General features: G+C 34.9%; 6 protein-coding genes across 8 annotated transcripts in view; 3 read left to right on the forward strand and 3 right to left on the reverse strand.

Annotated features, from left to right (window-relative positions):
* Nucleotides 1-5921, forward strand: part of LOC145639076 (acetyl-CoA carboxylase 1-like) — a 21764-nt gene extending 15843 nt beyond the window's left edge. For both annotated transcript variants that reach the window (XM_081690212.1, XM_081690211.1), the window contains exons 25-32: nt 1-209; nt 314-654; nt 878-1115; nt 1263-1597; nt 1690-1903; nt 2962-3138; nt 3351-5507; nt 5588-5921. The exon at nt 1-209 is cut by the window's left edge and continues 61 nt beyond it. In XM_081690212.1, coding sequence (XP_081546338.1) covers nt 1-209; nt 314-654; nt 878-1115; nt 1263-1597; nt 1690-1903; nt 2962-3138; nt 3351-5507; nt 5588-5644 — 3728 coding nt within the window. In that variant the 3' untranslated portion in view covers nt 5645-5921. The remainder of the gene's footprint in view (nt 210-313; nt 655-877; nt 1116-1262; nt 1598-1689; nt 1904-2961; nt 3139-3350; nt 5508-5587) is intronic.
* A 2686-nt stretch (nt 5922-8607) lies between these two features.
* Nucleotides 8608-11976, reverse strand: LOC145637944 (putative U3 small nucleolar RNA-associated protein 11). The gene is made up of 9 exons (XM_081688938.1): nt 11820-11976; nt 11414-11491; nt 11239-11329; nt 11059-11150; nt 10777-10870; nt 10573-10652; nt 10265-10348; nt 9412-9511; nt 8608-8886 (listed from the first exon to the last, which is right to left on the reverse strand). Exons 2-9 carry the CDS (start codon nt 11467-11469, stop codon nt 8794-8796), a joined length of 690 nt encoding a protein of 229 aa, XP_081545064.1. The 5' UTR covers nt 11470-11491; nt 11820-11976; the 3' UTR covers nt 8608-8793.
* Nucleotides 11977-69312: 57336 nt separating this feature from the next.
* On the forward strand, nt 69313-97818 carry LOC145639077 (guanine nucleotide exchange factor SPIKE 1-like). 2 transcript variants are annotated; one of them, XM_081690213.1, is made up of 30 exons: nt 69313-69586; nt 69879-70116; nt 70205-70293; nt 70370-70479; nt 70588-70643; nt 73303-73400; nt 73609-73746; nt 73890-74201; nt 74428-74709; nt 75499-75666; nt 75746-75937; nt 76079-76122; nt 77059-77128; nt 77641-77802; nt 79980-80087; nt 81905-81942; nt 84316-84460; nt 86562-86688; nt 87348-87541; nt 89946-90076; nt 91332-91407; nt 91548-91658; nt 92183-92365; nt 92507-92644; nt 92835-93005; nt 93174-93521; nt 93633-93965; nt 94633-94818; nt 95472-96446; nt 97336-97818. In XM_081690213.1, exons 1-30 carry the CDS (start codon nt 69455-69457, stop codon nt 97588-97590), a joined length of 5610 nt encoding a protein of 1869 aa, XP_081546339.1. In that variant the 5' UTR covers nt 69313-69454; the 3' UTR covers nt 97591-97818. The 2 variants fall into 2 exon arrangements, with proteins under 2 accessions (XP_081546339.1, XP_081546340.1); XM_081690214.1 differs by having other exon boundaries at nt 69314-69586; nt 74428-74706.
* Nucleotides 97819-98822: 1004 nt separating this feature from the next.
* On the reverse strand, nt 98823-107362 carry LOC145637945 (uncharacterized). The gene is made up of 9 exons (XM_081688939.1): nt 106800-107362; nt 104794-104983; nt 103820-103956; nt 103601-103713; nt 100891-101143; nt 99870-100028; nt 99696-99775; nt 99322-99371; nt 98823-99205 (listed from the first exon to the last, which is right to left on the reverse strand). The coding sequence occupies exons 1-9, from the start codon at nt 107205-107207 to the stop codon at nt 99069-99071; spliced, it is 1527 nt and encodes a 508-aa protein (XP_081545065.1). The 5' UTR covers nt 107208-107362; the 3' UTR covers nt 98823-99068.
* A 28784-nt stretch (nt 107363-136146) lies between these two features.
* LOC145640337 (uncharacterized) lies at nt 136147-136581 on the reverse strand. Its single transcript, XM_081691632.1, has one exon. It carries the CDS (start codon nt 136579-136581, stop codon nt 136147-136149), a length of 435 nt encoding a protein of 144 aa, XP_081547758.1.
* A 2384-nt stretch (nt 136582-138965) lies between these two features.
* LOC145637946 (uncharacterized) overlaps nt 138966-144179 on the forward strand; it is a 10381-nt gene continuing 5167 nt past the window's right edge. Inside the window, exons 1-5 of the mRNA XM_081688940.1 lie at nt 138966-139151; nt 139239-139531; nt 142624-142762; nt 143572-143693; nt 143781-143984. Coding sequence (XP_081545066.1) covers nt 138983-139151; nt 139239-139531; nt 142624-142762; nt 143572-143693; nt 143781-143984 — 927 coding nt within the window. The 5' untranslated portion in view covers nt 138966-138982. The remainder of the gene's footprint in view (nt 139152-139238; nt 139532-142623; nt 142763-143571; nt 143694-143780; nt 143985-144179) is intronic.

The following is a 144179-nucleotide window of genomic DNA, read 5'->3' on the forward strand; positions in this document are numbered from 1 at the left end:
TTGCTAGAAACCTTTCTGAATTAGAAATGTTTACAGAAGATGGTGAAAACATGGATACTCCAAAAAGAAAAAGTGCAATAAATGAGCGTATGGAAGCTCTTGTGAGTACTCCACTTGCTGTTGAAGATGCCCTTGTGGGCTTATTTGATCACAGTGATCATACACTACAGAGGCGGGTTGTTGAAACCTATGTCCGGAGGCTTTATCAGGTAAATCCATAGTTCAATATTTTAAAGTCAACTACTATTTTACAATTGTAAATAATTTAACTCTATCTTTTCTTTCTTTCTTTTTTCCCGTTCTCTTTTCTCAGCCTTATCTCGTCAAGGGAAGTGTGAGGATGCAGTGGCATAGATCTGGCCTCATTGCTTCTTGGGAGTTCATGGAGGAGCACATTGAAAGAACAACCGTCTCTGATGATTTATCCTCTAACCAACCACTTGTTGAGAAACACAGTGAGAGAAAGTGGGGGGCCATGGTGGTTATTAAATCTCTGCAGTTTCTGCCATCTGTGATTACTGCTGCACTGAAAGAAACAACTCAGAATTCTGAAGAAACACTATCTAGTGTCTCTTTAGAGCCAGGAAGCCATGGCAACATGTTGCACATTTCACTTGTGGGGGTGAATAACCAAATGAGCTTGTTGCAGGATAGGTAGAAAAACTCTATACTTACAGTTTGAAAAAGTGTTCTAATGTTATTGGTGCACCATGCTTTAATTCCTTCATTTATGCACTGTACTTGACTCTTTTATCCGTTCTTGTTTGGAAATTTCCTAGTTTCAGTTCATTGAATATCTTGGGCTTGTGGTTGAGTGGATTTGCATGGATATTTTGTTCTTTTATATTAATAGCTTTTGAATTGTGTATTTGTGCAGTGGTGATGAAGATCAGGCTCAAGAGAGAATTGATAAGTTGGCCAAAATTCTAAGAGATAAAGAAGTCAGTTCTAATCTCCGTGCTGTTGGTGTTGGGGTGGTTAGTTGCATTATACAGAGAGATGAAGGGAGAACCCCAATGAGGCATTCATTCTATTGGTCAGCAGAAAAGAATTACTACAGTGAGGAACCTTTACTACGTCATTTGGAACCTCCTCTATCTATATATCTTGAACTGGTATGAGGCGTTGAGTTGTCACTCTTACGCTCTTTGTTCTCTTACTCTTTTATTTCAATCTGGGTCTTACTAATATCTGCATAATGTTATACTACCTAATGATATAATTGTGCCATTGTTGATTTCCTCTCATTTTAATCAATTCAGGACAAGCTTAAGGGCTATGAAAATATCAAATATACTCCATCCCGGGATCGCCAATGGCACCTGTATACCGTCATAGACAAGCCATCCATCCGGAGGATGTTTTTGAGAACGCTTGTGAGACAGCCCATCTCTGAGTTCTCAGGAGTCGAACTAGGAACACTTCGAATACAAAGGCCTATCTCTTTTACATCAAGAAGCATCCTGAGGTCTTTAACAACTGCAATGGAAGAGTTAGAACTTAATGCACACAATGTTTCCTTGAAACCTGATCATGCTCATATGTACCTCTACATAGTTAGAGAGCAACAAATACATGATCTTGTGCCATATCACAGGTATCTATTGCACCATTTCTCCTCCTTCGGATTTTGTAGTAATTGATGCAACTTACTCTTAAAGGAGAGCTATATCAACTATTTGTTTCCAGGGAGTTGAACATCGACGACCAACATGAAGAGGCAGCTGTTCAGAACCTTTTGGAAGAGCTTGCTCGTGAAATTCACAGTTTGGCTGGTGTTAGAATGCATAGATTAAATGTTTGTGAATGGGAAGTGAAGCTTTGGATATCATCTTCTGGACAAGCCAATGGTTCTTGGAGAGTCGTCGTTACTAATGTGACTGGTCAGACCTGCTCTGTACAAGTAAGTTTTTTTTATTTATTATATATATATATATATATATATATATATATATATATATATATATATATATTTATGTCTTTTCAAAGGTATAATCAGCATGAAGCCAAAATTTTCATTACACTTTCCATGGAATTGCTAGTTGATGAAGGCAGCAAATTTTGAGCACTAATTCTTGGCAAATCAATATTTTATTTTGTGCAATGAAATGTATACTTGAAATTTGTTGTCTGAGGGTGCTTTAGAGACCGTACAAAATGTTAATAAAATTTGTGACAGTTTTGAATTTGTGCTTTTTTAAAAATCGTGAAGTGCAGAATCTACCGACCCCACTTATGGGATTTAAGGCTTTGATTGATTGGATTGATTGAAAGTGCAGAATGAGCAGTATAGCTCAGAGGCTGTGTACTTATTCTGTCCATAAAAATCTATTTGTATTGCTTTCGTGATATCCAAAAAAAATAATATTTGCCAGTTACTTAAAAAGGAAGCTTCTCACTCAACCCGTGTAATGTGGACACCCCACTCATATACTCTCCTCCATCTGCTGTATTCCATTTTTATCCCTCCACCGTCTACCAAAACCCTCCCACCTGCTAAATCCTTTTATATGCATGCTTTAACTGCCAAACCTAACGTAAAGAAATTTATGGACAGAGAATAAATTGTTACCTGAAGTTGAATTCATTTCTTAGAATCTACTTCCCCGAACAATGCTGCCAATATGTGCTTTTATCACTTTAAATTAAATTATGGCAATTGTGCTGAACTTCTGTCCTTCAAAGTTAAGTTATATATTATCTGCTTTGACCTATATTAGATAAACATTAATGTAACCAGTTGTTTTACAATAAAAACATATTACTCGAACATGGTTGGTATGTGTAGAATTCCAAAACTACAGTAGCATGTTTCCAAGTCTAATTAGTGCTTGCTTCTATATTGGTGCTGATCATGAAAAATAATTAGTTTTCTTACATTTTCTGGTTGAATACAATATTACCATGTATTTCATGAATAGTCTTGAATTTAATGAATGTTATTGCATCAATGATGTCCAGGTTTACCGCGAGTTGGAGGATAACAGCCTACATGAAATGGTCTACCATTCTGTGTCTGCTCATGGTCCCCTTCATGGAGTACCTGTGAATGCATTCTATGAACCGCTAGGGGGTATCGCCCGCAAACGACTTCAGGCCATGAAAAGCAGCACAACTTATTGCTATGATTTCCCATTGGTATGGAATTTCAATTTTCCATCACTTTGATCCCCTCCCTCCTAAAACCTGTTCTTGACCATTTCTTAATTCTTTTTGATCAAAATGCAAGTCTCAGAAAGCTGTATGACTTGTATCAAATTAATTACCAGGCTACCATAGCTCATGGCAGCACTCATTTATTTTTTTGTTGCATGTTAATGGACTTACATTATTTGTGCTATTGTTTTCAGGCTTTCTTGACTGCCTTAGAGCAATCATGGGCATCTCAAGCACCAGACGGGAAAAAACCTTCTGACAAAGTACTTTTAAAAGCAACAGAGCTAGTTTTTGCTGATCCAAAAGGAACCTGGGGAACTCCTGTTGTTCCTAAGGAACGCAACTCTGGTCTTAATGATGTTGGTATGGTGGCCTGGAGCTTGGAAATGTCAACTCCTGAATTCCCCGATGGAAGGACAATATTGGTTGTAGCAAATGATATTACCTTCAGGGCTGGATCTTTCGGACCGAGAGAAGATGCTTTCTTCCTTGCAGTCACAGATCTTGCTTGTGCTAAGAAACTTCCTCTGATTTATTTGGCTGCTAATTCAGGGGCTCGACTTGGTGTTGCTGACGAGGTAAAAAGCTGCTTCAAAGTTGGTTGGTCTGATGAGTCAAACCCTGAGCGTGGGTTCCAGTATGTCTACTTAACTCCTGAAGATTATGGTCGTATAGGGTCATCAGTTATAGCCCATGAGTTAAAACTTAAAGATGGTGAAACTCGATGGGTTATTGACACTGTTGTAGGTAATGAGGATGGACTAGGTGTTGAGAACTTGTCAGGAAGTGGAGCTATAGCTAGTGCCTACTCAAGGGCTTACAAGGAAACCTTTACTCTAACTTTTGTTACGAGCAGAACAGTTGGTATTGGTGCCTATCTTGCTCGCCTTGGGATGCGTTGTATACAGAGGCTTGATCAGCCCATAATTCTTACTGGCTTTTCTGCATTAAATAAACTACTTGGGCGGGAGGTTTACAGTTCACAAATGCAACTTGGTGGTCCAAAGATTATGGGCACTAATGGAGTAGTGCATCTCACAGTTTCTGATGATCTTGAAGGTATATCAGCTATTGTGAAGTGGCTCAGCTATGTTCCAGCCTATTTAGGTGGTGAACTTCCGATATCGCGCTCTTTAGATCCTCCAGAAAGGCAGGTTGAGTATCTGCCTGAAAATTCCTGTGATCCTCGTGGTGCTATATCTGGTATACTAGATGCTAAAGGTAAATGGCTTGGTGGAATTTTCGACAAAGATAGTTTTGTTGAAACTTTAGAAGGGTGGGCAAGAACAGTTGTCACAGGAAGGGCCAAACTTGGAGGGATTCCAGTTGGCATAGTTGCTGTTGAGACACAGACTGTTATGCAAATTATCCCAGCAGATCCTGGTCAACTCGATTCTCATGAGAGAGTGGTACCACAAGCAGGGCAAGTATGGTTTCCAGATTCTGCTACCAAGACAGCACAAGCCTTGTTGGATTTCAACCGGGAAGAACTTCCCCTTTTCATTTTAGCTAACTGGAGAGGCTTCTCAGGTGGGCAAAGAGACCTGTTCGAAGGGATCCTTCAGGCTGGATCTACAATTGTTGAAAACCTTAGGACTTACAATCAACCTGTTTTCGTTTATATCCCCATGATGGGAGAGCTTCGTGGAGGGGCATGGGTTGTTGTGGATAGTCGAATTAATTCAGACCATATTGAAATGTATGCTGACCGAACAGCTAAAGGAAATGTACTCGAGCCTGAAGGAATGATTGAGATCAAGTTTAGAACCAACGAATTGATTGAGTGTATGGGAAGGCTCGACCAACAACTTATTGGTCTCAAGGGAAAACTTATTGAAGCCAAGGATTCCAATTCTTATGTTGATATCGAACTTTTCCAACAGCAAATCACAGCTCGAGAGAAACAACTGTTGCCTGTTTATACTCAGATAGCCACGAAGTTTGCTGAATTGCATGATACTTCACTAAGGATGGCTGCTAAAGGAGTTGTTAAGGAAGTGTTAGATTGGAAAATGTCTCGTTCATTCTTCTATAGGAGATTATACAGAAGAGTAATGGAGGAATCACTTATCAAGTCTGTACGAACTGCAGCAGGTGAAGGGTTGCCCCATAAATCTGCCATTGAATTGATCAAAAAATGGTTCTCTGAGTCTCATAATACTTCTAGAGACGATATCAATGCTTGGGATGATGATGAGGCTTTCTTTAAGTGGAAGAATGATTCTGCTAACTATGAAGAAAAGCTTACAGAGTTGCGTGTGCAGAAGGTTTTGCTTCAGTTGTCAAATATCAGCAACTCGGCTTCAGACCTGAAAGCTTTGCCTCAAGGTCTTGCTGCCCTACTTCAAAAGGTACGGCAAATTCTTTTCAATATTTATTTTTTACATTTGATATCAGAATGTAAGAGTAACATTTTCATTTTGAATTTCAGGTGGATTCATCGAGTCGAGCACAACTTGTAGATGAACTCCGGAAAGTGCTTACTTGATTTGGTAGCTCGGTTTCTTCTAGGTTGAAGACGATAAATTAGTTTTGCTGTTGTCAAATCTGAAATTTTATGAGGCATGCAACCGATACAGTCACGTCATTTGTGTCTGTTGATTGTTGTACTGTATCAATTTATGAAACTGTAAATATAGGAGATTTCATAATTCAATTAGGCAATTCATTGCGACTCATGGTTGTCCCATTTTGTATTGATCTTTGGTATAATTTATTGACAGTTGATCATTAATAATGCGAGATGTTCAAATACTTCCATTGAAGATTAAGTTATAGTCTCTTGACTTTTGACACAACTACTCCGTATTTTTTCTCTCCAATTTGTAATTGTCACTTCATTTTGTATTAGACCAAATAAAAAATAAAAAATCTAACAAATCCAGTCAATCTATATTTTCTACTCCGTATGTTAAACGTGATTTCATTGTATTATATGCACATTAAAGTTTTAAATTTCTCAAAATTAAAGTTTTAAAAGGAGAATTAAACTTTCCATGACATGAATTATTAATGCAGACTTAATATATTCCTCAATTGATTTTCATAACCAATACATCACGGATTTAATTGACTAAGGGTCTAATCTGATTGACTGAACTCAGCTGAACTGAACTTAACTTATTAATTAGTGATTTTTAACTACGGATTAGTGATCTTTGATTATTTATTACTATACATATGTGTATATACAAATGTACATATTAAAATATTTACGAAAAATATACTATATAATTATAAAATTTATGGAAAATATATTAAAAACTTGAAACCTCTAAACATTTTAAACACATATACTATTTAATTTAAAAATAAAATAGTATTATGACAAAAGAACACAAAACATGTACATGTATCTAACCCATTTAAACAAATTTTTAAAAAAATATTTTTTAAAAAAAAAAGAAAAAAAAAACACGAAAAGCTAACAGAGGTAACGGCCCAATAGTCCAACACCCTAACCCACTCTCTTTAATGTTTTAATTAATACATGTATCTAACTAGTATCTAACCCCAAATTATCTCAAAAACATAAGTCATACAACCTACCATAAATTAGTGGGAAGCCGAGATACAATGTGGGCCCCCACTCCTCTAGCTATTGCAAATCCTACCCTAATGAAAATATGAGCTGCAGCACGAGCCCTAATGTCTTGCGTCGTCGAGAACCTCTGAATCCGCTTCAGTAACGCAACAGCTTCTTTCTCTAATTCCCCAAGCGAAGAAAAATAGAAGGGAATGAAACCATATCCAATCGCCTGACATCGAGCTTCATACTTAACCCGCTTTCGATGAGCTGCATCAGCCACAACCCGCCCAGGAATGAAGTCAGATAACCCTGACTGTGTCAAAGGAGAAGACCCTGTATTATTATTATTATTATTATTATTATTATTATTATTATTATTATTATTATTATTATTATTGTTATTATTATTATTATTATTATCTCAAAAACAAAAGTCATACAACCTACAATAAATTAGTGGGAAGCCGAGATACAATCTGGGCCCCCACTCCTCTAGCTATTGCAAATCCTACCCTAGTGAAGATATGAGCTGCAGCACGAGCTCCAATGTCTTGCGTCGTCGAGAACCTTTGAATCCGCTTCAGTAACGCAACAGCCTCTTTCTCTAATTCCCCAAGCGAAGAAAAGGAGAAGGGAATGAAACCATATCCAATCGCCTGACATCGAGCTTCATACTTAACCCGCTTCCGATGAGCTGCATCAGCCACAACCCGCCCAGGAAAGAAGTCAGATAGCCATGTCTGTGTCAAAGGAGAAGACCCTGAGAAGTCGACACATACATCTCGACCACGATCCCATGAATAAAGTAACACATCAGCAGGTCTGAGGGCCCCGTCATTCCCTCCAGACAATCCTATGTCAACTTCCTTTCTTGCTGAAATCCCAGATCTGTAGCAAATGTCAACAAATGTATCCCGAACAACATTGTGCCGATCTTTAATACCAACAATGCCCGCACACGACACCGCATGGTCACCGAATACATCCCCAGTAAAAACCCGAGAGCAAGCAGAGCACGGTGTCGAGACAAAGAACAATGGAACACCCATCCGATAACACAGCACACATCGGTATGTCTTAGCGTTCATCGTCTGACCCAATCCAGAAATAGGGACTGCCCGAAGCCAAGCAGAGGTGTGATCACCCTGCTGCGACTTCCACAATGCCGACTGCCGAGGAGACAAAGAAAAGGTGGATTTTGCCGAAGCGGTAACCTTTGTGAAATATATATCTGCCAATTTCTTCATGAGTTTAGGGGCAGCGACCTCATAAGGATTACCTAAAATGTCAGACTCAACCGTTCGAGTAAACAAACTCAACGCATCCTCTTTATTATTATCATTAGCAATATCATTAGACATAAATTAAGAGCTGAACTGAACGGAACTGAATTTCAACGGAAGAGAACAGACCCTAAATGGCCTACTTTGGTTGTTAAAGGTGTTTGGGAAAACCTTTGGACACCAATGGGGTTGCCGATTTGGGCAGCTACTGCAAAGTCTGCAACCAACTCAGACTCTAAACAATAAACCATTGAGTCAATCTACATTCTATAAGCAGTGATGTGCCACATTATTTTTTTTGGTGTTCCATTCAGTTCACCCTTTCCCCTACCAATTGTTGTTGCGAGGGATCGAACACGCAGTCCTCCCTACCAAGTATAGCCCCAATCACCACTACGCCAACAACCAATTGGTAGTGTTGTGCCACATTGTAACATAACACAACCTATAGAAAATTAATGCAATCAGGCATCCTTTCTTTTACACTCAAATTCGAAGTTGGTATTTGGACAGAAATCAGGACCTCTGATTTCAACTCTGGTATAGGAGACGAGATCGTGAGACAGATATATAGCCAATGAGGCGATGGTTAGACATCACTATGCATCTACAGTGATCCCCCATTTTAACATCCAACAATCATGTAAATATGTAATCGATAAAATTCTCACATAAAATAATCATGATTCAAACTGTGAACTTTAAATTACAAGGTGACTCAACTAGGGTACATCTCACTACTAGTAACTAAATAACTGAACCAAAATTTTCTTCCAACTCATGTTGAACATTCTGTCCTTCATTAACCAGAAATATTAGGCTTGTTTATCGCTTTCGTTCCGCCCGCCACTTGTACACTGGCCTATCAGTGGGACAAACAATCTCATCTTCCCGAAGCTTGCGTTTCCTACCCTTTTTCTGCATCAATACAGATAAATTTTAACTTACAGAAACAGAGCCTCACTATATATATTACCCCAAGGACCTTTTCTTTATCTTAGGAGTTAGGAGATGATTACTTAAATCCCTGAAATATAGAATGTGTTCATATGGTGCCTAGGCCCAACAAATATTTGCAATGGACCACATTTTAAATCAGACTATATATTTTCAATAAGGCATTAATTTCTACAATCAACAGAAGATCTAGTAAGTACTGATTTAGTCATAATAAGCAAATGCCAAGAAATAAGCAAAAACCACACTTCATAATAGAACAGCCCAGTAAAGTATCAACTGACTATAAATTAGAAATTTGTTTTATACGGGCATGGTCGGCATCTCCATTCAAAAGTCCTGTACATTTAGGGCTCTGGAATTAACGTGTCAAGGACATTTATCTGAACAGGTTTGGCTTCAACTTTGATTGCTATACTTTAGTGATATCATAAACATAATCAATGGGCATGTATTTTTAATGTTTATTTTAAAGCGGATTGGTACCTGTAGCTCTTTCTGCAAGGCCATCTCTGCATATACTCTCTCCAAATTTCCAACTCTTTTCATTCTTGCCTCTAACTCTTTGTAGGAAGCATTCATCTTCCTGCCAGAAACAAAGAAGAATAAGACATTACACTAAACACTAGCCCCTGAGGCAAATTGGCAAAGGGACAACCCAGAAAGGAAACAGGGGCTAACTCAAAGAGACAGGTGGAGTAGGACAAAAAAAAAACACTATTGGAAAGGATGACACAAAATATCAACAGATTTAAAAAGGGGAGAGGCAACACGCACTCTTTGTTGAGCAAAATCTAAGGCTATTATGTCAGTTTCAGTCATTAAATCCATCAAAATTGTGCAAAATGAAACCAAGTGACCCATAATTAATTTTTTTAACAGGTAAAATACGAGTATATCCTTTTTGCATCAGTGAAAATTAATATATCAAGGAAAGACTAAAGGCGTGTTCGGCGCTAGCGTTTGAGTAGCTTTTAGGTAGCTTTTAGTGGTTTAACTCACTACTTAACAAAAAAATATAAGTGTTTGACAAAGTAGTGGTTAGGGTAGCTTTTAGTGGTGAAAGTAGCTTTTATGAAAAGTTAGAAATATTAGCTTTTGAAGTTAGAGGTAGCTTTTGAGGTAGCGGCTGAAAATTTAATTTATAGTATTAAATATAAAATATTGATTTTTAAATGTAACAACTACTCAACCGCTACTTTACCGAACACTCATACCTAAATTATCTATCTTGACAGCTACCTACACATCTACCTTCAAAGCTATATTTTGCTGAACACGCCCTATATTGCCAAAAGATTTTACAGAAAACAATAGTGCAAAATTAATGAGTTATTACTTCTTGATTGCAGAAGGCACCGGCGCTGATGCATGAAGTTCTTCATTGTTTGATGATCTTGATAGTATCTCATTTGCCTCTTCACTGTTTTAAAAAAAGTTTCCACATAACTTAAGTTAGAACTTGACTTTTGTCACTTGGGAAGAAACCAGGGAAAGCGTAAAAGGATCTCAATCCACAAGCACCTAAACATTTGGCGTATAGAAGAACGAAAACAATGGAAGGAAATACAAAATGAGAAATAAGGAAAAGAGAGGAGGGGAGGCGAGTCTCCACTATTCCCTGACCGCAATGAATGAAACACAAACCTGTCTTCTGCAAAGTAAATGTGCTTGCTCGAGGGCCGGTTATCTAAAGAATGTAGCACAGCTTGACGCTTTTCAATTTTCTGTAAAGAAGACATGGTGTCAGCATATATACGACCAAAAAAAACAAAAAAAAAAAACAGCAGACATTTGTATCTCTTTCACTACAAAATACATTAACTATCCAAAATACAATCCTAGAAGTACCTTCTTTTCACTTTGAATTTTCTGAAGAACATATCCTAAGTCTTGTGTCTTCATCAACAAAAGTTCTTCTGGCGTATACTTGTTAGCCTCACTCCTAAGGTTACATAAAAACACAAAATAATGAGAAAAACAAGCATTCAAGAAACGAGTGATGCTTAATTTATAACCATCGTGAATGTTATGTTTCTGGAAGTTTGATCGGAAGAGTATCAAAGATTATGAACAAAACATCGATAATGGTCATTAACCAGGCATTTCCCAAAACAAGAACATATATCTTACTCGGGTCTATGAACTCCATTTCTTGTACTAGTATTAATCATTTTAAAATAAAATTCATCCGGGTTCCTATTCGCCGCCTTTTCTTTGAGTCTCTGGAAAAACAAAAGGGTATCCAATTCAGAATTCATCAATAGCGTGACAGCAGTTGAACCAGTAAGATAACAAAACATAAAAATTTACCCGTAACATATCCTCCTTCTTGTGGAATTCTCTCGCACGAACAACATAGTCCTTATGCTTTTCGAGTAACCCAAACTTCTTCCTTGAAGCCCTGAATTCACAACAACAACATTTGTTCAACTACACACAAAGATATCAAATATTTGCAGCTGTGTAAAATAGAGAGAATACTCACGGTTGCGATCGCTCCTTGTACTCCCTTTTAGATATTGCATTTCTTATAGAAGACATCTTGATAACTTGTGCAATATATCTAAAAATAAAAACAAGAAACAATTAATTTGTCTAAATATCAAAACATTTCACATTCAATAAACAAACAAATTTGAATAAATTCATAGTTGAATCAGGCCCATCCCTATGCCCAGGGAAAAGAGATTTAATTTCATATTGAATTTTCTCCAAAAATACATAATTTTAGGGATATTTGATTCAATAATCTCATAATTTTCTTTTCTTTTTGGATAGGATGTTTCATAATCTAAGAATTTACGAACCCTAAACTTAAAGTACTGATAATTAAATTAAAATATAAACCCTAGATTGTGAAATTGATATGATGATAACAACAAACAACTTACCTTAGAAGCTGCTTCAATGAGGAATACAAGAATTAGATTCAACGAAGAACGCTTCAATGGAGAACGTTGAGTGCGCTTCAATGAAATTACTCAGAGAGGAAGGAAGTAGGAATGAAGGCCTTTAAAAGCCATGACCCGCTATAGTTATTAAGACCCGTCTGATAAATAAATGAAGCGGGTCGTTATATCAATCAATAATAACATAATCAAAAAATTATGCATGCCCCCGGTTTATAATAATAAAAAAATATACGTGCCATTTATTGTTGTTGTTTTTTAAAAAAAAAATTTCATAAAAACCAAGCAAAAAAATTGAGAACAATGGAGGAGAGAGAAATTGAGAAAACGTCGAGAGAAAACGAAAAACTGATTACCTTAGGGATTCGATCGATTCGATCATCAATGGAGGATTCATCGGCAAACTTCAATTCATCAAATTGCAGTAATTTGATCCACGATTTTCTACAAAAACAGAGGCAAATTCAAACACCATTCTACAATAATAGAAGATGAAACGGAGAATTTTGTTGATAATAACATAGAAACTACTCGAATTGATGATGAACACAGAGAAGCGCCATTAATGAATGAGGATAGAGGAAGTATAAGCACAAATCAGGACACTAGAGGTAATCAAATTGACAATGCAAAAGAAAATCAAGTTGTTCATCGTAAGTCAATTGATTCAAATTCAGCACAAACATCCCAATCAAATGAAACTGAAGGTAATTTCGGTACAATCAACCTTCTAATTGGAAAGTAAATAAGTTTTGAAGTTAATGTGCTGAAATTTGTTACTCTTTGTGTGCACGAATGTTACCCTTTTTATGCATAAAGGTGACCCTTTGTACGTACACACAAATGTTACCCTTTTATAAACTCACATGTTACCTTTTTGTTATAAAACGTACAATCAACCTTGTAATAATTATGCAAAGGTGACCCTTTTATGCATAAAGGTGACCCATATAAAACATAGTATTTCTCTAAACATAATGATATGCTGCTGCTGCTTATCTAATATGACAGTGTTAAATCACAGATGCAAATCCAATTGATGCTTCCGGTTTAGATCTTAGAGGATCATTTGTTGGTGTGGCAAGACAAACTTTTGAAGAAATCTTGGAATTGCATGAAAAGCATGCTGCTATACTTGGATTTTCAATAAGAAAACATACAACTAAGCTAGATACATCACACACACAAAGATAGTAAGTGAAAAATATTATGTGTGTTCTGCTGAAGGAAAGAGAAATTCAAGTGACAAGAAAACAAAATTGGTTGAAATGATTGATGAAGAGAATGTAAATGTGAAAGCAAGAAAGCAAAGACAAGTAGCCATCACACGATCTGATTGTAAGGCAAGCATTAGAGCAAAACTTAATAAAGAAGGATAGTTTGAGATGGTGTCACATGTAATACACCATAGTCACGAGCTAACAAGGTCACAGTGGCATTATCTGCATCGTTCTGAAAGAAAAATGACAGAAGAAAAAGCTGAAGCAATTAAAACAATGAAATCTTCAGGTTTGACTACAATGGAAAATTACAATTACATGGCTACTGAAGCTGGAGGAGAACAGAATATAGGGCACAGTGTTGTAATTCACCTAAATTTAGAAGACGAAGAAGAAGGAATGTCGTTCTTTTTGTTTTTCTCAGTGTTATTATTGTTACTACAAGCAGTCTTTATTAGCCCGTCCTCGATATTGATGCCAATGTCGTATACAGCTTCGAAAGTGTTCAGTGGAAGAAATTTGAGATGTTCCCTATACTTGTGAGTCAAATTTTGGATGAAGAGGCAAACCATCTCTCTTTCTTTGGGAGGATCTACCTCGAGTGAAGCCGTTTCCCTCCACCTGTTCAGATAAGCGCTAAAGCCTTCATTCTCTTTCTACTTGAGAATGGAGAGTTTACGTTCAGAAGTTTTGGTGTGAATGTTATACTTGTAACGATTCATGTTACTGTCGGTGACATCTAGCCAAGTCGCAGTACACTTGGCATCTAGGGAATAAAACCATTGTTGGCAAGTGTAGACACCTAAAAATGTCTCCCCGAAACCAAACCCAATGATGAACAATCTTTCACCGCCATTATTGGTCGGGTTCAGTATTTAATCCCGAGAGTGCTTAAAAGAACTTATTTAATTAAATTCAGTTTTTATTAGTCCATGGATCAGTCTTGATGTTTAGTCAAAGCATAGTTTATTTTTAATTTTGGCCCAAACCTTTTTATTTATTTTTCATTATTATTATTTTGGCCCAATTAATAAATAATAAATCAAAAATGGCCCAAAATTATCAATCGGCACTTAAAAAGGCTGAATGAAATTAGGGCAAAAATGTATGTAGACGAAAAAATGGACGCAGTATCTGCCGTGTCACGGCAAAATGTACCGCGTCACGGGGCTCACTACCGCGCCACGGTGGGATTTCCCGTGACACGGTGCCAGTGTTGTGACACGGGACACTCCCGTGTCTTTTCCGCTTAATCCCTTCACGCGTTTTTCCTCCCGTAGGTTAGATATTTCCCGTGTCACACAAAAATATCCCGCGTCACACAAATGTTCACCGTGTCACGACAATTTTTGCCCTATCGCGACAGTGTTTTTAGGGTTTTTATCCATTTTAGGGTTCCGTCTGTTCCCTTTACTCATTTTCCCTATAAATTCCCCCTCATTTATGATGTACGGGGCATCAAGTAACTCTCTTTTTCTCTCTTCTATGCTCTAGCCTAAACACTAGCCTACCCTTCTTCTTTCAAAATTCCTTCCTTAAGCACTCCAAGGAGTTCGTACTTTACTCGAGGTTCTGTCCTTAAACCAAGGCGTGAAGGGTAGAACTGTTTGAGGGTTTGGCCCCAAATCAACTCTATTTAATTTAATTTAATTTGATTTGTTGTTTTATTATTTTTCGTTGAAGTTACTAACTCGTTTATTGTTTTATAGTTGCAAGCAAAAAAAATCAAAGTAAGAATTATGTTCCTTTTTGTAGGGAATATTTCAAGCATTACCCCAAACTTGAACCCCACTGTGATCATACACATAAGCATGATGGCGTCCAAAGGGAAGGAAGCTAAAGCAAAAGAGTCGCCAACAAGATTTAGGAACTTGTAAACCGTTCACAGGGTGAATGTTACACCCTTAACGATCTAAGAGATCGTTAACTCCAATAGGTCTGGAACTAAGACTGGAAGTTCGGGGATGAAGGTACAAATCCAATCTATAAGAGAAAGAACCTGCCCTAATAATAGGCCTCTATTTTATTCTTCTCGTATTCATGTGCGCTTTCTGACTAACATGCAATCAATAGGTTAACCCTAAACCTATTTAATCTATGTTGGTTGAATATTAATGCACAAATAAAACTATTATTGGCGATCACTTGAATTATAATCAAATTAACCCTAAAAAAGATTATTAATTATCTTATTAAGAGTGATTACAAGTACAAATTACCTTTAAACATGCATAAAAGGTGTGATCAAACAATAATAATAAATATCAAACAACATAATAATAATAATCAAAGCAATAATAATAATCATAATTAAAATAATCATGTTAAAGCATAATAATAGCAAGATCCTAGGCATGATACTAACAATATTAATAACAAATCCTAGCATGTCACTAAGCAATAAAGATCAAAGTTTTAATCCTAACATGATACTAACATGCTATTTAGGGAAGAAAAAAATAGGAAGCATCATAACAATCATACTTGATATTAGGAATTTTTAGTTATTATCCTAAACATGATACTAGGAAAAGCATCCTAACATGATAATAGGAATCAAAATAACAATCTAAGCATGATTTCTATATCAAAATATCAATTAAACAATTAAAGAACTTACTTGGATGCCTCATATCTCTTTCTAATAACAAAATACACACGTTAGTAACTTCAAGGAAAATAATAAAATAAAGAATTAAATTAAATAATTGAAATAGAGATTAGGGAACAAACCCTTAGAAATATCAAACCTTTCACATCTAGGGCGAAGGCAACTTCAAATTATGCTAGGTGTGTCTAGTGCTAATGTATGAGGAATTTTGTTTGTAAAAGGGTAGACTTAGAAAGAGAGAGAGAGAATAAGCTTTAGTTTAGAGAGAGGAGAGAATTAGAGAATTCTGGTTGAGAGTTGATGATAAAAAACGGAGGTCTAAGGACGCTATTTATAATGAAAATAGCCCGGATATGATAGGAGTTTGCAAAGGAATAAAACACGCCTCTGTCGCCGCAACTGCCTCTATCGCTTGGCGACAGCTTGGCGTTCGGCGCTGCAAGCAATTTTCCACACGTTTTCTATTTTTTTGATAAAATTAAGCGTAAAAGTCCGTACGAGGGTGTAGGCGTCGCTCGAAGTGCGCCTACGTAAAAGCATGTGGTGAATATGCTTGGCACTCATAGGAAGTGGGAATTGACAAAATACGATTAGGGACAAGGAAAGTAGGGAGCCGCCAACAAGTTTTTAAGGAACTTGTAAACCGTTCACGGATCATAAAAGGCAACCACGATAAAGGGACAACGAAGGCAACAACGATTGACCCGTGAAGGTTACACCCCATTCATAATCCATGAGATTACTAACTCCATATGTTCGGAACCACGAAAGGAGGATCGGGGATGATGGTACGCTGTGAGTCATGGAGTCACATTCGCCCGTATTGGCCTCTACTCGATTCTTATAGTGAAAAGTGATTCCTGCGATCTCAAAGGCATGCAAAAAAAGATTCAATTTGCTCCAAACTATTATTAGGCTAAATTGGTTGAATATTAATGCAACATATAATTCTAAAATATCGTGATCACTTGATTAAACAACAAGATTAAAAAGGAACCTAAACCAGTTGTCCAAATTATCTTATTAGGCGTGATTTTCAATTACATATTCCCTTTAAACATGCAATATGGAGATCATAAAAATAATAGAATAAATATTAATATTGGAAGCAATTTAACAATAATAGCGTTAGTCAAATCAAATATAAATAAACCTAATCATGATACTAGCAATAAGAAAATAATAAGAGTAATTAAGTGAATCAATTCTCACTTTCCGCGTTTCCTTGAATTGCTACATCATGAATGAACTGTTAGTAACTTCAATAAAAAATATACATCAAATAGAAATTAAATTAAATTAAATAAAAAGTAGAGTTGATTTGGTCCAAACCCTCAGTTATGTGTACCTTTCACGCCTTGGTTTAAGGACGGAACCTCGGGTTAAGTATGAAGTCCTTGGAGTGCTTAAGGGAAGAATGATGTAATTAGGAATATAGGTTTAAAGCTTAGAATATGAGAGAAAGAGAAGAGAATAATTTTTGGTGTAAAAGAGAGAAAGAGAGAAGGATTTGATGCCACGAACTGCAGAAAGGGGGTTCCTATTTATAAGGAAAATGAGCAGAGAGAACACACGAAACCCTAAAAAGATAAAAACCCTAAAAAATGAAACCGTGTCACAGCAAAGAGCACCGTGACACGGTGCCTGGAACCGTCAGACGGGGGAAGGCACCCTCAGACAGGGGAAAATCCCGTGACACGGGGGAAAACTGAGTGACGCGGGAAATAATTAGGTTACGGGAAGTGAAAACGCGTTTAGGGATTACGCGGAGAAAACACGGAGCAATCCCGTGTCACGGGATGTGCACCGTGACACGGGAAGACATGTCGTGACACGGTGGAGTTTTTGTGTCCAGATTCTTAAGCGCGTGGGAAAGAAACGCGGAAAAGACACGGGAAAGCATCGTGACACGGTGAAAAATCCCGTGTCACGGTACCATACCCCGTGCCACGTCATCATCTCCCGTGACGCGAGGAATTTTCACGTGAAAAGTACGCGGAAATAAGCACGAGAATTCCTGTGTCATGGCACCAGGAACCTTGACACGTTGATAATTCCCGTGTCACGGTACCAGGCCCCATGCCACGTCACTTTGCCCCGTGACACGGTGGTTTTGTTGCCTGCGCGACGATTCCAGTTTTTTATCCGTTTTTAAAATCATCATAACTTTTGATCCGTAACTCAAAATAAGGCATATAATATATCATTGGAAAGATTATCAAGTATAATTTCCAACCCAATTAGAATCAGGACAAAATAATTTTTAGATTTTAAGATATGGCCATTTTAGTGGAAGGGTGTCGGTTTTGGGCCGAGTTTAGTGTTTTGCTCATATCTTTTTTGTTATAGCTCGGAATTGGGCTTATGATATATAGTTGGAAATCTTATTTCAAGGCCTATTCAACCAAATAATAATTTGATCAAAATTATATATACATAAAATTATTTTCTCTCGATTTTGCGATGTGGACACGAAAAGTGGAAAATAGGTTATGGTTTAGGGAAATGAGCTAGAAATTGGATTGGTTCATGAAATATATTGGATAGAACATCGATTTAAGCACTCCAAAGATTAAATACTCAACCCGACCAATAATGGCGGTGAAAGGTGTTCATCATGGGGTTTGGTTTTGGGGAGACATTTTTAGGTGTCTACAGAGGGGTAAAATCGTAATTTCATTTAAAACACTTCTTTTATTCCAAATAAAACTCATAAAACTTAATTATCAATCATTATCAAATTAGGATTCAAAAGAACCTTCTAGAAGATTGTAGAAGACTATAAATCAATCCTAATTGCATTAGGAATGATAATTCATAATAGGCCCTCCTCTAGATCATTGAGCCGCATATAAAGATCAAACCGGGCCCAGTTTAGTAATTTGGCCATAACTTCCTCATTATTCATCGGAATTGGGCTTATAATATATTGTTAGAAATCTCTTTTCGAGCCCTATCCAACTGCACTATTATTGAACCCTTGTCATAGACCAAACTAAACTGGATCGGCTATTTTCATAAAATAGGTTTTCGAAAACAGAGAGAAAGAAGAGAATTTTAATTAAAACTAACCGCAACACTAGACTTTCCACACTTTCACTTCATTCGATCATGATTCGACGTGAAAGGTATTCATCACCGGGTATGGTTTTGGGGAGATACAAATGGGTGTCTACAGAAGCCCCCACTTTGACTGAGTTTGGAGAAACGCATGTTTCGAAAACAAAAGTCAAAGTATCAATAGGGACGGAGAATGATTCAGAACGTTCTGCGATCCTAAATCACTCTTGTAACGCCGATACCTGCAAACTAGCGTTAGTTAAAATAGATAAGAGAGTTAAGAAACGCGTATCTTGCACCGTCGAGCACAAGTTTCTAATGGTAACCGATTTGTTGCATTGTTGTCGTGACAACCTTCCACAAGTTAGGGAACGCTATCTTGCTGTTTTGATGTTCACTCGTCTCTGAACAATGGAGCTTTTCTGGATATGTTCACGCGTATCTGAACAAAGAGTTTTGGCGATCTTCCTCAGGCTAGGAGATACCGCCTGAAGACTGCTACGCCTGAAGACTGCTACGTCTGTAACTGCCTCCAATTTCTGCTGTGATAGTGTAGACACCCATTTGTGTCTCCCCAAAACCAAACCCAGTGATGAGTACCTTTCATGTCATTTGATTATCGAACAAGGCAAAAGTGTGAAAAGTCTAGTGATGAGGATGTTTTTATTAAAATATCTCTTCTTTCTGTTTTCGAAAATATTTCTTTTCTTACCTTATTTTTGAAAGACGTGCATTCCAGTTTAGTTTGGTCCATGATATGGGTCCAATAATGGTGTAGTTGGATGGGGCTTGAAAAGACCTTTCCAACGATATATTATAAGCCCAATTCCGATGAATAATGAGGAAGTTATGGCCAAAATACTAAACTGGGCCTAAACCGGATTTTACCTACGACCCAATGATCATGTGGAGGGTCCAAAGGTCTAATCCTATTCCTAAACTAATTAGGATTAATTAGAAGCTTCTATAAGTTTTTAAAATATCTTAATTATCCTTTTTGAAAAGATAAGATTAAAGAATTTGAGTTAAATAAAAACTTTCCTTTTTTAAAACTTTCCTTTTTCTTAAATCCTAATTCTATTCGAATTTAAAGATGTTCAAAGACAGTTAGATATTATTTTCGTGCCTCATAATCTTTATCCAAGTTTTATATGGTTGGATAGATCTTGAAATTATCTTTTCAATGATATATTATAATATTAAATCCGAGTTATAACGAAAAAGATATGAATAAGATATGAAACTCTATCCAAAACTGACACCGTCCTACAATTTCGACCATATCTTTTTATTTACAAAAGATTTTAATCTGATTCTAATTGGGTTGGAAATTATACTTCAAGATATTTTCAACGACATATTATATGCCTTATTTAGACTTCTGGATCAAAAGATATGATAAAAACAAAATCCGTAAAGACTGTTGTCCATCGAGTTTTATTTCGATTCGAATTCAGATTCTTTTCTTATTCTTCGACCGTTTTTTTTCTCTATAAATAGAGGTCATATCTCCCTTTTTTCAATCATGAACTCTCTAATTCTTCTCACCAACTTTCATCAATAATTTCTTTATTCCCTCCCTCTTTCTAAACCAACCCTTTTACAAACACAATTCCTCATACATTAGCACTAGACACACCTAACCAAGTTCGAAGTTGCCTTTGCCCAAGACGTGAAAGGTTTGATATTTCTGAGGGTTTGGTCCCTAATCATTATTTAAATTATTTAATTTAATTGTTGTTTATTATTTTCCTTGAAGTTACTAACGTGTGTATTTTGTTATTAGAAAGAGATACGAGGCATCCAAGTAAGTGCTTTAATTGTTTTATTGATATTTTGATATAGTATCATGTTAGGATGTTTTATTGATTCCTAGTATCATGTTTAGGATAATAACTATAATTTCTAATATCAAATATGACAATCATGATTATTATGATGCTTCCTATTCTCTTCCTAATATTTTTGTTAGTATCATGTTAGAGCTAAATATTTAATCTTTGATGTTTAGTGACATGCTAGGGTTTGTTATTAATCTTGTTAGTATCATGCCTAGGATCTTGCTATTATTATGCTTTAATATGATTATGATTATTATTGTTATAATTGTTATGATGATTTATGATTATTATTGTGTTGCTTGATATTATTTATTTGTATTGCTTGATCACGCCTTTTATGCATGTTTAAAGGGACTTTGTACGTACTTGTGCATTAATAAGATATTTAATAATCTTGTTTAGGGTTAATATGATTATAATTCAAGTGATCGCCAATAATAGTTTATTTGTGCATTAATATTCAACCAACATAGATTAAACAGGTTTAGGGTTAACTTATTGATGCATGTTAATCAGAAAGCGCACATGAATACGATCAGAATAAAGTAGAGGCCTATTATTAGGGCAGGTTCAATCTCTTTTAGGTTGGATTTGTACCTTCATCCCCGAACTACCAGTCATGGTTCCAGACCTATTGGAGTTGACAATCTCCTGGATCGTTAAGGGGTGTAACCTTCACCTCGTGAACGGTTTACAAGTTCCTAAAACTTGTTGGCGACTCTTTTGCTCTATCTTCTTTCCTTTTGGACACCATTCTTAAGTGTATGATCACAATGCGGTTCAAGCTAGGGATAGTGCTTGAAATATTCCCTACAGATAGTCTTCTGCAAGCCAGAGAATCCTATTAAAGATTGCTTCGCCTGAAACGATCTTCTACCGCTTTGTGACCATCTTTCGCAAGCCAGAGAACATGATCGAAGATTGCTTTACTTGAAGCCATCCTCATTTGTTGCGATAATATTCCAAAGAATATCACCGAAGACCAATGCTTGTCGATCCTTTGAAGTTCGCTTGAACTTTGCTTCAGCTATGTCAGCGCGTCGGCTTTTTTGCTGCTTGTGAACCATTATGTCGGTGCTTTTGTTGTTTATGAACCAATATGTCGTTGCCTTTGTCATGAGCCACTGTTTAGGCACTTTAAGCTAAGTGAAACCATCATTTATCAGGTCAATCACTTAATGTGATTGTAACCGAGCCAATTACTAAATCATGTCAAGATGTTTAGAGGGGCTAACTGGCGTACCAATGCAAGGAACCCAAACTGCTGCACGAGGTCCAAATAATCATTTTGAGAAGCCTCATACTCTGTCGCCGCTCCAGCGGCTTCCAGAAACTGCTGTCGCCGCGATTTCTTCTTGTCGCCCGGCGACAGCCTCTGTCGCGCGGCGACAAATTTGTCACGCAGCGCTGCACTCGGGTTTTCCGATTAAAACCCCATTGTTCCTCATTTTGTTGCTGCTGCTGTGTTTCGTTCGCAATTCGCCTCCAAGCTTCAAATCGTCCGTTTTCGCTCGTTTCTCAACCAAATTCGCTCAAACTTTTTGCAAATCAAAGCTTAACTCATCTAGTTTGCTGATCTATGTGAGTTTTCTTCAAACTCACTTGTATTTTGCTGAATTTTGCACATGTTTATTCACTATAAAGCAAAGGTAACAGCAAAAAATCATTGCCTAATGTAAAAAAAGTGTTATCTTGTAGCTAAGGCAACATATATGAGGCGTAGTTTATGCCCCCGTTGTCTATTCATAAGGCAACACATATTTGTTCAAAGGCAACAATTTTTAAATCCAAGGTAAAATGCTATCAAAGGCAACAATTTTACAAAGGCAACAAGTTTAAACTGTTGCAACCTTAGGAGACAATTCAAAATTATCATCTTATGTCATAATATGCAACAACCTTTTCATTTGTTGTATTTACCTATAAAGCGTAGTCGAATATCTTAAAAGCAAACCTTAAAATTGTTACATATAAATTAGAAGAACTAAAATGAATCGGCCATATTTGTATTTGTAATATATTGTTTTATTACATTATTTAAAGAGTGGAAAGTATTCTTGTGAAGTTGCAATATTAGAAAAATGGTGAACATCGAAACATGTAACAAGAATTTGACTAGAAAATTCCAAACTTATAAAATTAATAAGTAACAAAAAAGTAATCAACACAATTTCAACACCACATTCATCTCAAATATTGGTCTAGCTAATAAACAGAAGAAAAATTTATATCCGAGGGTGTAGGCGTCGCTCGAAGTGCGCCTATGTTAAAAGCATGTGGTGAATATGCTTGGCACTCATAGGAAGCGGGAATTAACATAATACAATTAGGGACAAATAAAGTAGGGAGTCGCCAACAAGTTTTTAAGGAACTTGTAAACCGTTCACAGATCATAAAAAGGCAACCACGATAAGGGACAACGATAGGCAACAACGATTGACCCGTGAAGGTTACACCCCATTCATAATCCATGAGATTACTAACTCCATATGGTTCGGAACCACGAAAGGAGGATCGGGGATGATGGTACGAAGTGAGTCATGGAGTCACATTCGCCCGTATTGGCCTCTACTCGATTCTTATAGTGAAAAACATTCCTGTGATCTCAAAGACATACAAACAATAATTCAATTCGCTCCAAACTATTATTTAACTAAATTGGTTTAATATTAATGCACACATAATTCTAAAATATTGGTGATCACTTCAATTAATAATAAGATTAAAAGGATCCTAAACTGGTTGTCCAAATTATCTTATTAGGCGTGATTTTCAATTACATATTTCCTTTAAACATGCAATATGGTGATCAATAATAGAATAACATTAATATTAAAACCAATTTAATCACAATTCCAACAACATAAAATCGTTAGAAAAATAATAAAAATAAAAGGAGCATGACTCTTACTTTGATTCTGTTTGTTTGCAACTACAAAATAATAAACGAGTTAGTAACTTCAAGGAAATAATAAAACGACGATTAAATTAAATTAAATAAAGTAAAGTTGATTTTGGGGCCAAACCCTCAAACAATTCTACCTTTCACGCCTTGGCTTAAGGATAGAACCACGAGTAAAGTATGGACTCCTTTGAGTACTTGAAGAAGGAATTTTGAAGTGAAAAGGGTAGGCTAGTGTTTAGGCTAAAGCATAGAAGAGAGGAGAATAAAATTAGAGAATTACTCGGTGCCCCGTTCATCAGAAATGAGGGGGTATTTATAGGGAAAATGTGCTGAGGGAGCACACGGAACCCTAAAATGATAAAAACCCTAAAAAAGTATCCTGTGACACGGTCAAACTGTACCGTGACACGGGAAGCTCCACCGTCAGACGGTACACTTTCCCGTGACACGGTACATAATTGATGTGACGCAGGAAATTTTCAAAAAACGGGATAAAAAACGCGTTAAGGGTTTACGCGGAAAAGACACGGAATGTCCCGTGTCACGGCAGACCTCCCGTGTCACGGGAAATCCCACCGTCAGACGGGAAGGATTCCCGTGACACGGTAGGTACCTGCCGTGGCGCGGGAAATTCCAGCCTGTTTTTTCGTCTAAATACATTTTTAACCCTAATTTCCTTCGGCATTTTAAGTGCCGATTGATAATTTCGGGCCTTTTCTGACTTTTTATTATTCGGGCTAAAATAAGAAAATAATTAAATAAAGGGTTTGGGCCAAAAATAAATAATAAAACAATAAAATAAAAAAAGGTTTGGGCTAGAATTAATTAATAAGTTTGGGCTGAAATTAAAACTATGCTTTTACCAAACATTAAGACTAATCCATGGACTGTTCAAAAATATGAATTTAATAAAATACGATTTTTTAAGCACTCTCGGGATTAAATACTAAACCCGACCAATAGTGGCGGTGAAAGGTTGTTCATCATCGGGTTTGGTTTTGGGGAGACATTTTTAGGTGTCTACAGAGGGATGAATAACAATAAAAAGGAAACATCAAATTCAAATTGAACTATGATGTCACATTATTTTTCTTTTTCTTATGCTATTTCTTCTTCATCTGGTTCATCCTCCATACTATGCACTCCCTGAAATGAAAAAAAAAGGTATAAAATAATGGATATAAAGGCTTGAATGATTTGTTGTTCTAACGAATAATGAAACTTAATAGGAATGAAATTCTATACAGTATCCCTCAGCTTTCAAAAATTTTTAAAATCTTATATGATCCTAGGGCAAAACATTTGTTCCATAAAGTGACACCCTACTCTTTAATAATGCACTTAGTGACCTTAGTCTTTATATACATCTACTTTGTGTAAGAACGATGATCAAATCGAAGAATGAACGATTGTCACATTAGCTAACATATAGAATTTTATAAATTAAGGGATGCCATAAAAAATTTAAAAAACTTAATAAATCTAAGTAAACCAAAAAAAGGAGAAAAAGAATATAGACCTTACAAACTATATATACCTCTACTTTGCGTAATATAGAAAACAAAAGGTTTGTGCCTAATTGGATGTAGAAGCCGAAGAACAAAGTCGAAGCATTCATGCCTATAGGCGTCGCTCGAAGTGCGCCTACATTAAAAGCATGTGTGAATATGCTTGACACTCATAGGAAGTGGGAATTGACATATACGATTAGGGACAAGGAAAGTAGGGAGCCGCCAACAAGTTTTTTTAAAGAACTTGTAAACCGTTCACGGATCATTTAAGGCAACCATGAATAAGGGACAACGAAGGCAACAACGATTGACCCGTGAAGGTTACACCCCATTCATAATCCATTAGATTACTAACTCCATATGGTTCGGAACCACGAAAGGAGGATCGAGGATGATGGTACGAAGTGAGTCATGGAGTCACATTCATCCGTATTGGCCTCTACTCGATTTTTATAGTGAAAAATGATTCTTGCGACCTCAAAGGCATGAAAACAAAGATTCAATTTGCTCCAAACTATTATTAAGCTAAATTGGTTTAATATTAATGCAACACATAAACATGGGCAACGGGCCGTGCCGTGCCGGCTCCGCGGCGGGCCGTGCCGTGCCGTGCCTGAAATTGGCACACCCCAGCCCACGACACGGCCCACGGGCCAAATCGTGCCACCCTTTTTAATTTTTTTTTTTTTTTTTAATAAATGAAAAAAAAAAAAGAATTAAACGATATATATATATATTTTTTTAGTACAACTTAATATATGTGATTAATTTATGTTTATGTTAATATAATTTGTTTACATTTTTTGAACAACTTCATTTTAATTTAGGTTATATAAATTATTTATCTAATTAATAATTATGTTTAAGTTTATATAAACAAATAAAAACAATTTTATTAATTTAGCAAAAAACAATAATGCATAAAATAAAATAAAATACGAGTGCGATAATCCGAAAACACAAAAAATTGAAGAATAACTTATTTTATTATATGACGGTAGCCGGTACGATAATTTAATAATACAAAATAATTAAATTATTTTATTATATGGTGGGCTCGTGCCGTGCCCGGCCGTGCCACGTGCCGTGCCGGCGTGCCGGCCACCGTGCCGCCCATCGTGCCGCGTGTCGTGCCCGTGCCAAAACTATTTTTTTTGTTCACGGCACGGCCCACGGCCCACAGGTGGGCCGCCGTGCCGTGCCGTGCCGGTGGTCGTGCCGTGTTGGCGTCGTGCCGGGCCCGTGCCGCCCGCGTGCCGGCACGGCCCGTGCCCACCTTTAGCAACACATAATTCTAAAATATTGTGATCACTTGATTTAATAACAAGATTAAAAGGAACCTAAACTGGTCGTCCAAATTATCTTATTAGGCGTGATTTTCAATTACATATTCCCTTTAAACATGCAATATGGTGATCATTAAAAACAATAGAATAAGTGTAGGGAATAATTTCAAGCCTTTAATCCCACTAGCTTGAACCCCACTGTGATCATACACTAAAGTACGGTGGCGTCCAAAAGGGAAGAAGATAGAGCAAAAGAGTCGCCAACAAGTTTTTAAGGAACTTGTAAACCGTTCACGAGGTGAAGGTTACACCCCTTAACGATCCAAGAGATCGTCAACTCCATAAGGTCATGAACCAAATAAGGGTTCGGGGATGAAGGTACAAATCCAACCTAAAAGAGATTGAACCTGCCCTAATAATAGGCCTCTACTTTATTCTGCTCGTATTCATGTGCGCTTTCTGACTAACATGCAATCAATAGGTTTAACCCTAAACCTGTTTAATCTATGTTGATTGAATATTAATGCACAAACAAATCTATTATTGGCGATCACTTGAATTATAATCAAATTAATCCTAAACAAGATTATTAATTATCTTATTAAGCGTGATTACAAGTACAAATTCCCTTTAAACATGCAATAAAAGGTGATCAAGCAATAAAGAATAAATAATGTATCAAGCAACATAATCAATAATAATTATGAATAATAATAATAATCATCATAATAATAATAGTAACCATGAATAAAAATAATGATTATAATCATAATCATGTTCATGTTAATATTAAAGCATAATAAAAATAGCAAGATCCTAGGCATGATACTAACAAGATTAATAACAAACCCTAGCATGTCACTAAGCGATAAAAATCAAATCTTTAGCCCTAACATGATACTAACATGAATAAATATTAGGAAGAGAATAAAAGGCATCATAGCAATCATATTTAATATTAAAAATACCCTAGACATGATATTAGGAATATCATAATAACAATATAAACATGATATCTACATCATAAATCAATTAATCAATTAAAGTACTTACTTTGATGCCTCGTACCTCTTTCTAATAACAAAATACACACGTTAGTAACTTCAAGGAAAATAATAAACAAAACAATTAAATTAAATAATTGAAAGAGAGATTTGGGACCAAACCCTCAGAAATTAAAACCTTTCACGTCTAGGGCGAAGGCAACTTCGAATATGGCTAAGTGTTTCTAGATCTTGTGAATGCGGAATTTTGTATTCGAGAAAAGGCTAGTTTAGAAAAAGAGAGAGAGAGAGAATAATTAAGAAAATCTTGATGAGAGTTGGTGATTGAAAAAGGGGAGATATGACCTCTATTTATAGGAAAAAAGAGGGTCGAAGAATTAAGAAAAGAATCCAAATTCGAATCGAAATAAAACTCGTAGACAACAGTTTTTGCTGATTTTGTTTTTATCATATCTTTTGATCCAGGAATTGGAATAAGATGAATAAGATGTCGTTGGTAAGATCTTGAAGTCTAATTTCTAACCCAATTAGAATCAGATTAAAATATGTTGTAGAATAAAAGATATGAACGAAATAGTGAGACGGTGTCAGTTTTGGATAGAGTTTGATATCTTATTCATATCTTTTCCGTTATAGCTCGGAATTATTATTATAATATATCATTGGAAAGATAATTTCAAGATCTATCCAACCATATAAAATTTGGATAAAAATATGAGGCACAAAAATAATATCTGACTGTCTTTGAACATGTTTAAATCCGAATAGAATTAGGACTTTAAAAAAGGAAAGTTTTATAAAAAAGGAAAGTTTACATTTAAATCAAATTCCTTAATCTTATATTTTCAAAAAAAGGATAATTAAGATATTTTAGAAACTTATAGAAGATTCTAATCAATCCTAATTAGTTTAGGAATAGGATTAAACCTTTGGACCCTCCTCATGATCATTGGGTCGTAGGTAAAATCCGGTTTGGGCCCAGTTTAGTATTTTGGCCATAACTTCCTCATTATCCATTGGAATTGAGCTTATAATATATCGTTGGAAAGGTCTTTTCAAGCCCCATCCAAATACACTACTATTGGACCCATATCACGGACCAACAAAACTGGATTGGCTATTTTCTTAAAATAAAGTTTTCAAAATCAGGGAGAAGAGAAAAGAAATAAAACTTTCCGCAACACTAGACCTTTCCACACTTTCGTTTCATTCGATTATGATTCGACGTGAAAGGTACTCATCACGGGGTTTGGTTTTGGGGAGACACAAATGGGTGTCTACAATAAGCATTAATATTGGAAGCAATTTAACCATAATTCCAACAATACAAAATCGTTAGAAAAATAATAGAAATAAAAGGAACATAATTCTTACGTTGATTCTGTTTGCTTGCAACTACAAAATAATAACGAGTTAGTAACTTCAAGGAAATAATAATAAAACAATAATTAAATTAAATTAAATAGAATTGATTTGGGGCCAAACCCTCAAACAGTTCTACCTTTCACGCCTTGGATTAAGGACAGAACCACGAGTAAAGTATGGACTCCTGGGAGTGCTTGAAGAAGGAATTTTGAAAGAATAAGGGTAGGCTAGTGTTTAGGCTAGAGCATAGAAGAGAGAAAAATAGAAAATTAATTGATGACCCGTACATCAGAAATGAGGGGGTATTTATAGAAAAAATGTGCTGAGGGAACACACGGAACCCTAAAATGATAAAAACCCTAAAAAAGTATACCGTGACACGACAAAGTGTATCGTGACACGGGAAATCCCACCGTCAGACGGGAAACATTCCCGTGACATGGTGTACTTTTGTGTGACGCGGGAAATATATGCTGAACGGGAAAGAAAACGCGTTAAGGGTTTACGCGGAAAGGACACGGAAACCCCCGTGTCACGGTAGGTGTCTCGTGTCACAGGGAACCCCACCGTCAGACGGGAAAGTTTCCCGTGACACGGTGGACTGTTGCCGTGACGCGGGAGTTTTCAGTCCGCTTTTCCGTCTAAATTCATTTTTAACCCTAATTTCGTTCAGCATTTTAAATGCCGATTGATAATTTCGGGTCTTTTTCTAATTTATTATTATTTGGGCCAAAATAAGAATTAAGTAAATAAAAATAAATAAAAAGTTTGGGCCAAAATAAATAATAATAATAAAAAAGTAAAATAAGTTTGGACTGAAATTAAAACTATGCTTTGACCAAACATCAAGACTGACCCATGGACTATTCAAAAATTGAATATGATTTTTTTTTCAAGAACTCTCGGGATTAAATGCTGAACCCGACCAATAGTGGCGGTGAAAGGTTGTTCATCATCGGGTTTGGTTTTGGAGAGACATTTTTAGGTGTCTACAATGCCATATTACTATTCTTCTTAGATTGAGTATCAAGAAGTAAAGGGCTAGACTAGGATTTTGTGTTGTTTGATTATCCCATTTCTATACAAGGGTGATGATTGTCAATCATCTTTATTACGAAATAAAAACCACTAATAAAAGTGATGAGAAAAGAAAAAGTCAAAACAAACTTACCCACTTATATCGACCCCTAGCTAGCAAATCTCTTTGGTCCTGAAGTAAGCATAATTGCATATTGTTCTTTTCCGTTTCAACTAACCAATTTGCTGTTGTATTTTGCATACAAGTTCCTGACAGATTAAGATGCATGATGAACTAAATAAATGACCTTTTATTTAAGACAAGAAATATACAATCCTCATTGAGGGAGGCTGGTAACTTGTTATTTGATACGATTTTAGAGTGATTTCGAACCTTGTTTACTTGGTATATTGGCATTTTAGTTCACTTTTACTCTATTTTTGTTCGAATTTTGTGTATCCCTTGCTTCACGGGTTGTTAGTGTTTTTGTTGAGTTTTTTAGGTTCAAAGACAACCATTTGAGGCATTTGGATGATAAACTGAGGTTAGAAGCCGAAATAATGGAGCAAAACCGAAGAAAAGTGAAGATAAAGGCCTTAGAGAGTCTGCACGGACGTGCAAAGTATGGCACGTCCCTGCAGAAGTGTCCCAGCACGACCAGAGGCTACTGACTACTGCTTTCAAGGTCTGCACGTCCGTGCAGAATTCAGCACGTCCGTGCAGGATATTCAGCACGTCCGTGCCTGATCCCGCACGTCCTTGCAGTTTGCTTAGCCCAAATCAGTTTCAAAACTGATTCTACTGAACAAGGCCTGCACGTTCGTGCCATATTTGGCACGTCCGTGCAGGATGCCCTGGCCAAAACAGTACATTCTGCCTCCCTGCTTTCAAAGGTGCACGTCCGTGCCTACCTTGGCACGTCCGTGCAGGTATGGCAACACGTCCGTGCCAACCTCAGCACGTTCGTGCTAACCTGTAGCTGTGCCCGACTCTTGTTTTCTCCGTCCTTTTTATTTGGGGGTCTTTATAAATAACCCCTTGAGCTCATTTGTACGGCATCCAAGTTTTTAGTGCTTCCTCTTAGTTTGCAATTGTAGAAACACAAATATTCTCAAATCATTAGTTAGATTATAATTATTAGCTTGGAAATTTCATTCTCAATCATTGTAGAAGACAAGTTCCACCATTGATTTTCAAGTTCAAGTTTCTAGTAATATTTTTTCTCACTCTTCTCTTCCATTTTAATTACATTGATTGTTAATTTTCTTGCTTAATTCTTGTGTGCTTAGATTGTTATTTAGCTTAATCTTTAGTTAATTCTTGTTCATGAATTACTTGAAACCCTTAATTGCTTTAATCTCCATGGATTGTGAGTAGTCTAATTTTCTAGGGTTTGGGTAAAACCCTCAATGTAGTCACTAATTACTTGTTGCATGTGTTAATTTGGTAATTGTTGGGTGTTAATTAGTTGAGCTTAAGTGGTTTAATTGCTTAGTTCTTGTATATGGCCATTGCTAGAACTATTATCTAAGCTTTCTCAACGAAGGATCGAGAGATGAACTTGAGTTAGCTCCCTGATTCTTAATTGACTTGAAATGCCACGAGAATAGGAATTTCCAGTCAAGGGAATATTTTTGTCATCGTGATTATGCTTTAACACTTGTTTTATGCTTTGTAACCACGAGAGTAGGTTGTATTCATGATTCAAGTAATCCCTCTAGCTTGAGAGAGTAGTTGGGTGCTTTAGATGACTTCCCCTATATTACCCCCTTAATTTATCATTGTTTGCTACATGCCATTTGTGATTTGTGACGAAATTGAGTGGTATATCCTGAGCCCTAGAACTCTCTAATTATTGTTAATCATCCCTTAGTATTAGTCATTTTAAATTAGTACATGCTACATAAAACCAAACCAATTTCGACTTCATTTAGCTTGTTTAAACGGTAGTATCTCGGTGGTTGATTCAACGCCTCTCTTGGGTTCGACCCTTTCTTACCCTTGCTATTAGTTAGTGAGACCAAGATAGGACTTTATCAAATTACCTTACTTACTCGCTTTCTTGGAAATTAGCCATAAACGAAGATGATGCATAACTGTTTTTTTTTTAAGATTTAATTATGAATTACCATTTTTGAAATTTAATAGATTGTAAATGAATTACATGTGTTGATTTTGATCTATTGAGTATTGATTGTATCACATGGATGGACGGTAGATTTTCATCGGATGATGTATATTAGGCATACAGACCAACTTGTTGTGATGTTTGCATGAAAATAAATAATGTTGGTGATTCAAATATAAATTAGCAGCAATGAAATACACTGAAATGATGGAATTCTCTTGTAAATATTTCAACCACCAGTCTTAGGTTGCTATGAGTATATTGTTTTAAGTGCTGATTTTGTTTGTTAGGATTAGTTGTGTGTTAGTTATTAAAATCAAGGAAGTAGCTAGCATTTTTATGTATTATCATGAATTCATTACAAAATAATATATATATGTTCTTGCTATCAATTAGAGAGTATTTGAAAGTTCAACTTTTGAGCTCGTGGACAAAGCTACTTGCTTATTTATTTTGTCTTTGAGTCCAGCCAATTTTCCCTTTTTAAGAATCTAGGGTCACTCCACCAATTACCTAGTGTGTATATACCTTGGCTTTGGTATATACACACTAGGTAATTTGATAGGCCCCTCACCAGAGCACCGAGGAAGTAAGCGTGTAACCGTGTAGAAAGCGAGTAGATCATCAGTAAGTAACTGATTCTAGTGGAAAAATGTTAGGAGCCAAAATAAAATTTCACCATTTTCCTGCGTTTTGGATGGAGGCGAAACTGGAATGGAGATCATGGGTCTTTTTTTTTTTTTCTTTTTTCTAAATTTTTTTTCTTTTTTTAAAAAAAACAAAAAAGTAAGTGCTTGTGGGCTCGTGGCATAATAGAGAACCATAAAAAATGACTAGATAAAAAAAAAAATCTTTTTTGACTTGTAACCTATTTGAAATGACTCTTGAAATTTAAGATCCAAATTTGATCTATGACTTAGGGCCTGTTCTCTTCAGTTTATTTTCAGTTCAGTTCAGTTTAGCTCCAATAAGTTCAGTTCAGTTCTTATCTTAATATCCTTCTCTTAAAAAATATTCAGTTTAGTTCAGCTCTAATAAGTTCAGTTAAGCTTAGTTTTGTCCATCAGAACATGCCCTACCTAGACCCAATCCAAATTTGTCCCAATCTAAACTTGACTCGAGACTGATTTGACCCAATTAGAACCCAAATTGACCCGAAACTGACTTGATAAATACCCTATTCAATCTAATATGGTTTGACTGACCTCATAAATACCCAAAGTTGATACAATGTTTTTATAAGTGTTGTATAAACAATGCAACTTATTGTTATTTTTTTTAGCAACATTTGATAAAAATGATGTTGCCTTATGTTAAAAAAAAGGGGTTACATTTTACATGTTGTTGTCTTAAATACTTTAAAGCAACAAATTTTGAACTGTTGTATTGTGATTTAGTACATATTCGTGAAGATCAAAGCAACAAACAAGTATTGTTGTCTTTTACTACGAAAGACAATATTTGTCATATTGTTGCAATTTTTTGTGTTGCCTATTCTCATTTTTTTTATTGTGACATATATATATATATATATATATATATATATATATATATATATATATATATATATATATATATATATATATATATATATATAATCAAAATCATGTGAGAACCAATGTCTATAATAGGAACTAGGAACTTATATCAGTCGTTGATCGTGCATCATCAGACGGATCACAATTCACCCGCTTCATTAAGGGTAAGATGGTAAATGTAGCGGTTTGAATGACTACCCCCAATTTAGCCGGTTTCCATTTCCCTTTCTCTCCCTTCTGATACACTTTTTCTCTCTTCATGTGAATTCTCTCTCGTTCTACGAATTTTATGTTCTTTGGTTTTCATCTTGCGATTCTTCTTCACTCTTTGTTAGTTCTTAAATTTGAGCAAGTAAGTTATTTGATTTTTTTATTCTTTGTTGTCCTGGATTCAATTAGGTTTTAATGTTTAGAGATATAGTTGTATGATTTTGAAACATAAATTAGTGTTTTCAATTTTTTGGTGTAGTGTAACTTGTGATTTTTCTTTTTGTTGCTTTGATTTACTTTTTATTTTAAATTTGCATTGGTTCGAATCGTTGTTTAAGTTCAAATTTCGTTTTTAATGAATTTCTATGGATACGTTGTCAGCTTCTAATAATTATCGAATTTTTAACTTTTTTTTATTGTAATATTATCATCTGGAATTTGGATTTGATTATTGTTGTTTTCTTTGATTGAATTCGATTTTTGGAAATCAAGGTTATGTGATTTCGATTGCGAAAATTATGGTATTGAAAATTGTTCTGTTCAGAATTAGTGGTTATGCTTTTCAATTCTGGGTATAATTGTTTCATGTCATATATACATATTGGAGTATGCAATTACAGCTTGTAATAAGCTAAACTAGATCTTAGAATTAGGGTATAGTTGTTCTATTGATTAATTATTCTTTTTCATGTTTCATGTATGTGGTTATTTATGTCAGTCAACTATATATTTGCTTTGTATGTTACTGATGTGTACTTAATTTTCGATGTCAATACAAGGAGATTAAAGCATGAGAGATTTCCTTCATTTAATTCTATTAATTTTATGCTTATGATAATTTTTTATTTACTTTTATGTAATTTTTCTTTACATTAAAAATTTCTTATTTTTGGGATTACTATAGATGAATATTTTGAGCTATAAAACTTTGAGACCTTTGAACAGCTTAGCCTTTTGAGAACCTAATAACTATCTAAAATCCCCAGTGAAATAAGACAAATGCTATGGAACATGTTTAATAATATACTTTGTTGATATCCATGCCAGTTTATATACAAATAGTTCATGGTGCGTTTGTTGTCTTGTGATTCTAATTGTTTCAATTTTGTGCTTATTTTGGCTTGTGATTCTTGTTTCAATTTTGTGCTTATGTTGTCTTGTGAAGTTGTGATTGCTTAACATTGACAAAGCACTCATGGAGTCATGGTGTAGAAAAAAAAATTGATTGTTGCCCAGGTTGCGTGGGGAGTTGTTTTGTGGGTAAAAAGTCGAGAAAAAATTACGAGTTTTCTTTGTGGCATTTGTGCATTGTGAGAATGGTGTAGCTATATGTGGTCAAGGAGTAGGGGTGGGGTGTTGTGTCTTGGTGGCTGTTGTGGACGAGGGAACTAGACAAGTGATGTGTTGCAGGATAGTTGGTGTTAGAAGCAAATGGAAAGAGGGTAGCATCCAAATTTTAGACTTCTTTACAATGTGCAAAAATTTGTAATCTCTGTGATTTCCCTCCCTGCCCCCCTCCATATACATTCATAATTGTAAATCGAGGCATATTTTTTTTATTTACTTTTGATTTTCTTTTGTTTACTTTAGAGTAATTTTTTTTATTACTTTCAATGTTAAATATATAAGCCTACTAGCTCAATAGGTAGAGCATTGTGTAATTGCACAAAGATGTGGATTCGAATCCCACGTAGGTTCATTTGTATAATGTGAAGACTTGGCTTTATAGTAAAATTTACTTCATAGTTGTTCGTTTAATTAGCTTTTTAATTTTTTTGTTTACTTTTGATATTGTTTTATTTACTTTTAATTAAAAACCCTTTATATTGAACTCCATAATTTTTTTATAAATTGACTCATCTTGTTAGGAATATAGTCAATAATGACTCGAAGATTTTGTACTATAATAACATTTGCATAGTCATTAAGCATTTTAAGCTAATTTATTATTCGTATACTTTAGAGCTAATTTGATTTACTTCAAAGATATTTTGAATAACTTTACAGTGTTTTGTATTGACTTTACAGATAACCTATGTAGGAATCGAACCTACACCTCTATGCATTTGCATAGTGCTCTACCAATTGAGCTAATAGGTTTACTTTAAAGTTTTTTTTAATTCACTTTAGATTATTTCTTATTTAATTTTAGAAAAAACTGAATGCATACCAGCAGGTTCTAGGTTGAAAATACAACTGCAAATTTGAACTAATATACAACTATATACTATATATATAACTTTCCTGATTATATGGGAATTAAAGGGACCAATTTGACTAAAGAATGGTGATCTCATATAGCTGAATCAATATCCGAAGTCTTTAAAGATCACCCCATGTATCATTTGCAAGATGACTAATGCATGCATTTGCAAAGAAGATGCACTAGAAATGGTGTGCTAAAGTTTCCTAGCACTTTATAATATTAAATTGCCAAGGGCACCCCATAATTGAACTTTAAACTTTTGGTTTTTAAGAAATCAACCTAAGTGCATTCACTGTATCAAAATATTATATCGAGTACTACATATGGCACACAACCTAAGATCAGATTCTGTATACATGAGTGATAAAACATAATTCATAGTTCATTATCAGCCACCTCAATGGGTGTTCCTCTGGACAGATAACTTGTTAAGTGATCAGTAGTTTGGATTCCCCATATCATAGACGAAACAACAACAACAACAACAACAACAACAACAACAACAACAAAAGATAAAGATGGCTAGTTCTAAGGCAGAAAATCATATACTTGGAAATATTGATGTCTCACCCATTATATAGGAGCTAGAAATATATCTACAAACATATGAACGTGTTGACACCTTTTAGATATGTCCACATCCCTCAAATCTGGATGATTGATTGACCAAGCCACATAGAGAAAAGACTTAATCATACTGCAAGGATACTAAATCAATTATTAAGCCTTCATGGAGCTGAGGAAATACCATCTTTTATCAATATCCAAGTCAAAACAATTGATTTCTGATAGCAAAAGTAAAGAACATATTGGACTCAAATCCCTGATACTTCTGGTCTTAAGGTGAAGTTTAAGGAAGCATAACATAATTACCCTTAATCATGCAATTCTGAAGAATGGGTAAAGAACCAATAAGCTAAAACATTAAATGAGCATAATTATGGACTTATGGTCTTGCAAGTAAGTCACACAATTTCACTACACATTTTCATCACCAATACATTGAAGCAATCAACCAAAACAAAATCAACATGAACCCAATTTATTAAGCTCTTAAACCTCACGTAGAAAGGAATCAAACAAAGAATAATTGAGAACAATATAAAGTATCAGATCATATATTGCAAAATTAAGCTATATCTAATATTGTAGATTTGTAGTATCAAACTAAGTCTACATTTCACTCAAAAAACGTATAGATCATCTATCTAGAAAGTACAAAATCAACATCCAAAATTATTTTACTTTAGAATGTAATTGATTTACTTTTACTTGGTTTCTATCTACTTTTGAATTTGATTAAATAATAGTATAATTCATTGAGGCATTTTGTCAAACAGTTAGTGTGCAGCAAAATAATCAAAATACAAGTTACCTCTAAAGTTGAGAATATTGCAGTAAAATTATCAAATTGTAGAAATAGTTAGGTTTGATCAACCTGCAGATTTAACAAATAATCAAGATTGATAAATTGCAAATTTGGAGCAAATTCTTGATCTAATCCGAAAATTTACCTGAAATTACAACGAAGCTTTAGAAACCGTGATTTTGGACCTAAATTAGCATATGTATCCTGAAAGTACTTGCTTATGAAATCAACTTGCACATTCAAACGAGAAATCGAATTTCACGTAATAATATCAAGAATTTGAGTGCAAAAATGCATAATTTAAATCAAATCAAGTATTTGTTAGATGAAACTATGAAGAACTGGAGTGAGAAAGTATGGAGTAGAGAGAGAAAATGTTAGAGGGAGAAGGTGTATTGTGTAGCGTTTTGAATCACAATCGTTGATTTTTTTATGATCTGACGGACGAGAAAGGTTCCTAGTTCTCATTATAACTTGTTCATATATATATATATATATATATATATATATATATATATATATATATATATATATATATATATATATATATATATATATATATATATAACACGTTCAACAGGAATGTTGAGGAATAACACTTGAAGATGTGTTATTCCTAGCTAGGATGAAGATTGATGGGACTCCCGTCCTTCTCAAAGATTACAGCGACAAGCATTGCCATGCTATTTTTGGTGAGGCTGTCAATGACCACCTCCAGGAGATTATCGGCGACACAAGTTTGGATGAAGACAAGCGCAAGGCAGCACTATTGATGTTATAAAGCTCTACGTAATTTGTTAATTCACGAATAAGTTTTACAAAAATTCTAATTATCCTATTTTTGAAAATATAATGATTAAGAATTTTATTTTGGATAAAACAAGTGTTTTTAACATATTTGATTATGATTAAATAAGAATAAGTAATGATATTCGACTAACCTAATTTGATTAGAAGTTGGATTAAATTATTTAGATTTATTGTTTAATTTAATATTTTATTGAGCTTTACTAACGTGTGTATTCTTTTGATATATCCTAATATAATTGGATCCTGTACGTGATCATTGGGTCCGCATATAAAACTTGGTTTAGCCTTATTTAAGTATTTTGGCCATAATTTCCTCGTTATTACTCGAAATTAGGCTTATAATATGTCGATCAAAAGTTCTTTTCGAACCCTATTCAACTACACAATTAATAGACCCAGATTATGGGCTAAAATAAACCAATTTGGACGTTTTCATAAATAAGTCACAAAATGAACGATTTAAAACATTTTTAGAAAAAGGGGAATTCACAAAACTCCTCCACATTTCACCTTGCACGATAATCATTGACGTGAACGATAATCATCATTGGGTTTGGTTTTTGAGTAGACATAAATAAATTTTATTGGCTACAATAAACTACATGCTACTATCAACTACAAATAGATAATAAATTCCATTATTAAGACATAAACAATTTTTTTTACACACTTGTTGATGTGTTTTTCCCTTGCATAAGTTTGAATTTAATTATTCCATATAATCTTATATCAATAAAAACTTATTTTAAGAGTTTTTTGTAGAAATGGACCAAAAGATCTATACCAATTTTCAGCTTTTGTAATTGGTAAATATATTATTGTTTCTTATAAGTCATAGCAAACTAGATAACATTAGAAAATTGAAATAGAAAGGTACGTATGTCTTAATCTTTAATGACAACCACTATGATACTATACTTAACTCGATCAAATTTGTTCCAACCCTGTATTTGCAACAATTAGTGGTGAAAGTGCCAAGATGTTCATTAATGTTACAATTTTTTAGACCATCAATTTTACAGTTGAAATTATATTATAGCTAGATCAGAGAGGGGAAAGAATCGAAGAACTAAACTACTTAATATGCATGGAATCATGAAAGGCACGCATGGAATGTTAGTATTATAATAGTAATACTACTCCTCTATACAAAATACAATTAAAACATAATCAGCTACAAAAATATCAATAAAACCATATACTTCATCCGTCAAATGTTAATTGCAACAAAGGAATATCTATTCCTTTGTTGCAATTAACATTTAACGGAGGAAGTATATGATTTATTACATCATGAGAAACCACCATGACTTCCGCTAAATTGTTGCGTGCGTATCGTGATTAGTAATTAATGTATTACCTTTTATACTTATTATTTGCAACAAAATAATATTTTATCTCATTAATAATACTCTTTTGTTGTAAATAATAAAAACAGAATTAGTGTAATATACGAAGTCATTTGCTTACCTACCACCTCATTGTCCATTCTCATACATGTCATTTGCAATATAGGATTATGATGCATATTCTTATACAGTACATGTTATTTATTATGTACGTATATTGTAGGATTGTGGCATTTTTTTGTCACAACATATGAGCTTTAGAATTTACTTCGTACATTTTACCTTGTTATTTGGATTGTCTTTATTAACGTGTATTTTATAATAATCACCAATCTGGATAATTGGATTAGCTAGTCAATACTCAATACGACATAACATGTTTATTATTATCTAGGTCGGGTTAGTACGTTTTTTGATTCCCTACATCGTTTAATTTCGGACATGAACATGACACAAAACAATCCAATAATTAAGAAACATGTTGATTTTTTTAATATGTTAAACAGATATATTTTTTGATAGTCACTCAAAATCATAATGATTCACAATCAAAGGTTAGAACATCAAAAGCATATTTCTAGATTTTTTTTTTTTTTTTTTTTTTTTGTGAGAAGAGAGACCAAAGGTTCTATATCAATTTTCTACTTTTGTAATTGACAAAAATATTTGTGTTTCTTACAAGCCATGGGTAAACTAGATAAATTTGGAAACTTGAAGTAGAAAATTATAAGGAAAAATTTCTCCAATTAATCTGAACTTTGCCTCGTCCGCCGAAAATAATCCCAACTTTCGTTTATTATCTATTGTACCGAACTTTAGGGGGTATTAATTTCTATTGCACCCAAAAGACCTGCAACTGGTAAACCAGGTAAACATTTCTGATTTATTTTTTTTGCACACGTGTCAACGTGTAATTGGTTGAAAAAAATAGGAAAAAAATTAAAAACTTAAAAAAAGAAAAAAAAAAAAAAACGACCACCAGCTACCCCCCAACCACCGCCAAACCCTAACTGTTCCCCTAGCCCCACCGAACACCGGCCGGCCATCACCATAAACCCATGAAAACGGCTGGCCCCAGAAACCACCCCGCCAACAAAACCTACCCCCGAAATTACCCTGTGACGCACAATCCCACCCCAGAAACCACCATCACCACCACCCTGAAAATCGCACCTAACCGCCGTAAACCCGTCGAAACCCCACACAGGCGCCGAAAATCCCACCCAGCTACCGATAAACCACCGATAATCACCAAACACTTCATCCCAAACATCCCTAGCCCGGATTTTCGTGGGTGGGGGAGGGGTTTCGTGGAAGGGGGAGGGTTTTTCGGGGGTGGGGGAAGGGAAGGGGTGGGTTTCGAGGGAGGGGGAAAGCTGGGCGGTGGTTTCCGGCAGCAGGGGAGGGGGTTTTCGGGGGTGGGGGTGATTTCCTGGCGGGGTGGGGTGGGGTGTGGTGGCAGCCGCTAGGTATAGGTGGTTTGTGGGGTTTTTTATTTTATTTTATTTTTTTGTTTTTTGTTTTTTTTTTTTAAAAAAAATTAAGCCAATCATACGCTGACACGTGGCTAGGTAACCTGCTACATCAGGTTAGATGACCTGTTGGGTGCAACGAAAATTAATACCCCCCAAAGTTCGGTGCAATAGATAATAAACGAAAGTTGGGATTATTTTCGGCGGACGAGGCAAAGTTCAGATTAATGGGAGCAATTTTTCCAAATTATAAAGAGTAAGATGACAACCACTATACAACTAGATCAAATTTGCTCCAAACCTTGTCCCTGTCAACCATGCACTTGCAACAATTAATGATGATAGTGGCAATATGTTCATTATTATTAAACATCCAATTACATTTTTTTCCACTTTAACAATATTTGTATTTATTTCACTTTATGAATTTATAAAAGAGATAGATGAGAATGAGAAAGGGAAAGAACAAATTTTGTATTTATTCCACTTTTTTAAAAAAAATTACATCTTAAGCCGGCCAAAGAATTAACTAACAAGCCTAAAGATTAGCCCCTATACTATTAATTAGTGCCATAAACATAAGAACCACTATTACAATACATCTAGCCTTGATAAATATTTTATTTGTTAAGAAAAAATAATAGTCAAGCGAAGTTAAGCTAGCTTGCTCTAGTGGGAAAATTCACTCCTTAAGCGCTTAAGGTTGAGGTTGTTACCCTCACTAGAGATAGACATTTTTTTAAGGTAGGGCTCCGATTGATAATAATAATAATAATAATAATAATAATAATAATAATAATAATAATAATAATAATAATAATAATAATAATAATAATAATAATAATAATAATAATAATAATAATAATAATAATAATAATAATAATAATAATAATAATAATAATAATAATAATAATAATAATAATTTCAGGGCCAGGGTTTGGCGATTGACAATGACGGCTTGCCACCTTACCATTTGCATTTAGAGGCCTTGGTGTTTATTCCGCATGAGATGTTCGCCATTATTCTTTTCTTGAATCTTGATTACAGTCTGTTGGGTTGCAGACTAAGCTTCTACGTAATGTTCGTATTGTTGGTCTTGGTCGAGCTTTTGAAATGCATTGAGTCTGTTTAATCGAACAGTAATCTGACAGAGTAATCCTAATGAGGTCACTGCCCCGAAACTCATGAAGAAATTGGCAGATATATATTTCATAAAGGTTACCGCTTCTGCAGGATCCACCTTTTCTTTATCTCCTCGACAATCAGCCTTGTGGAAATTTGTAATACCCCGTATTTTCACACGTATTTTCCTAATTAATTAATTAACTAATTATTATTTTCTAAAAATGATATTTTAGTAATCCAACTTACTATTTAAATCTTGGAGCCAAAATGATGATATTTGAATTTTGACGCCCAAAGTATTTTAAAAACAAATTATTATTTTGGATAAGATTTAATATCCATTTATTTATTTTAAAAACCTGATTATTTATATATTTCGGAAATTTTAATTAAGGCAAAAGCTATATTTTATTATTATTTTAATAAGGTCCGAAAATCTCATTTAATTGACTAATAATTTCGGATTTTCTAGTGTGCAAATCTGATTCTATTATTTAAATTATTTGGTGAATAATTGGTATTTTATTAATTAATTTGTAACACCCCAATAATTCTCTCTTAATACCTGTAAATACCCTGAACAAAATCCAAGAGAATTACTGGCGTGCTACCGCCACGTGTTCAAACGTTAAGGCTATATCAGAAATAAGCAGCGGAAAAACTAACTCAATTATAAATAAGTTTCAAAACCAATAACCAAAACCAAATTAAATGATACAAGCTGGAACCATTAAGGCCCTTATTCAAAACCCAACAAAAGTAATAAATAAATAAAACCAGAGTTTAACTAAATTCAAACTTATGAAAAGAAATAAACTGCGAACAATAACCAACTCTCCACTCAAATTCCCACCACCTTGATGCAAGTCCAAACTATGTAAACACCTGTGATGAGTCTGATCCCCAATATTACAAGTGTAAAGATTGGATCATTACAGGGTCATTGAAAGGCAAAGGCCTAGACCAAAGAAAGACACACAAAGCACACAATCAGCAAAACTGAGTACATACAAGTTGCAAAAGATAAAAGAAATCCTTAACATGCTACTAATAATCAAGCATAAGCATCATTAAATACAGACTCAACACATGACTCAATTATCAAATTTATTAAGACCTCACTAGTTGATATTAACTAACTCATTTATTTATTTCATTGGATTTAGCAATAGACAAGGTTTTCCAACCCATGTCCCATTTGGAACATCAATAAAAGAAAAACCCCATACCTCCTTTCGGAAACATCAATAAACATCCAACGACCACGGGCGCGACTCCGTGACCGTAGTTAGTATGAGATCTCACCTAACTCCTAGTTTTAAAAAAAATATTTGAAATAGGAGACTCGTAGATCAGACGGCCTCCATAAAACTACACGGCTAATACCCCATGTACCCCGACCCCTGATTGTCATTACTCTAGATGTGCACCAATCCAAAGTTTAATTGCTCATCCATCTTGCACTTTACGTGATTTACAGGTTTAGACTTAGTGATGGCTCATATGCATAACAATACAAACATTCCAAACACAATTCAATCAAACAAGGCAAGTTTCCAATTTCAATTCTTGATTTATTAGTGTAGACACCTAAAAATATCTCCCCAAAACCAAACCCGTTGATGAACACCTTTCACCGCCATTATTGGTCGAGTTGAGTATTTAATCTTTGGAGTGCTTAAATCCATGTTCTATCCAACATATTTCATGAACCAATCCAATTTCTAGCTCATTTCCCTAAACCATAACCTATTTTCTACTTTTCGTGTCCACATCGCAAAACTGAGAGAAACTAATTTTATGGCTATACAATTTTGATCCAATTATTATTTTTTTGCATAGGCATTTAAATAAGCTTTCCAACCATATATCATAAGCCCAATTCCGAGCTATAACGAAAAAGATATGAGCAAAACACTAAACTCGGCCTAAAACCGACACCCTAACACTAAAACGGCCATATCTTAAAATATACATATTATTTTGACTTGATTCTAATTGAATTAAAAATTAGACTTGATAAGATTTCCAATGATATATTATATCCCTTATTCCGAGTTACGGATCAAAAGTTATGATTATTTTAAAAACGAGTAAAAAACTGAAATTAACGCGCAGCAGCAAAAATGCCGCGACGCGGCAAAAGCTGACGTGTCACGGGGCTGATTCCCGTGTCACGGGATTTTGTACCATTTCACGGTGCAATTTCCCGTACCACGGTGCCCATTCTGTGACACAGGAATATTCCGTGTAATTTCCGCGTACTTTTTACACCGTGACACGGCATACTACACTGTGCCACGGTGGACAATGCCGTGTCACGACATTTCTTCCCGTGTCACGGTGCACATACCGTGCCACGGGATTGCTCCGTGTTTTCTCCGCGTAATCCCTAAACGCGTTTTCACTTCCCGTATCCTAAATATTTCCCGTGCCACGCAAATTTGTACCGTGTCACGGGGATTTTTCCCGTCTGACGGTGGGATTTCCCGAGTCACGGTACACTTTGCCGTGTCGCGGGATAATTTTTTTAGGGTTTTTATCATTTTAGGGTTCCGTGTGCTCCCTCAGCACATTTTCTCTATAAATACCCCCTCATTTCTGATGTACGGGATCACAAATAATCATTCTCTCTCACCTTACACCAAAAATCATTCTCTTCTCCCTCTTAAACCTAATTTCTAGCCTCCTTATTCTTCCTTAACAATTTCCCTAAGCACTCCAAGGAGTCTATACTTAACCCGAGGTTCCGTCCTTAAACCAAGGCGTGAAAGGTACAAATAACTGAGGGTTTGGACCAAATCAACTCTACTTTTTATTTAATTTAATTTTCATTTACTTTATTTTTTTTATTGAAGTTACTAACAGTTTATTCATGATGTAGCAATTTAAAGGAACGCGCAGAATGTGAGTAATTAATTAATTTAATTACTCTTATTTTATTTTTAATATTGCTAGTATCATGATTAGGGTTGTTATTATTATTATTTGATTTGGCTAACACTATTATTGTTAAATTGCTTCCAATATTAATGTTTATTCTATATTATTTATTGATCACCATATTGCATGTTTAAAGGGAATATGTAATTGAAAATCATGCCTAATAAGATAATTTGGACAACCGGTTTAGGGTCCTTTTTAATCTTGTTAATTAATTCAAGTGATCGCAATATTTTAGAATTATATGTTGCATTAATATTCAACCAATTTAGCTTAATAATAGTTTGGAGCAAATTGAATATTTTATTTGCATGCCTTTGAGATCGCAGGAATCACTTTTCACTATAAGAATCGAGTAGAGGCCAATACGGGCGAATGTGACTCCATGACTCACTTCGTACCATCATCCCCGATCCTCCTTTCGTGGTTCCGAACCATATGGAGTTAGTAATCTCATGGATTATGAATGGGGTGTAACCTTCACGGGTCAATCGTTGTTGCCTTCGTTGTCCCTTTATCGTGGTTGCCTTTTATGATCCGTGAACGGTTTACAAGTTCCTTAAAAACTTGTTGGCGGCTCCCTACTTTATTTGTCCCTAATCGTATTATGTCAATTCCCACTTCCTATGAGTGTCAAGCATATTCACAACATGCTTTTACGTAGGCGCACTTCAAGCGACGCCTACAATTTGGCGACTCCACTTGGGAGGATTCTTGATTATTTATCGATTTGAGTGATCTATATTTAATTAAGATGAGTGGATGAGACTTGAAAGATTCTTGAAAAAATATTCCTGTGATTAATTTGGCATTTTTGCATCTGCATAGACGTTTTAACGTCGCATTCAGGTCTGTCCCGTAGGAAAAATTGGATAACTTGGTTGCGCACGAAGGAAAACAGGGCACCAGTCAGATCTTCTGACTGTTGTGCCACGGCAAAAGCTGCCGTGCCACGGCAAAATCTGCCGCGTCACGGCAAAATCTGCCGTGTCACGGTACAGTGCACCGTCAGACAACCATGGCTCTTAAGGGATTGGACGTAACACTCTTCCCTATGGTGTTCCCTCTCTCCTTAGAACATGCTTGCCAACAATGGTTTTATTTCTTAGATGCCAAGCATACTGCGACTTGGCAAGATGTCACCGACAGTTTCATGAATCGTTACAAGTGTAACATTCAAACCAAAACTTCTGAACGTGAACTCACCATTCTCAAACAGAAAGAGAATGAAGGCTTCACCGCTTACTAGAACAGGTGGAGGGAAACAGCTTCACTCTTGGTAGATCCTCCCAAAGAAAGAGAGATGGTTCGCCTCTTTATTCAAAATCTGACTCATAAATATAGGGAACATCTCAAATTTCTTCCACTAAACACTTTCGAAGCTGTATACGACATCGGCATCAATATCGAGGATGAGCTAATAAAGACTGCTGGTAGTAACAATAATAACACTTGGAAAAACAAGAAGAACGACCATCCTTCTTCTTCGTCTTCTAAGCACGAAAATACTTCCAACAATATAAGCCAAGTTGATATCAATTAAGTGTTAGCTCTTGATGCTCCATTGCCCAAGAAGAAAAGAACTTACACTCCTTTAGGAATGACTTATGATGCGGCCTTTGATCGCCTTTACGGTCAAGGCTTGATCACACCTATTGGACCATTTCCAGAGCCAAAACCTGAAGAAAGGAGCGCCAAATGGAATCCTAATGCCCATTGCAAGTACCATCAAGGAAGGGGCCACACTACGGAGCAATGTTGGAATTTGAAGGACGTCATTCAAGACTTGATGGATGCAAACAAACTTCATGTCCCTCCAGGCGGCAAGAAGTAATGAATACAAGGCACACAGATCCTTCGTGCAAGATTTCATGATTTCTTTCTTTATCATTCATCTCCATTCCCCCATTCATGTCTAGCATAGGTTTTCCACTTTGAATTTTTTTATATGTTTCATGTGTTTCGTTCACCTTTTCCATTAATAAAATGAGCAATTTTCTTTTACATCTCGATCATAGAATTTTTCATTCATTCATTCATTCTAAAAAAAAATAAAAAATAAAAAATCAATTACCGAACTAAACCTAAGGTACACCAATGACTTGAGGCACCTTTGCAACCTTGTCATTCCCTGTTAACCGTTCAATCACATTCCATTTCTTCATCAACCATTTTGAGCCTCGTCTAACGTTTGGCCTTCATTTCTTCAACCCACATTCACTTAACCCTGGGATTGGAAGATGTGTAATTATATAACATTCAAAAAGCAAGTAAAAAAAAAAGCAACAATAAAACAATAAAACAATGTCTAAAGGCAAGTATTCCAATGTCTTTGATATGAACATGTCTCAAATTGCGTCTCTCATCGAGTGCTTGGTACCGTGCCTGAGAAACATGAATGCTAAGTGAGTGATGGACCGCATGATCTGAGATTGCCTACATTGATTCAAAAGAATGAAAAAAAAAAGGAAAAATATACTGAAAATAAACTTGCAAAATTCAAAATTTTCAAATTCACAATTACACATCTTGGAAGCTTCTCTCGGGTCTTGAGCCTTTTACCCCTTTCTCCCTTAAACCATCAACTTAACCACATTACAACCCTTGAAAGACCTCTTTGAGGCGTACATACACTTGTGCAAAGTTCGGTTAGAGCTACGTTCGGCCTAATTCCTAACGGATACGTAGGCAACCTCACATTGAGGTGCGGCCACATTCATATTCATATCTATGCATGATCGAGTAAAAGAATATCCAATGCTTATCTCTATATCCCTACCCATTTAGAGCTAGACTTGGGGGCTTGAACCCAAATCACATTAGCTTACCCTGAAGAGTCATCATCTTTAACTCTTCTCACATCTCTTTCCATCGCCATAACCCTTGCAGCCAGCCTTAGTATCACATTCACACACTTCACTCACACATCCATATCCATATCAATCATCCTTCCCTTTAAGAGCCCTTTATCATGAAATCTTGTTTCAACACTGTGCATGTTTCATCATATTTAAAGACAACATTCATTAGAAGAAACATTGTATACTTGCTTAGCTTCCTGACCTGGGCAATATTCATTGTTTCATGCACCGCATAATGTGCTAAGAAACACTTATATATCAATGATTTTTAATCATACAAAGCATATCGTGCTTAGCTCCTTGACCTAAGCAACGTTCATTATGCAATAATCACTTCATCTTTATACGTGCTTAGCTTCCAGACCTAAGTGACGTTTAAGATCGCTTCTTTACACCATATATGATGCTTAGCTCCATGACTTAAGTTCATTCATCTATCGTGTCACATGATGTAATTGTCCTTAGCCTCCTGGCCTAAGAACATGCATCATGCAGGACAAGCAATTTAATCCATATGATTCATTTCGTCTTGCTCAAGGAGGAAGTTCAAAACTTCTTTCCTTTTTCATTATTTTATTTTGGGGAAGTTCAAAAAAAATTTCCAAATTTTTATCGAGGGAAGTTCGAAAATAAAATTTCATTTTTCACGTCTTTCTTTTTCGGGAGAAAGTCGGTACCCTCCACTCGTCTCATGACAAAAATGATGGAAATTTTTTTCTTTTGCATTTTCGGTTGCTTGTGTCTGCACACACACACACTCAAACTATACACACACAATCACAAGTCATACTCATGTCATGTCATGTCATGTCGTGTCAAGTCAAACTTGGTCAAGTTAGTTGATCAAGTCAATCATAGTCTATACGAGTCCCCTGGCAAATTTTATTTTGCAGGTCTCATTTACAGCCCACGTCCGGGGACAAGCGGACCATCTACAGCCCACGTCCGGGGACAAGCAGACCATTTACAACCAGCCCACGTCCGGGGACAAGCGGACCATCTAAAGCCCACGTCCGGGGACAAGCGGACCATCTACAACCCACGTCCGGGGACAAGCGAACCATCTACAGCCCACGTTTGGGGACAAGCGAACCAACTACAGCCCACGTCCGGGGACAAGCGGACGATCTACAACCCACGTTCGGGGACAATCGAACCACCATCATTTCACGGCGCAAGGTTCTCGATACAAAGAGACTTGCAATCTCATCATCTGTCGGCTTTCCTCAGGCTTGGAAATTAAAGCGTTATCGGTGGATTTTTCTTCAAGTATAGAAAACCGCCAAGTCGGCTTTCCTCAAGCATGGAAAGCATCATCGGTGGATTTCTTCAAGCATAAAATGACACCAAATTCATACGTCGACTTTCCTCAAGCATGGAAAGTATTATCCGGTAGGTTTCTTCAGGCTTAGAAAACTACCAAACTCCTCAGTCGGCTTTCCTCAGGCATGGAAAGCGTTTCAATAAATGTCATCCGGTGGATTCCTTCAAGCATAGGAAGCTACCAAGCTCATTTGCCACTAATACACTGGGGTTAGATAAGCATTCTATCCCTTTACTCTTTTATCTGTAGAACTAACATTTTTCTGTAGGTATCGGCGTATACATAATGATTTAGGATCGCAAAACGTCTTTAATCATTCTCCATCCCTATCGGCTACTTTGACTGTCATTTTCGAAACTGGCGTTTCTACAAACTCAGTCAAAGTGGGGGCTTCTGTAGATACCTAAAAATGTCTCCTCAAAACCAAACCCGTTGATGAACACCTTTCACCGCCATTATTGGTCGATTTGAGTATTTATTCTTTGGAGTGCTTAAATCCATGTTCTATCCAACATATTACATGAACCAATCCAATTTCTAGCTCATTTCCCTAAACCATAACCTATTTTCTACTTTTCGTGTCCACATCGCAAAACTGAGAGAAACTGATTTTATGGTTATACAATTTTGATCCAATTATTATTTTGTTGGATAGGCCTTTAAATAAGCTTTCCAACCATATATCATAAGCCCAATTCCGAGCTATAACGAAAAAGATATGAGAAAAACACTAAACTCAGCCTAAAACCGATACCCTTACACTAAAACGGCCGTATATTGAAATCTAATATTATTTTGACTTTATTCTAATTGGGTTGGAAAGTAGAATTGATAAGCTTTCCAATGATATATTATATGCCTTATTCCGAGTTACGGATCAAAAGTTATGATTATTTTAAAAACGGGTAAAAAACTGAAATTACCGCGCAGCAGCAAAAATGCCACGACGCGGCAAAAGCTGACGTGTCACGGGGCTGATTCCCGTGTCACGGGATTTTGTACCGTTTCACGGTGCAATTTCCCGTGTAACGGTGCTTATTCCATGACACGGGAATATTCCGTGTAATTTCCGCATACTTTTTACACCGTGACACGGCATACTGCACAGTGCCACGGTGGACAATGCCGTGTCACGGCATTTCTTCCCGTGTCACGATGCACATCCCGTGCCACGGGATTGCTCCGTGTTTTCTCCGCGTAATCCCTAACCGCGTTTTCACTTCCCGTAACCTAAATATTTCCCGTGCCACGCAAATTTGTACCGTGTCACGGGGAAGTTTCCCGTCTGACGGTGGGATTTCCCGTGTCACGGTACACTTTGCCGTGTCGCGGGATACATTTTTAGGGTTTTTATCATTTTAGGGTTCTGTGTGCTCCCTCAGCACATTTTCTCTATAAATACCCCCTCATTTCTGATGTACGGGGTCACAAATAATCATTCTCTCTCACCTTACACCAAAAATCATTCTCTTCTCCCTCTTTAACCTAATTTCTAGCCTCCTCATTCTTCCTTAACAATTTCCCTAAGCACTCCAAGGATTCTATACTTAACCCGAGGTTCCGTCCTTAAACCAAGGCGTGAAAGGTACAAATAACTGAGGGTTTGGACCAAATCAACTCTACTTTTTATTTAATTTAATTTTCATTTACTTTATTTTTTTAATTGAAGTATCTAACAGTTTATTAATGATGTAGCAATTTAAAGGAATGCGCAGAATGTGAGTAATTAATTAATTTAATTACTCTTATTTTATTTTTAATATTGCTAGTATCATGATTAGGGTTGTTATTATTATTATTTTATTTGGCTAACACTATTATTGTTAAATTGCTTCCAATATTAATGTTTATTCTATATTATTTATTGATCGCCATATTGCATGTTTAAAGGAAATATGTAATTGAAAATCACGCCTAATAAGATAATTTGGACAACCGGTTTAGGATCCTTTTTAATCTTGTTAATTAATTCAAGTGATCGCAATATTTTAGAATTATATGTTGCATTAATATTCAACCAATTTAGCTTAATAATAGTTTGGAGCAAATTGAATATTTTATGTGCATGCCTTTGAGATCGCAGGAATCACTTTTCACTATAAGAATCGAGTAGAGGCCAATACGGGCGAATGTGACTCCATGACTCACTTCGTACCATCATCCCCGATTCCTCCTTTCGTGGTTCCGAACCATATGGAGTTAGTAATCTCATGGATTATGAATGGGGTGTAACCTTAACGGGTCAATCGTTGTTGCCTTCGTTGTCCCTTTATCGTGGTTGCCTTTTGATGATCCGTGAACGGTTTACAAGTTCCTTAAAAACTTGTTGGCGGCTCTCTACTTTATTTGTCCCTAATCGTATTATGTCAATTCCCACTTCCTATGAGTGTCAAGCATATTCACAACATGCTTTTACGTAGGCGCACTTCGAGCGACTCCTACAATTAGTGACAAACAACACTTATTATTTATTCCTTTACTACCTCGATGTATAAACACCTTGAGTGCATAAGGCACCCCAAAACCTTAACCTCGTCTTATAAGACTTGAATTCTTCCTTTACTCATCCTGTTTGCATAATCATGAATGAGTAATAAATTAATCTTTACACCAATCGCATACCTTTGCCTCTAAGCGCACCTTGCATAATTAGAGCACAAATAATACTTGCAATATAAATAGTGCACATCATATGAAATTCACAATGTATAACCAAACAATTTAACCCAGTCATTCCTATGCATGATACTAAGTTCTCGATCCGTCCTTAAACATGCAACTACAAGCAAGGTTTCGTAACTTGTACGTACGTTGGATAAACGAATTGGTATGCCACTTTACTTTCTAGAAATCACCTTCAATAAACTCCTCTCCTAAACCAAACAATACATCTCAATCAATACCCAATCAATCAAATTTACAGCAATACTAACTTACTTTAAAATCTTTAAAATCCAAATCAAACAACACTTTAAAACCTTCGCTTTAGTCAAAATTAAAGGCTTATATATAGTTCTTTAAATTTTTATCATAAAAACCTTAAAATACACTCTTATACGTGAAATTACAGCAAGTTTAAAGTTTAATAAATATCTTAAAATTATTTAAAAACTCCTAATAATCTCCCTTTTAATGGGTGATTAAACCCTCTTTATAAAACATCAAAAGTAGTACTTAGAAACTATTTCCAACACTTAAAAATTCAATAAAAACATATATTTATGCTTAATTAAATTTTAAACATAATTAATTTTATCAATCAAACTCAAGGATAATATTTTAAGTATAAAAAACCTTCGTTAAAATCGAAAACTGCCCGAAAATCATATTTAGATGCTGAATTTGGCCACGAGAGGGTGGTGCTCACTACTTTTTTATCAAAACCGGATGAGTTTGTGGCCACGAGAGGGTCTTTCTTAAAACATTGTTTCCACATGAAAAACACTACTTTTTTTTATCAAATTCGGATGAGTTCAGAACCTGATCGGATTAAAATGGGATTAATATTAACGAACGAAAATCTAAAAATTAAAACACGAATTTAAGTGTTCAAAATAATGGAATTAAGTTAAAATAATCATTAGTTATAATCACCAAAATTTCAAAACATCATTACTATAAAAGCCCTAAATCAATTGTTTATAAAACCCCTAAAATCATGATTTTCAATAATTAAAAACCTAGGTTTATAATTCATAAAATATGAAAATTTATAACATAAATATAATCTGAAATTTATAATCTTTATACCATCAAAATATAATTTGATACTGAAAATATAATCTTTATACTAAAATCAAAACCCAAAACAATTAAATTAACATTAAGCAAAATAATGAAACAAAGGAGGATGAAAATAAGACTAACCTTTTTGTGTGGGAAATTTTTAGAGATTCATGGGGTATTTATAGGAGATAATTATTGTAGGGTAAAAAGAAAGATAGGGCCTCATAAAAATAATGGGTCAATTAAGTAAACAAATGGGTTAGGCTTGTTTGATTGGACATAAATGTAGAATAAAGGTGCATAAAATAATTTGTTCAAATAATTTTCAACCCAGATTAATAATTTGAATAATTTGAAATTAAATTATGGAAAAATACAAATAAATATTATAAATAAAATTAAATTTTATTTATAACATATTTAAAAATACGGGGGATTACATAATTATTTTATACAATAAATATTATTTACACAATTATTTTTAATTCCTTAAAACTAGCAAAATAATTTCCTATACACCAAGGAGGAGGGCCAAAAATATGAGCTAAGGGCCTGTTCACATTTACTTAATTTCAGTTCAGTTTAGTTCAGTCCAGCTCCAATCAGTTTTGTTTAGTTCAATTCAGTTAAGCTCCAATCAGTTTAGTTTAGTTCAGTTCAGCTCTTAATTTCCCTCTCTCATAAAATATTCATTTCAGCTTAGTTCAGTTCAGTTCATCTCCAATCAATTCAGTTTAGTTCAGCTCATTTCAGTAAATGTGAACAAGCCCTTAGGAAAGCTCAAAAAATTTCGACCACCCCAAGTGGATTATAGGAAAATTATTTTGGTAATTTGTATTTTTAATTATCTCCTTAAAATCTCTAATTTTCCTTAATTCTAATTCTCCATCTTTTTAATATCTAATCCTCATATTTTCTTGCCATTCATTCTCCTTGATTATTCTCCAAGTAATCCCTCTTACCTTATTAATTTTCATGACATATATACCTTCCATATTCAATTAAAAACAATCACCTTAATATTAAAACTTTCCTAAATTCTTTTATTCACCTCTCCAAGTAATCCCTTAAACCCTACTTACCATAATTCTTCCTACATTTTTCTACCATAATTCATACACATGCTAGCCTATAAATACCCCTTTATTTCATGATCAAACACTCACACAATTCTCATAATTTTTCTCTCAAATTCTCTAATTAATCATTTTCTCTCCTTTTCTTTTCTCCTTTTTTTATTTTCTTTCTCCTCCCTTGCGCCACCACCGAGCACCACCACAACCACCACTCCCGGCGCCACCTACCGCCATCGTCGACCACCACCAGCCGCGGCAGCCGCCTGCTGCTGCCACTCCTTGCTCTTCTCTTCTTCGGTTTTTATTTTCTTTTCTCCTTTCTTCTTATTTAATTAATTATTTATATTATGGGGAGTTTATAAAATTATAATAAATGGTTTTAATTAAATAAAAATAAGATTTTGATTATGTTCTTGAGAAAATAATTTTAAGGTTCATGTACATATAGTTGGGATGTTTTAATTTAATTATTTGTGATTATTTGTTAACCTTATATTGATTAAGGTTATATTTATTTGTAGGGTGTTTTTGATCAAGCTACTTGAGGGTTCTTTTGAGGTGATTTTGGCTAAGCGAGGATCAAGGTACGTTAGGTGGCTAGATACCTTGAAAGTGATTGGTTGAATAAGCTAAGCATGTTTGAATGTTTTTGTGATGATTGAATTAAATTGAATTGGATTATGATTTATGAAATAAAAGTATGTTTAAATGATTGGTTTTAATAATTAAATTGAGGCATTAATTTTAAATCATGTTTTGAATGATTAAAATTATTATTCATGTTTTAAAAAGGTTTGTTATTGAAAGCATGTTGAATTTAATAAAGGAGTTTGAATTAATTGGAATTATTGGATTTAAAAGAGGATTTAATGAATAATTGAATTAATTTATTATTTATGCTTTATAAGCTTTTTAGTAATCCCACTATGCGGATTTGGTTTATTGATAAGGCCTTAGACTTTGTATGACCGACTCTTTCCTCAAGAATAGCCTTGTAACATAAGGAGACTAGCTTGGGGGGGTGTGCACACTTGGGAGAGGAATTGGTTTTATTGGTTTTATTGGTTTATTATGAGCAATTGGTTTTTAATATGAGGAATTGGTTTTAAATAATTGGTATTGGTTTTATTGGTTATGGATATTGGAAAATCGAGAATCGGTTTTGAATCATGAGTTGGAATTATTGGATTAATTATTGGAATTGATTTCAAAAGCATGTTTGCAAATAAATTGAGTTTAATTATCTTGCACTTATCGTACTTAGCATATTTTGCTAACCCGTACTTCTTATTTGTTTTGGTTCGCCCTGTTTACCATAATGGTAAGCAATGTTATTTCAGGTGGAGTGAATAAATTAATGCATTGGAGTCCCGGGATTTGGTTTCATCAATTAGGAGTTTTGGTCTTGTATTTAATTTGATTACTCATGACATTGGTTTCTATTTATAGTTATTATTAATAAAGAAGAGTTTTGAGTTTCCTCTGCAAAGTATTGATTTAGTTAGTAAGTTTGAGGAGCCTTGCGTAATCACACGGCAGTAATACGACTAAGTCTATCTCTATGGTATAATTATACGTATTATACTGGTATTTCCATAGAGGGAGATTTGAGGGTGTTACAAAATCGCACCAGGGAGATCACACATCTGCTTGGCTTTGGGCGGTCCCTATTTCGGGGTTGGGTTAGACAATGAATGCAAAGACTTACTGATGTGTGTTGTGCTATCGGTTAGGGCCGAAAAATCTACCACAAATCCTACCAAATTTGAGCCAAGCCAGCGGGCCGTACTGACTTTGATCAACGCTACTTTGTCCCCATTTTAATTATATTAATCAAACCTCTGCATTATTCCTAAATTATCCAAACTTTGGGGGCTCAATTTTATTAGGCCCAATTGACTAGTTATCTGCTCTTCAAGTATTTTTTTTTTTTTAAATTTAACAAAAATATTAAAAAATAAGAAAAAATCCTTTAATTATCTCTCCTCCATGAAGGAGTTTATAGGTACGAATGCGGAAAACATGAATCATATTCATATAGCACCTAATCCCAAGATCATGCATAACACATAAAGAATTAGAATTAATACATTTGAAGCGTGATTCCACGTGCGATCGAACAAGAACAAGGGAGATAAAGAACCTCAAGCGTGATTCCTCTACTTGGTCCACAAGCACAGATTAAGACCTCCACTAATGCTAGTTAGTCGCAATCGAATTCAATTGACCTTTTATGGAGAAGAACGAGCAACGAACAAATCACAAACCACCACGAGGGGGGAGGAGATAGGCGTGTGACACACACACACACACACACACACACACACACACACACACACACACACACACAGAGGTTTTGGGATTACTGGTTGCTTGGTACACAATTAACTATTAAATTAATTGTGTTGTGTCATACAACCCTAGGCATGGACCTTATTTATAGATCTCATCTCTAAATAAGAGTTCATGACAAAGCCCAAATTCTAACTCTAATCTAACGATGATATCCCAATCCAATTCATGATTAGTTACTTGTTCATGAGGCCCATCAATGGGCCTCTAACTTGCTTAACCCAATACCTTTGTTGTGTGACCTCATAGGATCCATTCTAGTGGGCTTTGAACTATTTGACTAGCCCAAAGATCAATGATCATAGTCTAGCAACATATAATGACGACCCAAAAGAACGAACTTATTATCTTCATAATAGTGATCCTTGATATATCTAGTAATTGCACTTATCGAAGACAAAAGTCCTTCAATCTCCCACTTGTCTAAGACAAGTGCACAATATTCAAATTCCTTAAGTCAATGTGTGTTGATTTGATAATATGATTGCATCTAATGTCGTGATCATATTAATCTACAAATCTTTTCTTGAGAAACTGAGTTAGAATTACAAAACAAATGATTACTTTGTAATCCATTTGAGTACGGCCATACATTTTCTGAATTCTCCCTCCTCAAGGGGCCAAGACACATTCCTAATTAAATAGGTAGACTCAATCCAATCTTGTGGCAACCAAGGATCCCACTCAAATCATGAGGTAACTAGGAAACACCCTTTATAATCTCCAGTTACGGGAAGACGTTTGAATGTACACAGTTACATCAGTCATTGAATGAAATCAATGTTCCACTCGTGTCAAAGGAATCCACTAATATATCCGGAAACTCTATACTTGAGCTTCAAAGTAGGTCTATTGTTCGATCATGCATCATTATTCATGCATATCCATGTGATTAACCGAGCATCACTACGCTCTTATAGCCCATGAAACTGCGCTATCCAATCAATCTTACATGTTAGTCCATTTATTGAAATCATGTATGCCCAGTTTAATGATTCCGAAATAGGAACTTAAATAATATATGAATTAAGTTCACCTGTGGGGTTTCATTCACCAGGTTATTTAAATAAACTAACCAAATGAGCCCATCAATCCATAATTATTTTGGAAATTTTATTTAATATCGAAAACCATAATTAAATAAGAGAAACGATAAATTTCTGATTAAACATAATTCTGCAAATGAATGTATTACATATGTAATAAGTTTTTCTCAAAAACAAATACAACTTTAATTACATCATTAACTTCAATTACATCATTAGCTTCAATCCAATTGCACTAGTGTTCTTCTCATGCTTAGGCAATGGAAGGGGTTTAGTAAGTGGATCATAGACATTCTCATCCGTATGAACTTTGCACATCTTGACATCTCCTCTGCTAACGATCTCTCGAATGAGGTGATACTTCCTCTCAACATGTTTGGATTTGAAGTGTGACCTAGGCTCCTTTGATTGAGCAATGGTGCCATTGTTGTCACAATGCAACTCGATTCCCTTTTGAGCACTTGGTACGATATCCAGCTTAGTTTGGAACTTCTTTATCCAAAATGCTTCCTTAGCTGCTTCAACAGCAGCCAAATACTCTGATTCTGTCATAGAGTCTGCGACAGTGCTTTGCTTCAAACTCTTCCAGCTTACTACTCCTCCATTGAGACAGAAGATGTATCCAGACTGGGATTTAAAATCATCCCTGTCTATTTGGAAACTCGCATCCGTATAACCTTTGACAACCAAATCATCTTCGCCATCATATACTAGAAACATTCCTTTAGTCCTTCTTAACTACTTAAGGATGTTCTTGGCAGTTGTCCAGTGTGCTTCTCCTGGATTTGCCTGAAATCTGCTACACATGCTTAGAGCATATGAAACATTCGGCCTTCTACAAATCATGGCATACATTATCGACCCTACTGCCGAAGCATAAGGTATAATCGCCATACGTCTCATCTCGTCTGGTGTAACCGGACATTGAGATTTACTGAGCGTAATGCCATGAGACATGGGGAGAAATCCTCTCCTGGATTTTGACATCTCGAACTTATCAAGAACCTTATCAATATAAGTCTCTTGACTCAGCCCAATCATCCTTCGTGACCTGTCTCGATGAATATTGATTCCCAAAATGTACTCGGCGTCACCCAAGTCTTTCATGGAGAAATAACTCTTCAACCAGTCCTTGACTGACTCAAGCATTGGTATGTCGTTACCCATGAGAAGTATGTCATCTACATACAAGACTAAGAAAACTATGATGCTCCCACTGGACTTCTTGTATACACAAGGTTCCTCTTCGCTTTTGAGAAAACCAAACTATTTGATTTCTTCATCAAAACAAAGGTTCCAACTCCTTGATGCTTGCTTCAATCCATAAATGGATTTCTGAAGTTTGCATACCTTTCTAGGATTTTTTGGATCTTCAAAACCCTCAGGTTGTGTCATATACACTTCCTCCATCAAGAACTCATTCAAGAAGGCGGTTTTGACATCCATCTGCCAAATTTCGTAATCGAAAAGTGCAGCAATCTCTAGAAGAATCCGAATGGACTGAAGCATTGCTACTGGAGAAAAGGTTTCATCATAGTCAATACCATGAATCTGTTTGTATTCTTTTGCAACCAGTCTTGCTTTATAGATGTAGGCATTTCCATCCTTGTCTGTTTTAATCTTGTAAACCCACTTGCAACCAATAGGTTTTACCCCATTAGGCAAGTCCACCAGGGTCCACACAGCATTTTCAGACATCGATTCCATTTCGGATTTCATGGCCTCAAACCATTCATTTGAGTTGGGGCTCGTCAAAGCTTGCTTGTAGGTAGAAGGTTCCTCATTCTCTAATAAGAAGATTTCATAATCCTCAGTTACAAAACTTCAACAAACTGTTTGTTTCTGATTCTGGTAGACCTACGTGGGGTAGGAGCAATAATAGAAATGTTCTCTTCAACTCTTTGAAGATTTTCGCAAGAATTAGATTCAAGTGGGAAGATAGGAGTCTCGCTAGTTGAATTAGCTTGCTCCGACGCATGATTATGCGCCCTCGCCTCTGACGTGGTGTTATCCACATCCATTGTTGCTCGTCTTGAATTTCTTCGAGAACTACTTTATTCCCACTTGTCTTTCTAGAGAGGAATTCCTTTTCTAGAAAGACACCATCGCGAGAAACAAACACTTTGTCATCTGCGAGATTGTAGAAGTAATACCCTTTTATCGCTTTAGGGTAACCCACAAAGAAACATTTGTCTAATTTCGGGTGTAGTTTGTCGCTTTGTAAACGTTTTACATAGGCTTCACATCCCCAAATCTTGAGAAAAGACAAACTTGGAACCTTTCCATTGCATATCTCATATGGTGTCTTTTCAACTGCTTTGGACGAGCTTCTGTTCAGTACTCTGGCAGCTGCTTCTAGTGCATATCCCCAGAATGATATGTGTAAATCAGTAAAGCTCATCATGGACCGTACCATATCTACTAAGGTCCTATTCCTCCTTTCTGACACCCCATTTAACTGTGGCACCCTTGGAGGAGTTAATTGTGAAAGTATTCCACAATTAATCAGATGTTCATCAAATTCTTGGGTTAAATATTCACCACCACGATCAGATCGTAATGCCTTGATTGTTTTCCCAAGTTGGTTTTGTACCTCATTCTGGAATTCTTTGAACTTTTCAAAGACTTCCAACTTCTGCTTCATTAAGTAAACATATCCAAATCTACTTAAATCATCAGTTAAAGTAATGAAGTATCTATATTGACCCCTAGCTTTTGAACTCATTGTTTCACACACATCCGTATGTATGAGTCCCAAAAGGTCACTTGCTCTTTCACCTACACCCGTAAAGGGTGACTTAGTCATTTTACCAAGAAAGCATGACTCACAATTTTCAAATGATTCATAATCAAATGTTGAAAGGAGTCCATCCTTATTTAATTTTTGGATGCGCTTTTGGTTAATATGTCCAAGCCTACAATGCCATAGGTAAGTTGGGTTTGAACCATTTGTTCTTTGCTTTTTATGATCTATGTTGTAGACATGAGTTGTATAGTCTAAGACATACAAACCATTAATTAATTTTTCTTTAGCATATAACATATTTTCTTTGGAAATAAAACAACACTTGTCTCTTATTTCAAAAGAAAAATCTTCAGTATCTAAAATAGGAACTGAAATAATGTTCTTGGTAATTGTTGGAACATAATAACATTTATTAAGAACCAAAAGTAAACCAGAAGGAAGTCTCAAATGATAATCTCCAATAGCAAGTGCAGCAACTGTTGCTCCATTTCCTACTCGGAGTGTGACTTCTCCTTTTGCTAGCTTCCTACTTCCTCTAAGGCCCTGTATGCATGTTATTAACAATGTGAGCTCCACAACCGGTATCGAATACCCAAGTTGAAGAAGAAGTAAGATTTATTTCTACAATAAAAACATCAAGTAACTCCTTACCTTCAGTTTTCACTAGTGTATAATGGGGACACCCTGGTGTATGGCGAAGCCAATCACCACAATAGAAGCATTTTCTTTGTCTCCTTTTCAGGTACTCCTCATCATGGTTGAGTAAAAGGTTGACTAATGTCACAGTCGAGCCCTCTTCATTATGAGTGAGCCTAACTATATCAAAACCATCGGGGAGTGAAAACAAGATTATGTCATGCTCGGAGTCATCATCGAACGGTTTCCCAAGGACGTCCATTTGATTGAGAAAATCAATCATTTCAGTGACATGGGTCCTTACCAGGCATGAGTTTCTTAGCCATTATCTTAAAATGAACATTGTAAGCCTCATACCTAATGATGTCAGTCCGGGAATAGTAAATCTGAGGGATCGAATTAACGACCTCTCTTACATTATGATCTTTGAATCCTCCACTTCCTAATGCCCCAATGCCACCTCGACAGAAAGCACGAAGACATTTATGCAAGTTGGTTAGCTCATAGTGCCTGAATCTTCTTTTCCAACAACTTGGAATAGATTCTAAAATGAGTGTTCTGATTTTCTCTACATCTGAAACAATTTCAGCATGCCTTTTAGCTTTTTAACCCTTAGTGTACACGCTCTCAATAGGTATATATAAACGAGATTCAAGCCCATGGCTTGTGAGAACTTTTCTCAACTCGTTTTCCCATTCCCTGAAGTTTATGAGATTCAGCCTTAAATTAAGTTTCGTTGGCAAAATAGTGTTGTCGTTATGGTTATTCATCTACAAACAAAAACAAAACGACGCAAAGTTCAATAATTATGTTTAATAAATTTAAAGTACCATAAGCGATATTAATTATTGGTAACTTTAAAGCATTTATTCAATGTTAAAATGATCCCTATTGAATTAAATGACAAGACCCTTTATTTGTGTAATAGTTGACCGGACTGAGGCCCTACCATCAAGCATTACATTTTCAAAGTGAGTAAACTCTTTACTAATTACAACTCTTTGTAATTCTTGGTTGAATAATTACCCATCACATGTTTAATTATTACCCTTAGCTTCAAGGTTCTAAAACCCTTTAGGTAACCTTGTTGAGTATAACCAATTAAATATGTAGAACGTGATCTACCCCACAATGCCTAAAATAACAAGTGACGCTCTGCTGAGGCCGACCCATCACCCACGATTAAAGGATTGTTGGGTATTTAATTGGAAAAGCTACCTCAATATTTCTGGGACCTAAATTTATTATGTTGTGATTATTTAGTGAACTCTAACGCATCATCAATCAACATAAATAAAATCTAACATGCATAATCTACTAATGCATAAATAAAACATGACATAGTATGACCCCTTAATCCTAAGAAAAGTAATAAAGCAATAAAGGCTCCCACTTGAATCTTCATGGATCTCATCCATTTGGCTCCTTTGGGCCTTCACTCCATTGGCTTCTTGGATCAACTGCAACCTGTAATACTACTCTATTCTATCTACTACTTAAATAAAATAAAATAAATTACAAAAATACTTAACAGTACGTAGAGATTACAAAAATACGAAACGATGCGCAGATTGTATTTAGAATCTATGGGCCATACTAGTCTATACATAGCAATAAATAATATCATTTATTATAAAGTGCCACATAATAAATCAATCATCATGCTTTCCTAAACTACAACATCGAATGATCATAATTAAGGAAACATGGCACAAAATATATCATATTTTAATTAATTAATTATTGCAATTAGATAATATCATATATTATTTCTAACCAACCATAAATTATCATATATTTTATTTAAGGTAATAGATATAATCAAATCATATTTTAGTTATGGAAGATAAATCATATTTATTTTCCATGGTTATCCTAACTAATTTAGGAGATTCTATACTAATTGCTAGCCAATCACATAATTTTAATTCAATTATTATCCAAAATAATTATGGGATAATCTCATTAACTCAATCATTATCCAAATAGAATCTTTTGCTACATAATTATCTTAACAAAAATAACAACTTTAATTTTGTTAGTTATCTTTTCAAAACCAAAACTTATCCTTTTAATTTTAATTTTGAAATCTGATTTTTTTATCCAAAATAAATAAAATAATAATTTTTTTAATGAAACTTGCGCCAGCCACCGTGGTGTGGCCAGCCGGAGCCGGCCACGGTGGCCGTACACCTTGTGGTGTACGCTGCCCTGCAGCGACGCAAGAACAGCAGCAGCACACACAGTTGGTGGTGCACTGTTGTGCTGCTCTTGTTCGACTTCTACCCAGCCCGCCCTCCCTCCTGGACCACCCCCGGTGCGGCAGTCGCCGTGGCAGCGCCACCCAGCCGCGGCTGTCGCACCCTAAAACCCTTTTTTTTTATATTTATGATTTTTTTAATTAAAACAAAACATTTTATTAAAATAAAAATAATGTGGTCCATTTAGTTTTAAAATTAAATCATATTCAATTTCAAAATTAGGGTTCTTCATGAATTTAATCCTCAATTCAATTTAACTTTTAAATTAAATAATTTAATCATGAAAAATTCATAATTTAACATGAAATCAAATAGATTAAATTCTTTAAACATATAATTATCAAAATTAAATCAAAACTAAAACACAAAATTCTACAACTTAGGGTTGTAGTTTCGATTTTGTTTTCGAATTTAGGGTGAGGGGGTCGAAAAATTCGAGTGCTTTAGGGCAAAATTCGGATCACTTGAAGGCTAATTTGGAGCAAATTAAACAACTTTTAATGATTTTATATTGTTAAATCACATTTAAAATAATAATTGACCCATAATTAAATTATTCTCCCTCCTAATTGAATAAACATTGTGGACTATCAAAGAATTAATATTCAATATATGTACATGCATAGGCTAACTGATACCACTGAAGGAGTTTATAGGTGCGATTGCGGAAAACATGAATCATATTCATATAGTACCTAATCCCAAGATCATGCATAACACATAAAGAATTAGAATTAATACCTTTGAAGCGTGATTCCACGTGCGATCGAACAAGAACAAGGGAGATAAAGAACCTCAAGCGTGATTCCTCTATTTGGTCCACAGGCACAGATTAAGACCTCCACTAATGCTAGTTAGTCGCAATCGAACAGTTCAATTGACCTTCTATGGAGAAGAACGAGCAACGAACAAATCACGAACCACCACGAGGGGGGAGGAGATAGGCGTGTGACACACACACACACACACACAGAGAGAGAGAGAGAGAGAGTGAGAGAGAGAGAGAGAGAGAGGTTTTGGGATTACTGGTTGCTTGGTACACAATTAACTATTAATTGTGTTGTGTCATACAACCCTAGGCAGGGACCTTATTTATAGATCTCATCTCTAAATAAGAGTTCATGACAAAGCCCAAATCCTAACTCTAATCTAACTATGATAGCCCAATCCAATTCATGATTAGTTACTTGTTCATGAGGCCCATAAAATGGGCCCCTAACTTGCTTAACCCAATACCTTTGTTGTGTGACCTCATAGGATCCATTCTAATGGGCTTTGGACTATTTGACTAGCCCAAAGATCAATAATCATAGTCTAGCAACAGATAATGACGACCCAAAAGAACGAACTTATTATCTCCATAACAGTGATCCTTGATATATCTAGTAATTGCACTTATCGAAGACAGAACTCCTTCACTCCATTCCTTAACGACCACCTTCTTGTCTTACCAACTCTGTCCCAACATCACCTTCCTCCTCCTCCACCCCACCACCACCATGCATCATCATCATCATCCTCTCTCTCCTCTCCTCCTCTACCCTCTTCACCTTCTCACCATTCCTAAATTGATACCCCCTTCATTTTCATTAACTCCTCTCTTCACCAAAACCTCCACCAACAACATCATCTTCATCACCGTTGTATTCTAGAAGGCGCTTTCAATTTCATTAACTCCCTTCCTCACCACAAACCTCCGCCAACAACATCACCTTCATCACCGTTGTATTCTAGAAGACTTCATTTGTAACACCCTAGAAATTCCTTTCCTTTAAAATACCTTGTTTGCTCTTTTTAAAATACGAATTAGGAAAATCTAAGACATAACCGCCACCGTGAAAATGGCTAAAGCAAATTTCAAAGATATGCAACAGAAGACTCTTTTCAAAACCGTTCCAAAACAAGTCAACTTAAAAGTCTAACCAAACAAAAGTAAAGTCAAACCAAAGTCAAACGTGATCCACCTACAACTTGGAACCATTTTAGGCCCTTATTAAACCAACTGAATACTTAAAAACCTTTGTGTTAGTCTTATTAGCATAATATAATATAATAGTTAAAGCAATAAACCACATCGTAATCTTATGAAAGCTAAGCATGATTCGCTCTTCACTCATGCCCATCATGAATATGCTTCATCACCTGAAATGCTTCTCTCTATTGTCCCCACTACTTACCATTAGAAATAGGTCGTCGTAGGGCTAAGGTAAAGACAAGGCCAAACAAACATATAATCAGCTAAGCTGAGTACATAAGCGTAAAGAACACACTATCATGCTTTAGTCTTATCAATCACACAACTTACCTTGTTGCCCCTCTTTTCAATCATACAACATACAACATGAACATTTGCTACATGACTAAATTATTTATTTAGCTTGATTACGCATTGAACGGGTTTCCCCCTAACCTGCCCCAAATAAAGGGGTACTAATACGAGAGCTAATCGTGCTAGTATAAAATAAACTACTCGTACGTGGCGGAATTCCTGCGCATAATAAAAAAAAGAATATACAGCGTCCTGTACTCCCAGTAGAAGTTATAGTCAAATATAAAGTCGCATAACTACCCCTCATATGTTCATACTCAAGGTATATATGTTATAAGAGTTTTGGTGCAAAATCTCTTTTACTTTATGTTATTTACATATTATTTTACTTGGTGATGACTCACAAACCATAGCAATAACCAAACATTATAATTATACAAGCAATAGATCATACCAAATTAATTCTTGAATAATTAGTAACCACATAACTTTTAATGTTGAATCCTTTTTAATCTATCTCGGTGTCAAAGACAACTTAAACGAATAATGCGCCACAACTCCTACCCCTCGGTGTTGGAAACACCTTAAGTGTACATAGGCACAACAAATGTAATTTAATCCATGTGTCCTTTGACACTTAAATAGCTCTTTATCATGCTCATATAGCATTAATAAAAATTATATGAACCATAATAAAATTCCTTTTTTTTATATTCCAAACCAAATTAAATATTTAATTTAATTAAACATGCTTGCAATCATGCCAATAATAAAAGTGTGGTTTATACTCAACATGTCAATATAATTATTTCCATTCACTAATTCATCACAAATAAACCATGCTTCATAATTCAATCACCAACATCAACCAAATAACAAATTCCAATCAAAACCTATCATGATGCTACTTGGAGTTCATTTTTCAAGTTCTAGCATGTTTCTACATCATCAATAAATACCAAGTACACGAACGTACCTTAAATATGATCTCAAAATAGCCACGATTACACAAAAGCACTCACTTGCAAAACTCCTACAAATCCAAAATTACAAAGAGGTATTAATATCTACTCCACACAAATTTCCAGCAATATATATACTCCTTATTTCACTCATAAATTATTTAAAACAAACTGAAATTTAATTTAAAACCCTTTGCTTTAATCCCAATTAATGAGTAGTAAAAAATTCCTTCAAGAAATTTAATTATGGCTTACTAACAAAATTTCCAGCTTTATTAAATCATCAAAATGTTCTGTAAATATGTTTTAAAATACCTATTCAAATAATTTAAATCACCTATAATAAAAAAAATATACAATAATTTAGAAACCTAGGGTTTTCAATTTGGGGCTTTTTAATTCAAAACCAAATTGAAAGTTTATTTACATCATACTTATAATCAAACATCATAAAATCATCACAAAACCCAAAATAATTAATTTGATGAAGGATTAAAATAGAAAGGAAGATTTTATTTTTTATCACACACACACACGCACAAGGGGGGAAAAGGAAGGTGGCTGGCGCCACTTCCCACGACCGCTGCTGTCGCCAGCGACAGCTTGCTGTGGTGGTGGTGGCAGGCGGCCATCGTGTGTGTGTTGGTGGTGGTGGTGGTGGTGAATTAAAATAAATAAATAAATAAATAAAGAGGAAGGGGAAAATAAGAGAGAGAAAGAGAAAATAAGAAAAGAGAGAGAGAGAGAGAGAGAGAGAGAGAGAGAGAGAGAGAGTTACCTTTGGGTATTCACCACCTTGGGCAAAGGTTGATTTTGCTCATATGGGGTATTTATACTAGGGGTGAGCATGGGACGGGTACCCGTACCGTTAGTACTAACGGTTCGGGTAGCTGATAACCAAAATCACTAAAAGTGATACCCATAATCGGAACCGATAAGTTCGGGTACCCAGATTTTCGGATCGGTTATCGGGTACCCAATAAGATATCCAATAATGATAATAAAACTTAATTATGTAGTTATTATGATATAATTTACGACTAATTAAAAACAATACCATATGATCTTAACCAAATTATTAATAATATTACTAATCATTGATATTATAAAGTGATTATGAAGTAAAGTAAAAGTTTAGATTTAGATTAATAGATTTAAGTAGGGAAAAAAGCAAAAAAAAAAATGCTTATCAGATCGGATCGGGTAAATGTTAATTTTAAAATGATACCCGTAACCATACCCGATAACAAATTATCGGAACGGATACCCGAACCGTTATGGTTATCGGATCGGGTACCCTAATTTTCGGAACGGTTGCGGATCGGTTTTTCGGGTAGGGTTTTTGGTTTTTCGGGTAGTTTTGCTCAGCCCTAATTTATACCCTCTCTTAAAACCCTCTTTTCTAAAATTCCTTTCCTACCCTTAATGATCCCTTTCCTATTTAAAATACAATTTGACTTTACTTTAAATGTCATTGACTTTAAAAATTATCTTTTATAAAATCATATGCCCTAATATTTTTAAATTATAAAATGAATTATTTCAAAATTATCAAATAAATAAATTAGACTTTTAATAAAACTCTTTAAATTAATTAAAACCCATAAATAATTGATTTCAACTTATTTAAATACTTTGAGAAATACTATTTAAATTAGAAATACGTATAAAAATATAGGGTATTACATCCTTGAGATGGGTTTCGATCTAATCCCCCGAAATCTAGTCACCTCCGAAGTGCTTCATCCTTACCTAATTGAAACTTCTATCATTTGTGCCCCTCTTCCTTGAAGAAACTCCATGAAAATTCATGGTGCTAACGTTTTTGGAGATTGATAATTGATACGAAACCCTAACACAAGATTTGGAAGAGGGAAGGAATATATAAAGAGGGATTTCATGATAGGGGCGGGAAACTCATGATAAAGGGGAGGGAATCACTTAACTCGGGGGTAGGTTAGTCTTTTTGTGTAATTTAGTTAGAAAATGAGCCATTTAGTAGTTGGTAAGGCCATTTAATGATAATTAGGTCACTTGAATCAAATTTGTGATTCTTGAGTGCCACTTAAGAGAGTAGAAAAAAACTTCGTCTTCCACGTAAAAAAATTAAAACCATGAGGCTACCATATAGAATTTCCCACAACTTTTTTTCTTATAAAATTAATGTTGGTACTGATGTACAATTTATTAGAAAATGTGAGATTGTACATACTTACGTATCAATTAATTTAATTTCATGCTTTAAAGTTTAATTATAGTAATCTTTGAATTAATAAGTTAAATAAAAATCTTACTACTATCCGTGTATGCACAAGATCTATATCTATATATCTATATCTATACTTTCTATATTAAAAGGCGATCCTAAACACGCCAATGTGCCACGTAATTCTTCTTTAGTTGTGCCACATCAAACTATTTCACCATCTATACCAATTATCAAGTATGTTATTAATATGTAAAAAAAAAAAAAAAAAATTATATAAGTGCAAACCACAAGGTTCAATTAAAAAAAATACTTTAAAAAAAAAAACTCAATTTTAGTTTGACAAATTACAATTTTTTTTTTTTTTTGGTGTTCTACCCGGTTGACCCTTTGGGCTAATCCGGATTCGGGGATCAGTTCTGGGTGGTTAGGTTCCAGTCCCCTCCCGATTGTTGTTGCGGGGGATCGAACACGAGTCCTCCCTACCAAGTGTAGTCCCAATCACCACTACACCAACAACCAATTGGTGACAAATTACAATTTTTAAAAAAAACTAATTGCACGTGTACAACACTAACATCCCGATGCAACGTCCGGGCTACTCACTAGTTATTATATACGTGGTATAAGCGGTTATTGATGTGGTCAGTTCGAGAGTGAGGGATAGCTCAAGTGGTTAGAGCTTCTCTTCCGATTCTAGGAGATCTTGGGATCGATTCTCACCCCTGCCCTTGTGGCTCTCTAGAAACTGTGCTGTTTTTTTTTTTTTTTTTTTAAATTTATTAAATTTTTTTTAAAGATACAAAATGTGGTGTTATTATTAATTACTTCCTCCATTTCTTTTTAGTTGACACGCTTCTTTAGTCACGTTTGTCAATGCACTTATTCAATCATTAATATATCTTTAATTATCGATAAGCAAAAATTATAAAAAGTTGATATTTTGAAAGTATATAACGTGCAGAATCTAACAAGATCCCAGGTGATTATATTTTTCATTATGTATAAAGCACAAAACATGGTCAAAGAAAGATGTGTGAATACTTTTAAAGTCAAAACGCGTCAACTAAATAAAAACGGAGGTAGTATTTATCTCAGATTAAGAAATCATTCTTTTTAATTTTTTTTTTTTTAGACAGACAGCCTTTTTGATTTGTCAAATAAAGTAGTGTATTAAAAAAATGAAAAAGTTACCCACCAAAAACCTAGATCTGTCCTGTTTTTCTCTCACTCACTTAGTTTCACTTGAAGTGCACTCAACTCAACGTTCTCCATTGAAGCGATTTCTATCTTCCATTGAAGCAGCTTCTGAGGTAAGATGTTCTTTCGTTTTTGTAATCATCATATATCAATTTCACAATGTAGGTTTTTATGATTAATTTAATTCTCAGTATACTCAATTTAGGGTTCTAATTCGAAACTCGATTTTTGAACTAATTGAGTTATAATTACTAATCTGGAGTATAATTATTAGCTTAATTTGATGTTTGAGTCTAATAATTTGCCTTTATTTTTAGGATGTAGCTATGAATTTGTACCTTTTCTACTAAATTTATGAGCTTTGTTTGATAGTTGAATCAAAATTTTGTTGCTAATGTGTTGTAGAAGCCTTTAATGAAACTGGGGCATTTTTCTGTGGGCCCGAGGCGATTGCCCGGGCTCAGAGACGGACCGGTTCAGCTCGACGAGGATGTGGAACAGTGGCCACATTTGCATGAACTTGTGCAATGCTACAAAGCTGATTGGATTAAAGATGAAAATAAGTATGGGCATTATGAGAGCATTGGTGCTACTAGTTTTCGAAATCAGATATATGAAGGGCCTGATACTGACATTGAAACAGGTGAATTCAATCGACATCGAATTGAACAAACACAATGTTTAATGCAATGCTAAAAACCACATTAATGTTATTAATTTTTTTCTTTTAGAGATGCATCTAGCTGAGGCCAGACAAATTGAAAATGAAGATGCTGCTGATGAAGAATCACCAAGCACATCCGGAAGACCGTTTGGAGAGGTGTCGTATCAATGTATATTGTGTGCTAATTAATGCTTTGTCATTATTTAATGTGATTTTTCTGGTGTTTGTGTAGCATCTTGGTTTGTCGCCATTGAGTGCATATGAACCAGCATTTGACTGGGAGAATGAGAGGTCTATGGTATTTGGTCAAAGACTTCCAGAAACTCAAGTACAATACGGAAGGTTTGACGAGTTTACTTTCCTTGATTGTTTTTGTTATTTACTCACTGTTATAGCATTACCTTTCTGTCTTGTATGTTTGTGATTGATCTGTTGTGTTGTGCTCTCTAGTGGATTGAAGATCTCTGTCAAAGTTCAGTCCCTTATGTTTCAAGCTGGATTAGTTGGTGAGTGACGACTCTTTATATTGGTTTAATTTAGTCTTTAGGGTAGAATACAACTTTTTATTTCTCAGAAACAGTGACTTTATTTTCCAATTTGTTTGACTGCCCAACTTCAATACATGTTTTTAAAACTCAATTTGCATGTATCAAACTTATTAAGCTTGATATGGTTAACATAAGAATCATTAATGTTTTCACTCCTAGTGCTCAACTTTTGTATTTCATATTAGAAAATTGTAAATACCATGTTACTACCTCCATCCTTAAATAGTTGGTATAGTTAATGCAACACGCTCATGTGCTCAACCCATATGATATGGGCGAAGCAGAACTTAGTTTTGAAGAAATAGTAATTATTGCAACACGCTCATTTGCTCAACCCATATGATATGGGCTGAAGCAGAACTTAGGTTATGAAGAAAAAGTAGTTATTGCAACACACTCATGTGTTGACCCATATGATATGGACTGAAGCAGAACTTAGGTCATGAGGAAATATTACCTCCCCTTTTATGACCAAAGAAATAATACAAAGCCAAAACATCTAACTCTATATAACCTGTCATATTCTTTAATCAATCAAACAAAACGAAAACTGAAAATTATAATATAAAGTTTCTTTACATGTCTTTAAAATTTGATTCAAACTCACACAAAATTATGAACACTTGAACATACTCATATTTACCTATGTGAAGAAAGAAATATTTTATTTCTATTTTATTTTGGGCTAGACGTTGCTGTCCTCAGACAATCCTCGATTATCATACTCAAGTACTTGTCAAACAAGTCATCTGCCTTCAACCCCGCGCAAAAGGTAAACAGGAGATGCACTTAGTTGATTTACAGCACTCGAATCTAAAATAAATCATAACAAGGTTTTATTTTATTCATGTTTAGCTATTTAAATTTTAAATTCATGTACAGCAAACACATTTTTTGATGTATCTTTTCATAACACACTAGTACTTAATTCCTTTTCATAATAGGATTACTCTTTCAAAGCCTTTATCCAAATTATTTTATGTATAAATACTTAAACTTAAATTGCTACCATGATGAAGTTCAATGTTTCCAATTTGTCATTTCACGGTGGTGTAATGTAACCACAGTAAGTTGCTGCTTTCGCCATTCCCCACTGAGTGATATCTTATTCTTCACTAATATCCTTATTTAGCAATTCGTTATTCCGTTTACTTATGTAGCTTCTTGGAAGTTGGAATGGTCGATGTCTTATTATCTTAGTGCTATACTCAACTATGAAATTCCTCTTTTAATTTGAATTTCTTTCCTTATTTTCTGTTTCTTTTGTTCCATTGGTGAAATCTATTGGCAGTGGTCGAAAGTTTGGTTTTGAAGGAGTCTCTGGCTGAACTACATTCATTGTTCTCATTTTATGTTTTACTATGTCTCTACTGTATGGAATGTCCTTAGCTTAAATGTTCGGAGGAATCAATCAAATCCTTAATTCAATCAATGAAAGACGTTAATTGATTTGTGTTTTTTTTTTTTTTTTTTCTTTTCATTTTATGTATACATTATGTCTCTAATCTGTAGAATGCTCTTAGCTCAAAAGTCTCAGAAAAGAATCAATGAAAGTGTTCCTAATGTTCATTACTTCATTGACTCAGTTTTTCAAATGTGACGAAGTTTAGAATTGCGGGTTTTGGGCAACACTATTTTATATTCAATCCGTTTTTGCATTGCTAGGATTTATTTATTTATTTTTGGGTAGGAACCTTAGCTTTGGTTGTTTGTATGTCACTCTACACTGCAGTGAAGAGTATTTTATCTGAATAAGTTATTCTTAACTTAAAAATAAGGCTAACTCTACTTTAGTAGTACTAGACCCACTATACTGTAATGCACAGCTAATTTCTGCTAACATGAAGCCTATTTCTATCAAAATTTAACTTAGACAAGAGTTCAATGGGGCTACTTTTGGCTCTCTTTCCCTACCTTTTTTGTAGTAAGATTAGGAGCAGGGGAAGAAACAAGGAACCAAAAAAACTCACAATCTCACATTTCCATTCAAAAAGAGGGGTTCCCTGAACTTTTCATCGAACAAATATGGGAAAGAATAATGTTGAAAATTTAAAGCAAGCTCTTGCTTGAAAAACCATGTAATTTAGTTGACACACCTGCTTGGTGTGAGCCTCCTGAATTAACTTCGTCCTACCTAGTCTAGGATAACTAGTTTCTCTCACTTGCTATCAGAGTGTGGCCGTTGGCCTTTGTAGCCCTGCTGTTGTATATGGAAATGCTACCCATGATTAGCTCAAGAATTACAATTTCTTAACCCCAGGAACATTTCATACATAGCCACTGATCCCACACTTAACCTAGAAATCTTTGGTTGTGTGTCCATTATTCTTTCATAAAACAATTTCATTGAAATGAAGAAAAAAAGAAACAATTGAGAAATTATTTGGAATTTGAATTGCACTATTAAGGTGACAGTATGGAAATTTATGTAGTGTAGAAGTCAAATAAGAGGAGTAATGAAGAAAATGTATAACTTTCATGGAACCATCTGTATTTTATTTTTTCCATGCATCGTTTATCAAAAATATCTAGCAAAGATCGTTTATAATTTTCTTGTGTACTACAAACTATATTATTACTGTTATGTCTTTTTAAATTTTTTATTTGATCTTTGCAGAACCATTCTATGGAACTATTTGCTTATATAACAAAGAGAAAAGAGAGAAGTTATCAGAGGACTTCATTTTCCAGGTGCTCCCTGCAGAAATGGAAAATGTAAGCTATGGAAGAGCAGTATTGCATTTCAAGCCATGTTCAACATCTTGACACATTGTCATTTTGAATTCTAAAAGTGGAAAGCAAAAGAAATTTTATTGTGCATTCCCTTCCAGAATTATATTCTTTATCCAAGTCTGCATTTCTTGAGTAAGCTATGAGAATCTTCCAGACACTTACTGCCTTCTTATATTCCACCTGTTTGCAGTCTGGTATTTCAAATGACTCTCGAGCAATATTCTACCTAGATGCTCCCTCAGCATCAGTTTGCTTGTTGATCCAGCTGGAGAAGCCTGCCACTGAAGAAGGAGGCATCACTTCGTCTGTCTACTCCCGAAAAGAACCAGTGCGTATCCCATCTATTATAAGCTTTGAATTTCTAGATTTGACTTAGAATAATTTTTTTAATCTTTGTGATGCTTGTGCCTTGAGCACATTATTATGTTAATCTTTAATCTTTGACTTAAATAATGCTTTTCTTATTTTCAGATACAGCTTAGTGAGAGAGAGAGGCAAAAATTGCTGGTTTGGTCTCGAGTAATGCCTTACAGAGAGTCATTTGCGTGGGCTATGGTACCATTATTTGACAATACCATCGCTGGAACCTCTGGTGGAACTGCTTCTCCCAGTAGCCCTCTGGCACCGAGTGTATCTGGTTCTAGTTTCCATGAGGGTGTATCAGAGTCTACTACAAAAATCACATTAGATGGAAAGTTGGGTTATTTGAGTGGGAGTTCAATCATTGTTGAAATATCAAATTTGAATAAAGTCAAGGAGAGCTATACAGAGGATTCTCTGCAGGTCTGTTGTGTTTATCATCATTTCTCCTTCTTATCATCTGATATGCTTGATAGGTACAGAGTTCTGGGTGATAACTTTGTGCTGCGTAGCCTTGGAAAGGCTGAAAAACTTTGATGTGCTTTTCCATTTGTATAGTGCCTCTTGTTGTTGCTTGTAGTTTATATTAGAATACAAACTTTCTGTTACCTTCATCTGTTTTCTTTGAAAGTTCATTATTTTCTTCTAGGATCCTAAAAGAAAGATCCATAAGCCTGTTAGAGGTATGTTGAGACTGGAGATTGAGAAGCTACACGCTGGGCATCTCAACTTTGAAAATGGCTCAGAGAGTGGCAGTATGACTAATGAATCCTTTGATATGGGAGAGAGTATTCAAGATATATCACAGGAACCAAGTAACAATGTGGAAAGGTCTCAGAGCACCAGATCAAAAAATTGTTTTGCAGATGGAAAAGAATCTGCTCGAAATGGTTTAAAGGCTTATGAGAACCATGATTCCCAATCGGAGGTAGTAAGTTTGCTATAATTATCAATGTGGTATTTGTTTTAATATCTCTGCTGATGCTGTTGCTGAGATCAATCTGGTTTGCCATTAGATTGCCTTTTTTCTTTTGTATAAAACAGGCTTCGGTGGGAAACTGGGAATTCATCTTGTGGAGCTATTTTCTTATTATGAATCGCATAGATTATGATTTTGCTAATTTTTTTAAAAAAAAATTAGCAAGGAAAATGGCAAAATTCAAAATTTGTAACACTGGTACTCCATGTACTCAACAAAAAACTATATTCCCTTGTATAAATACTTCAAAATACCGAGTAAACATTACAAAGTAGAACATGGGATTAATAAAGCAGATGTAGTTTGATTATAGATTATAGAGACATTTGTATTACTATATAGTATAAGTGGACCATGTGTTGTTATGGAAGGGTTAAAGTAAGAAAATTTCCTTTGCCATTGAAGATATAAAGCATATGTAGGAAGATTATAGAATACCCTTAACTGGAAAGTAGGATGATTATAGAATAGCCTTAACTGGAAAGCAGGAAGATTATAGAATACCCTTAACTGGAAAGTAAGAAGATTATAATATTGTTCATTTTGATTGTTTGTAACTAAATAAACCTAACCTCTCCTCTGCCCCTCTCTCTGTCTACTATTTTTGTTGATTTTCCTCTTCGTTCTTACCCTGGTGCTTTGTCTGTAAATTCTGAAAAAGAACATCATTGATACCTAAAATAGATATTGAGAGTGTAAAGCTAAGATAATTAGTAATTACTCATTGAATGCAAATTGCAGTTCCATGCCTTTGACTTCCGTGCAACTACAAGGAATGAACCTTTCTTGCAACTTTTCCACTGTCTCTATGTGTATCCATTGACTGTCAGTTTGAGTCGAAAAAGGAATCTGTTTATACGAATAGAGCTTCGAAAAGATGACACAGATATTCGACGACAGCCTCTGGAGGTTAGTAACTATAGTTTGATCATACTCTTAATTGTCTCATGGAAGTTTATTCCCTAAGTTTACTTGTCATTTATTCTAGGCAACATACCCCAGGGAGCCTGGTGCATCACTAGAGAAGTGGGCTCATACACAAGTTGCAGTTGGTGCAAGGGTTGGTTGCTATCATGATGAAATCAAAGTCTCCTTGCCACCTATATGGACCCCACTGCATCACCTTTTGTTCACTTTCCTTCATGTTGACCTTCAAACTAAATTGGAAGCTCCGAAACCGGTAAGCTCTTAGTTTGCTATATATATTCTGTATATCATCCTAAAAACAACAAAACTTCTTAGGTTGCCACTGTTTTCTTGATGTCCACGTTTTTCCTACTTTCATCATGCCTGAATGGGACTATCTAATATTCTGCTGTAGGTGGTGATTGGCTATGCTGCACTCCCACTGTCTACATATGCTCAGTAAGAACTTGTTCTTTCATAATTTGATTCTTGTCTTATTGTCATTTTTTAACTTTGACAGTATCAAAGTTCTTTTATGCTTCTTAATCTTCATAGTTCTTTTATTTAATCAAGTGCAGTCATTATATATCATAGACCAATTGTGTAGAAGGATTAATGTTATAAGCGGGAGGGTTTTGGAACATATGTGGCACAATAAAGTAAACAATATATGAGGGAGAATTTTTTCTTACTGAGAAGATAAGAAATTAGGAAGAGGGAGGACCACCGCCAGTTTGCCAAAAATTAATAAAATATACTTCTTCTGTTTTTAATACTTGCAACACACTATGTTTGGAAAGTTTTTATTTTGGTGAAAGTTGTACTATTACCCTTATTTAAAAAGCTCATGGCCCACTTTTCTTAATTACTGTGAAAAAGTGTGTGTTGCAAGTATTGAAAAACAGAGAAAGTATATGTAGATATCTTATTACAATCTGAAAGGAGAAATAAGTCTCTTTGAGTATTTACAATATCTTTTAAAAAAAATCCTAGAAATTAATACAAGGAAAATAGAAATTAAAATAATTTACAAGAAGTGTATTGCATAAGCCATTCTGAAAGTGTAGACGACACTCGAAGACGTGCATTGACGGAGACTAATGTGCAGGTGCAGCGAGTCACACACAACACACACACACACACACACACACACCTTTGTTTGTTGAAGTATGTAATACTTTAAAAATTCATTTTTTCTTAGGTACCATGCATCTATTATTTTGCATGCCATAATAACTCATATATCTTATTTGTGTTCCCAAGGTTATCTTATTTGTGATTTTGAACTACCATAGAAAAATTTACCAACATTATGAGATGGAGGAGCTCCAATCATTACAAGCCATATACTAGTGTTGCTGACATTCTAAAATGATTCCTGTTTTTTTAACTCAGGTCAAGATCTGAAATTTCTCTGCCCATCATGAGAGAGCTTGTTCCACATTATCTTCAAGATGCGGGGAAGGTATAACTCCATCGTGTTCCGTAAATTTTTTCCTATTAGTATCATGCATCGTTAACATTTATGGTAATATTTTTAGAAGTTTCATGTGCTAGATTCGTTGTTTTTAATTAAGAAAATAATTTTGAACAGGCATTGCATTATTTTTTTATTTAAAAATTTTAAATTTAAATGGTTCTATCAATGTGATCTTGGTTGCATAAGTCCCCTATGAACCATTTGACTTTGATGAGTATTGCATTAAATCCGTTTGGACTTGTTTTGTTATGGAAGGGGTGTGTGTGTGTGTGTGTATGAGCCTAAAGTGAGAAGAAAGAACAAATCTGGTAAGATTTAATGTTATTGGTCTTTACTTTAAGCGCATGAAACATATACATATCAATGAGAACCAATTCTAAATAAACTTCCCTTTTTTCTTTTTATTTATTTTTTGTATTTTGAAAATCTGTTACATTCTTTTTTATTTTTTATATTATAAAAATCTGAAACACCTATGTACGCACATTGTTATTTAGGAGAGGCTTGACTATTTGGAGGATGGGAAGAATGTCTTCAGATTGCGATTGAGGTTATGTTCCTCTTTGTATCCTACTAATGAGCGCATAAGGGATTTCTTTCTTGAGTATGACAGGCACATCCTTCGGACAAGCCCTCCATGGGGATCAGAGCTTCTTGAGGTAATTAGATCTTATTTCTTTTAAATTGTGATCTATGCTTAAGACTTCCTTTGCTCAAATTATCTTAAATTGTGTGCAATTGTTATTATCCGTGTGGTTTAGTATTTGGATCATTTGTGATCAGTGCTCCAATTATATCTTTATAATACTCCCTTTGTCCCAAAATAATTTTCTTCACATTTTCATGCCATTAAATGATCTTAAACATAGCTCATAAAGTATTAAATACACATATATCGAGATCATCATTAAATATCATTATGTACTTCCTATATAAAATTTCCTTACATTCCAGAACATCATATACTTTATCCATTCTCCTTAAATCCTGTAAAATACTAGAAACATGCACTTAATAATGTGGAGGGAGTATAATATAAGTAAATACAACAAATTTCATAATAATTATTTTTGCCCTCTCACGTAGTTCTATGCTTCATTCTGCCACTATTTGATCAACCCAACTTGTTCATGACCCATATTAATTATGACTGAACATGTTCCAACCTATTAATCTAGGGTGTTTATGATCTGCTCAATTACAACTCGGCCCGTTCTAATTTGTTACCCGATCAATTCAACTTGTTTATGTCTTGGCTCGATTTTGACCCAATTCGTTCATACCCGCTGCATGATTATCTCGGATTGTTTAGGACCCGACACAAATTTGATCCGGCCCATTGCTATTTGCTACCCACTACCTGATTAACTCGACTTGTCTAGTACCCGACTTATTTATGACCCGACTCGTTCCCACCCTCTATCCAGATAACCAACTCGATTATTACTCAATCCTGATATGACCTGATTTGATTTGAGCTGAAACCCGTTCTAATCCTGGTAAACCTGTTTTCAAATTCAAGCCAACCCCATTTCAACCAAATCGAATAAGACCTGAACCGATTGCAACCTGCCCCATTTAGGACCCGACCCAAATAGAAACTTTTTTTTTTAAAAAAAATAAACCAAACCGAACTAATCCACTTTAGCGATTTGAACCCATTTTAATCCCACTCAACCTAAAATTGAACCATTGACCCAAATTGATACCCCTATGTGGACTTGGTAAGGGCAAGAGCTTGCCTTTTAAATAGTTTGGGACAAAGTAGCTTATCTAACATCTTTATGGTGGCAAGGTCCTTGAGAACTATTCAACTGAGGAGGTTCAAGGGAACTGGCATAATATGTAATTTACATTCTGATCAGTGGACAATTTCTGCTCTTTGAGGCACTCATTTGTCAGCTTCTAATATATTGTTGCCTCTTTCCTTGAAAAAAAAAATAATTTGTTTTTAAGGAGGAATTGTAGTCGGTTATTGCTGATTAAAGGTGAATATAAATAGATGGTAGTGGAAATAATTTATTGTTTTTACAGGTTGTGAAAGAAAGTATAATGAGACATAGAGGGATTTTTTTTTGGGTTAAAAGTGTAAAACCCAAATGAGACATGGGGCTAATATTTAGGGCCAATATTTTTGGGATTGATGGGACTTTTAGTTGGGGACAGAAAGAATTTGTAGATGTTAAATTTGAGTGGGGCAAATAACTTGTTTATCTCAACTACTAGAGTTCAGGTTTAAATTCTTAGTTTTTAAGATGGCCTTAGTTATTAAATCTTCAGTAGTGAGAAATGTGTCATAATTATCTTAGATGTTAAATTTGAGTGGGGCGAATAACACGCTTATCTCAACTACTAGAGTTCAGGTTTAAATTCTTGTTTTTTAAGCCTGTTAAGATGGCCTTAGTTTTTAAATCTTCAGTTGTGAGAAATGTGTCATAATTATCTTAGATATGGTGGCATAGTCTCTATTTTTCTAGTGGTGATCTCTTCCATCATATTTATATACGAAATTTTGTTTCTGTCGCAGTTACTGAAAATTTTCATTTCCCTTTTCCTACTTCAGTTCAAATTGTAGTAGACAATTATGAGCTCTGTTTCTACGCCTTTTTTATTTTGCCATGATTTACTCTTTGTTACATCTCTATATTACTTTGTACCATATACGAGTATATCATAAATCTAATTAAGTAAGTTGCAAAGCCTCATAGTAAAAAAAAAAAAAAAAAACAAACAAAAAAGATAAAAAAATAAATAAATCCAATTCTATGTATTAGTGGAAAATTGCATTGTTACTGTTACTTGATCCTTATTTTTTTACACCTCTTCTTCTGCGCAGGCCATTAATAGTTTCAAGAATGTTGATTCCACTGCCTTGCTTCAATTTCTTCACCCAATACTAAATATGCTTCTCCATCTAATTGGAAATGGTGGTGAAACCCTTCAGGTGCTCTTATTATATTTTCTGCATCTGTTGAATTGACAAAACTGAACTGTGATTTTTTGAAAACACGTCTTGATTAACCACGTGCTTGTTAAAATATCTTTTGAATTTTGTGGGTGTTTAATGGTTAGCTGCTACAAACATGTAATCGTGCATTGTACAGATATTTATTGTCGTTTGAGATTCAAGAGACAAATTGCTCAATATTTTATTGCTTCTTTTCCTTTGTTTCATTTCTCTTGCATCCTCCCGTCAAAAAAAAAAAAAAATTTTCTTGCATCTAAGCTGCCATATTTTCATCTATCCTTGATATATATATCTTAAGTAATTAAGAAACACAGATGCTGTGATCGTCACTGTTTCCTTATTCCATTCCCTTGTACTGCTCAATCATCTATTTCATGAGGACTCCGTGACTTGTCTTCCTAATGCTTCATAGATGCTTGAAAGTAAAACGGGCATTGATCACATTGCTATATAGACATGATCATATTATGATATCCAACCCTTCTTTAATCTGCATGTGCATTGACTGGCTGTTAGATATCTTGATCCTCCGATCTGTTCACATTAAATGGGAAAATCTTCTGGAACGCTTCTACTCTTAGATAATGTAAATGTTTCTTTAGGTATTTCTTTTGAGTTTGTGTGCTCAAATTATATGTGATGTGTTTGTAGGTCATTATGTATGTTTTGAGATTAGGCTAGAAACAATTTGGGAGATTGTCTTGGCACTCTTTGAGTTTTGTGGTTGTTGAGAAATTATTAAATGTCTGGTAATACAACCTTGAGCGAGATAGTCATGGCCCATTATACACAGTTTACTCAAAAGAAAAATTGGGTCCTACCACGTTATACACAGTTTACTGATTGGCTTGGGAATCCATAATGCCACTCATGGGACAAAGTAGTGTGCTGGCATTACGGATTCCCATGCCAATCAGTAAACTGTGTATAACGTGGTAGGACCCAATTTTTTCTGTAACACTTTGGAAGATTCTTGTTCCTATTTCTCCATTGCAGAACTATTAAGGTATGCTTCCTTGTTCTGTCTTTGGCATCTTATGGATCCATCATTTACAGTATCTGTTCAACCATGATAATTTCTTCAAACTCCTCACTTGGCGTTGTCATAGATCCATCCTTGATTAAAGTTGCTTTCTCTTTTTACTTTAAAATAATTACGAAGTGGTGGTTATATATATTTCTAAAAGGAGTTTAAGCACATAACTCTAAAGTCTCAAGTAATCTATCATGAAGTATTCTCTTATCTAATGAACTTTGGGGTGGGGGTAGGGAAACCAATTTTCTTATACGAACAAAGGGCTAATAACAGAAACACCTATTGCGTGCAGAAGATAGTTTGTATAGGACGATTGACATGATTTTGGGTTGTGCATCGTTTGGTCAATGATCATAAAATCACCTGCCAGATATTTAATTAAGTAATACCATGCAAAACCTTTGCCCAGATAAATTACGGATAGTCAGAGGCTGATTTTTTAATGGATTTGTACGAGTGCAGTAGCCAGTAGGGGTTTTAGTGATATATATGATGTTGCCAGCAACCTAATGTCAAAAGAGAATTCATTGAATGCTATAGAAGACTCTGATATCACTGAATACCTCTTCTTTTTTAGAATCAAAGTTTATCAAAAATGCCAAACCTGTGAATAGGGTGTATTACTTAAAAAAAAATGTTTTTGCTGTTTTTTTTTTCATTCAAGGATTTGTTTCAAAGTGCTATAATTTCATACAGTATTGCTCTTTTTTCTTTCTTTTTATTTTATTTTAGTTTTTTTTTTTACCTTTGCATGCAGGTTGCTGCATTTAGAGCTATGGTTAATATCTTAACTCGGTATGATCCTCTGTCTTGACTCGGTAGTTCTAGAAGTGTTATTCATGTCAGGCAATTTGCTCTATCCGTTTCTAGTTGGGCTATCAAAACTTTTGCAAGTGACGTAGTGTGCTAATGGTAGACCTGGAAAACTGATCCAGCCGATTTCCCAACCCAAAATACCTGAATTGTGACCAAACCCGACCCGACCCAAATTGGAGTTGACCTGCTTTTGACCAATACCCGAAGTGATCTGACTCAGAAGTTACGCAATACCTGAATTAACTGACTCGATTTAACCTGTATTAATTGACTTGAAGGTCCTGAACAGACTCTATTACACGAAATGACCTCAACTGGTTTCAACCAGAATGACCCAAACAGACTTTAATCAAAAAAACCTGAACTAAACTGACTCGATTCCTTTTTATTTATCTTGAATTCATTGTGTAAGATTAAGCTCTAAACGACCCAGTTTATTAATACTAGATTGAAGGACCTGAATGTTCAATGGTTAACTTGATCTGAAATGATTTGATTCAAACTTGACCTTAATACTCGACCTAATCCGAATGACCTGATCTGAACTAGACCAATTCTTTTGACTTGATCTTAAATTGAGATTTTACATAATCAAAAATGACATGACCCAACCATCTAATGACCCGATTATACCCAAAACTCAAATTGACCCAACCCAACCCGAACCAATCCAAGCCTGACCCGAAGGCATAGTGGACCCAAAATGACCAAAACAACATGATTTCTTTGTCTAGCTAATGTAAGTGGGGCTTATCTGTAAAAAGTGGGTCCATGCCCCACAAAGTTATTGATTTAAATTTATCATTGTACATAAGAGCATGTATAAGAGATGGATGAGCAAAGAGGATAATGTAGAGAAAATATTCACTTAAAACTATATGTTCCTCATGTATTATCTCATAGGAAGCACCGAGAAGTCATATGCATATTACTTTTTAATATATGAAAAGGATAATAAATACATGCTGTTTCAAAGGTCCTGAACAGACTCTATTACACGAAATGACCTCAACTGGTTTCAACCAGAATGACCCGAACAGACTTTAATCAAAAAAACCTGAACTAAACTGACTCGATTCCTTTTCATTTATCTTGAATTCATTGTGTAAGATTAAGCTCTAAACGACCCAGTTTATTAATACTAGATTGAAGGACCTGAATGTTCAATGGTTAACTTGATCTGAAATGATTTGATTCAAACTTGACCTTAATACTCGACCTAATCCGAATGACCTGATCTGAACTAGACCAATTCTTTTGACTTGATCTTAAATTGAGATTTTACATAATCAAAAATGACACGACCCAACCATCTAATGACTCGATTATACCCAAAACTCAAATTGACCCAACCCAACCCGAACCAATCCAAGCCCGACCCGAAGGCATAGTGGACCCAAAATGACCAAAACAACATGATTTCTTTGTCTAGCTAATGTAAGTGGGGCTTATCTGTAAAAAGTGGGTCCATGCCCCACAAAGTTATTGATTTAAATTTATCACTGTACATAAGAGCATGTATAAGAGATGGACGAGCAAAAAGGATAATGTAGAGAAAATATTCACTTAAAACTATATGTTCCTCATGTATTATCTCATAGGAAGCACCGAGAAGTCATATGCATATTACTTTTTAATATATGAAAAGGATAATAAATACATGCTGTTTCAAAGGTAGGAAGATTGAGTGTTATCCAGTTAGACAGGTAGTATGGAGAAATATGTGCCTTGGGTAAAACTATGTGCAGACAAAAATTTCAATTGGGATTAACAATTTCTTTTATTATGTCTACTGATATTGAGTCTTTCCAACAGATCCTTGGACTAGTGGTGTTGATGCAAAGAGATTGCTTGTAGACAATTTTGCAATGTACTTGACATTCTTTCGTTTGCAATTTGATTGACATTCCTTCTATCCAGTGACACTTATTTCTGCTGATCGGCATTTGCTACTTTGCAGTTTACATGACATTCCTTCTTTGCATTGATACTTTTTTCTTTTAGAGGATCTTTGTTCATGTACCTTGTATGTGCATTTCCCATGAGATTATGTGGAAAATAAATGCAAGAAATTACTAGAAAAGAAAAAATAATACACTAGTTGCTGTCATAACTAACAAGATATAGGGTATATATTCAATTTGCATTTAGCCATTCACATTGATGTATCCTTCTGTGTGTGTGTTTTTTTTTTATTTTTTATTTTTTTTGTATATTTTTTATAATAATTATTATATTTAGAGGCTTATGCTATTATGAGCTTCAGATCATTTTAAATCATTATTTGTTTTGACGGATACAGATTTGACTCCTCATCATTTTAGTGAGTAGAAAGACTTCTATTGTTCACAGGGTCCAGCAAGAATCGGTAGATGATGCAGAAAGAAATCGATTTCTTATTAGCTATGTTGATTATGCTTTTGATGACTTTGGTGGCCGCCAGTTACCAGTTTATTCTGGTCTTTCTACTGTGTGGGGAAGTTTAGCACGTAGTAAGGTACTATGTCTTTTTTAACAGTTTTCATGCATGAAATTGGGGGGACAATGTTGAATGCAATATATTTTTTTTTTTAAAAAATATGTTTCCATAAACTAGCACATGCTACATCCTTTCAAAAAAAAAAAAAAAAAACAAAAAAAAACTAGTACATGCTATATGAGTTAGTTATGTAATTTTGCCAGCTACAGAGGAATGTTAGCTGTAATCGTAAATGAAGCTGGCAAATTGGCAGTGTATTTATTAGATCATAGCTTCTTATTCAAACAAAGAATAGTTGGAGTTCTTTTAAGGAAAATTTTTAAATTATCACCCAAAAATGTAACCATTTTCAAACTAACCACCAAAAAAAAAAGATTACTTCCTCTGTTTTTTCTATTATTGCACCATAGGGGTTGGGTACAAATATTTTGGTAGTGGAAAAAAGTAAGAGAGAGAAAGGTAAAAATACAACATTGCCCATGTGACATATTGATAAATTTAAAAGTAAGTGTGAAAAAGTAAGGGTATGTTATTTGTAGTGTAAACACAAATAATTTTTTTCCTAAAGAGGAAATGGTGCAATATTTGTGAAACTTCCTAAAAAGGCAAGTGGTACAATAATAAAAGAATGGAGGAAGTATTTTAAATTACCACCCCTTAAATTAAATAAATGCTTAGAGTACCACCCATTTTGAAAATCCGGTGGGTATTTGAATTGTGGGCCCCACTTTAGTTATTTCCCTTCTTATTTCTCCTCTCTTCTCTTCACTTCATCATCTCCTCCTCCTACTCCACCTCTTCCGCCATTAAAGCTCCCTTTTTCCCACCTTCTTTCTCTCTCCTCCAACCCTAATTTCTTCCCCTTTCTTCTCTCTTCTTCACATTTCTCATCTTCCCAAATCAATAAAAAAACCCTAATTTTTAATACCACCAAATCAAACACCCATACAAATTAGAAATTTCTCACCAGATCAAATCAAATCGATTTAATCCATTCAAATCCGATTGAAATGAAACCCACTGGAAAACTCTTCACGATCGGATTAATTACCTTCTCGTACTCCTCAAACATCGGCGTAATCCTATTAAACAAGTATTTGTTGAGCAATTATGGATTCAAATACCCAATTTTCCTAACAATGTGTCATATGACAGCTTGTTCTCTCTTCAGTTACATCGCCATTGTTTGGTTGAAGATTGTTCCGATGCAAATTGTTTGATCTCGTGTTCAATTTGCAAAGATCGCCGCTCTTTCCGCCATCTTCTGCGCCTCCGTCGTTAGCGGAACATCTCTCTTCGCTATCTCCCTAATTAATTAAGCCCACAAATTCCCCCGATTACAATGTCATAAGAACCCTAATTTTTACAGAAAAGTGAGATTACCTTATCCGAATTGAAGTTCTTTTGTTGTTGAAGATGTGGTTGCAATTACAAACGAGCTCAAATTTGTGGATAAATTGCAAGTAGGATTGAAAATTGAATTAGGGGAAGAGCTTTATAGGAAAAATCGGGGTGGAAAACAATTAGAAAGCTGAAAATAGCCATTTTTAGCCGTTACTTAGGGCCCACAGACCCACGGGATTTTCAAAATGGGTGGTAATCTGAGCATTTATTTAATTTAAGGGGTGGTAATTTAAAATAAATTTTTGTTTGGGTGGTTGGTTAAAAAATGGTTAGTTCAATCTATTTATATCTCTCTAAGATGAATTGCAGATTTGCAGTCAGTGTAAATAATTGGCTTATATCTTACCATGAGAGATTGCTTGTCATAAGTGTGTTGCAAATGTTGCCTTTCGTATGTTGACTTTGGTATCTAGTTAGATACAGATGAAGATGCTTTCCATGCATAAAGTATGTAATGATTGTGAATCATTGCATTTATGTTATCCATTTGGTTTTGTAAAATTTATCTGTGGTTTTTTATGAGGGAAACAAGGGTGTATGTTAAATTCCATTTCTAAGAAAAATGTTTCATGAAAAAAGATTTATTAATAATTAAAAAAAATGTTCTAACAAACCACTTTATATTTATATTTTTATTTGTCTTGCAATTTAACACAATAGGTCATTACCATTAATGTTAACTAACCATGAAGATTTATTGTTTTTATGTCTATAGGCAAAAGGTTATCGTGTGGGACCAGTATATGATGATGTCTTGGCAATGTCTTGGTTTTTTCTTGAGCTTATTGTGAAGTCGATGGCTTTGGAACAAATACGACTTTTGTATCATAGCCTTCCATCAGGTATTTTTCAATGGCATTTCATGTGATTCTTTTCATTTTGTCTTGATAGCAATTTTCATGGACATTTTGTAGGTAAGCTTGTTATTAAATTTTGTATGTTGAGGTGGTTTATGTAAAAAGCGAAAAGATCAAGGTCACATGGTAAAGGTGTTTTTGATGATCAATCAAGTAGGATTGAGGACCTAGGTACTTAAAGGAAAATATATTACTTCGTTTCTATTTAGTTGACATGTTTCATTTTGGCGCACATATTAAGGAGAAGTGGAAAAGAAAAGTTAAAGACAAAAATACTCTTATACCTATTCTACCCACCCACGGACACACTCTTACTAGTTACACTATTTCTCTCTCATCATCACCTTTCACAATCACTCTCTCTCCTTCTCTTCCAACAGTCTTATGCACCTCCATTCTTGACCACCTTCTAATTTTTTTTCTTTACAATTTCTTTTAGCGGCTAAAACAAAAACGCACAAATTAGCTAGCTGAAAAATATCAATATTGAATGGAATTAAATATTGTTCCAAACCAAAATAATTGGAACATTTGGGGTGGTGGAGACAAAATATTTTGGGAGTGATGTGATGACGAGAGAGAAGCACTTATGTTAGTCATAATATGATCAATTACCAAGCTAATAATTTTGTTTGATTGTACAGGTGAAGATGTCCCGCCAATGCAATTGAAAGAAGGAGTTTTTAGGTGCATTATACAGCTCTATGATTGTCTTATCACTGAAGTACATGAGCGTTGCAAGAAAGGGTTAAGCTTAGCAAAGCGTTTAAATAGTAGCTTGGCCTTCTTTTGCTATGACCTGTTGTCTATTGTTGAGCCTCGGCAAGTTTTTGAGTTGGTATGCTTCTTTCCTCAATATTTACTTAGCCTTATGCCCATGCTCCATGTTCTTGAATAAAATGTGCACAATAGTATTTTGGAAAACAAAAAAAGTTGTCATTGGGAAAGGGAATTTTTTTTAGTATGAATAAGGGCAGTGGTTTCTCTCAATGTGAAGGCTTATAAAAAAATAATTACAATACCAAATCACCTAGGGAAAGTTCCACTTTGGAGCTGTGATGTTTGAAGTAATTCTACCCTAGTGCCCTATGTTTTCAGTAATTTCATTTTGGTGCCCTAAAGTTATGTAATTTGTTTCACTATTTCATTTTGGTGCACTGAAGTTTTAACTTTTTTTTTTCCCTACTTTGGTGGTCTAAACAACATATTAATCCTCATTTTTGTAACAAACAATTAACTTCTATAGTCTTATTTCATTATTAGGTTTGTTTGTTTGTTTTTATTTATTTATTTAATTTTTTTTTTTTTAATTGTGTCAATTTTCAATCTCATTCTTAGAAATATATCTAGTGACTATTTTTATTTTTATTTTATTAAAAAAGGGATGACTCATTATTTAAGCAATTATCCCATGTCTAATTTTTTTCATTTATAAATAAAATCTTTCTAAATTTTACTAAAAGAAGAGTTAAGTTATCCACTCGATGTAATAGCCATGAGCAAAATAAAATGTGACTTTGTTTTGAGGAACTAGTAATATTATTTCCTTATTAAAATTTGAATAATATAATTATATGAATAAAATGTGATTTTATTTTCTTATAAAGGAAAAAAAAAAGCCATATGAATTATGTTTAATAGAGAATAGTCGAAGAGCAAATTAAATTTGAAGTACATGTTTTAAAAATAAAATTCTAAATGGAGAGGCTAGAGGAACTTTTTCTTTATTTTTTATACAAATGATTGACAAGGTTAACCAGTATAAGTTAAAGGCAGCGATGTCAAAAACAAAAGGTTTTTTTTTTTTTTTTTATTTATTTTTATTTTTTATTATTGCTTAGATAGAAAGATTATTTTCATTGTTATGAAATAAGATTATAGACGTTAACTCCCTTCATTTTCTTTTGTTTGTTTCATTTGAAATCTTATAATGCAAATGAAATCTTATAATTTAATTATATTTTTGATCTTCAAAACATAGTCAGGTGGGGTCTTGTTAGATTCGTTTCGATTTTATGTTTCCAAACATATAACTTTAATAATTTTTTGTAGTACGAAACTTGAGATATTTTAGTTACAATATTGAAACTGTGCAAAAAGTAAATAGGACAGTACAAAAATGAGCATAAATATATATATTTCAGGGTACCAAAATGAAAAAGGTACAAAACTAAGACATCAATATTGAATCATCAAACTACTGGGGACTATAGTGAAACAAAGTTTAAAAACTCAGGGCTCCAAAGTGGAATTATTGAAACTATAGGGTACCAAAGTGGAATGATGTCAAACCTTAGGTCACCTAAGTGGAAAATTTCCAATCACCAATCATGCTGCGTATCTTTTTAAGATAATCTCGCTAGAGTCATGGGGCATTAAATATAAGGAGGTAACAACTTCATCACCTCCTAGACAAAACCATCATTACATTAGTAAACTTTATTTAATAGTTGAATTCAGGTAGTTCACGTAATCCTATATTGAATTTATAAGAAGATTAAGAGACACACCTTGTTAAATTTATTGGGGCCTTAAATCACCAAAGTTTTGCGTTAACTGTAACATATAAATAGTGCTTAGAGCTAGCGTCTCAATCTGAAGAACTCTTAGCTCTAGAAACCTTTTTACGCATAACTTTGTTCAATCTAACTTAATTAGTAAAATTTAATTATGTTACTTTTGGTTTATCGTCTTGATGGTTATACCATGATACCTCTTAAAAACTTTATTCCTTCTACCTAGTATCTGCTAACTAATTAAAGTTTTCTATTATATAAATCTTTATAATAGTTAAAAATCAAGTATAACAGCTGATAGGAGAATTTAAATAGTCCAACTTGAGCATTAACACTTTTCCTACACTTTTAAAGGTGGTCCTAACTTGGATGGAAGTCAGGCGTCATTGTAAATTTCCCTTCACAAAACTTTCATATTCTATTTTCCATATGATTTAATTTGGACAGAACGAGATGTTTATAAATTATGATGTGTATATATTTATTGATTATCTGATCTGTCTCTAAGTGGTGAAAATCCGAAGAAGAGTAGAGGGTATAGAGATTATTTTAGACACCATCTATTTATCTTTAGGAAGTGACACACATACATGTTTTATCTTTATAGATATTTTCTTATCTCATTTAGTTTTGATGACAAACTGTTTGACGTTAATTTTGGAGAATTTGAATTTCTATTGTAAATCTTGCAACATAGATTACTTACTTTTCCTTTTTTCATTTCAGGTATCTTTGTATTTGGACAAGTTTTCTGGGTTATGTCAACCTGTTCTTCATGACTGTAAGCTTACCTATTTACAGATCATATGTGATCATGATCTTTTTGTCGAAATGCCAGGAAGAGACCCTTCTGATAGGTAATCCTGATCATCTTTCCTGCTCAGCTCAGCTTTCTTGTTGTAACTTGTTATTTCAGTCTTCAAGTCGCATATTTCGGATCGAAGTCTAATGTATTGATCGTTGATAGTCAATTATTTCTTTCTTCATTTAATTATTTTTGTTATACTTTTCAATTTTTTAATTCCTTGTACCTACAAGATATTATGTAGACGTTTTAGAAACTTGCTGCACACGGGTGTACAGTCCAATAGTCAAATGATACATGTACGCTATATTGCTCTCTATTTAGCGGTATGGTAATTTTATGTTCAGATTCCCGTCCCGTATATTGTCCTGGTCTTTATAAGAAACCTTGAAGATAAAAAGGAAAACAAAATAATTAAATTAAATGGAATAATAATAATACAAAGAACGATGGTACAGCAGGGATTGACCGTTGAGTCAAAAGAGAGTTATCACTCATGCAACAATAAATTGTATCTTCTTTTTCGTTGATATATATGATTGACAACACGTCTTGCAAGGCATAAGATCTAAGATCTTTACATCCAAAGAATTGGAAGGATATGTTATAATTCTGTGACTCTTAGGGAAGGGAATGGCTTTGCTTTGATTTGGAGTCAAAGAACACCTAATTTGATTCGAAATCAGATTCCATTGGGCATAGAATTGGAAGTACAAACAAATTTTGATGGAATGGAAAGGATGAATGAGTAAGAACTCATGCTGCCTACGCTAGTCCTTGAAAGCTGTTATGCAGAGACTGATTTGAATATAGAAACAATGTTAATATTGCTCTTGGTTCCAAAAGGTTTGAGTTTTAATCCAGTGTAGACCTTTGTATGTGTAATCCAGCACTATATTCTAGTTAGTTTGGTTCCAAATCAACAGAGTTTTATACTACCTTTGTTTATGCTGCTAGCTCTCAGTTTGGTAATGCTGACTACTTTCCCCTCTCTAGGGTGTTTCCTATTACATCTCTTTCAAATGTGACCTGTGGTTGTGATCATTCTTACTTTCAGTTTTATTTGGGTTTAGTGTTTAATGTTAATATTTTTCTTTAATATCCTTCATTGCATCCTGGAAACATTTCTTGAAAATAAGAGCGCATAATGGTTTACAGGTGTCTTGTGCCTCAGCATTTAATTTTGTTTGTTGCATTAAACTTCTGTGAGCAACTGATTGACTCTTATGTCTTTATTTAGTGTTAACCTTGTGCTTCATAGTAGAGTGTTGTTGTTAATCTATTTTGGTAACTTGATTTATACGCAGGAACTATCTTGCGTCTGTGCTGATACAAGAGCTTTTCCTCACCTTAGATCATGATGACTTGTCACTAAAGGCTAAAGTAAGTTTACCAATAAACTTCTGTTGTCGTTGCTTCTTGTTTGTTTACTCTGCGTGGAACAGCTTGCTCACATATGTTATCTCCTGGTTGGACTTGTTATCTGTATACTTTAAACATCTAATTAATAATTTTATACGCAGGGAGCTAGAATCTTAGTGGTTCTCATGTGCAAACATGAATTTGATTCTCGTTACCAGAAGCCTGAAGATAAATTATACATCGCACAGCTTTATTTCCCGCTGATAAGCCAGGTACATAACTTGTGCTCTTTTGATGCGATCTTGAACTGTATTCACTACTTTTCAGTATGAAGCATTGGGAAAAAATTTCCTTTTCCCTCTCAATTTTTCAGCATTGACTTGTTCTCAAAAAAGTATGAAATGTCTTGATTTCTTTAATCTTAAGGTGTGTTTCCTTCGCTAATAAGAACTTATTAGGCCGTAACTGAACTTATTGGCCTGGTACTTGACTTATCTACAATTCATAGATTTTTATTATTGTTGCGCATTGACCTTCAGTAGCCTAGCCTTGAATTTATTTCTTTTGTTAATATGTGCGAATAAGTTGAGGAGAAAATGACCATTGTCAAGAAATTTTGTGACGGCTAAATCAGATTCTCTAAAAGCCTCAGAGCAAATTGGTGAAGGATGGAAGGATAATCTTTGTTGGTATTGATGTTTGTAAATAATACATCAGTCTATTACCCTTCTAATAACATATGATAATTTTGACACACTAGATATTCTGCAATGCTAATTATCAGATTAATTTGCAGATACTTGATGAAATGCCTGTTTTTTACAACCTCGGTGCTGCTGAAAAGCGTGAAATCTTGATTGTTGTTTTGCAAATTGTACGCAATTTGGATGATGCGTCATTGATTAAAGCCTGGCAGCAAAGTATTGCAAGAACCAGATTATTTTTCAAAGTTATAGAGGAAAGCTTAATCCTTTTTGAGGTTATTTTTGTCTCCTTTATGACATGCATTGTATATCAATTGTGTGTTGTAGTGTTTTACTGATTTTGGCAAATTAATTTTTATTTTACTGGAAGTGGCTATTCTTATCCTCCAACATGAGGTCAAATGGTATTTTTGCAGCATAAAAAACCAGCTGATGGTATGATAATTGGAAACAGTTCTCGTAGTATCGTGGGGGATGGAAATGCATCCCCTAAGTATTCAGACAGGTTGTCTCCAGCCATCAACAACTATCTGTCTGAGGCATCACGGCAAGAGGTAAAGTTCAATACTTTTTGGATGTTGTAATGCTGTAGAATTTTACTCTTTTGTCGTGTTTTAAGTGTGCATATAAAATGCACTTGAGCCCAGCATATATTTTTAGTTTGATATTCCAATGTTTCTTGTTTTTCTTGAGCAACTTTATGATCTTTCTCCTTTCTTTTGGGTGTTGGCTAAATCAATGCAGCCTCATAGAACGCCAGAGAATTATTTGTGGCAGAAAGTAAACTCTCAGTTAAGTTCTCCAAGCCAACCCTATTCCTTGAGAGAAGCTCTAGCTCAAGCACAGTCTTCCAGGATAGGAACTTCTGCCCAAGCACTAAGGGAATCATTGCATCCTTTATTGAGACAGAAGCTGGTGGGTACTCTTGCATTGGTACAACTTTTCCATGACAAGATTGTTTCATATTTTAATAGATCTTACTAGATGACGCGATCCCTTTACCTGGGATCTGTCCTGCATTTTGGTCTCTCTTGTCTTGTCTAGGAATGGTTTTGTATGGGTAATAATGTTGTTTTTCTTCAGGAACTTTGGGAGGAGAATTTGTGTGCTGCTGTTAGTCTTCAAGTCCTAGAAATTATTGAGAAGTTTTCTAAAACAGCAGCAACACATGGAATTGCAACAGATTACGGGAAACTTGATTGCATTACATCCATATTCACGAGTTTCTTCTCAAGGAATCAGCCACTTGAATTCTGGAAAGCTCTTCTGCTGGTGTTTAACAGTATATTAAGTTCCCATGGATCAACATTAATGTCACGTGAGAATGATCGTTTTCTTAAACAAATTGCTTTCCATCTTCTTCGTCTTGCTGTCTATAGAAATGAAAACATCAGAAAAAGGGCAGTTGTTGGGCTTCAGATTCTTGTAAGGGTATGTTTCTGATTGCTGATGACCATTACATGTATCAAGTGCTGCTTCTTTTTCTGCTCCTTTTAAGGTTTTTCACTCTTCAAAAACAAGTAATATATTTACTTTTTGCAGAGCTCTTTCTGTCACTTCATGCAAACTACAAGGCTTAGAGTCATGCTGACCATAACATTGTCAGAGCTGATGTCAGATGTACAAACTACTCTGATGAAGCCTGATGGAAGTCTTGAAGAGAGTGGTGAAGAGCAGCGGCTTCGTAAATCTTTGGAGGAAATGGCAGATGAAGTGAAAAGCTCCAGTTTGCTGAGGGATTGTGGTCTTCCTGAGTCTGCACTGATAGCTATTCCAGAAAGGTCTACAGAGAATAGGTGGTCTTGGTCAGAAGTTAAACATCTCTCTGACAATCTAATTCTGGCTCTTGATGCGAGCTTGGAACATGCACTTCTGGTAAGATTTACTCTGACAACTGCTTATATAGTTATATCTGTGATGCTTGGACTCAACCCACCGTTCCTTCTGTACTGGTGTCAACACGACACATCGTGCTGGTATTCTTTCCTGGCAACGGGATGCTTGTCTTCTTCAACAATTCATTTGACTTCCTATTTACTTCTCTCACTCATTTAAATTTTTTAAAATTCTGAACAATAAATGTATTTGGTCACCCCAGTCTTTTTTTTTAATGAGAAATGTCAGTTTTGATTACTGATTTATTACTTGTGTGGGTACCATGGGCATTGGAACTTTTTTTTTTTTCACCTAACTTCCAGAGTTCCAGTGATATACAAGCAGTGAATTAAATATAAGAAACTGAGTTTATGAGCAACTACTTATTACTAGTATTTTATAAAATTTGTTCTAAATTTTATTTCATATTTTTATTATTACGGATAATTTGTTAAGGTTTATTTATTTATTTATTTATTTTTTGTGTACCCGGGTTCTTGGGGTTATGAATTTTCCTATCTGGATCCATACCGAAGTCTGACACTTGTACCAGTCTAGATCAATACGCAAGTCTCACTCTTGACCTGAGTCCAAGCATCCTAGGCATATAATGTGGAAAACAAACTGACACCCGAAATTGTTGTACTTTCTGCCTTTGGCTTGGCAGGGCCCTGTGATGAACATTGACAGATATGCTGCTGCAGAAAGCTTTTACAAACTTGCTGTAGCATTTGCTCCTGTTCCAGATCTTCACATAATGTGGCTACTGCATCTATGTGATGCGCATCAGGAAATGCAATCCTGGGCGGAAGCAGCAGAGTGTGCAGTTGCTGTTGCAGGTGTTGTTATGCAGGTATACATCTTACTTTGATTTAAAAAGCCTCTGTCAAAATTGATAATTACATGATTCATTTACAATGATGTTTTAGTGTTTAACCTTCTTCCTATTACATATCCCTTTGATAAATACATTTTTCATTAACAATTATGTTTTTAGTGTCTAACCTTCTTCCTATACATATCCCTGAATGATATGGCAACTTGAGCATTCTTGTATGCATATTTATCTTTTAGTTTGACGGAATTGGGCATGTTGTGATCTTTTATGCATGTAATTTATGAAGCACATATGTATCAACACCATATCTTATAAAGTCATTGCACAATCCAATCCAGTCCAAGCATATTTCAGGTTTTAGCAAGTTTAAAGTATGTTACACAGTACATTTGTGCCTTTCCACTAGACTACATTTCTTTCACTTCTTTCACATATGAATCCCAACCTGTTTGTTGCAAAATGATCTAAATGTACTTCCTTGTTAATAAGGTTTTAGGAAATGCTAGAAACGAAGGAAGTACATTTAGATCTTTTTGCAACAAACAGGTTGGGATTCATATGTGAAAGAAATGTAGTCCAAGAACCAAATTTTTGGCCTATTTGAATGTTATGAAACATTGATTGGATTAACATTGCTTATACAAGTGATAATGCCACATGTTTTGCAGGCTCTAGTAAGTAGAAATGACGGCGTATGGAGCAAAGAGCATGTTGCTGCTCTCCGCAAAATATGTCCTATGGTCAACAATGAGATAAGTTCTGAGACAGCTGCTGCAGAGGTGGAGGGATATGGTGCTTCAAAGCTTACTGTTGATTCAGCTGTGAAATATTTGCAGCTTGCTAACAAACTTTTTTCTCAAGCTGAGCTCTATCACTTTTGTGCTAGCATTCTAGAATTGGTAATTCCAGTGTACAAAAGCAGAAGGGCATATGGACAGCTAGCCAAATGTCACACAATGCTAACCAGTATTTATGAATCTATCCTTGAACAAGAAGCAAGCCCAATTCCCTTTGCCGATGCTACATATTATAGGGTAGGCTTTTATGGTGAGAAATTTGGAAAGCTGGATAAAAAAGAATATGTATACAGGGAGCCCCGTGATGTACGGCTTGGAGATATCATGGAAAAGCTTAGCCATACATATGAATCCAGGATGGATGGTAATCACAGACTTCATATTATTCAAGATTCTAGGCAAGTGAAGGCAGAGGAGTTGCAGCCTGGTGTCTGTTACTTGCAGATTACTGCTGTTGATCCTGTCATGGAAGATGAAGACTTGGGTAGTAGGAGAGAGAGGATATTTTCCCTATCCACTGGAAGTGTACGTGCTCGTGTTTTTGATCGATTTTTATTTGATACCCCCTTTACTAAAAACGGGAAGACTCAAGCTGGATTAGAGGATCAGTGGAAACGGCGTACAGTTCTTCAGACAGAAGGCTCCTTTCCTGCTCTTGTTAACAGGCTTTTGGTGATAAAATCTGAATCTATGGAGTTCTCTCCTGTGGAAAATGCAATTGGAATGATTGAAACTCGGACAGCTGCACTTCGAAATGAACTTGAAGAACCTCGAAGCTCTGAAGGGGACCAGTTACCACGTTTACAGAGCCTGCAGAGAATATTGCAAGGCAGTGTGGCAGTTCAAGTGAGTATTATGAAATCTTTGCCTATTTTAGCCTGTCATATGATAACTTGTGTCTGATGCCCTAATCTTTCTGTCTCTGACCTAGTTGCAACATGTATGTCATACTAAGTGTTCTGGTTTGTTAATACCTCAATAGTTTAGATCTTACAGTGAAGTAGTTGCCTCAAGCTTTTGAAATTCTGTGCAGATGTTCTTCATGATGCATCATATAACTCTTTTCTTGCATGTAGTCCTTAGTCTTTGAAGGTCTAACGTAGTCTTGTTTCATTGGAGAGAATGAAGGTTGAGGCCATGTATGGGGATTCTTCCAATTCTCTCCGACTCTCGGTGTGTTAGTTGTATCATTTTTCTTATGTGGCTTATAATTGACTGAAGAAACACCTTTTCCATATTAGCTGGTGTTTATTGCTTATCTTTGTAGAGCATTTATTATAACCTTGTATAGACTGGGAAAATCTCAACAAATAGATGAACAAATTGAGACAATCCCCAAAAACTATGTAACTTGGACTATGATATTTTGTCATTATTTGAAGTATCCGTTACGAATTCTTTACTCAGACCAAAATTATGTACAAGTTCATAAAAACACGTTGCCTGCTGTAGTACTCAGACTCTTCATTTCACCTCGAGATCATGTGAGATCTTCGATACTTTGACTTGGGTGTGGGCACGTCGTTGTGGGATAAACTCATGGACTTTCTTAGAAAAAAAAAACACACATCTGACAGTTGGGTGTATACCTGTATCCGACACAAATAGCAATGTTTGAGTAACATAGAAATATAATGTTCACATGAGTTTCTGAGTCTGAGCGACACCTTTTGGTTTTATATGTGTAACGAAGCCTAGTTTGATGAATCCTGATATTGGAAATTGCTCCTTGCAGGTAAATAGTGGAGTGTTGAGTGTGTGTACTGCTTTTCTATCAGGTGAGCCTGCAACTAGGCTTCGTTCGCAGGAATTGCAGCAACTCATTGCCGCACTTCTTGAATTTATGGCTGTTTGTAAGAGGGCAATTAGAGTACACTTCAGGTTGATTGGAGAGGAAGACCAGGAGTTCCACACTCAGCTTGTAAATGGATTTCAATCGCTTACTGCTGAGTTATCTCACTACATTCCCGCCATTCTTTCAGAGCTCTAACAGTCTTGTTCATTGTTTGATGTGTGCATAAGATGATAATCTTTTTTTTTTTATTTTTCATGCCAATCTGTAGATGTTACCCTTTTTCCAATGTATTTAATGTCATCTGTAAAATCATTCTCCTCTGATATCAGACATCACAAATACAGTGTATGTATTCCCAAGTTTCAAAATCATGAAGAAGCTTAACGCTTCTCTGCTTAATTCACGAATTTTGTTGCTTGCATATATTTCTCCCTATGTTCTTTTATATTCTACTTAGTGATTACGCAATTTAAGAAAATATTGATGAGTAATGAGTGAACATAAATTGAAAGGTAAGAGAGAATGTAAAAACATGGGCGAGTGAAGAAAGAGTGAAAATGTGTAATTATTATAGACTTGACATAAATAAAGCAAAGTAACCAGAGCAAATTATTTCTTTTTAAACTCCATGTGAATGTAAGTAATGCACTAAAAAAAAAAAAAAAAAAATCAGAAAGAGTAGTTTTAAAGGTACTTATCCGGCACATGAAAACTATTCATTTGGAAATTGCTTTAAAATGATGCTTCTTCTAATGTAATCCTTTTGTGGATTTTGTGAATTTGCAAGAATACTTGGAGGTGTGGAAGTCTAGGCATCCATTCATATTTCAACCAGGAACTTTCATTGAAGGACCGAGACATCTTCTATATCCGACTTTTGCACATTATGGGGACTCTGGCTAATAAGGAATAACCAGGTGTTTAGAATCAAGTTAGTGACAGTATACTCCATTCAAGCTATTATTGATTCTGGAATGATGCAGCACCAATTGCTAATATCGACAATTTGTGATCCTCTCCAAATGCTTCACCCACTCGAGATTGATCCAATTTGTCCTCTCGGGTTTTTCAAAACAATCTTACATGATCTAGGGAATCATGGTATGATGAAGTATATACTCATAGATGGTTCATGGAATCATAGCACAAAGGCACCAAGAGTCAAGACTCAAGAGAGTAGGGATGGGCTGGTGTTTGGATTCCTTGTAGCAAATTAGTTAACATTTCTTGGGTAGTCAGGTGGATCAAATTTTGGTCATTTTGTTTCAGCTATGCATTCTGAAATTGTGGTTTGCCTTCTTAATTCTTAGTAACACCGGGCTTCCACCATTTCACTTTAGGGCCTGTTCTCTTCAGATTATTTTCAGTTCAGTTCAACTCAATTCAGTCAATCAGAACATGCCCTTAGTCAATCATAATCTAAACTACAGTATTTACCACCTCATTTTCAAATTATTTGTAATGATCAAACATTTTCTACTTACATTTTATATCAAATCGTTGCAAATAATTTAAAATAGAGGTAGTAGTTTGAAACAGATGACAACATACTTAGACATAGCAGTCATTTTTATAAACATAAAATTACGTGATTGCAATTTTACTTTGAGTCACTAACTACATATACGTCATATTGTAGGAAGTATATATTAATTTGAGGTTGGGAACAAATACTACTTGATGTATTTGTAGAGATCATTATGGTATAGTTTGATCCATCCACTCATAATCTCAACTTCTCTTTTTCGTTGGTTAACCAACCATTCAGGATCATCTTTCTTTGCAGAAAATATGTCCAAGCAATGAGATCCTGTTATATACAACAACATAATATTCCATAAGTTAAAAAAAAATAAAAATAATAACAAACATTTAATTAATAAATTAAAGTGTGAACGACTTATTATTACTAAAAAAATTATTAACCTTTTGTTGTATAAATGGCAACGATGCTATCGGACAAGTTGTGCAGCACCCTATAGATCAATGTACGTAAAAGGAAAAAAAAACCGTATGAAAATAAGACAACAAACGAGAGATATTATAGTTTATAAACGATTTAGTTTAATGTGTTAATTAGCCAACAAACAATAATATGGATTACTTTATAGTTTATCATATACCACTCGAGTTACTCTAATGCATTAAAACAAAATGAATCTTATTTTCTCTGTTCGTTTTTGTTCTTACTTTACTTTAAAATTATGTTTAATAGAAATATAGGATGAACAAAAAGGAACGGGTCCCAATAAACAAGTAATTGTAGATGTAGTTAATTACTTAATTGGTAAGAAAGTTACCCAGCACTACTATAAGGATCTTTGAGCCCATTCGAGAAAATAATGTTACTGCCGAATCTTTTCAAGACTAATTTCATATCCTGATAACATTTTCAAAAATTGAAAATTCGTCAAAAAAGATTGAAATTAAAAAATAATATCAATAACAATAAAAAAAATTGAACTTTGACATACATGTCCACCGTAGTTAGTTGTAATCCAATGAGGGCGAGGAGTAACATTGTATTTTTTCTTGCATTTTTGAATGAATTCTTGTATTTTGAATTTTTGAGGAGGAAACATAGACAACTTGCTAGTACCTCGAACTACCGGCATCACCATCTCACTACATGTCTACAACACAATATACACATTTAATTGTAATGATGTTATAATTATTTTCATAAAAAAATTGTAATATACACAAGACAATTAAGTTGTTATAACATCCCATAAATAAAAAATAATTTTTTTTTAATAACATGAAATGTACTAATTTAACTAGATGAGATGTGTGCCATATCTAGCCATTTTTCGGGAGCTCTTTCATTTGTTAATTGGCAACATAATGATGAAAAATATGAAAATAAATATCTGTACGTTATTCTTAAGAGTTAAAAAAGGCAATTAACATTAATGAAGGCAAAAACAAATGAAAATCACAAAATCTCCAAAAAGGCGGGTGTACGTTTATTTATTATAAGAAGCATTAAAGTTATTATTAAAATATTTAAAGTTACCCTTTGTACTACAAAAGTTATTATTTTTGTAATAATAAATTCTATCTTACAAAATTCTTATAATGTATTAGATTAATCATATTAGTTTTTATAGTATGTAATCATGAATCTATAAGAAATTATTCATTAAAATATAATTCAAACTAACGACAAACTAAAAGTTACCCTTTTAGTGATTTTACAAAAAAAAAAAAAAAGTTAAAATTACTCTCAAATTGACAGTCTTACAATAAAATTAACGTACACTTGTCTTGCACAAGACTTATTAAATGAAAATATAACATTAATTATACTAATTTATGCGTAAAGACTACATACAACATTACCATTTATTTTATTTTAATAAAAAATAGAAACAAGAGACAAAAAACCGATCACAAACGGGCAAAATATGCACTTTGACTAAACAATTTCTAAGTCAAATAAATTATAGTATAAAAAATAATTAATAACAACATAATAAATGAATTACGTACCTGCCAATCATAACCAATATTAGTTTCAACTGTATAATCATCAAAGTAATTAGTATTTAAACAATTATGATGAGTTCCATTAAAATAGGCATGAACTCCTGCATATATACGGCTAAGTATGTCAGTTCCCTTGTTTCCTTGATCAATTGCTTTGCATATTATGGATGGATTATTGTCCGTGTTACTATATTGTGCTACATCATCGTACATGTTCTCCAAGAAGTCCTTCAACGTCCTTGTTTCCTGTAATTGGCTGCATGCACCCCATAAATATCAAATCTTTAAATGTTCATCTTTCGGATTGAGCTTCAGTTTCATATTATCTAATCACTTAACTAAAATTTTAATCTGCAATAATAAGAGTATAAGACACGTGGGTTAATTATAAATTTTGAAAATATCGATACAATATATAGAACAATTATTACTACGTATTTTTTTTAATGACGTACTCAAATTGCTTTGAGTGATGAGGTAACAAACCCTCGAGTTCTTTGTAAGGTTTTAATACCAATTGACATATGCTCGTAATAACTAACAACTAAGAAATACTTGTATTTTTGGGTAAAAAAAAAATACTTTTATTTAAGAGGTAGTTTGTAATAATAATAAGGAAAATTTGCAAATTGCAAAAACTTGTATTTTGTAAATTGTAGTCATTAAAAAAATGCAAATTACAGCCCAAAAGTTGTTATAAATAGTACTCCATCCGTCCCTAAATTACATTCCTCCTTTCTATTTTTGGTATTCCAAAATTACATTCCTCCTTTCTATTTTTGGTAAGTTTTTTTTAGTAAATCAACTCTCTTTTTCTGTTTTATATTTAATGCTTTCTCACTCATCCTTACCTAATCTCACTCATAATCCTTGTGCCAAATTACAATGAATATGATTGGTTAAAAATTTTCAATTAGGAGCATGTGATTGGTCCTTTTTTTTTTGCAAAGGATTGATGACATGTCATGAGTAATAACTAATCTATCTTTGTACTTCCTATTGCATTATCTAATTATTGTTATTTGTCTTATTCTTTCCTCCTTAATTCCCGTGTAAATTTCCAAAGAGGATTGTAATTTAGGGACGAAAGGAGTAAATTGCAACTCAATTCATCGGTTTGTGTGTCGAAAAACGTTCAGTTAAGGTTTTAATGGAAATTTTAGCCATAAAGGACCCAAATTGAGCTCGAAACTGGCAAAAAAAATTAACGTAAGTGCCTCGTTTTTACAAGGAAAAAATAGTTGCCCACAAATGGATACATTTCTGTTACGCAAAACGAGGTACTGGCATTATTTTTTGAATTTTTTAGAAAATAACACCACAAAATAGCCAAAACTTTGATTAATAACACTACAAAGTTTGAAACTTTTATTATAATACCACAAAAAAAAAAAAAAAAAAAAAAAAAAAAAAACCAAAAAATTTTGATTTTACCACCACTAAACGGATTTTTGGATGGAATCCGTTAAGTGGGGTCCACATTGCCACATGTCACCATATTAATAGTTAAAAAAAAAATTAAACCCCAAAATTAAACCTAGCCCCACCACCACCACTGCTTGCATCCCAACCCCAGTCACCGACACTCCTTTACACTCCCACCTCAGCCGCCGCCGGCGCTCCACCCTAGCCTAAACGCGCCTACGCACAACCCTGGCCCAATCGCTAGCGCTCCCTTACCTACCCCAGCAACAACTGCGTAAAATCATCCCCTTTCCCCACTTAAAATAGTCAAATCGACCGTGGAAATCGACCATTATGGATTTCCATGGTCGATTACGACCATTTTTTAGGGTGGAAAATTTGGGTGGTTTTCGAGCTTTCGGCCGTTACGCTCGTGGTTAGGATGGCGTGTTTCAACTTTCAAGGCTGGGGTGTTTCAAGGTGGATGGTTTTCGTTTGTGGGTGGCTGGGATGTTTTAAGCGCCGATTGGGCTTGGCGGCTGGGCTCGGGAGAGGATATTTCACCGGTGATGGCAGGATGCTGGATTAGTGTGAGGCTTGGTTGGGCTTGCGACATAGGGGCTTGCGACAGTGGGGCTTGCAGCAGAGGAGTAGGGGTGGTTTCGTCAGTCCAGGGTGGTTGTCTGGGGGAGCCGACAACCGGGAATGGAGTAACGGCGGTGGAGGCAGGGAGAACCAGCGCCGGTGGTGAGGGTGGTGGCTGGGGTTAGGAGTTATGGTTTTTTTTTTTTTTCTTTGCTTTAATCAAATAATTAACTGACACGTGTAAAGTGTGGTGCCAACGGTGTTTTGGATGGCGTTCGAAAGTGGTGGTGAAATAATTTTTTGTTTTTTGTTTTTTTTGTGGTGTTATAATAAAAGTTTGAAATTTTGTGGTGTTATAATTAAATTTTTGGTTATTTTGTGTTCTTATTTTCTAAAAACATCCTTATTTTTTTGTCAATTCCGAGCTCATTTCGGATTCTTAAAGGATAAAATGGCCCCTAAAAACCTTAAACAAACATTTTTTGACACGCAAATCGATGAAAAAGTTAAATTAGGCTCCAATTTACAATTTATAACAACTTTTAGGCTATAAGTTACAATTTATATTTTTAAATGGGTGCAATGTGTAAATTTTTCTAATTATAATAATAAAAAAAAAACAAATACTCCATATTAGTTAAGTATTTTCTTAAAAAATTTATATACCTCACAAGCTGTGTATAAAGTGTATTAATTATTTTGAAATCGAGGAAATAGTACTCACCTACAAGTTTTGAACTTTTTACTAAGGTAGGAGAGACCCTTTGGCGTTGATCCAATTTTGTCGATTTCATCCCACGATGATTTGATGGTGTTATAGCAACTCTCACTAGCTTCCTGAATGATTAGTAAGCAAAACTATATGACACAATCCTTAAATTTAATTTTGGAATGAAATGTGAACATTACAAATAACTGTTCTAATTAATATACTTTTAATCACCTTAAAATCATTGGTTACGACGTAATAGTAGCCGTGATTTTGTTCAATCATGTTATCGAAATATAGCACGGGAGCTGTGGCTGCTAGAGCACCAAGAGCAATATGGGGATACTTGAGTCGAAACCATGAAGCAAGCACTGAAAATGAATGGAAAAATACTAAAGTTATGGACGTATGGTCGATCTTATGAGGAAATGAAATAGTTTTCGTATATACCCATACCTCCCCAATCCTAGAGGTTTGGGGTTCGAATTCTACCTAGTGGAAGTAGGGATTCCCTTATCCTTCCCTTTACTCCCAAATGCCTAGCCACAAATAATGAACCAAAAAATCGTGAGAATTGAACTCTGGTCAAGGTCCTCCTTACCATTAAAAGACACGTAATCTAATTAGGAAAAGACTAATTAACATTTTCGTGACATCAGATAAGAGAACAAGTGTTTCAAGCATAAAACAGATTGCTATTTTAGTTTATATATTGTGTCAAAAAAAAAAATAGTTTATATATATATTACTTAGGCCGTTCATTTCACCTTATTTTTGTTGAACTGAAATTATTTTTACTGAAACAAAATTATATTTGCTGAACATAAATTAATTTTACTGATATGAAATTAGTTTTGCTAAATTGAAATTATTTTTACTTGTTGTAAAAAAAAAAAAGAAATTATTTTTACTGATTTTCTATTATAATTTTTCTTTAAGAAAACTGAATTTTATTGAACTAAACTTATTTTTACTGAAATGAAATTATTTTATTGAACTGAAATTAAATTACTGAATTGAACTAATTTTTAGTGAACTGAAATTATTTTTACCTTCATATTATTTTTAAGGGGAAGTGAACAGGGCCTTAATTATCTAACGTCTTGAAAGTGTTTGTTATCAAGATCCTTAACTAAAACAGTAAAGCATTCTAAGAAAAGTTGGCTCAGTCATTATATAATAATAATTAAAAAAAAAGTCGGACTCACTTCCACCGTAAGAACCTCCGACAACAATAACCGGGGAATAAATTGCATTTAGTCTTTTCTTCAAAAACAAAATAATTTCAGCAAAATCAGCAAGAGCCTGGGCAGAATTGAAATACCCACGAACGGTTGTATTTTTTAAGATTTCTTCCATTGACATTCCAAATGGCCTCGACTCCCCATAATATCGATGCTTCACATCACCAAAAAAAAAAAAAAAAAAAAAAAACAATTATGATTAAAATTATACAGTATCACTTAGTTAGATAAAGATAATATATACAAGTATAAAATAGATGTGAATACCAAGTCAGAGTTTTTTTTGGTGTAGCAGGCCACAACGTGTGGTCTGCTGCCAAGTCAGTAAAAATAACGGATTCAGACGCGCGCATTATGTGGTTACTATTTACGCGCATAATGGGGTTACTGGTTTTGTGAGGGTTACTTGTATTTTTTTTAGGAGATACTTGTATGAATTACTTATTTAGGGGTTACTTTTTTTTTTATTTTTTTTTATTATTATTATTTTTTTTTTTTTTAGGGTCACTTGTATGGGTTAATTCAAGGATTACTTGTATGAGTTACTTATTCAAGGGTTATTTGTATGAGTTATTTATTCAAAGGTTACTTATATGAGTTACTTCAAAGATTAGTTGTATGAATTACTTATTCAATGTTTACTTGTTACTTATTCAAGGGTTGCTTGTAGGCCCCATACCAAACCAGTAACACCTTAGAAGTAACCCTTGACCAAAACCAGTAACACCCTATAAGTAACCCCTAACCAAAACCAGTAACGCCCTACAAGTAACCCTTGACCAAACCAGTAACGCCCTACATGTGACCCCTGACCAAACCAGTAACACCCTACATGTGACCCATGACCAAACCAGTAACACCCTATAAGTAACCCCTTACCAAACTAGTAATACCCTACAAGTAACCCCTGACAAAACCAGTAACACCCTACAAGTAACCCCTGACCAAATTAGCAACACCCTATAATTTTTGACGTAAAATGTTCGATCTAAGATTCCACGAAGAAAACGAGATCAAATTTCTTTTGTTCTCATCGATTTCACTACTTCAAATGTTGTTGTTGATCTTAAGGATATTAATCACAATTTTTCACAGCAAATTGACACCCAATTTCTACAATTTCTACAATTTCAGGTTTTAATTGCAGCGATTTGGTAAAGAAGATAGAGAAAATGGATGGAGTAGAGATATGGTTGTTGGTAATATGAGGTTTGGCTTGAAGAAGAAGCTAAGAAAAGAGGAGAGAGAAAATGGGTCGAGTAGAGATATGGTTGTTGGAGATGTGTGGTTTGGGTTGGAGAAGAAGCTAAGAAAAGAGAAAAGAGAAGAGTTGTGGTATTTTTAAGAAAAAAATAAAATAAAAATTGTGGCTGACCACACCGTATGGCGAGTCACATACAAAAATTTGTCATACCAAGTAGTTTTAGAAAAACTTTATACTCGGGATAATAACGTTTCATAATTATCTTATTTGTAAAAAACATGTAGGTCAAGTTAAATTGATTGTTCATTAAGCTAAATTAAAAACATGTAATTTAACTGAAATTAAGGTGAACAAAACTTAAATTATTTTTACTGAACTAAAATCAATTTATTAAATTAATATTATTTTTACAGATAAAAGCTTATTTTTACTAATCTAATAAGCAATTAAAATTAAAATTATAAATTTCAGCGGCAGCAATTAAATAGGAGATTATTAATGTATTTTAGATTTAAATAATTTAAATGACATGTAAACAAAATTGGCGAATGAGATTTTCCGATTTAAATTAATTAAATATAAAATATAATCTTTTGATATCATGAATTTTATCTAAATATATAACAAATTTTAGCACATAAATATATGTATAAAAAAATAATTTTAAAAAATTCAAACAAAGCGAGCATCGTGCGATGTCTACTTCTTTATAAACATATGGACTATATCACAAAGAAACACTCATTGACTTAATAAACATACTTACCTCAATAATTACCACAAGAGCCTTAAATTTTGCAGCATAATCTGGAAGAATTAACCAATTAATTTCATCATCATACATTGGCTCTTCATCTCCAAAATGCACAAATATAGGATAATTATCCTTTGCTCCTCCCCAATGTTTGGAATACATCATATACTTTTGTTTAAATGTCACATAACTTTCTTGCTGATAATTGAAATGATCTAGTGTTTGAGGATAATACAAGACTTTCAAATCTTTGTGTATGGAAATTTTAGTAGTACTAATGGTGCTAACCATATCTTGTTTTTGCCGGATTTTTCGCCGGACTCCACCAAGCCATGGCCTCGCCGGAGTTGATACAATAGTAGAAAAGAAGAAAAAGATAAACCATATTGAAAATTTGAACAACTTTTTTAGAGAAATCATTTCTCTCAAGGTTATACACAAAATGCTTCCTATAATGTGGTATTTATATTTGTGAATGTGAACAAAGTATTATTCATGTGGAAATAATGGTTCAACTTTGAGCATCTTACTTTAGTTTTCAAGAATAAATAAAACTGACTAATTTCTACCCTTTAATCATACGTTACTAAGTGGATGGACAACTATAAAAATTGATGAAATTTATAATTAATTGATGAAATTTATGCAACAAACTCGTGCAATTTCATTACTTTTTTAATTTGGTTATTTGAGTAGTAAGTGGTTTAGTCTTTATAAGGTGATGTACACGTAAAAAGAAGCCATAAAAATGGTCCACTACCATGTTTCCCATTGAATATGCACTATTATCTCTTCTTTTGCATTTTTTTTGTGAATTTTGATTGGAAAATGACATTATGCTTTTTACCAAAGTATAATTATTGAAAAAGTTGAAGACTTTTATTTGTAATCATGTTCTTTAAAACTAATAAGTAATAAAATGGTGGAACACGAACGTCACATGTTGGCGATATTAGTGACTAGAACTTGGAAGGATGGTCAAATATACAGTGACATAATTACATAAGGCGTTAGAGTATTTATCAAGTCTTTAAGGCTCCAATTAATTAAGATAGTGTTCTTTTAGTCGAACTTTCATCTAGCTATCTTATAGTATGTTTAGGCCAAAATCTGACCGCTTGATGTCACTAGGTTCTATAGAACAACAACTAGATTAATGAATACGCAAATGATAGTTAGGGTCGTCCCGTTAAGGGCGTGTTCGGCGCTAGCTTTTGAGTAGCTTTTAGATAGCTTTTAGTGGTTTGACCAAGCCAAATCACTACTTGACAAAAAATGTGAGTGTTTGGCAAAGTAGTGGCGGTTAGGGTAGCTTTTAGTAGTGGAGGTAGCTTTTATAAAAAGTTAGAAAGATTAGCTTTTGAAATTAGAGGTAGCTTTTGAGGTAGTTGTTGAAAATTTAATCTATTGTTTTAAAAATAAAATGTTGATATTTATAGGTAACAACTAGTCAACCGCTACTTTACCGAACCCTCATATCCAAATTATTTATCTTCATAACTAACAGTTTGTTGACAGCTAACAACTACATACACAGCTCACAATTATCTCCACAGCTACAACTACCTTCACAGCTATATTTTGCCGAACATACCCTAAATTTCGGGGCCCTGTTCTAAACTATTAAAAGGGGCCCTAACGGAAAAAAATTATAATAACGTAAATATTATATCAAAAATAATACTCCCTCCGTTTTTAAATACTTGCTCCGTTTCTCTTGGACACGCATGCCGATACTAATCTTTGATCACTAATATCTTTCATTATCAATAAGTATAAATTCTAACAATTGAAAATTAATAATCTATTCATTGAAATGATTCCAACAAGTACCCACAAGACTATATTTTAACTTATGTATCAATCACAAACATTAGTCAAAGTAGGACAAATGAATAGTGCAAAAAATAGAAATGGAGCAAGTATTTAAAAACGGAGTGAGTATCATATTACAAGGATATATATATATATATATATATATATATATATATATATATATATATATATATATATATATATATATATATATATATATATATATATATATATATATATAATTTTGAGTAGGAGTTGTAGAAAATTCTGAAATTGTTTGGAAATTTATAAATGGTAAAAAAATTAGCTGTTTGAATGTTTGATAATAAACGAAAATCAAGAGAACTAAAGACTGAAAAATTAATTCTCCCATTGAAAATTGGAAGAGGAAAGTGAGATAATTACTAAATATTTTTGGGTAAAATAAGAAGGTTAATGGAAATTTCATATTCTAAGTAATGAAATTAAATTGGAGATTGGAAAGTTTGATATTGAAAATGGAAGGTAGATTAATGGAAAGTAGATTGGAATTTGGAGAGTAAATTGATTGCTTGGAAGTTGGAATGCTTCTTGAGTGCGGAGATAACAATGCTGAGTTGCTGACTTTAGTTTTACTTTTTTTTTTTTTTTTTTTTTTTTTTTTTCGGGTGGGCTTTAAGTAAAATGGGCCCCATAAAATTGATGGCCCAGTGCAGTAGGCCTGTTTGCACAGGAAGAGGGCCGCCCCCCTAATGATAGTGTAGGTTCAATGAATAATAAAGGGGAAAGGGGAGAAGAGACACAAGATGATGGCGATGAGTCCATCAATCTACTAGTTTGAGAATTAAGTACAGGTACAACGCAAGTTGTTTTTTGATCAAGAATGAATCTGTAATCTAGTGCTAATTGCTAATGGCTATGGATCGGAATATAATGCCTAGGTCTCGATCTTATGTTTTTACAATGGTTTTCCATCCTATATATAATAGGAAAGCCTTGAAGTCTAGTAACAGGTTCTTTGATGATTCCTTGAAAATAGGAGTTAGTTGCCAGGTTCAGCTCCGAGATTCATGCCACATTCTTCATGCTCTTATCCATTATTTTTTGACTTGTTCTTTGCTAATTGTTCATTGGAGTTTATGGTTTCTGTTTTTATGGAACCTCTCTTTACTCATTCAAACTTGGATTCTCTCAAAATATTCCTTGAATATATCTTCATTTAACTTCCCTTGACTTCTAGTAACCTAATTGTTGATTTCGTAGCAACCTATAACCTGCAATCTAGCAACTTGCAGACATCTGAACCTGTAGTGAAAATTTAGGCATAATAGTTTGCCCCCAGCTTGTCTCTTAGATGTACATGTTGCGTCTATGAGGCAATCTTAACCATTTTGAAAAGATAAACTTTGACTTGAGGTATCGAAAGATAAATTTTTCCCTAGGTAGTTCGTTAGATTTGAAAAGTATAGTTACAACAATTTTTTAGTATTAAAACATTGATCTTAGCTTTTGAACTTATGCTTTACTTTGCTCATGGGGGCAACGGTTTTCATTCGTTGGTTTTTCTTTTGACTTTGAACACTTAATGCTAGGTTCTTTGGAATAATAAGATAGACTTTGGTTTTACTTTTGTTGTTCAGCGCATGTGCTTTTGCTTTGGTATCTGGCGCATTGGCCCTTAGTTCGTTTGTAGCTTAAGATGTCTTTGATATCTGGTGCATTGGCCCTTACTTCGTTCGTAGCTTTGGATGTCTTTGTTTTCTGGCGCGTTGGCCCTTAATTTGTTTGTAGCTTTGGCAGGTTGTAGCTGTACATGTATCACAAGGGTTAGGGGTAGCCTTTGGCATAGCTAACGATACTGTGATGCCTAAAGTCGGTACAACTTGTGGTAGATTGATCAAAAACAAATTGACAAAGTTTGAAGTTACTTGGTTGATTATTCATCTTTGTTCTTCTATGTTTTCTGGTTGTACCTGAAATTCAAATTGTTCCTGGGATTCAGGTTGTCCATTTGAATCTCCTGAAATTCATATTGTATCCGGGATTCAGGTTAGAGATGACCGTTGGCGTTGCTGTCAATGGCCCTCCGACGCTTAAAATAATACTGACTTGATGGAGGTAAGACCGTATTAAAGCAATAAACTTAAATATATAAATATTTTTTTTGTAGAAACTAACTTAGAAAGAAGTATAGGTAACCTAGGAATAACTTAGAAGTAGTAAATAGCTTAGAAATAATGCCTAGATAACTTGGAAACAACTTAGAAATAACTTAGAGAAAACTTAGAAGAAACTAGAGACAACCTGGAAGGTTTTTAGAAATGGCAAGCTTTCAGATGTGCTACATTCTAGCTTCTAGGTACTATCTTACCTTTTGGTGTAACTAACTTGTAGGCTACTTTTCCAATTACCTTGTCAATCTGGTATGGGCCTTCCCAGGTTGCCCCAGCTTACCTGCGGATACTCCAAATGGATTAAGCTTTCTCTACAAGAACTTCAGCCATGGTGGGATCTTGACTAGGAGTGTCAACCATGATGAGCGACAAATCGAATGAAACGATTAGGATAACCTAATTGTGTCCCCACAAACGGCGCCAAACTGTTTTGGCCAAAATCTGACCGCTAGATTCGACCAGGTTCCATAGGACAACGGCTAGATTAATCAATATGCAAATGATAGTGTAGGTTCAATGAAATAAGGATGAATAACCTACGAAAAAGGAATAAAGGGGGAAGGGAAGAAGAGACACAAGAAAATGACGCAGAAAAACCCAGGTTTAAGGGTAAAAAATGCGGGTGACAATGAGTCCACCAATCTACTAGTTTGAGAATTAAGTACATGTTCAACGCAGGTTGTTTTTTATCAAGAATGAATCTATAATTTATTGCTAATGGCTCACTACTAAAAATTAAGGTTTTTGCGACCGCCTCTAACGGTCGCAGAAAATAGAAAAAACGGTCGCAATTTATAATTGCGACCGTCAACGGTCGTAAAGGGGTGGTCGTTATTTACTTGGTCGCAAAAAAAAAAAAAATTACGACTGTTTGATGGTCGCAGATTTATTGCGACCGTTTTTATTAATTTCAACGACCGCAAGGAAAACGGTCGTAATTTTAAACATTGCGACCGGTAAAAGCAGCGGTCGCAATTTTGGAAATTAGCGACCGCTTTTAGCCGTCGATAAAATTTAAAAAAAAAAAAAAAAGAAAAGAAAATTCACCCCCATCTTTGCTCTTCACAACCACGCCCCCCACCACCACCCAAGCCAACTCCACCACTGCCTCTTCCCAGCTAACCACCTTTACCCACCAACCAAACACCTCGAAAACACCACCCAATCACCTCAACAATCCCAACAAGCCACCTAGAAAATGAAACCCAAAAAAAACCCAGCAAAAATCAAATATGGTCGAATTCAACCAGCAAAAATCAACCCAAAACATAGATAAAATCAAACAAAAAAAAAAAACCAAATTGAAATCAAACAAAATCAAACATAAACCCAAAAAGAACGAAATATTCAAACATAAAAATCAAACAAAATTAACCAAATTGAAATGAACGAAAATGGAACCCAAAAATAACAAAAACCAAACAAACCAACAAAAATTAACCCAAACACGAATAAAATCAAACCCAGAAAAAAAAATCCAAACAAAAGTTCAACGGAAAATAAAAAAAAACAGCAAAATTCGAATGAATAACACATGGAAATTCGAATTAATAAAAGTAATAAACCACAAAATCGAAAATAAAACAATTATCAAACCAAAATCAACAAAAAAATCAAACCCGAAATGAAATTAACAATAATCAACCCAAAATTCGAAACAAAAATCAAACATACTTTGTAATATTAACAAAATATCGAACAAAAAAATCTCCCAAAAATTAAACCCAATAATTATACCCAAAAAAAATAAACCCACAACAATTAAACCAACAAATTCGAACAAAAATTCCAACAAAAATGAAATAAAACCCTCATAAATCGAAAACAAACATAAATTAAACCCGCCTTTGTCAATATTTTTTCCTCTAATGTTTCATATGGTCGAATTCGACCACAAAAACTCCAGATCTGGAATTTTTATGGTCGAATTTGACCATTAACACCATAATTCGTTTGTTTCTCGTTGAATAAGGATTCTTTATTGCCTAGATGGAGGGAGGAGTAGAAGAAGAAGAGGAAATAGATCAGGGAAAAGAGGAAAGAGAAGGGGAAAGGTCAAGGAAAGAAGAAGAGAAAAGAGGAGAGAGAAAATGAAGAGAAAATGAGAGGAGAGAGGCGTGAAAATGAGGGGCGGCTGTTAGGGTTAGTAAATTAGGGTTGAGGTGAGATGGGTGAGTATTTATACCCGAATATTTTTTTATTTAAAAAAAAAAAGCTTTTTACGACCGTCTTTGACGGTCGCAGATTAGGACATTTACGACCGTCTCTTGGACGGTCACAGATTATGACATTTACGATCGTCTTTGACTGTCGCAGATTATGACAGTTATGACCGTCTCTTAAACGGTCGCATATTATGACATTTACGACCGTCTTTGACGGTCGCAGATTATTACATTTACGACCGTCTCTTGGACGGTCGCAGCCATTTACGACTGTCTTTGACGGTCGCAGATTAGGATATTTACGGCCGTCTCTTGGACGGTCTCAGATTATGACATTTACGACCGTATTTGACGGTCGCAAACGATTTATTTTAATTTAGAAATATTTTTAATTGTTAAAACATCCTAACGACCGTCTTAAAAGCTGAAAACGGTCGCAAAACGGTCGAAAAGTTGCGACCGTTGTCAAAGCAGTCGTAATATTGCGACCGCATAAAAAACGGTCGCAAATTTCATATTTTGCGACCGTTTTTCAGACGGTCGTAGAAAAACGGTCGCAATATAGCCGAATTTTAGTAGTGGGCTATTGAATATAATGCCTAGGGCTCGTATCTTGTGTTTTTACAATGGTTTTCCATCCTATTTATAATAGGATAGCCTTTTAAAGTCTTGTAACAGGTTCTTTGATGATTCCTTAAAAATAGGAGTTAGTTGCCAGGTTTAGCTCCGAGATTCATGCCACATGCTTCATGCTCTTATCCATTATCTTTTGACTTGTTCTTTGCCAATAGCTAGTTAGAGTTTATGGTTCCTATTTTTATGGAACCTCTCTTAACTCATTCAAACTTGGATTCTTTTAGAATATTCCTTGGAAATATCCTCATTTAACTTCCCTTGACTTCCAGTATCCTAGTCGTTGAATTCGTAGCAACCTGTAACCTGCAGTCTACCAACCTGCAGATATCTGAACCTGTAGTGAAAATTTAGGCATAACATAGTATTAACTTATTACCTAAACTTTTGTTATTAAGATTTGAACTTGTCTTATCTGAATGTATTAGTCATGTAATAAGTAATACAGAGTAACAAGGTAATCCGTTGTATAAACCCACCTTTGGGCCGTCCGCTGAAAATAATCCCACCTTTGGATTATTTTTAAATAATCCGACCTTTATACCTAATCCGCTCTAAATGGTCCCAACCGGTCATGTAACCTATTATAACAGGTTACTTGACACGTGGCGACCTGTTATTGGTAAAAAAAAATAAAAAAAATTAATTTTTAACAAATAAATTAATTTTTTTTAAAGAAAAAATAAAAATAAAATATTAATATTTAAAAACCACCCAAGCTACTGCCGGAGTCCTTGCTCCGTGGCACCGACCACCATAACTCAACCCTAGCGCCGGAGACCAACCAAATTGCTCCGGCCACTCCCGATCCCCCACCCTGAACCACCAACATTCATCTCTCCCCAACGAAAACCCAGCTGGCAAGGGTTTCGGAAAACTACAGGCGACCTTTCCCCACCACGTTTTTCGGCCTGGTTGCCTCCTCCCCTACCCATGTCCCTTTTCCAGCCCCCTCTCCTTCCCCTCCCCCGTCGCTTTTGACATAATCCCCTCTCCCCAGTCAGTTTCGACTCCTCCCCTTCCCCTCCCCCTCCCCCTTCGATTTTGAAATAATCCCCTCTCCCCAGTCAGTTTCGGCCCCTCCCCTTCCCCTCCCCCGTCGATTTCAACGTAATCCCCTCTCCCCAGCCACCACGAGAATAGGTGTGGTGGTTTAAAGACGTCAAGATAAGGGGAGGAGCGGGGATCTACGTGGGTCTGAAAGCGGCTACCGGCGCGGGATCTGGAATCAGCGACGGGGCGGTCTGGGCTGTGGTGGCAACGTAGAGTTGGCTGGCTAGTGGTTGTTGTTAAATTAGTTTTAAAAAAATTAATTAATGTTAATTAGTTATAATCATTTATAAGATAAATTAAAATTAAAACTTATTTATTGACCAACCATATAGTAACACGTGTAAATTAAATGTAATTAAAAAAAAAAACTTATGCAACCGCTTACAAGTCACCTGGGACCATTTCGAGCAGATTGGGTATAAAGGTCGGTTTATTTAAAAATAATTCAAAGGTGGGATTATTTTCAGCGGACGGCCCAAAGGTGGGATTATTCCGGGCAATTTTTCCTATAACTTAAAAGTTAGTGCTTATTAGGGCTTATTCTGATTTACTGAACTGAGCTGAACTGCACTAAGATGAACTGAACTTAACTAAGCTGAACTGAATTGTTTATAAGAGAAGAAAATTAGAAACTGAATTTTACTTGGAGCACCCCAATAATTCTCCCTTTTCCAAACCGCTTACTTTAAATAAAATAGAGAAGAACCATTTGTTACCACCACGTGTTAAAACGTTAAGGTCTTATCAAAGCATCGTAGCAGAAGATCCAAACTTAAGTCTTTAAAATAATATAGTAAAGAAAACAAATAAGTCAAAGCTTACAAACTAGAACCATAAAGGTGAAGGATTTATGTCTTCATTATGTGCAACTACTATATATATATATATATGGATCAAATTATGGAGATAATTAAGTTCGTACATTTGGGTCGTTGTTATATCATAGCTAGAGGTACTAACGATCTTTAGGCTAGTAAAATAGGCTAAAGCCCGATTGGATGGAACCTATAAGGTCACACAAAAGGCCTAGATCGAGCACGAGAGGACGAGGCCCATGATGAGCCTCATCCCCTATAGTGGCCGGCCATAAGGAGGGTTTTTAGAGAGGTTTCGGGCTTCCATACCTAGTCTAATTATAATATGATTATAAGTAGATTAAGTGCTTAGGTAATTCTACAGAATAGTTTTACTATTAAGTTGAAATCCTAATTAGAAAACACGAAACCAGCTTCTTACAAACTCCTCTATCTCTCTCACAACTCTCTCCTCCTCCCTCGACACCGGTCTTGGTGGTACGTGGTGGTCGGTTCAGTCCATTAAAGGTGGTGATCGCGAGTTTCCTCTTTCACTCGACCAATCTAGGATTGGTGGACGGCTCGTTCAAATCTTGTGGACTAAGTAGAGGAGAAAAGCTTGGGCACTATTCTCTCCCTTTTTTGCCTGTCGAATAACGTTGTGGAATTCACGCTTCAAAGGTATGATTATGTGTCTTGTGTGTTATGCATGCGATCTTATGATTAGGTGCTTTATGAATATGATTCATGTTTTTCCGCTTTATAGTACGTATAAACTCCTACAAAAGGCCCTTATTTAAAACCAAACCAATATTTAAAACCCAAATCATAAATGAATACAAAAACATAAATAAGCTCAATACAAAGAACGAATACTCCCAATCACACCAATTCCTTGACAATGTGTATGGCCAATCCCCGAACTTCAGATAATCAAGCTAACATGTGCAAATACTGCTCCCTAATATTACAAGTGTAATAATTGGATCATCACAGGGTTACTGAAAGACGAAGGCCATGACCAAAAGAAAACACACAAAAGCACGCAATCAGCAAAGCTAATTACATAAAAGCTACAACGCACAAAACATAGCATGCTCAACTAATTAAAATAAATAACATTCAACATGAATTCATTAATCAGGACTCCACCCTAAAATAGTTTAATCAACTCAACATACTCACTAACCAATTCCATACACTTGACTCTTTATATTTAATTTAATAATTAATTTTGGAGTAAGAAATAGACGAGGTTGTCCAAAATGACCATTTAAAATAAAAGTATAGCGCGATGCAAGAATGGGCGTGACTCCATTCTCAAAAAGTTAGTTTAGGATCCCATCTAACTTTCATTATAATATAAAAATGTAAACACCAAAAGAAAAGAGGTCATGTTGATCAAACAAGCCTCGGAAAGCCAGTGCTACCACCGTGTACACCAAGCCATAGTTGTCAATACTCTAGAAGTGCATGTTTTCCAAAGTTTTATTGCTCGTCCATGTTTAACTTTACGTGATTACAAATTTAAATAATAAACAACTCATTAAAGTAAACCATATATACTAGTCATACATATAATTCACTTTTAATCTTATTTAAGACAACGATGATCACATCACAAAATTGACCTTTAATTCCATTAAACTTCTAAGATATCCAAAATTGTTGAACTTAGTCAACCCACCTAACCATTTCGACTTAATTCACCTTTTTTCAACATACTAACAAGTCATGCTTGAGTAATATATAAAATAATAATAACCTTGTGGATTTATAAATAAATTCATTCCACTTAAACCATTTAATTCCAATCCTTCAATGATCCAAATGTAGTTATTAAATCAAACCAATAAAATGTGCTTGTATCAACATTCCATACAAACAATTAATCCAATATAATTCAACATGATTGCATCCATAATTCCATACAAACATATCAATTCACCAAAATATGTCTCATAAACATTAGCACATGAATTAATTCAATGTTTAACCAGACAATTTCAATCCTAGAGTTTTCTAAACATGAAACTAAGTTCTTTCCTTTTGGTACCTAAACATGATAATATTTTCAACGAAGTACACATGTACGTACCTCGTATAAACAAGGAAAATTTGTCCAAAATAGCACACCCCCTTTGGGCGGTCTTCCAAGAATAGAACGACCTTTGGACTATTCAAAAATAGCACCACCTTTGACTCATATCTTCCGTAAATAGAACGTGACCTGTTAGTAACCTGTTTAATAGGTTACCTATGACACGTGTCAAACTGTCAGTGGTCAATTTTTTTTTAAAAAAAACATTAAATCTAAAAAAAACCTTTAATATAAAAAAATAAAACCTTAATTAAAAAAAGAAAACCCCTTACCAATCCCACCAGCCCAACCACCACTCTTCCTCCACTACCCAGTCCCCCTACCCCCGCCGACGTCGTCTCACCCTTTTCCCGCCATTGTCAGGCCTCCGTCCGACCCCTTTCTCGGCGTCCTACTAGAACCCCTTTTCCTTCACTCAAGCTCTCTCTCTCTTCGCATAGGTTAGTGTTTGATTGGGTTTCAAGGGTAGCTTGGTGCGCCGTTTCACAGTGATAAGGATGAAGGGCAGTGATTTCACGGCGGATTCAAAGGTGATGGGTGTGAATTTGTTGGTTTTCGGGGAGTTCGTGGTGGATGTGGAGGTTCGTGGGGGGATGAAATCGGGATCGAGGAAGGGAGCTTTCAGGTGGGATGGTCTGGTCTGGTCTGGTGAGGGGTAGTGGTTCCCGATGAAGGAGACGGCCGACAGGGTGGCAACGAAATGGGAAATGGGTTTGGCTGGGCGACTGTTGGTGGGGAGATGAGGTTTTTCGAGGGGAGGGATGAAGGTTTTAGGGTGGGGGAAGGTGGTTAAGGGGAAGGGATTTTTTAGGCTGGGGTACCGTTGGCGTTGGGTAAGTGACTCTGGCCGCTGACGGTCGTGGTGGGGTTGCTTTCGGTGAGGGTGGGGTTTTTTTTCTTTATTTCAGTTTATTTTAGTTTTAATTTTTTAAAAAAAAAATTAAGTTTTGTTTTTTAAAATCATTATTATTAAAAAAAAATGTTAAAATAAAATTTTTTTTTTAACCAATCACACATGGACACATGTCAAATATAACTTGTAAAACAGGTTACAGGTTTTTTGTTCTATTGTTGGCGAATGTGCATCAAAGGTCGTTTTACTTTGAAGTAATCCAAAGGTCGTTCTATTCTTGGATGACCGATGAAAGGTGGTGTAATTTTTGACAAATTTTCCTATAAACAATCATTTGTGCCACTTTTAATCAATTAAAAGTCTCCTAGGCAATAATCACTTCCTAGAATACAATCAATAATAAAGAATTAATACCCAAACTCATTTCAAGCAATATAACTTGATTTAAAACTCCCTTTAAAACTCGTTTTTATGCTTAATTAATCACTAGGAATACATTATGAACAAAAGCCCCAATTTAATTGTTCGTAAGAACCCTAAAATCCTAATTTCAATAAATTAAAACCCTATGTTTTAAAATTATAAAATCTGAAAATTAAAATAACATTAATAATATGAAATTTTTAGCTTAAACCATCAAAAATATAGTTTTGATACCAATTTAATCAATTTCAAAAAGCATAAATTAAACCCAAAACAAGTTAATAACATTAAGTAAAATAATAAAACAAAAGAGGAAGGAGAAATGGGGAAGTTGACAGCAAGGTGGAAGCAGCGCCGGGGTTAGGTGGTTGGCGGTACGGTGGCCTGCGGCAGGCGACAGGTGGTCGGGCATTAAGGGGTGAGTGAAAACAAACGTAAGAAAAAAAAGGAACAAGAAAAGAGAAATAAAGAAAAAATAAAATAAATAAAAATAAAGGAGAAAGAAAATACGACTAACCTTTTTTGTATGGGAAAATTTTTGGGATTTATGGGGTATTTATAGGAGAGAGAGTTGTAGGGTAAGAATGAATATTGGACCTCATGAAAATAATGGGCCAATTAAATAAATGAAATGGACCAAACTTTGTTTGTATGGGCATAAATTATAAAATGAAGGTTCATAAAATAATTTTTGACCCAAATTAATAATCTGAAACTTTTAAAATAAATTCCGGAAAAAATACAAATAGATATTATAAATAAAATAAAATTTCATTTACAATTTATTTAAAAATACAGGGGATTACAATCTACTCCACTTGAAAGAAGTTTCGTCCCGAAACTTAGCACAAAATCTATTAAAGTGCAAAACATTTGCATAAAACCCTTTCAAAATTTTCAATATTATGTTGCTAGGATTCCAATTGTGTCATAATATCGACACTAATAATTTGTCACCATCCCAATTTACGTACTTCACTAGATACGTAAACAATAAAGTAGCTATGAAAAGCATAAAAACACCACAAAATGGCATAAAATTGAGCAAAATTTGCAAAATTATACGCATTCTACCCCCCTTAAAGAACAAGAGTTACGCCCTCGTAACTCACCTCATTCAAAACTCAGGGTATCTCTTTCTCAAATCATCCTCGGCCTCCCAAGTAGCCTCCTCATACTCTTGGTTTGACCAAAAAATTCTAACATCCTTATTACGTGTACTACGCACCTTATGATCCAAAGTTTTAACAGGCTTTTCCTCATAAGTTAAAGTCTATCCAATTGAATTGATTCAGGTTGTAGCATGTGGTTTGAATCATAAACATACTTTTTCAATTGAGAGATATGAAACACATTATGCATTTTCTCAAATTCCATAGGTAATGCCAATTTGTAAGCAACTTTGCCTGCACGATCTAAAATTTCATAAGGACCTACATACTTGGCACTCAATTTGCCCTTCTTTCCAAATCTCATCACTTCTTTGTAGATAAGACCTTCAAAAAGACTTTGTCACCCACATCAAACTCATTATCTCACCTTATCAAATCGGCACAGTTTTTCTATTTATCTTGTGCAGCCAGAATTCTCGAGCGAATCAACTTCACTTTATTCACCATTTCCTCTATATACTATGTTTGCAAGACAAGATTCTCACTGTAGTCATTCCAACATACAAGGCTTCTGCAATTTTGACCATATAATGCTTCAAAAGGGGACATGCCAATGATAGCATGGTAGCTATTATTATAAGAAAACTCAATCAAATCCAAATGATCTTCCCAATTAGTGCCTTGAAAATCAAAGGCACACACCCTTAGTATATCTTCCATGGTTTGATTGGTCCTTTCTGTTTCTCCATTAGTTTCCGGGTGGAATGCAATACTCATTTCAATGTTGTTCCCAAGCTGGCTTAAGCCTTTTGCCAAAATTTGTATAAAAACCTTGAATCTCGATTGGATATAATGTCCTAAGGTACTCCATGTAGTCAAACTACATTCTTCGCATAGACCTTTTCCAATTGTTTCTTTTTCCAAGTTTTCTTTATTGGAATAAACACCGTAGACTTTGCAAGTCGATCTACAGTCACCCAAATAGTGGCATTGCTACTTTTGGTTCTAGGCAATTTTTTGACAAAATCCATGGATATCGAATCCCATTTCCAACATGGAATCTCCAAAGGTTGAACCTTTCCCATAGGTCTTTTGTGATCAATCTTGACCTGCCTTTTGACAAGTCAAGCATTAACTCACAAACTCAGCTACTTCTCCCTTCAAGTTTGGCCACCAATACAACTCTTTCAAATCATTGTACAATTGATCCCTTCCCAGGTGCATGATAGGCCGTCGTCGAACCTACCAAAGATAAAAACCTAACTTGGTCTCTCTAATGGGTAGAAAGGGCAAGTAAGGGTCGATCCCACAAGGATTAAGGGGAGCACTAACAAGTATCGATTTGTGATAAGCTAAGTCAAGTCTTTTTGGGTTTTGAGTTATAAAGAAAAACTACAAACAATAATAAAAAGGATCTTGGGAAGGTATCCACCAATTAAGTCATTCACAAACTACAATTTAACATACAAAACATAGCAATTTGGGTATAAATTAGGGGAAGTCATCTAAGGAACCCAACTACTCTCTCAAGTTAGAGGGATTACTTGAATCATGAATACAACCTACTCTCGTGGTTACAAAGCATAAAGCAAGTGTTAAAGCATAATCACGATGACATAAACATTCCCTTGACTGGAAATTCCTATTCTCATGGCATTTCAAGTCAATTAAGCATAAGGGAGCTAACTCAAGTTCATCTCTCGATTCTTCGTTGAGAAAGCTTAGATAAATAGTTCTAGCAATGGCCACTTACAAGAACTAACAATGAAACCACTTAAGCTTAACTAATTAACATCCCACATTAACTAAATCAACACATGCAAACAAGTATTTGTGAATTCATCAATGGTTTCAACCATCCCAAGTAAAAGAACTACTCACAAATCATTATAAATTGCAAAACTAAAGTATTAAACTACTAAGAACATGAATCCAAACACTAATTTAACATAAACAAGTAATAAAACTAGAAAAGATACAAAAATAAGTAATTAAAGCAATAAAATAAGAGAGAGAGTAAGAAATTCTCATTGATAATGCAAGAAATAATCAAATCTTCAAGTCTCCTTCCTTCAATTCTTCATATTCTAAGCTTTCAACAAGTTTTTCACAATTTCTCTCTCTAGAAAATGAGAGTTTCTCTCTCTAAAAATCCTAACCTAAGCTAAAACTACTATAAGAAGATCTCCCCTTACAAATGAAGCCAAAGGGGTATTATATAACCCCCAAGTAAAAGGACGGAGAACACGAGGAAACGACCCGTCTACAGGTCGGCACGGACGTGTCAAAGGTTGCACGGACGTGCAGACCTGTTAAAATACGACCAGTAGCTACTGCCTGACCTTGCACGGACGTGCTTCATTTGACACGGACGTGCAGCCCTTTTCTGGCAAAACAACTTATTTTCGGAAGGTCAAAACTTCTTCGTTACTCATCGGAATAAGGCATGTGACCAGTCGTTGAAAAGCTCTTGAGATGAAATTTAATCTCCAATTTGAATCACTTCAAAATGTCAAGTGGAACAAAATTTATTGTCAGTTGAAGTTGACCTTAGTGCAAAAATCCTTCCAAAACTTTCCAAAAGCTTTTCATTTCTCTTTAAGGCATTCATCCTTCTTCCTTAATTGCTCTATCAACCAAGCTTTCCCTTCTCCTTGTTCACTCATGCTTTATCACGTCCATATATAGTGCAAAAAATATCTACATTACATCAAAAACACAAACAACCCGTGAAGCATGGATGGTACAAAATTTGTATAAAAATAAGATAAATAATGAACTTTGATGTCGAATAATCACGAAAACAAGGTTCAAAAGTACCCTAAAATCATACCAAATAACAAGTTATCAGTGCACAAAATATGAAGTATTATGGCTTTCTTCATGAGTTTTCTTTTTAAATCCTCACACTTTTCTGGTATACACCGTCTTTCTTTATAACTCAAACTTCCATCATCAAGGATCTTGAAATCTTCATTCTTCCCTTGGCTCATTTTCTCCTTAATAAATTGGATTCCTTCATCACCTTTTTGACTCTCTTTTATTTCATCCAATAATGAATTCCCAAGTGAAAGAGCACTCAACCTTGCTTTTACTTCACCATAGTTCACAAACTCCAAGTTCAAACGCTTCATATCTTCACTAACTCGTTAGGCACGATTAAAGCATTAACAGATTTCACACCATGACTTGATTTCCTACCCAAGGCATCTGCAACAACATTTGTTTTCCCTTCATGATACTGTATGTTTACGTTATAATCATTGAAAAAATCCAACCAACGCCTCTATCTCATATTGAGATTTGTTTGAGTGAAAATATACTTGAGACCCTGATCTTGTGATAAGTAAAGATCTTACACCTTACTTCATACAAATAATGCCTCCAACCAATGCCTCTGTCTCATATTGAGATTTGTCTGAGTGAAAATATACTTGAGACTCTTGTGATCTGTAAAGATCTTACACCTTACTCCATACAAATAATGCCTCCAATTCTTCTATCCAAACACTATAGCTGCAAGCTCAAGATCATGTGTAGGGTAATTAACTTCATGAGATTTGAGTTGGCGAGAAGCATAAGCTATCACCTCCCCATTTTGTTGCAACACACACCCTAACCCATTCTTCGAAGAATCACTATATACTTCAAATCTATCACTCCCATTAGGTAAGGCTAAAACAGTTGTGGTGGTTAAACGCACTTTAAGAGTTTGGAAGGCTTGTTCACACTTCTCATCCCATTAAAAATTACTTTTCTTCTTCATCAAGGTAGTTAAGGGTCTAGCGATGTTCGAAAAATCCTTCACAAACCTTCTGTAGTATGCGAACCCTTATGTTAGATACATTCTTAGCAGTAAGCCACTCACTCACTACTTGAACCTTTGCTGGATCCACAGAAACACCTTCTTCAGACACATAATGTCCCAAAAATGCAACCTTCTCTAACCAAAATTTTCACTTTGAAAACTTAACATACAACTTATTGTCTCTAAAAGTTCTCAGCACAGTCCTCAAATGCTCATTATGTTCTTCCTCACTTTTCGAGTATACCAAAATATCATCAATGAAATCAACATAAAACTTATCCAAGTACTCATGGAATACTTGATTCATCAAATCCATAAAGATTGCAGGTGCATTGGTCAACCCAAAAGGCATAACTATAAATTCATTGTTCCCATATCTAGTCCTAAAAGTAGTCTTAGGAATATTTTTATCAGCAACTCTTAGCTGATGGTATACCGAATGTAAATAAATCTTGGAAAACACACTTTCTCCTTTAAATTGATCAAACAAATCATCGATCTTAGGCATTGGGTACTTTCAACTGCACTTTCAACTCTCCCATCTCAGCAGGTGCCATTCCATATGGTGCCTTAGAAATCGGTGTCGTTCCAGAAACCAAATCAATTGTAAACTCCACTTCTCTTTTTGGTGGCATTCCAGAATTCTCTTTAGGAAATACATCTAAAAACTCATTTCACAATTGGCATATCTTTTACATTCACTTTATTACTCATTTCTAAGTCTTGCAAACAAAAAAAGAACAAAAGGATACCCCTTACTCATAAGTTTTTTACAACTTCATTGCAGAAATAATCCCAATACCTTTTTAGTTTCCCAAAACTTTTGTAAGACACAGTCTTTCCCAAAGGACTCTTCAAATAAACCTTTTAAAATTTGTTTCACATTCAATCTTGGCTTTATAAGTAGCCAACCAATCAATAATACCATCTCTCTTGGGAATGGATTGGCATTAGATTTGGTTTTGAAAGTCTCCCAACCAAAATTACCTTAGCGCTAAGCACATTTCCATTATCCCTCCACCAAATATCTGCCTCGTCCTTCAATTACATGGAAGCTTGGTCAAATCTCATATTCACAAGGCGATTCAAAGCAGCAAAGATCTTATCGAACTCCCTAATCTAATTTTCTAGAAAATTAAGTTGGGTCTCCACCTCCCTTAAAGTATGGTGGTTTGACCTGAGCAAACTTCCACTACAAGAATCAGGTTGATTTCCGACAAAAAGGTTCCGATCGACAGACACGTAATTCCGTCGAAAAAACCAAAATTCAGACGGATTTAAAAATTCCATCAAAATTCTATCGAAAATTTCCGACTGAAAATTATTCCGTCAGAAAATATGTACTTTACGACGGAATTCATACACGTCAGAAATTTCCGATGGAATTTCCGTCGGAATTTAGTTTACAATTTTTTCACCACATACCCCTAAGTTTTTTATTTATTCACCATATCCATGAAAATTGTCAAATTCACCATATACCCCTGATGACAACAGAATGAGTGGAATTTGATTAATTATGCATCTACATCATCTTAATTCTCCTTTCATCCATGAAACCACTCCGCTCCTTTGTCCAATCCCTGAAACCACTCCAAATCTCAATAATCATATCCGTATAATCGATTTTGAGAATAAAAAAAGAAATTTGGCGTGGTTTTGAAGGTGAGAAAAAGAAATGTGGGTGATTTCAGAGGTGGAGGAATGTATTAAGGGTAGTTTTGGGTCATAAGTAACCCTAATAATGGACAAAGTTAGCAATCATTAGTCATCAAGGGTGTATGATGTATTTTTGTGAAAACCTAAGGGTATATGATGAATTTTATGAAGTTCATGGGTATATGGTGAATAAATAAAAAACTCAGCGGTATATGGTGAAAACCCGTTTAATTTAATATATATATAAAAAAAAAATCCTAAAAAAACAGCCAACCCCTCCTCTATTTCATTTCCGCCTCTTCCTTCCCCTTTTCCTTCTCTTTCTCTCTCTTCTTTTCTCGATCTTTCTTCTCTCTTTGATCTTCTTCTCCCTCTCTTGTCCTCCTTCATCTTTCTTGGTCTTCTTCTCCTTTTCCCTCCTCTTTCTCTTGTCTTATTCCTCTTCTCCCTCCGTTCACCACCAACATCAAGCACACTCAACAACGACAAAGCTGCAACAACTATTTCCATTAGCGTCAACCACCACCAACATTAACCGCAACAACAACGACGCAATACCGACGACAACGGCGCAACAACAATAAAGCTAACAACCACCATTGCGAGCCACCACTCTCAACGTTTTTGTTTTGTAGATCTTGTAATTTAGGTTAAAGTTTAGGTCAAGTTAATTTTGTATGTAATTGTAATGTTTGTTTATAAATTTTATTAGACAATTGTATATTTATATATTTCTTATAATTTTCGCTGGTTAATAATCGTTTTTTTTTTTTTTTTTTTTTTTTTTTTTTTTTTTTTTTTTGTAATGAAATTCTGATTAATATGTAGATCTACTGGTTTTGAATTTTTCGGTGTGGTATATTTAGATTATGTTGTGTTAATATTCGTATTTTTGGGGTTTTCGTTTTTTGAGGCTGGTTTTCCTTTTTTGGGGTTAATTTCAATTTTTTGGGTCATTTTTTGGAATGGTGGTGGTAAGGTAGGGGCTGGTGTGAGTTTGGTGTAAGGTAGGGGGGAATGATGGACCGCTACCCGGTATAGGCTACCCCGCCCAATACCAAGTGACGTCAATATATTTTATTTAGGGTAAATAACAGTACTTAAAGACTCAATAACAGTATTTGATAAATTAATAATAGCACCTTAATTTAAAGTAACAGTTTTTAAATAATACACTAATTTTTACTATAATTCGATCTGATAATTACTTAAATGACTTTTATTGGTACTAGTTATCACAACTCTACTACTTATACATCAAAATGAATTAATTTAACAATTTAACAGCCCACCATGCTTCGCAATAATAATTATTTACCTAGAGAGTTATGACCAATACCTAAACTTAGTCGACAATGGAACCTCCGGCATTTTGAGCTTCCGGCTTTACCAAGGTAGCAAACCCCAACCCTGTCTTCCTTAGATCAGGCTCAGCACAGATCTAATTCGTTTCCTACCTTAGACCGTAATCTCTAATTAGACAATCCTTACGATGTTTATGATGGAACTTCTTAAACAGAAAGATAACTCATTTGATATATAAGGTTCAAGGGGATAACGTTCCCTTCTTGAACGAAACTTTTATTTAATTTGAAAAGATTACAACACTCATATATTACACAAACTGAAAGCTTAAATAGATCATTCATCTCTTTCTTTTATCTTTTTCTTTCTTACTTTGTTTTCATACAAAATTCCGCATTCGCAAGATCTAGAAACACCTAGCCATATTCGAAGTTGCCTTCGCCCTAGACGTGAAAGGTTTTAATTTCTGAGGGTTTGGTCTCAAATCTCTCTTTCAATTATTTAATTTAATTGTTTGATTATTATTTTCCTTGAAGTTACTAACGTGTGTATTTTGTTATTAGAAAGAGGTACGAAGCATCAAAGTAAGTACTTTAATTGATTTATTGATATTATGATGTAGAAATCATGTTTATATTGTTATTATGATATTCCTAGTATCATGTCTAGGGTATTTTTAATATTAAATGTGATTGTTACGATGCTTCCTATATTCTTCCTAATATTTATGATTGTTAGTATCATGTTAGGGTTAAAGATTTGATTTTTATTGTTTAGTGACATGCTAGGGTTTGTTATTAATCTTGTTAGTATCATGCCTAGGATCTTGCAATTATTATGCTTTAATATTAACATAAACATGATTATGATTGTTATAATGATTATGAATATTATTATTATTATTATCATTATTATTATTTATTATAATTATTATTCGTGATATTGATTATTTATTATGTTGCTTGATTTTTATTGTTATTGCTTGGTCACACCTTTATTGCATGTTTAAAGGGAATTTGGTACTTGTAATCACGCTTAATAAGATATTTAATAATCTTGTTTAGGGTTAATTGTGATTATAATTTCAGGTGATCGCCAATAATAGATTTGTTTGTGCATTAATATTCAACCAACATAGATTAAACAGGTTTAGGGTTAACCTATTGATTGCATGTTAATTAGAAAGCGCACATGAATACGAGCAGAATAAAGTAGAGGCCTATTATTAGGGCAGGTTCAATCTCTTTTAGGTTGGATTTGTACCATCATCCCTGAACCCTTATTTGGTTCATGACCTTATGGAGTTGAAGATCTCTTGGATCGTTAAGGGGTGTAACCTTCACCTCGTGAACGGTTTACAAGTTCCTTAAAACCTTGTTGGCGACTCTTTTGCTCTATGTTCTTCCCTTTTGGACGCCACCGTACTTTAGTGTATGATCACAGTGGGATTCAAGCTAGTGGGATTTTAAAGGCTTAAAATTATTCCCTACAATAGCCAGAGACTTTTTTATGCTTTGGAGAAGGGGAAAGTGGACTCTTCAGTAATGGGCCTAATCATAAAGGACATCTTCTTTATGACTGCTAGCTGCTCTGAATGCTCCTACTCTTGGGTGAGAAGAACAGGAAACCAAGTGGCTCACCATCTTGCTCTTTTGAGTAATAGTTATGATGATTATCGTGTTTGGTTAGAAGATTTTCCTGATTTAATTCAGGCCTATGTACTCTTTGATATTAACCATTAATAAAATGTTTGCATTGCCCGTCAAAAAAAAAAAAAAAACAATCACCTTAATAGCGGATTGGGGTAACATAAGGTATACTTTATCTTATTGTATTAAATTAGGCATCATACTATTGTAGTTCACATTCTAAGATTTATAAAAAACTACATAATAGACAAATCACAAAGTGATATAGCTATCACTACTTAAAATAAAATTAGAATATAAAGTTTCAAGGTTTATCCTACATAGATCAAAATTATTTGGAGAGTTGTACTCCATATACATGATAGAAGTTTTCCAAAACATAAAGGAAACAATTGGAGGGTATATAACCACTTGACACTTAGAGAAAAATTAAACAATGTTTAATATTATATTATAAGCAAATTTACAACACTATGTCAATAATAGTTTTAGAGGGAATAAGAAGTTGTCACATGAATAGTTATAATGTCGGTAATTACTTTAGTACGAAGTGTTAGTTATTGATAAACACACAACACACTTCACGTATTCAAGTAGATAGGCACCCAGGTAGGCACTCACACATGTTTAATTTCCAAAAATCATCAATAGTTATCGCCAAATCAAAAGTGACCATGATGTTTGTTAGAGGACCAACTCAACCAAAAGATTAAGCTGATGGTTGAGGCCCAGAAATATGTTTTATACTCTATCAATCCCCCTCACATGAAAGGCCCTTTGGACTTAAAATGTGGAAGCAACACAAGCCTACCCATACATAGTGCGAATTAATTCCACTTTGAAGGAGGGATGATGAGATTCGAACCCGTGACCTTTGTGTCACGCTGACTCTGATACCATGTTAGAGAACCAACCCAACCAAAAGCTTACTCACCACATGTAAGTGTCTCACATTGGTTGAAGAAGAGAGAGTTAAACACTTTATAAGGCTAAGGGGCTACTCCTCCTATTGCCATATGGTTTTGGGATGGAACCTCCTTTGATCTTGTGAAGTGAACTCTCTCTCTTAGTTTGCGGGTGCGGCCCAGGCGCGCGTTTAACAATGTTAATACACTATAAGACAGATTATCTTATACTGCTCCAAGAAGCACAATCACATAAAACGATATTAAAGGATGCAATCAAATTAATTAATAACTATTGATTAATTTTGAAAAAAAAAATCGAAATCCTTAATTGTTTCAAAGCATTTAAACTGATCACAAAGACACAAACCACCTGAACAATTATGGTCATTGTAGCAAATCACAATAAATCAAAGAAAAGAAAATAAGCGCATACAATCAATCAATAAAAAGTTGGAGTCAATAAAATCATGATTTACCATGACTCCATAAGATAACACATGCCCGTATTTTTTTTTGAAACCAAACACATGCCCATATAAGATAATACATATTTGAATTTGAGAACATGTAATTCATTAAAAATAAAATTCTTTATTGTATCAAATAAATATGTACGTAGAACCTTTTGAGAAAATTCAAGTTTATCACTATGATAAACATGATATGTTTATCTAGGGGTAGCATAGTACTTTCAACCGAGCAGTCAGGGGTATACTTGTAAATTCAAAAAACAGAAATTTTTTTTTTTGAAAACCTTTTTTTTTTTTTTTTGAAAACCAAAAAAAAAAAACAAAAAAAAACGGAAATCTACACACCGTGCTTCATTGAAATCAGCTAAAGGAAGAGAGAGAAAATACATTAACTTTTCATCAAAAATACCCAAATTTAAAATTTATAGGGTATCAAAATTTTTGAGCTCCTGTAACTAGATTAGACTTTGATTTAGCAAGTAATTAAACCAAGTATAGGGTCGGATAGTAGTGAATTGTGTTGTTGGTAATCATGGTGGCCTGGTATCATCGATGTCTCCTTTAAAGCTTCAATGGAGAAGAAGAAAAAGCTCACCTCCAATGGCGAAAACGATGGAGAAGTGAAACACCTACCCTTTGGGGTTAACCTTACCTCTAATTTCTCCTAGTTTTCTTAGTTTTTTCGTTTAATTTGGCGGCGAAGCCGCCAAAAATGGTTTGTGGTGTTGGTGATGAAAAAATGATGTTACAGGAAGCAAATGATGGAATTGGGAGGGAGGAAGAAGATGAAGAACAAGAATTGGGAGGGAGGAAGAATATGAAGAACAAGAATTGGGTGGGAAGAAGAAAGGATGAGGAAGATGAACAAGTGAGCATGGGTAACGGACGTTAAACACAAATCGTCAGATTACGTGTCATCTATAGTAAATATATTATTTTAAATTTCATTTCACGATTTTCAAGGCTAAATAATTATAAAAGTGTCATTTGATAAACATTTTTGGTTTATCATTTTGATTAACCGGGACTCCCTCAATGCTTTTGGTACTATTTGATAAGATTAATTTCACTTTAACAATTTAATCTAATCTCTAAAATTAATCTATTAAATCTAAAATTATAGCTGATACATACAAGTAGAGCTTTAATTTGTGGTGTTGATAACGTGTTATAAAATTAAAGAGAAAGAAGAGAAAGTAGGGAAGAGAATAGATCGATATTCTTTTTTTTTTTTTTTTTGGAAGGAAAGAATAGAGCTTTATTTATTTAATTAAACCAAGTCTATTTCCGCCAAAGTTTGTAAGCTTTGGGAAAGGAGCACAAACGTACAATTTCCACATTATCACCCGTGTCCCCTCTTGCTACAAGATGAGTCATCGTATTACAAGATCGTTTAATATGCGAAAAAGTACAAAAATCAAACTTAGCTCTATCAAAACTAATATCCTCATAGATGGAGTAAATAGGTGAAAGACTACTTTCTCTTGAAGTCACAGCTTTAATCACATTGATGGTGTTAGACTCTAGCATTACTCTTCCATACCCCAATCTGAGAGCTAGCTGCAATGCATATCTGATAGCCATAGCTTCCATTATCTCTGGCGAAGATAAGCAGAGCTTCTTGGTAGTTGTTGCGATAATCACTCCCTCGGCATTCCTATAGACCACCCCCAAACCAGTCATCCCATTATTCGGAACATGAGCATCGACATTGATTTTAAGAACATTAATTGGAGGACAGCTCCAACTTGATCTCCTGCTAGGCGCCATCACCGTAGCTACACGATGGAACACATTCCCAGCATATGTTTGATAGTCATGCACCATCCTACAAAAACCAATCGCAAGCATTACCGCATTTGGCCTTTCATTCTCAAAAATAATAAGGTTTCAACACCTCCAAGCAGCCCAAAACAAAGCAGCCATAGTACTCAGAACCTCTGCATTGCATTTTCTGTATAACCACGCCCAAACTTCAGCGAAATTTTGATTTGGAGCATCATCAAGGGTCGAGCGTAGCTCACTTCCCTCCCATATAGAAGCCGCTGCGTCACATTGAGAAAATACGGCAAAAATGATTAAGAACACGGAAGAAACTAGCAGAATTCCATAAACTCCATTGATGAACTTCGAGCTATTACAGTAAAGTTTATAGGAAGAAGAAGAATTTTGTAGAAGAAGAAAGATAGAGAGAGAAGTGATTTTTAGAGAGAGAATCTATATTGTAATTAATTGCAACTAACAACCAGAGAAGCTATTAATAGCTCTCATTACAAAAAAAAGAATGAAAAATAAGTTTGTTATAACAAACTTTCTGACGTGGCAATAAGAAGAGAAGCTATTAATAGCTCTCATTACAAAAATAAGAATGAAAAATAAGTTTATTATAACAAACTTTCTGACGTGGCAATAAGAGTTGAGCTGGCACAGTCATGTATTTGTAATACCCCCCCCCCCCTCAAGCTAGAGGGTGATTGAGTGTCAATCAGACCTAGCTTGGAACACATCTCCATATGCTGAGCAGCAAACAAGGGTTTAGTAAACAAATCATCTAACTGATCAAAACTTGGAACAAAGCAGAGTTCAATGAGGCCTTCAAGCACCTTTTCCCTTGTAAAATGACAATCGATTTCGATATGTTTAGTTCGTTCATGAAACACTGGATTTTTTCCAATGTGTATGGCAGCTTGATTATCACAGTTAAGCTTCACAGGCAAAAGATCAGAAACACCAAGCTCCTGAAGCAACCTGACTAACCAGGTGATCTCTGAAGCAGCTGCAGACATTGCTCTATATTCAGCTTCAAAGGATGATTTGGAGGTAGTTCCCTGCTTCTTAGACTTCCAGGAAATTGGAGAAGAACCAAATAGCATCAGAAAACCAGTTATAGATCTTCTGGTATTGGGACATGATGCCCAATCAGGTCAGAATACCCCTGCAAAGTGAGCTGAGTAGAGGCATGAAGAAGAATGCCTTGGCCAACAGTTCCTGCTACAAATCTCAGAACATGATGTAGAGCAGCCATGTGAGCAACTCTAGGCTGATGCAAGAATTGGCTTAATGTCTGGACAGCATAGGACAAATCTGGCCTTGTGTGAGTTAGGAAATTCAATTTCCCAACTAGACACCTATATAAGGCAGGATCTGAACAGAAAGGACCAACATCATCAAGAAGTTTAAGATTTACTGGAAGAGGAGACTTAGCTATCTTGGATACATCCATAAAACAATCTTGAAGTAACTCCTTTGTGAACTTTCTTTGGGACAAAATAATCCCTTGAGAAGTATGAGTAACCTCAATTCCCAAAAAATAATTGAGTCTTCCTAGATCCTTGATGCTGAAGACATTATGCATATGGACTTTGAGCTCAAGTATTGTAGTGATATCATTGCCAGTTAAGATGATATCATCTACATAGACAGCTGCAATGGCAATATCAGAACCTGAAATCTTCAAGAATAGAGAGTAGTCATTTTTGGACTGCACAAAACCTTTGCCAATCAACTCAGATGTCAATCTTGCAAACCACTGTCTAGAGGTTTGCTTAAGTCCATAAAGAGACTTTTTGAGCTTGCAAACAAGGCCATCTGGATTAGGAAAACCATCAGGGACTTTCATGTACACTTCCTCAGTCAAGGTGCCATGAAGAAAGGCATTATTTATGTCTAGTTGATGTAATTCCCAATGCTTGCAGGCAGCCAAAGATAGTAAACATCTGACTGTAGCAATTTTAACCACAGATGAGAAGGTTTCCTCAAAATCAATCCCATATCTTTGAGTGAAACCCTTAGCTACAAGCCTAGCTTTGTACCTTTCAATACTCCCATCAGCTTTGAGCTTGATTTTGTACACCCATTTGCAACCAATGTCCTTTTTACCCTTAGGTAATTTCACCAAATCCCAAGTCTGATTATCAATGAGTGCTTTTATTTCCTTGTCCATAGCAGTCACCCAGGCAGGATCCTGAGATGCTTCAAAGTAGCTACATGGTTCAGTAACTGTAGTGCCAATTTGAGCAATAAGAGCCTTGTGAGGGGAAGAGAGATCATAAAAAACCACCAAATTGCACCAATGATGTGCCACACCAGTCATATAATCAATCATCCATGATGGAGGTTTAACAGGTCTAGAAGACTGGTCTGACTGGAAATGTATTGTTCTCATTATCTGAATGTGAAACAGTATCAGATGTATCAGGAGTATGTGTTTGAGAAGGAGTAGTCTGAGGAGAATGAGGTGTAGGAGATGCATTAGGGCTAGTAGGTACAGGAGTGGAAACAGGAATTGCATAAGATGAATGCAATATAAATGGTTCAGGAATAGGACATACTATGTCAAGTGTTAGAGGTGTTATGGCAGGTAAGAAGAATGGTTTAGGAATGGAATTTGGTTTAGAAAAATGGTAAGGAAAGTGTTTTTCATGGAAAGTAACATCTCTAGAAACAAAGAATTTTTTGTTCTCTAGATCAAACAACTTGTAAGCTTTTTATCCTGGGGGATAGCCAACAAGGTTACAAGGAACAACCCTAGGCTGAAAATTAGATCTGTGAGTCTTAAGTGTTGAGGCATAGCATAGACACCCAAAAACCTTCAAATGATCTATAATAGGTTTTACCCCAAACAACTTTTCATAGGGACTAACAAAACCAACATAACTCAAAGGCATTATGTTAATAAGGTGTGTTGTAGCAAGCAAACACTCTCCCCAAAAATTTTCTGGTACCTTAGACTGAAAATACAAGGCTCTTGCAGTCTCTAAAAGATGTCTATGCTTTCTTTCAGCCACTCCATTTTGCTGAGGAGTACCTGGACAACTTTTTTGATGTATTATTCCATGTTTCTGATAAAAAACTAACATATCACCTTCACAAAGCTCTTTAGCATTGTCAGACCTCACAGATTTTATACTAGTATTGAACTGATTATGTACTAATATAGCAAAATTCTCCATGATTCTAATTGCATCTGACGTATGTTTCATAAGAAAAGTCCATGTATTTCTTGTAAAATCATCAACAATGGCGAGAAACATAGTAAAGCCATCATGTGTACTCAACTTGTAAGGACCCCAAGTATCTATATACAGCAATTCAAAATTGGCAAAACTCTTAATATGACTCTTTTGAAAAGGAAGTCTTGTCTGCCTTGCCATATGACAGATTTGACAGATACTATCATGTTCTATATTACAAGAAAAATTATTCTTAACATGATGCAGTTTGGTAAATGGCATATGACCTAGTCTCAAATGCTAGAGTTTGGCATCCTCAGAGCTAGAAACAGAAACCATACCAGATACAGAAGCTTTATTATGAAGCTGAGAATCGTCACCTTCTGCAACAGCATATAAGCTAGACTCAAGCTTACCAAGAACCAGGGAAGAGTTCTTCATAGGATCCTGAATAACACAAGTATCTTGTGTGAACTTAATGGCATACAACCAAGATCTTTGCACAATTTGTGTGTAGAGATCAAATTAAATTGAAATCCAGGGACATGTAACACATTTTTAAGCTCTATGCCATTTTGGAATTTAACAACTCCTATATGTTCAACTATCACTTGTTTTCCATTAGCCACAGTGATAGTGTTTGGATACTTAGTGTATTTTTTATAAGTATCAAACAAGTCCAAGGAAGAACACATGTGGTCTGTTGCACCACTATCAATAATCCATCTAGAATTGAAACAAGTCAAGAGACAAGTACCTGCAACATATGCAGAACCAGGGTGCAGAGAATCATGTTGCATAGCTGTGGCACTGCTATTGCTGTTGTTGCTGTTGTTGTTGTTGCCTGTATCCTGATCTCCCTTGTTCACAAGACTAAGAAACTGATTGTATTGTTCCATAGAAATGTGTGCAGTCTCAAAAGAAGTGTCACCACCAGCAGCATCCTCATCTCCATAAACGATAACATCAACTTTTCTTCCTTTGTACTTGTTTTGCCCAAAATTTGAAGGATTACCATGTATCTTGAAGCATTTGTCTATAGTGTGTCCTGTCATCTTACAGTGATCACAAAATAGACTAGAATTCCTCCTCATGTTAGGCACAAAGCCACTAGAATTTCCAGAAGAGAAATTCAGAGAAGGTCTGATCTGTCCCGAGTTCTGATATCTAATCTGACCTGTGGTTCTAGTATTAGAATAAGACTGATTATATCTTCTTCCATCAACTGCAAATGCCATATTATTATTGTTGTCCAACATAATAGCCTGTTGTTGTTGTTTTTCTTGCGTCAACAATCTATAGGCCATAGAAATGTTAGGCAGAGGCTGCATCATCAGAATATTAGTTCTCACCCCAGCATACTTGTCATCTAGCTTCATCAACAAGAACAAGTCTTTCTTCCTGTTGTTGCTTCATAATCTTCTGAGATAATTGACATGAACAACCATTGCATGTACAAACTGGTATAGGATTCACACCACTAATCTCATCCCAAATAGCCTTGAGTTAAGTAAAAAACTCAACAAAAGAACTAGATCCTTGAGACAATTCACTCAAAGACTGTTGTAAGCTATACAATTGAGGACCAGAACTATGTGAATACCTTTCCTCAAGATCCTTCCAGATCTCCCTTGCAGAAGTGAGATACAAGACACTCCTGGCTATGTTACTATCAATAGAATGTAAGATATAGCTTGTAATCAAAGCATTACAACGATCCCAGGCAGCAACCTCAGGGCCAGAAACAGGTCTCAAAAGAGATCCATCAACAAAACACAACTTATTTTTAGCAGAAAGAGCGATTATCATGCTTCTCTTCCACTCATTATATCCATCACCACAAAACTTATCAGTAACTAAAGGATTAGCAGGATTTTCTGATGGATAAATGAAGTATACACTAGATGGATCATTGGTGAGAACGAGAATTGGTTCAGGCATTATGAATTAGGTTTCACAAATCAAAGAGATCAATTAATTAATCAGAAGAATTTTAGGCAAAATAGTTCAATCAACTCAGGAATTAAATCGCAATAGAATCAGATACTCAGTAAAGAAGACAAAACTTCAATCACTCGAAGAACAGAGAATTAGCAACGACAATCAGATTATCAAGCAGAAAATCGACGAATGCAGCAAAAGCGTGAAGAAATTCAGAAAAACTGATCCACTGACCTTTATCTGCTCGATACCATGAGAAAATACGGCAAAAATGATTAAGAACATAGAAGAAACTAGCAGAGTTCCATAAACTCCATTGATGAACTTCGAGCTATTACAGTAAAGTTTATAGGAAGAAGAAGAAGTTTGTAGAAGAAGAAAGATAGAGAGAGAAGTGATTTTTAGAGAGAGAATCTATATTGTAATTAATTGCAACTAACAACCAGAGAAGCTATTAATAGCTCTCATTACAAAAATAAGAATGAAAAATAAGTTTGTTATAACAAACTTTCTGACGTGGCAATAAGAGCTGAGCTGGCACAGCCATGTATCTGCACAGTCATGTATCTGTAATACACATTCAACCAAAGCATGCCAAATATTTTCATTTTGGTGACCGCATATTTGACAAGTTGCGTCTCTAGTAATATGACGGTGAACAAGCCTCTCTTTGACAGCAAGATTGCCCTTAACCGCACTCCATAGGAAATGTAGAAGTTTCGGCGGTCCTCTAATAAGAATAGATCGATATTCTTATTGAATAATATGTGGGAGTATACATATATTTATATATGTGATACAACTAGGGTTTGCTTGGGGAATAATAAAATCAATTCAATTACATCAATCAATCAATTACATAATACTAAAAGCGAATCTAAATGGACACTTGACAATGTATTATTAAAAGATTTCCCGCCAAAATGACTTTCTAAAAAAAAATATTTAAAAAGATTGCATTTAGATTATGACTTATTATTTTTTAATATAAAATCTAAGGTAAACTTCCTAAAATATGAACCTGCACACTATAACTATTCCATATTTAAATATTTTCTCTCTCATGTTTTTATTAATTTAATACTCCATCTGTTTTTAAATACTTGCTCAATTTCTCTTGGACATGCATGTCCATGCTAATCTTTGATCACTAATATCTTTAATTATCAATAGGTATAACTTCTAACAATTGAAAATTAATAATCTATTCAGTGAGATGATTTCAACAAGTACCCACACGACTATATTTTTTCTTATGTATAAATCACAAATATTAGTCAAAGTAGTATAGATGAATAGTGCAAAAAATAGAAATGGAGCAAGTATTTAAAAACGGAGGGAGTAAAAAGTATATATATTTCACGCGGTTTAATACTTATCAATCGATTCATTTTTTTTTTGAAAATATATAATTATTATAACTATTCAACATTCGTGCATTGTGCGAGGTTTAACCTAGTTTAGAATATTCCTGAATAATCCTAAAGATATAATGGACATACACTAATGCATATACATACAGTCTTAGGGCCTGTTCTCTTACGTTGAAATTCAGTTCAGTTCAGTTTAGTTAAGTTCAGTTCAGTTCAGTTCAGCTCAGTTCAGTTCAGTTCAGTTAGTTCAGCTCAGTTCAGTTCAGTTAGCTCAGTTCAGCTCGCTCAGTTCAACTCAGCTCCTAATTTCCTTCTCTTATAAAATATTCATTTCAGTTCAGTTCAGTTCAGTTCAGCTCAGTTGAGTTAAGTTGAGTTCAGCTCAATTCAGTTCAGTTCAGTTAAATTCAGTTCAATTCAATTCAGTTGAGTTCAGTCAATGAGAACAGGCCCTTATACTACCTCCGATTTTTATTAGTTGACACGTTTTGACTTTAGCATTGTTTACACATCTCCCTTTGACCATGTTTTGTGATTTACTTATGAAGAAAAATATAGTTAAGTGAGATCTTGTTAGATTCGTCACAAGTTATATTTTCAAAATATCAATTTTTTTTTTTAATTTTTGCTTATCGGTAATTAAAGATATTAGTGATTGAATTGCGCATTGGCAAACGTGATTAAAGAATCATATCAACTAAAAAGAAACAGAGGAAGTATGTGGCTGACCACACCGTATGACCATATATTATAAGGATTTCTTCGTTAGTGTAATTAGGGGTTACTTAGCTAGTGTTAAAGGGGTTATTTTGTTAATGTATTAGGGGTTACCCGATCAGTATTATCGGGTTACTTGATCAGTGTTATAAGGGTTATTTTTTTTTTTTTTTTTAATTTTTATAAATTATCAAACAATGTGGCCAGCCACACACAAAACGCAGTATACTCGACTCAACCTAACATGAGTAACATCACATATTCTGGTATATGTACAATTGTTTCCCGCTACACCAAAGAAAACACGAAAAATGGCACATCTTCCCTCATCCCTTCGTTCTCTACTCAACATCATCCATCGTACTTGGCTTCTTCCCAAACCCTCTTCTTCACTTCCTCTTCTTTGCAGACCCATTTGCTCTAAACCCTCCTTAAACCCTACTCAAGCTCTCAATTCTCAATCTTTCCCCTCTTCAAATGGTACCTCTTTGATTTGAATCTCCTTATTTGATTGATTTTTACTCCATTTGTTTTGATTCTGACCTCAGTTTCTTGAAATTTTTGTAGGGAATTTGCTGATTTTGAAGCTTGATGAACGGATTTCTGGGTCTTTTGAGAAAACCCACGTGGCAGTTTCGAGTACAATTGCTGCCATTGTTACTTCCATGGGTGGTCCTCCTGCTGCTGTGGGTATTGTTAGGTTATCGGGGCCGTCTTCGGTGGAGATTGTTCGAAAGGTGTTTCGGCGAATGAAGGAGAGAAAGAAGAAGGAAGAAGAGGGTAGTTGTTTGTGGCAGCCTAAAAGCCATGTTGTTGAATATGGTGTGGTTGTGGATCATCTTGGCAATGTTATTGATGAGGTAATTGAGTGGTTTTTATACTTTATTAAGCTTTATAATCAATAATGTGAGAATGTATTGCAAAAGTAATTTGAAGGAAAACTATGGAAAATTTGTGGAATTTGCTACTTTTCATTTGTTTTACTAGTAAGTGTAATGGATTAACATAGGGCTTGTTTGACATCAGTTTTGGTTTGCAGTTTTCTGTTTTTAGTTTTTGGTTTTAAAAAAAAAAACAGGAAACAAGAAAAAGGTGTTTCCACTTTGCTGTTGTCAGTTTTCAAAATTATCATAATTTTAATAAGTTTATATAATTTTTGATTCATTATGGGACTCATATCATATACTTTTAGAAAATAAAAAACCAAAAAACAGAAAACCACAGCAATGCCAAACGAACCCATAGTTATCGGAATTTAATAGTTCGGTTATCGGAATTTAATAGTTCGGTTTTTATTCAACATACAATGCTACTAGTTAAGATATATTAGCTTTTGTAGGCTTACCAATGCTAGCATAGATATGCTGCTTAATTTCTAATTCAATTTGATGGTATAGGAATTAGTTACTACATTTCATTTGAAATTTATGGGAAGGATAAGCCATTATTTGTACCGGGTAGTGGAAACAAATGTCAGGATTCGTGGAGTATTACTTGTTCCAGGTGAGCTCCGGTACATTGAGTCTTTGGAATCCGTAAAGGTTTACCGTCCAATTAAGCACCTCACAGTCAGCACAAATTAGCTAACTCGTACCCGGGGATACCGCTCCGATGCTAAAGTGACAATATGATGAAAGGAATAAGAAAGAAGGTGAGAGAGTGTTTTAGAGAGAGAGAGAGTTAGAGAGAGAAAAAGATTGTACCTTAATAACGAAATGTGCTTGGGTATTTATGGAAAGACAACCAAGCTGGTGCCACCTATCGACATAGGTGGGAAGTTGACTTTGTAGGCAGCAGGTGTCTACGTGGTCGGAAGCAGCTCTCCACGTGGCCGAGACTAAGGCCGTTATGGGGATTAAGCCGATATAGTTAATACTTAATAGTGGATTACTAACAGCGTAATGCATTTAATGACTAAACCGTAACGGTGTCGGCACTATCCTGTACATTACCTCTTAGTGGATGTTTCAAGTATCTTGGTTTGAATTTATAGAGAAACAGAGGTATTGACCAAGATATAACTTACAAGATTATGGCTAGTCTCAATGTATGAAATGGAGACCTAGTCAAGTCTAGTTTTTATGGCTGAAAATGGAGACCATGGCCATGTTTGGTAATTGACTTTTTAATGGCTTTTTGGTTAACTTTTGGCTTTTTCAGCCAAAAAATGTGTTTGGTAATTGGCTTTTTAGTCAGCGAAAAAGCTGGCTTTTTAAGCCAAAATGAAAAAGCTGCTTTGAGTAGCTTTTTTGTTGGCTTTTGGCTTGTTGGCCCACAAATTATCTAATAAACAGTCAACAACCAACAATCAATTTACCAAACACTTTTATAAACACTCAGCTTAAACAGCCAATTTCAAAAGCCATTATAAACAACCAAACATTCCATCTGGTCAAACAAGCCAAGTGAACCAGCCAAACAAGCCAAGTGAACCAGCCAACAGCCATTTGCCAAACAAGGCCACATGTGTTGTGCGACCACAATGTGCCTAATGAAGAAATTTTATCAGACGACTATAAGACTAGCATTACTATATGGGTCATTACATTGGACATTTAAGAAGGATCGTGTTAAAAAGATGGGTGTAGGTTGTGTTGTGGGAAATGTTTTAAAATAATGCTGTGATGGATGTGTTGGAACACTTTGAGGGATAGAATTTAGTCTAAGGATATTTTTGTAGGAAAGTTGGAGTTGCTAGATAATGACGATAAGACATGGAAGAACTCACTTACGTCTGTTTGGGTATGTGTGACAACAAAAATGCTTTTTTTAGGAAAGTGGGGAGCTGACATTATGAATTTTATAAGTCGTGGGATACCAAAGATAACTTGGATGAAGGGGTTTAATTTATTTATTTATTTTTTTTTTTAAAGGGTTTGCTAAAGCTTGTAGCACTAGATTGAAGTAATTGAAGGAAGGGGATCTTAGTGGATGATTATGAGAGATAATTAATTGTTTCATGCAACCGACCCTATCCTTTTAGAAATAAGGATTTGATATTGCTATAGTATTATTGGAATTTGGCAATTTAGTTTTTAATACAGTGTACAAACTACAAAGCTGGCGCTGCTAGTTAGAAGATTCAGCTTTCGTGGACGGTAGTCCTACCAATGTTGCCATATAGGTGCCGATTAACTCCGAATATAATTTAGTGGTAATTTTATCGGCATAAGCTTAAACTTTGACTTTCTTATATCATTTTTGAGGATTTATTGGGGATATCCTCTTTGTTTGGCTAGCATAAGGTTGTCTATAATATTTATGCTCTAAACCTCTCTATTAGCGTATTTAGTTTTTTGTAATCACTTTTGGTTGGAATGTTTGATGTGAATTATTTTGTGAAAATATGATTGAATGCAATTCAAATTAGTAACGTACTCATCGAAAATTATATTCCCTCTGGTCGTAAATAATTGTCATGTCTATTGTTTTAGGAAGTCAGAAAATAGATGTCATCTTTCCTAGTATCTTAAAATTAGATATGCCATAATCTATCTAAGAGATAAGGAGAGAATAAAGATTTTTTTTTTTTCGTGTCAAATTGGTCCCGAGTTTTACATCCAAGTAATTTTTCCTTCTTTTGCCATTTCTTTTATTCTCATCATCTCCTAATGTAGTTTCGTTGTGTTCTTAGCTACTCTCTTTGTTCTATTTTAAGAAGTATCCACTTACGGTAAACACACAATTTATCCAAGAGGAGAAAATAATGTAAACTCTGGGTGCACAAAATTTCTCTACTACTGCATATTTTAAAGAGAAGAGAGATTGTGCTAATTAGGAGTAAATTATTGTATATATTCTCTGCCAAAATAGGAATATAGTAAAGTTCATAGTTCTTTGTGGAACGATGGGAGTATTTTAAGCCTATATAACATATCGAGTGCTTCAAGCATGCTCAGTTATCTGCTGTATGTAAACAGGCTATCTTAAGATAGGAATGGCTTTTTGTTAGGTTTTAGTGGTTCCTATGCTGGCTCCAAGATCATACACTCGTGAGGATGTGATTGAGCTCCAGTGCCATGGTAGTGAAGTATGTCTTCGTCGTGTGCTGAGAGCTTGTTTAGATGCAGGTGCAAGACTTGCTGAACCAGGTGTGAACTTTGTCGGTATAAAAGTAATATTTGTTATTCTGCCACATTTCCTTTTTTTTTTTTTTTTTTGGTTACTATCTGTAATCTAATTATCAATTAGTTCACAAGTCAGTGATTAGCTGATGACAGTGATGACATGCTTGACGAGATTAGCTTATCTGCAGGAGGTGGGATGTTGTTCAGAAAAAAAGAATTGCTTTATTTGTTCATTATCTCACTTGTTTATTTGTAAAGGTTGAGATGAGAGATACTCGATTTGCTAGACCTCTTTTGAGGAAGGTGTTTGAACCTAGGGGGTAAAAAACCCAATATGCTGGTCTGTGATTTTATTTCACAATACACGAATCTCTTATTTATGATAAAAAGGTTATGGGGCTTTAAGTATCTTGTGTATCTGGATTCATGAATTTTAGGTCTACTACCCAAAGTTCCACAAAAGCATTATTACTCTCCCCGTCCCTTAATAAAAGCCCCATTTCTCCTGGACTTAGGAGAGGAATTGTAGCGGGGTATTGTTAATTAAACTTAAACAAAAATGAAGATGGTGGGAATAGTTTATTGTTTTAAGTAGAGATGGGAGAATATAAAGTGGAGTTAAAAGGAGCATTGTTGATTTTAATTGATGATGATCCCACCCAAATGAAAAATGAGGATTCTATTTAAAATGGAAATTTTGGGAGAAATGGATTTTTTATTTAGGGACTGAGGAAAAATAATGATTGCTCCTCTTTTAAATGAGCTCCTTACAGTTTCAGGGACGTCTGTTTTCAATATGCTGTCCATGAAAAATTCTTTGTTCTCTTTGTCAGGTGAGTTTACTCTTCGTGCTTTTCTGAATGGTCGCTTAGATCTCACCCAAGCAGAAAATGTGGGGAAGCTTATAACAGCAAATTCCGTGGGCGCTGCTGATGCAGCACTAGCTGGAATCCAGGTATGGTTTAAGAATTAGAATACACTTCTATTATGAGTATTTTTACTTTCTGAATATTATTACAAACTATTTTGATGGCTTTGTCAGGGGGGTTTCTCACATCTTGTCAAATCAATCCGAAGACAATGCATAGAATTACTTTGTGAAATTGAGGCGCGTCTTGATTTTGAGGATGAAATGCCTCCATTGGACTTGTTATCAACTAAAAATAAAATACATGCTATGGTAGAGGATGTACAAAAGGCACTGGAAACTGCCAACTATGACAAGCTTCTACAATCAGGACTGCAGGTTAAAATTTGCTTTTCATCAAAAGTTTCAATTCTTCACAATCTGTGTAAAATACTTCATGTCTTGATTGTTTTCTTCTTCTGAAAAGACTAGTAGTATATTTTATGTCAAAACCTTATTGAAATTTTATGATGAATGATCAGGATTGTTATCTTCACTGTAACCTATGAAGCAAAATATTTGTCACTTAATTGC

Source organism: Chenopodium album, chromosome 7 (genome assembly GCF_948465745.1).
Source record: "Chenopodium album chromosome 7, dcCheAlbu1.1, whole genome shotgun sequence".
Taxonomy (NCBI): Eukaryota; Viridiplantae; Streptophyta; class Magnoliopsida; order Caryophyllales; family Amaranthaceae; genus Chenopodium; species Chenopodium album.

Excerpts from the sequence above, each read along its gene's own strand:
- LOC145637944 (XM_081688938.1), bottom strand. The coding sequence starts at position 11,469 with ATGTCTTCTATAAGAAATGCAATATCTAAAAGGGAGTACAAGGAGCGA. Across the intron at positions 10,871-11,058 it reads AATGGAGTTCATAGACCCGA|GAGTGAGGCTAACAAGTATA; the intron begins GTAAGATATATG and ends ATGTAACCTTAG. Across the intron at positions 10,653-10,776 it reads AAATTCAAAGTGAAAAGAAG|AAAATTGAAAAGCGTCAAGC; the intron begins GTACTTCTAGGA and ends TCTTCTTTACAG.
- LOC145639077 (XM_081690213.1), top strand. The coding sequence starts at position 69,455 with ATGAAAAAGTTACCCACCAAAAACCTAGATCTGTCCTGTTTTTCTCTC. Across the intron at positions 73,401-73,608 it reads TCCCTGCAGAAATGGAAAAT|TCTGGTATTTCAAATGACTC; the intron begins GTAAGCTATGGA and ends ACCTGTTTGCAG. Across the intron at positions 76,123-77,058 it reads CCACTGTCTACATATGCTCA|GTCAAGATCTGAAATTTCTC; the intron begins GTAAGAACTTGT and ends TTTTTAACTCAG.
- LOC145637945 (XM_081688939.1), bottom strand. The coding sequence starts at position 107,207 with ATGATTTCTCTAAAAAAGTTGTTCAAATTTTCAATATGGTTTATCTTT. Across the intron at positions 99,372-99,695 it reads GATCCTTATAGTAGTGCTGG|GGTGCTGCACAACTTGTCCG; the intron begins GTAACTTTCTTA and ends ATTGATCTATAG. Across the intron at positions 99,206-99,321 it reads TGCCATTTATACAACAAAAG|GATCTCATTGCTTGGACATA; the intron begins GTTAATAATTTT and ends TGTATATAACAG.
- LOC145640337 (XM_081691632.1), bottom strand. The coding sequence starts at position 136,581 with ATGCCTGAACCAATTCTCGTTCTCACCAATGATCCATCTAGTGTATAC.